The sequence below is a fragment of the Molossus molossus genome, unplaced genomic scaffold (genome assembly GCF_014108415.1).
Source record: "Molossus molossus isolate mMolMol1 unplaced genomic scaffold, mMolMol1.p scaffold_m16_p_1, whole genome shotgun sequence".
NCBI classification, from domain to species: domain Eukaryota; kingdom Metazoa; phylum Chordata; class Mammalia; order Chiroptera; family Molossidae; genus Molossus; species Molossus molossus.
This window is the reverse complement of record NW_023425344.1, coordinates 203487480-203630191: the sequence shown is the minus strand read 5'-3', so window position 1 is coordinate 203630191 and position 142712 is coordinate 203487480. Positions and strand designations below refer to the sequence as shown.

At 44.1% G+C, this 142712-nt stretch overlaps 4 protein-coding genes, 4 non-coding genes and 2 pseudogenes across 13 annotated transcripts; 8 read left to right on the top strand and 2 right to left on the bottom strand.

The window, feature by feature from the left end:
* Positions 1-55601: 55601 nt before the first annotated feature.
* On the top strand, positions 55602-55974 carry LOC118641574 (annotated as a pseudogene).
* A 5924-nt stretch (positions 55975-61898) lies between these two features.
* On the bottom strand, positions 61899-62831 carry LOC118623258 (annotated as a pseudogene).
* Positions 62832-69342: 6511 nt separating this feature from the next.
* Positions 69343-90264, top strand: LCTL (lactase like). The gene is made up of 14 exons (XM_036266559.1): positions 69343-69464; positions 70007-70146; positions 70529-70692; positions 71656-71743; positions 72013-72122; positions 73574-73702; positions 73805-73900; positions 75268-75322; positions 75418-75579; positions 86055-86329; positions 86803-86929; positions 87115-87314; positions 88735-88798; positions 90152-90264. Exons 2-14 carry the CDS (start codon positions 70029-70031, stop codon positions 90262-90264), a joined length of 1701 nt encoding a protein of 566 aa, XP_036122452.1. The 5' UTR covers positions 69343-69464; positions 70007-70028.
* On the bottom strand, positions 90043-128969 carry ZWILCH (zwilch kinetochore protein). 4 transcript variants are annotated; one of them, XM_036266524.1, is made up of 19 exons: positions 128902-128969; positions 127445-127496; positions 123460-123555; positions 120483-120601; positions 118134-118333; positions 117565-117635; positions 116860-117015; positions 114837-114908; positions 107859-107952; positions 107326-107375; positions 106563-106668; positions 105957-106036; positions 102902-103058; positions 101582-101610; positions 99656-99792; positions 98478-98573; positions 96326-96438; positions 91986-92100; positions 90043-90397 (listed from the first exon to the last, which is right to left on the bottom strand). In XM_036266524.1, the coding sequence occupies exons 1-18, from the start codon at positions 128952-128954 to the stop codon at positions 92012-92014; spliced, it is 1770 nt and encodes a 589-aa protein (XP_036122417.1). In that variant the 5' UTR covers positions 128955-128969; the 3' UTR covers positions 90043-90397; positions 91986-92011. The 4 variants fall into 4 exon arrangements, with proteins under 4 accessions (XP_036122417.1, XP_036122435.1, XP_036122426.1 ...); XM_036266542.1 differs by lacking the exons at positions 123460-123555; positions 128902-128969 and having other exon boundaries at positions 90051-90397; positions 127445-127482; XM_036266533.1 differs by lacking the exons at positions 114837-114908; positions 128902-128969 and having other exon boundaries at positions 90055-90397; positions 127445-127485.
* Positions 128970-129433: 464 nt separating this feature from the next.
* Positions 129434-134888, top strand: RPL4 (ribosomal protein L4). The gene is made up of 10 exons (XM_036274925.1): positions 129434-129496; positions 130910-131081; positions 131273-131379; positions 131726-131864; positions 132330-132454; positions 132865-132994; positions 133258-133414; positions 133717-133800; positions 134371-134491; positions 134573-134888. The coding sequence occupies exons 1-10, from the start codon at positions 129494-129496 to the stop codon at positions 134798-134800; spliced, it is 1266 nt and encodes a 421-aa protein (XP_036130818.1). The 5' UTR covers positions 129434-129493; the 3' UTR covers positions 134801-134888.
* On the top strand, positions 131130-131200 carry LOC118622122. Its single transcript, XR_004957947.1, has one exon. It is a non-coding gene; the product is annotated as a small nucleolar RNA SNORD18 (small nucleolar RNA).
* On the top strand, positions 131572-131670 carry LOC118622155. Its single transcript, XR_004957972.1, has one exon. It is a non-coding gene; the product is annotated as a small nucleolar RNA SNORD16 (small nucleolar RNA).
* On the top strand, positions 132152-132225 carry LOC118622099. Its single transcript, XR_004957930.1, has one exon. It is a non-coding gene; the product is annotated as a small nucleolar RNA SNORD18 (small nucleolar RNA).
* On the top strand, positions 133044-133113 carry LOC118622111. Its single transcript, XR_004957939.1, has one exon. It is a non-coding gene; the product is annotated as a small nucleolar RNA SNORD18 (small nucleolar RNA).
* A 1578-nt stretch (positions 134889-136466) lies between the features above and the next one.
* SNAPC5 (small nuclear RNA activating complex polypeptide 5) lies at positions 136467-139995 on the top strand. 3 transcript variants are annotated; one of them, XM_036270571.1, is made up of 4 exons: positions 136467-136593; positions 138105-138194; positions 138966-139097; positions 139498-139995. In XM_036270571.1, the coding sequence occupies exons 1-3, from the start codon at positions 136504-136506 to the stop codon at positions 139077-139079; spliced, it is 294 nt and encodes a 97-aa protein (XP_036126464.1). In that variant the 5' UTR covers positions 136467-136503; the 3' UTR covers positions 139080-139097; positions 139498-139995. The 3 variants fall into 3 exon arrangements, with proteins under 3 accessions (XP_036126464.1, XP_036126454.1, XP_036126474.1); XM_036270561.1 differs by having other exon boundaries at positions 138966-139991; XM_036270581.1 differs by having other exon boundaries at positions 138969-139981.
* Positions 139996-142712: the final 2717 nt, after the last annotated feature.

Genomic DNA, 142712 nt, shown 5'->3' with positions numbered 1-142712 from the left:
CAGAAGAGTGCTGCAGGGAGCCCGGAGACCCTCAGCTTGGGCCGGGGTCGGCGAGGGGCCATGGCTGAAAAGGGGGCAGCAGGGAAAGGCTAAGGGACCTGGATATCATAGCCAGGGAAAAGGCGACAGGTTCCTCCCTCCTCCCCTGCTACCCAAGTGCCCCAGCCAGCACACTGGGCAGAGAGGACCCCTCATTCATTCAGACACTGGGGTACCGAAAATGGGATTGGTGCTGAGCCTGGGTGACCTAAAGTGACAGAGATAGGGGCTGGGGGGCACTCCAAAACACAAAACAAACACATAACTGCCCCCAAAGGAAAAGTCCAGAGTCTGAATTTAAACAGGAAGAACTAGGCGTCAGAGTCAGAGGAAGATAACAGGGCCCGGCTGAGCAAAGAAACAACAAAAAAAGAACTAAGGAAAGCTGGGGGGGGGGGGGGGGGAGAATGTTCCTGCCTGGAGCCTGGGACCTTCCCAGATCTCCCTCGTACCCAGGGTGCAGGGGTGCTGAGGTGCCAGCTGCCACGCCGTGACAAGGGCACAGGTTCACCCGAGGCATGATGGAAAGCCTTCTTGGAGGGGCACTAGGTTGTGTAGGAAAGAGCCTGGCTTGGGGGCCAGGCAGACCAAGGCTGGAATCCTTGGGCAGGTGGCTTTCTGAGCCTCTGTTTCCCTCTCTGAAAAATGCAACTGTGAATACCTACCTTGAAGTGTAGAGAGAACTAAGGGAAACAGGAATGGCCAGGTGTGGGCACACAGTAGGATAATTTTTATTATTCCACTGACTCCAGGGTCCACAATCCCAACAATTAAGACCTCTCCGCTCTTCTGGAAGCACTGGGGGCACCCAGGTCCTTGCCCTCAGCAGGTCCTGGCAGTCTGGTGAATCAAAGACAGTCCTTCTAGGCCAGGCAGACAACATCAACCCATTAGCCTACTGGGGCTGCCTTAACAAAGAACCACAGGCTGGGTGGCTTAAAAAACATAAATTTATTTTCTCACAATTCTGAAGGCTATGATTCCAAGATCAAGGTTTCAACAGGACTGGTTTCTTTTTCTTTTTTTTTTTAATTCTCACCCGAGACCATTTTTGCATTTATCTTCAGACAGAGCGGGAAGGGGAGAGGGAGGAAGAGAGAGAGAGAGAAACATCGATGTGAGAGAGACACATCAAGTGGTTGCCACCCACACGATGCCAACCGGGGCTGTGGACAAACTGCAACTGAGGTACGTACCCCAGCGGGAATCGAACCTGGGACTCTCTGGTCCATGGACCGATGGTCTAACCACTGAGCAAAACTGGCTAGGGCAGGACTGGTTTCTTTTATTGATTTTTTTTTTTTTTAAACAGAGAGAGGAAGGGAGAGAGAGATAGAAACACCTATGTGAAAGAAACATTGATCGGCTGCCTCCTGCACACCCCCCGCAGGGATCCAACCCACAACCCTGGCATGTGCCCTGACCAGGAATCAAACCAGGACCTCTCAGTCCATGAGATGACGCTCAATCCACTGAGCCACATCAGCAGGGCCAGAGCTGGTTTCTTTCGCAGCCTCTCCGTGGCTTGCGGATGGCTATCTTCTCCCTGTGTCTTCACTTGGTCTTTCCTCTGTGCATATCTGTCCTATCTCCTCTTCTCATAAGGACACCAGTCATATTGGATGAAGGCCCATCCTAATGACCTCATTTTAACTTAGTTACCTATTTAAAGATCCTATCTCCAAATACAGCCACATTCTGAGGTACTGGGGTTAGGACTCCATCATATGAATTTTGTTAAGGACCCTATTTAGTCCATAACACTCGCCAAGTCCCCATCTGTCAAGCTGCTCTGCTCTGGGCTCCATCCCAGAATCCTCCACTTTGGCACTAGAAGTAGCTATAACCATCCTGAAGTCCAACTCCTGTTTTTCAAGAGAGGGTAAGTGATCATCCCAGGTGACACACAAAGAAAAATATCCATAAATCCCAGGCTCCTGGAACAGAGCACATCCAGGGAGAAGACAATCCGAAGAGGACAATCTTGAGTACCTCAGCTGAAGGCACCCAAAAGGTGGCAGCCTCATGTCTGTGTGTTCTGGCAGCTCAGGAAACTGATGAGAGCAGGGAGGGGGACACAAGTCAGCCTACAGCTCTTGCAGAGTGCCGGAGAGAAAAGCTAGCGGCTACGAGCACCCACAGTGTGCGGGCACTGCGCAAAGCACTCCACATGTATTCGCTTGTTTCAGCCTCACAAAAATCCTACGATACATGGGACCATTTGTATAACCACCTTAGGGGAGGGGAAATGAGGCACAGAGCAGTTAAATGACTTGCCCATTGTCACACATCTAACAATGACTGTGTGACAGTGCCAGGGTTCAGTCCCAGGGACCCTGGTCCAGGGACTGTGATCTCATTGGCAATGCTTTACTGCAGGTGAAGTGGCATGCAATGAACCCCAGGCTGGTTATCTGGCCGGGCACTCTGTCACTTCGGGTGGGACCTTGGCCCACAGTGTCTCCACCTGCCACAGGACAGGTAAAAGCAGATGAGCCTTGAGTGCAAACCAAGCTATCTTCTCCCTCTTCCTTGCTCCTTTGAGGCCTCCCTCCGGTGCAGAAGAGCCATCTTTGGCCTCATTGCCATGGAACAAAGTTGCCACTCAGGGACTCAGGGTCTGGAGGGCAGAGCAGGGAACAAGACAAGCCCTAGGCCACGTCTGTCTCTGTGTGTCCCCCATAGCTGCTTGCCCACACTGGGGTGGCCCTGGCCGAGGGGCAGCACTCTACTGGCTCATCAAAGTGTGAAGTCTACTTTGGAGATGCCATCCTCAGCTCTGCAAGAGGCCCTGTGAGCAAGCGGAGCAGGGCTTGGGTGCAGCGGATCTGTGCCTGAGTGATGCAGGGCTGGCCCTTCTCCCTCCGTAGCCACTGCAAGAGTCCCCTCCCAGCCTGAGTTATCAGGAGACAGACCTCCCCTCCTGAAGGCTTCCTAGGCCCCTCTCTTCACTCCCAGACCCACTCCCCAGGGCAGAGACCTGGAAGTAGGAGCCTTGGGGTGCTACAGCATCACTAAAATCGCTTGGACCTCACCAAACCACAGTGTGCCCATCTAAAATTCTCCTCAGCCATGAGGGGAAGCGGGTGCTAGAGATGACAAGGTGAAATGTTATAGAAATACTGGTAAGTGGGAAAAGAAGAAAACTTTATAAAACAACATATAAAATATTATTCTATAGTCTTCAACACACATATACATACAGATATTTTGAAACACATGCATTAACAAAAAAGAGCGCTACCAAAACATTGCAGGGGTTTCCCAGGGAGTTTGCACAATGGATTTCCTCCCTCCCTTCCTCCCTACCTTTCTTTTCTTTTCTTTCTCTTTATTTTTCTCTCTACCTCCTTACACTTGTGGTAAAGTCTGTTTTAGAAGCAATAAGAAGACAAATTAAATAACTAAATAAACAAATGTGAACAATAGAGTAGTAACGATAAAAATATACAGAGTTTGGACACCTCCTGTAATAACCTCTCTCCTGGGGTGATTGTAACCCATCTTCCTCCTGGCCCTCTAGTTTTTCTGAGTTCTCTTCACAAACATCCCACATGTCCTTCACTTTATAATTTTCAAAGAAAAGTTACATCCATTACATTAGTCTTCAGGGGATGAGTGAAGCCAGGGATCACCATTAACACATTAAGTACAGATGAGGAAAACAAGACCCAGAGAAGGGTTGTGACTTGTTCCAAAGTCACCCTACAAGTGAGAGTCAGAATGGGCTTCACCCCTGCCTCTAGATCCCTCTGATTTGGGGGTAACTTGGGGTACCTGAGCCAGAGCTTTGGAAGTGAGGGGGCTGAGAGCAGAAGGTATTGGTATGGACTCTTCTGGACCCAAATGAATCAGGTTTTTTTGAGAGAGAGAGAGAGAGGCAAAGGAGACTTACAGGCAGAAGAGGCAGAGTTGACACAAAGTAATGATTTCAGTAAAAAAAAAAAAATGTGTCAGAGGGTGGTGACGTTGAAAGGAATGATGAGGACTATAAAGTTAAGCAAGAGCTGGTCAGATCGGGAAATTAAGTCACATTAAGGATTTTGGATTTTGTCCAATGGCTGGGGAGAAACCACAAGCAAGGAAGCTGCATGACCAGTTTTGACATTTATTTATGTATTTTAAGTGTGTTTTTATTGATTTTTTTTAAGAGAGAGGAAGGGAAAGGGAGAGAGAGAGAGAAAGAGAAAGAGAGAGAAACATCGATGTGAAAGAGAACATTGACCAGTTGCCTCCCGTAACCCACAACCTGGGCACGTGCCCTGACCAGGAATCAAACCGGTGACATTTTTGGTGCACAGGATGATGCTCAACCAACTGAGCCACACCAGCCAGGGTCAGTTTTGACTTTTACAAGGGTCACTCTGTCCAGAAGGTGAACAGTTGATTGACGGCATGGAGAACAAGTAGGAATATTTGTCACACACGAGGGGAAAGATGATGGTGGTGTGAAATAAGGGCATTGCAACTGTAGTGGGGACACATGAATGACTGGACAGCCCAGAGTAAGTGACAGAAAAGATAATATCAAGGTTGACATTTAGGTTTCTGGCTTCAGCAACTAGTTAGATGGTAGTGTGATTCACTGAGCTAGGTGAAGAACATGATGAATTCTGTTTTGTACATATTGAGTTTGAGGTTCCTGTAAACTAAGTCCAAATTTCCAGTATGCAGGTGGACACATGACTTTGTGACTGAGCCAGAGATACCTGTTTGGGACTCAGCAGCAGTGTAGGGGTAGTGATAGAGACATGGGTGTGAATAACTTAATAGGAGGAAGTTTGGAGAGGAGATTGCTTAGAATATGAATCACTAACTTGCTCTGGAGCTTTCTGCCTTGGTTTCCTCAATTGCAGGTAGAACAAACCTAGCCTTCTCCCTGTCTGCCCCTCCATCCTCGGGTGGCTGGAGGAACCTTCTCCCAGAATATGGTCTGTTCTCTGTTTTATGCCTCAGGCCTGGCCCCAAGACCATCCTCCCCGCCCTTCTGCTTGGCTCCCACACACTCCCCACGGGCCCTGGCTCCCTCATGGAGGTGCTCAACAAGGGCCCGGACTGAATGGAAAGGCAGGGAGGGAAAGGGGCAAAGCACGGGGCCAGGCACTAGGTTCTGCGCCCCCGCCCCATCCTCGCCAACCATGCGACCCAAACCGGTCAGCCAGCCTTCCTCTCTGGGCCTCTGCTCAAGAACAGAGTGAACGCTGCCTTCCGGTCCTCGCCGAGCCAGCGCCAGCGGAGCGAGAGCTGCGCTAGAAGAGGTTCGGAGCCCTGGCAGCACCAGGGCGCGCTGCTGGGCACGGAGCCGGGTCTGCGGGCAGACCACCGCCTGGGGCTGGAAACGAGCTCTTAGCCCGCACTTTCCACCTAACAGCGGGCGGCCCTCCCTTCTCCAGGCCTCAGGCCTCCTCTGTGTAAAATGGGAGGTCAGTTGAGAGGACCCCGAACAGCCAATTTTTAAAAAACAACCACCACAAGAACAACAGTTTTTCTGGCTCTGCTTCTGGCCTGTGAGATGGAAAACCGGAGATGGCCAAGAATAATGGTGGAGTTCCAGCCCAGAACTGTATAGGTTATACCACATTCCCAGATACCCAGTGTGATTGCTGCCACCCCAAATTTGCCAGAGGGTGGGTACTTCTGGTGAATAAATGGTAAACCAGAGAGGGCAAGTTTCAAGGAGACAGGGGACGGGCCCTAGGGGGGCCTAGAGCACCTGGCCCCAGGCCAGTCTGGCCCTTGTGGCCCTGGAGCTGCCCTCTGTCTCCACAGACTGAGCAACGTGACCGCAGAATAATAATAGCGGCATTAACAACCACCAACCTTTGCAAATCACTCACCTTGTGCCAGGAATAGTAATGCTTTACTTGAATTAACTAATTTAAACTTCAGACAACCTTATGAGAGAGGTTCTATAATCACCCCCTGTTTGCAAATGAGAAAACTGAAGTGCAAGGAGATCAAGCAGCATGTCCAAGGTGGGGCAGCTAGCAAGTAGCAGAGCTGAGATTTGGACCCAGGCAGCCTGGCACCAGCATTGACTCTCTCTTTTTATATTTTATTTTATTTTTTTTCTTTATTGATTTTTAGAGAGAGAGGTAAGGCAAGGGAGAGAGAGATAGAAACATTGACGAGCTGGAACAACAATTGGTCGCCTCCTGCACACCCCCCCACTGGGGATCAGGCCCACAACCTGGGCATGTGCCCTGACCGGGAATCGAAACGTCAACCTCTTGGTGTACCGGTCGACGCTCAACCACTGAGCCACACCAGCTGGGCAGCATTGACTGTCTTTAACCACCGTGTTGCACTGGCCTCGAGGAGAATGGTCCCAGATACATGACACTCTCAGTCCCTGTCTCTGCTGCTCCTTGTCACACACACACACACACACAGGAAGAACTTTCCAGCCCCTGACAGGGACACACAGAGGGGGACACATCGGGAATACAGAACCAGCACCCCACTGTGAAGCCCTCCACAGGTGGCTTTGTGAGGCTGGATTAGGCAAGTGCCATGAAACATCACTCAAACAGGACCTGTCGCTGCACCCTGGTCACATGGAACTAGTAAGCACACACCTTTATCTGCAGAGACACGACGGAAAGGGTGCTGCCCCATGAGACAGCTGAGCTACCTCTGGGTGGTAGGGTTGTAGGTCTCTCTTCATACTTTTCTATACTTAAAAATAAAATTGTTTTACAATCATCTACATCATATCTATCAAAATAACTTAAAAACTTTTAATAAAGCATCTTAGGACCAAAGCCAAGTTGGAACACTGGTCTGTGGGAGCTCCAAACCCTTATATATTTTTTTTACCTTTTCTGAAATGCTGCTGGAAGGTGACCCCAGCAGGTCACTCCTATAGGCTGAGGCAAGGGGTCTTCCTGGGGCAGAGCCAGCTTCCAACATCATCAAGTCAAGGGTCAGCCACCCCCAGGCTTCCCTCCTTTGGAGGAGGGCGGTAGCTTATTTAGCCTAAACAAAACAATTTGAGGCACTCTGAGAATACTTACACCATCAGCCCACCTCTAATGCCTTAAACCCCACCACTAACAATAATGATAAATAACAATAATTAATAACAATTGGCAAAGGAACTACCAGGGCTTTTCCACCTTATCTCTATATATTAATATTTTGACAATGATCTTACGTTGCTTTATAGTAAGAAATTTTTTTTTTCAAAATTATAAAATTAGCAGAACACCAAGCATTGATCCTTACCCTGAACATAAAGGTTTTCCTTTTTCACATCTCCAGTGTCAAAGCTCTGTGCTAAACACTTACACACGTTATCTGTATCCTCAGGGCATACACACATAATATCCTCGCAGGAAAAAACTCATCTCCTTTTTGAAATGAAGGAGCTGAGACTCTGAGCGGTTACAAGGGTAAATGACCTGCCCAAGGTCACTCAGCGGGGGGAAGTCACCCAGTCTGGGTTCAAACTCAGATCCGAGGCCCCAGTCAGGGCTCTCTCGCTCAGGCTGCTCCTTCCACCCTCACCCCTCTCCTCCACATCACATCACCACCTCACTTCTTCCCTGCCTTCCTTTCCAATCTGACCATCAGCATTGGACAGTCCACCCCGTGACTGACCACCATAAGTTGGTTAGCATTCCTTCCACTAGGAGCCTGTAAAATGCTTGGGTCCAGCCAGCCACATCCATGCTGTAATCAGAAGCACATTTCTGTGGCTTGGTGGTGCCCACACCAGACCTAGGGCCAGCATCACACTCTGGTGTGCCTGCCAGAAATACCCACCACACACACACACACCCCTCCTCTGTCCTCCAGGGGGTAGGCCCAAGCCCAGAATTCAAGGCCAGCCTCCTATAAGTGGAAGGGACAGGCCCATGGGAAGGAGGCAGGGTCTGCTGGCAGAGGGCTAGGCTCAGAACTTGGAATAGAGTACATGGGAATAGAGCTGAGACACAGATACTTCCTCACCTGGAAGCCAGAGAGATGAAGGGAGGCCAAGGCCACATACTCTTCAGAACCCAGTGGGGTCCCAGTTCTCCTGACCCCCAGGACAGAACCTGTCCCCAACCCCACTTTGTCAGAAGGACAGGCCAATGACCAAGTATACGCTGGGTTCTGGGAATACTGAGGTGAAAGACCAGCCCTGCCCTCAAGGAACACCCAATCCCACAGAGGAGACAGACGCGTACTCAGAAATCAGAGCCCTTCCACACTGCCTGGCCATGTGTGCTTGCATGCGTGGACCCAGAGCTGTGCAGAAGTCAGGGGGCAACCAGGGCCTGGGGAGAGAGGCAAGGTGGGGCAAGGAGGGGCCCCAGGAAGAAGACAGCAGGGGTAAAGGCATGGGGGCCTGAGAGAACCTCCCCTCCCCCCTCAAGTTAGAGAACATCAGCAAGACTGAAACAGGCAGGGTGGGGAGGGGTCAAGCTGATAAAGTAGAAGGGGGGAGCAGGGGGGTTCCTCAAAGGCCATGCTAAGGAGCTTAGACAGTCCCTCTAGGCAGTGGGAAACTTTTAAAGGGTTTTAAATAGGAGTAGAAAGGGGTCAGACATGCATTTTGGAGCTGGAACTTGGGGAGTTCTGGGAAGTATGAAAGAGGTGGGGCAAGGCTGGGGCAGGGTAGGCTTGTTGGGGAACTGGGGTCAGGGCCAAGCCCCTCAGGGGAGGGAGAACAGGCCCAGGCTAAGGAAATATTAGGGAGGCAGGAGTCACAGGACTTGGTGACTGACTGTCCCCGGGGAGCGAAGGGCCAGCAGGACACCCAGATTCTTGCCTGGGCCCAGTGGGTGGGGCACCTCCACAACAGCTGAGACATGTCTAGAGAGAGGTGATGGATAAGTGGCAAATCAGCCCCATGGGGGTGCCAGTGGGGGCATTTGTAGTGGTGGGTCCCAGCCCCAGTGCTCCCCTCTGCCCTGACTCTACCTCCCAGCCCCAACCCCCACCTCCTACCTCCAGCCTCCATCAGTCTCAGTACAAAATATCCCACAGCTATAGGAGGTTTGAAGGCACCTCCTGCTTCCCTCTCTCCCACTCCCAGCACCAGCTCCCACCCCCGGGTGTGGGTTTGGCCGAGCAGGGCCAGCTGGGCTGAAGTCTGGTCTCCCTGTGCAAGAAGCCCGGGGGATGCTGGGTGTGCTGTGTCTGGGCACCAAATCTAGCGGGGAATGACAGACCTTGTGTGACAAAGGCAGTGGTTGGGGGCAGCCCCCCATTCCCCTCAGCTGGGAACCCTGGAAGAGCGGTGAACAGGGGAGGAGCCTCCACCCCTTCCTCCCTGGACACACAGACAGAGTCCCTGCCCCATCCTCACCCCTTCCCTAGAGCAAGGCCAGCACGTCTGACCCCATTGCTGAGATGAGGACACTGAGGCCCAGGGAGGCCCCACGATGCTCTTCTGATCGTGTTTCCCTCTGGCCTCTGCGTCCCCACCTCAGTGAGGAGGACGGAGGGGGCTCCTGGAAGACAGTGGAGGTGTCATGGAGCCAGCTCTGCTGCTCTCCTGCCCTGCGGCCTAGAACACAACTGAACCTACCTGGGCCCCCATTTGCTCATCCAGAAAACGAGCACCCTGGTGCCCCCTCTCCAGGGGTTGTGAGGGCTGAACGAGGGCATGGAGGTTACAAAGTATAGCTTAAACCCTCACCCACAGGTCTGTCTCCAGTGAGGGGTAACTTGTAATTCACATACTGATTTTTTATGAGGAGAATGCATTTTTGGATCACTCATATAATTTTAAAATAACACCAAAAATTTGTTCTGAAAACCCCACAGCAAGTCTACAGCAGAGCAACTCCTGGGTGCCAGGCCTGACTTGGCCCACTTACCAGACACCCCCACCCTACCCTGGTGCAATGCTGTCCCTGGCAAAGGGCTGGGGGCCACTTTCCCAGCACTGAGCCCAGCTCAGCCGGGTGGGACATAGTGGCGACAGCTGATAAGGCCTGTTTAGTTCTGTCTGCCGCAGGCCTGGGGGGAGGCCCAGGCGGCAGACAGTGTGGCTGTGGCCTCTTCCCCTTCCTGGGCCAGTCTGGTGCCCTCCAGGCTGGAGCAGCCCTTGCCAGGGGGTCCTGCAGCCAGTCTCCAGGCCCCTGACTGGAATGAGCTGGGTGTAGGGGTGAGCACAAGCGTGCATGGTTATTGGTTTAGATTATTTTATCTTTTGTTGTAGGTATTACATTCTCTCAGTTCATAAAGCTCCATAGGGTTTCCCTCCCTATCTCCAGCAACTCCTCTTCCAATGCTCTCCCCAGAGGCCACCACTATTGTAAGACTTGTAGATACACAAGCAACTATATATGTGTCTCTCCCTGCCTGGTGGCCCCATGCATCTCCCCCAGCCCTGCATGAGGATGTGCTGGGCGCATGTGCCCATGTCTCTGGACAAGCCCTGGTCCACATGTGCTACATTCTCACTGACCACCAGCTCTGCTCGATGCCGTTCCTCTGCCTGGCACACTCACCTCCTCTCCCCCACCCCCTCCTTTCCTTCTTTGCTCAGCTTATTCTTTCTCTCCTCTAAGTCTCTGTAAATGCCCTCCCTCTGGAAGCCCTCCCTGATTTGCAGGCATTAGTCCTCCCCTGCTGGGTGCTTCCAAGACACCCCAAACTTTTTTTAACCATGCCTATTTGGAATAGCTTGTTTAATTATCTGCACCCCCACTAGGCAGCATGGTTACCAGCTTGTCCCAGTTTACCGTAGATGTTCCCAGTTTGGGTACTGATAAGTCCACATCCCAGGAAAGCCCTCAGGCTCTGACAAATGGGGGCAGTTGGTCACCCTGGCAGACACTAAGATTTGGAAGAGCCAGGAAGGACTCGCCTTATCCATTCCAGAACCTACAGGCTCCATAAGTATTTATTGTATCATAAAAATAAGAGTAATTACATAGCAATTACTCTCTGCTGAGCACTGTTCTAAGTACCCTACACATATAAACTCATTTAATCTTCACAACAACCCAGTGAAGCAAAAGAAGGCTCCAAGAGGTTAAGGCGCTTGCTGAAGGTCACATGGTGAGAGGGGGATGGGGCAAGGGTTCCAGGCCACTCTGGGTCACCAGGCTGACCTGCATGAGCTCCTGCAGAGGGGGAGTTGGTCAGGAAGAAGCCTCCAGGCTCCCACAGCCCTGCAGTGTGCAATACCGTCAGGGACACAGGACTGGCTGGTACCTGAGGAATAACCTCACTTTAGACCTGTGCTGTTGCAGTGAGGGGCCTCCTGGGAACAGTCCCTTCACCCCTAATGCCCCACAGTTTGCCACAAAGTTGAGAATTGTCTCTGCTGTCGGCATAGGGTTTGGTAAGGGATATTAGGGAAACAATAATCAATGTCGCCATTTTACAGGCATGCTTACAGAGGATGAATTACCTGGTTTCTAAAGGCCTAGGGGTGCTTCAAAGCTGCCCCTTCAACAAAGGACCCCTTTTGCTTAGAAAGAAGAGGAGAAGAAAAGAAAAAGGAAGGGGAAGGAAGGAAGGAAGGAAGGAAGGAAGGAAGGAAGGAAGGAAGGAAGGAAGGAAGGAAGGAAGGAAGCGGGGGGGAGAATGGAAAGGTGGCTTTTCTATGTACACAGCCTCCTCTTCAACATGGAGTCCTGAGGCCTCAGCCCTGGCTCAGATTTCTTTTCACTCTGGCTGTGTGTCTTCGGACAGGTTTCTGAACCTCTCTGAACCTTTCCTCATTTTTAAAGTGAAAAGAATAATACCTACCTTATAAAATTGTGGATTCAATGAATAAAGATATATAAAGTCCAGCCCAGCTGGACTGTGGCTCAGTGGACTGAGTGTCATCCCGGTTTGATTCCTGGTCAGGGCACATGCCCAGGTTGCAGGCTCAATCCCCAGTAGGATGCATGCAGGAGGCAGCCAATCAATTTATCTCTCTCACATTGATGTTTCTATCTCTCTCTCCCTTCCTCTCTCTCTAAAAACATATATATATATGTTTTTACATATATATGTAGTAACATATATATAAATACACACACACACACATAATTCTGGCTGGTTTGGCTCAGAGGTTAGAGAGTCAGCCTGTGGATCAAAGGTTACAGGTTTGATTCCGGTCAAGTACTTCAGTTGTGGTTCAGTCCCCAGCCCTGGTTGGGGTCCTGCAGGAAGCAACCAGTCAATGTGTCTCTCTCACCTCTCTCTCTCTCTCTCTCTCTCTCTCCCCTCCCTCCCTCCCTCTCTTCCACTCTATCTGAAGATAATGAAAAAATATTCTTGGGTGATAATTTAAAAAAATATATATATATATATATATATATATATAATCCTTAGAAGAGTCATGATGCATAATAAATGCTAGATTAATAGTGACTGATATTATTTCATTTCTATGCTGTGCCATTTCCCTACAATGCCCTTCCGCACAACATGATGAAAGCCAACGCTCTTCAAGGCTTTCCAGCCCCTGTGACTCACACCTGCCCTTGCGTGTCTAAGATCAGGGGACACTCTGCACCTTGGAAGCTACAGCCTCATCTATCATTTGTAGCAAAAAAATAACAAGTAACACATCAGGCCATAACCTAATCAGTTACAGTAAACTAGCCATCACAAACATAATCACAAGGATTGTGGAGACCCGGCTGACTGGCTTCTGTCAGGAGATTTGGGGTGTGCGTGGAGGGAGAGCTGAGCAGAGCCCAAGCAGTGTGATGATTAGGAGCACAGATGGTCAGGGGTTGGGTCCCAGCTCCTTTACTAGCTGTGTGACCCTGCACTCGAAGCCACCTGTTCTTTACACAGCAAAGAAAACAATCAACAGAGTGAAGAGGCAACCTACAGAAAGGAAGAAAATATTTGCAAGCCATATATCTAATAAGGGGTTAATATCCAGAATACATCAAGAACTACTGTAGCTCAATAGCACACACACACACACAAAACAAAACCCAATTTAAAAGTCAAAGGACTTGAATAGACAAAGAAGATACACACATGCCCTACAAGCATATGAAAAGATGCTCAATATCATAAATCATCAGAGAAAGGCAAATCAAAACCACAATGAGACATCACCTCACATCTGTTAGGATGATCACTATCAAAGAATCAGAAAAAAATAAATGCTTGTGAGGATGTGGAGAAATTGGAACCCTTGTGCACTGTTGGTGGGAATGTAAAATGTTGTAGCCACTGTGGAAAACAGTATGGTGAATCCTCAAAAATTAAAAATAGCTTGGCCTGTGTGGCTCAGTGGTTGAGCATCAACCCATGCACCAAGAGGTCACTGGTTCAATTCCCAGTCAGGGCACATGCCCAGGTTGTGGGCCAAATCCCCAGTGGGGGACATGCAGGAGGCGGCCAATTAATGTTTCTCTCTCTCTCTTCCTCTCCCTTCCTCTCTCTCTCTGTAATCAATTTTAAAACAAATTAAAAATAAAATCACATATGATCCAGCAATTCTACTTCTTGCTATATGTCTTTGTCCATATAAGGGCTGCAATAAGAAAGTATTTTAGACTGGGTGGCTTATAGACAACAAAAGTTGATTTCTCACAGTTCTAAAGGCTGGGTGCCTGAGATCAGGATGGCAGCATAATCGGGTTCCGGTGAGAGCCTGTTTCTGAGCTGCAGACTGCTGATTTCTCCATATATCCTCACCTAGTGGAAAGCAAGAGAGCTAGCTAGTGCTCTGGTCTCTTCTTATAAGGGCACTAACAACACTGATGAGGGCTCCACACTCATGGCCTAATTACCACCCAAAGACCCCACTTCCAAGTACCATCACATTAAAATTAGGGTTTCAGCCCAGCCAGAGTGGCTCAGTGGTTGAGCACTGCCACATGCACCAAGAGGTAGCCAGTTCAATTCCCAGTCAGGGCACATGCCCAAGTTGTGGGCCAAATCTCCAGTGGGAGGCATGCAGGAGGCAGCTGATTGATATTGATGTTTCTCTCTCATTGATGTTTCTATCTCTCTCTCCCTTCATCTCTCTCTAAAATCAATAAAAATATATTTTTTAAAAATTTGTCATATGTTATAACATGGATGAACCCTGAGAACATTATGTTAAGTGAAATGTCAATAAAAAAAAAATCTACATGATTCCTCTTATATGAGGTATCTAAAGTAGTTAAATTCATAGAAACAGAAAGTAGAATATGGTTTCCAGGGGCTGAAGGGAAGGGAGTTGGAGAGTTGTCAATGGGTACAAAATTTCCATCATATAAGATGAAAAATTCTAGAGATCTGTTCACAACAATGTGCACACAGCTAACACTACAGTACTGTACATTTTAAAATCATTAGGATAGTAACTTTTATGTTATGTGTTTCTTACCACAATAAAAAAATAATAAAGAGCACAAATATAAAAATGAAAAAAATACTAGGGAGAGAGTCCCACCATCATAACCCAATTTCCGGTTCTTATCCACATTTCCTCCTTGCAATCATAGTACACAAACACTATACCGTATACTTCAGGGGAAAAAATATTCTATTGTTTTATCACTGAAAAAGTAATAATACTCATTGTGAAAAATGCAAACAATAGTGACATGTAAAAATAAAACCCCAGTTTAGCACACCCCATGGCTCAGAAGGAACCTCCCATTGTCAGCCATGTCCTTTCCCAGCCTTCTTTTACATACTTACAAACACAGGCTCTTCCTTTTCACACAAATGGAACCACAGGGCTTAGTTATTGCCTTGCAACATTTCTTCTTTTGTTGTATGTGATCAAATATTTACTTAACTGCAATTCTCCAAACTACAACAATGACGCATGTACACACAAGCCCTAAGTCTCAGATATGGGAACCGAGAAAACACCACCCCTCTCTCTCTATCACCAGCAACTACCCAGAACAGTCTTGCCGAAGACTTTGCTCGGGTTTATATGCAGGGAAGGAAGGGTTCACATCCCTCATATGTGAAATTCTTACAAACAAAACGGGGGAAAATCAAACTATAGAAAAATGGGCAAACAGACTGGTGGTTACCAGAGGTGGTGGGAGAAGTAGGTGAAAGAGGTTCAAAGGTACAAACTCCCATTATAAGCAAAATGAGCCCTGGGGATGTCATGTACAGCATAGTGACCGTCGTTAACAATACTGTATTATTGCCCTGGCCAGTTTGGCTCAGTTGTTAGAGCATCAGCCTGCGGTCCAGAGAGACCTGGGTTCAGTTCCCGCTAAGGGCATGTACCTCGGTTGCAGTTTGTCCCCGGCCCTGGTTGGTCGTGCGGGTGGCAGCCACTCGATGTGTCCCTTTCACGTCGATGTTTCTCTCTCTCTCTCCCACTCTATCTGTGCAAAAAATGGGAAAATGTCCTCAGGTGAGGATTAAAAACAAAACAAAACAATACTGTATTATCTATTTGAAAGTTGGTAAAAGAGTACATTTAAAATGTTCTCATCACAGAAAAAAAAAATTTTGTAACTATATGAGGTGATAGACATTAACTAAATTTATTGTGGTAATCACTTCACAATATATACATATATCAAATCATGTATATCTGAAATTTATACTATGTTATATGTCAATTATATCTCAATAAAACTTAAAAATAGAAAGATGAAAAAAATCACTTGCCACTTTGTTCAATATATGCACCTACTCTTTTTCAGGCTTATGCAAACATAACCAATATAACCAATATAACCCTGGTAAAGGCTGGGAGGCTTGCTTCTATCACACACACACACACACACACACACACACACACAATTTTCTTAACACAAAATGGGATCATACTTTACACACTACTGTACAACCACCCTTTGTCACCTAACAGAATATCACAGACAACCCTGAAGGTCACTGCATATAAATTCAACAAACTCATTCTTAGTAGTTCACAATATTCCCCAGTATGGATGTAACCAAATTTATCCACCTATATACCTCTAGAGGTGACAATGAGATTGTCCCTATGAAAAACACTAGCATTTTTTTAAATCTTTTTTTTTTTTATCCTCACCAGAGGATATTTTTTCTATTTATCATCAGATAGAGCAGAGGGAGGGAGAGAGAGAGAGAAACATTGATGCCAGAGAGACATATCTACTGGTTGCCTCTCACATGACCCAACCAGGGCCGGGGACGAACCATAGCCTAGGTACATGCCTTTAACTGGAATCGAACCCGCAACTCTTTGGTCCTCAGGCTGACGCTCAAACCACTGAGCCAAACTGGCCAGGGCTAAAACTCTGTTTATGAATAAAGTTCTGAAAGTGAGATTGGTGGAGCAAAGAGCATGCCCATTTCTGTTTAAATAGTGCTTGGTAAAAAATGGTATTTTATTAATAGTATTTTTATTGTATTTCCTCAACAACTGGGGTGGTCATGTGTTTTTCTCATGTTTACATTTCCTCTTCTGTTGAGTGTTTTGTCCATTTTTCTATTGTTTGACTTTTTCTAATTAATCTGTAGGAATTCGTATGAGGAATTATGAGAGATATGAGACATGAACCTTTATCTATCCTATATATAACAAATTCTCCTCATCTACTATTGTCTCTAGACTTGTTTGTGGAGTCTCTTACCATATTAACATTTAAACATCTTATATTAACCCAGCTGGTATGGCTCAGTGGTTGAGCATTGACCCATGCACCAAGAGGTCGCTGGTTCGATACCCGGTCAGGGTACATGCCCAGGTTATGGGCCAAACCCACAGTGGGGGGCATGCAGGAGGTGGCCAATCAATGTTCTCACTCATTGATGCTTCTCTTTCTCTCCGTCACCCTTCTCTCTCTCTAAAAATCAATAAAGAAAAAAAAATTTATAAAAATAAATAATAAAATAAACATCTTATATTATCTAATGTCTTTTCCTTTATGGTTCTGGGTTCCTGGCTTGCTTGAGAAAATCCTCCCAATCCCCAACATTACACAAGACTTCTTCTAAATATTTACCTTGTATTATACTTCTAATTTTTTATATTTAGGTCATTTATCCAGAATGATACAACTTTCTATCTTTACTTATCATGTGCACCCTTCCTAATTATCTTGCACTGATTATCTCACTCTTTTAAAATGCTGCATCAAAGTCCACTAAAAGATATACTAACTTACTTAACTTGGTGCGTTTTGGATATTAAAGTTATTTCCAGTTTTAAATACTCTTTCATAATAGCTACCATTATTGAGTGCTTATTACATACCAAGCACAGACATAAACACATTGCACTTATTAGCTCATTTAACCCTCACAACAGTTATGGGATGGGTTCTATTATCTTTTTATAATTGAGGAAATACATCTTGTCAAGATCACACAGCTGGGAAATAAGTGGTAAAGCTAGGGAAAGGACTCAAAAATCCCACTCTTAACTATCATATGGATGTTCTCTAGTACTTTCAAATATGACCTGAACTATCCTCTCCTTTCATTTCTGTAAGGACCGAGAAAGGGGGAAAATAAACACTTCTTACAGACTTTGGTCAAGATGACAGAGCAGGTCAACGTGGCACTTGCCTCCTCCCACAACTATATCAAAATTACAACTAAACTACAGAACAACTATTATTCAGAACTGCCTGAGATTGAGCTACAAAATTAAAGAAGAAGCCACATCAAGACTGGTAGGAGGAGCAGAGGTGCAGATGGGCTGGTCCCACACCCACATGTAGCAGATAAAAATCAAGAGGGACACCACGGTTGTGAAGGTCCTCCCTCAGGAGCAAGAGGTACCTGTCCCACACCAGGTCCCCTATCTCAAGATTTCAATGCCAGGAAGAGAAGTCCCCATATCTTCTGGCTGTAAAAACCAGCAGGAATTGAGGCTTAGGGAGGCTGAGGTTTCTGGAGTCCCAGGCAGTTCCTCTTAAAGGGCCCGCGCACGAACTTACTCGGTCTTGTTTCCTCTGGGTTCCAGTGTGGGGGAGGCATCTTGAAAGGCATCAGAGACAAAAGAGGAAGAACTTAGTTGTTTGGCATTGGGGTGAGAGCTGGAGAAGCAGCTTTCTCCTGGACAGACGTGCTGGTGGAGTCCTTGTTCCTTTGGTGAGTCCTTCCCCAACAGGGTCAACAGATAGGCACCACATCTGGGACTCTAGCAACCTGGTTCACACTGTTTGCCCTACCCTGGTGATTCCCTGAGGCTCTGCCCCACCTAACTTTCAGGCCCATCTAAGCTGTTTCCAGTGGCTTTACGATAGGATTGGCCTATCTTGGCTCCTGCTTCAGATTTTCCTAAATTCTCTCAAACAAGCAGCATCTGGCCACAGTGAACCCTGTACCTCTCACTAAGTGGTCCCAGGCTTGGCACTAGAAGCAGCGAGCCTTGGTTCACAGCTTGGCTTTGCCTGAGCACCTACAATCCCAGCACAAGAAGCAGCTGTCTGCAGATCACTTTGTAGATTATGCCTGGTGGTCCTGGGTGAAACACAGGTAGTGGCTGACCTTGCCCCAGAGCCAGCACACCCAGTGGACAGCTTCAGACCATGGTGAAGCACCACCACCCAACCAACTCCACAAGTGACACACTCAAAGAATGGACTCAGTGGGTACCAGAGCCCTACTGAAGTAAGTCTTACTCTGTGTGGTGGGTCTGTGCACAGCTGATCCTCCAAAGCAGTAAGAGGTCAGTGGTCAGTGGGCACAGCCAGTCCTTGCGGCTGATCAGCCTGAGTAAATCCCTCCCATTAATGTGCCATCACCAATCAAGACTCAATTGCAACAGAAGGGTGTACAGTCCACACGAGGGGTGCACCTTGAGGGCATAGCTGAGGTGATCAGGGAGGTTGTGCCAGTGGACCCTATAAGACACCTACTACAATAGGCCATCTTACGAAACCTAGGAGACATAGCAACTCTACCCTAATACATAGAAACAAACACATGGAGGCAGCCAAAATGAGGAGACAAAGAAAAAGGTCCCAAATGAAACAAAAGAACAAAACTGTAGGAAAAGAACTAAATGAAACAGAGACAAGCAATCTAACAGATGCAGAGTTCAAAACACTGGTTATAAGGATATTCAATGAACTTAGTGAGGGCCTCAAGAGTATAAAAAAGGGCCAGTCAAAAATGAAGGATGCACAGTCAGAAATGAAGGAGGCACTAACTGAAATAAAGAATAATTTACACAGATTCAATAGTTGAGTAGGTAAAGCCAAAAAGCAAACCATCGATTAGGAATATAAGGAAGCAAAAAACACCCAATCAGAACAGCAAAAAGAAAAAAGAATCCAAAAAAATGAGGACAGTGTAAGGATCCTCTATGACAACTTCAAGCATACCAATATTCACACCATGGGGGTACCAGAAGGAGAAGAAAGAGAGCAAGAAATTGAAAACCTATTTGAAACAATAATGACAGAAAACTTCACTAATTTGGTGAAGGAAACAGACATACAAGTCCAGGAAGCACAGAGTCCCAAACAAGATAAACCCAAAGAGGCCCATACCAAGAGACATCATCATCAAAATGCAAATGGTTAAGACAAAGAGAGAATCTTAAAAGCAGCAAGAGAAAAGCAGTTAGTTACCTACAAGGGAGCTCCCATAAGACTGTCTGCTGATTTCTCAAAAGAAAGTTTGCAGGGCAGAAGGGAGTGGTAAGAAATATTCAAAGTGATGAAAAGCAAGGACCTAACCAAGATTACTCTATTCTGCAAAGCTATCGTTTAGAATCAATGGACATATAAAGAGTTTCCCAGACAAGAAAAAGCTAAAGGAGTTCATCACCATTAAACTATTATTATATGAAATGTTGAAGGGTCTTCTTAAAGAAAAAGAAGATCAAAAAAATATGAACAAGAGCTCTGGCAGGTTTGGCTCAGTAGTTGGAGTGTTTGCCCAGTTGGGATTGTGCAGGAGACAACCAATCAATGTGTCTCTCTCACATCAATGTTTTTCACTCTCCCTCCCTCCCTTCCATTCTATCTAAAAAATATATACATGAACAACAATATGGCAATAAATACATATCTATCAACAATTGAATCTACAAACAAAATGAACAAGCAGAACAGAAACAGATTCATAGATACAGAGAACTTTCTGATGGTTACCAGATGGGAATGGGGTTGGGAAGATGGGCAAAAAAGGTGAAGGGATTAAGAAGTACAAATTGGTTGTTAGACTGAGGAACCTCAAAGGGAAGAAGGGAGGGGTGGCAGGAAGAGATAAACCAAATAATTTACATACATATATGTATAACCAATGGACACACAATAGTGTAGGGAAGGCAGGAGCGGGGGGAGGGGGAGAGTGGGGAGGAGGTTGTCAACAGGGGAAAAGGGGGAGACATCTGTAATACATTGTACCATAAAGATAAGTTTATTTTATTTATTTATATATATATATATCTTACATTCTTCCTCTACCCCAAACTCTGTATTAGAGACTTTCACAGATTGTCTCCTAGAATTCTTACAAAAATCCTCTAACTGGACTTTTAAAATGAAAACTCAGCAAGGTTAAGGCCACACATCCAAGGTTTGCAAGTGACTATGGTGGGTTCAAGCCCAGATCTATGGGACCCTTGTCTTCCAATTTTTCTCTTAGAAAGATGTTCACTAGCTTTACAAACAGCACATTGATGAGCCCATAGTTTTGTTTTCTCTTTTGCTGCTTTTAGACTATTTCCTTGGGATACATTCCCAGAGTGAGTCAAAAAGTATGAATACTTCAGCGGCCTCCCAGCTATACTGCCAACTTACTACAAAAGGCTGCACTCGGCCTTCTCTGCCACCAGCACTCTGGGGGCTTCATGTCCTACAGATTCAAACATTCAGGTGGGAGACTGAGCTCCCAAGAAGGGGCCACGTGTAACCCATTAAGCCCTGGGCAGAAGCATTTTAGAGCGATCTGGGGGATAAACCCATCTTTTAAGGAAAAGGCAAATCTGACCAAATAAACTTGACTGATTCGGTACCCCTTGGGGAAAGCGCTTCCATGAGCTGGGCCGGGGATGGGGGAGGCCAGGGGAGGGGCCCTGGGTGGGTCTGCCGTTCGGAAGGGATGAAGGGTGGGGGAAGACGTGGGCTCGGCCCTGCCCCACCCCGGCGCCCGCGGGGCCCTAGCCCCTGGCGGGGGAGACCGATAAGGCGGGAGCGGCCGTCTCCGAGGCGGCTGGGCCGGCGGGAAGGCGGGAAGGAGCCCGGCCGGGCCAGAGGAGATAATGCGCCCGGACCTCGGGCCGCCCAGACGCGGAGACGCCGCGGCCCCGGGAGATAGAGTCTCCCTGGCCTGGGAGAGACCCTGGGCCCCAGGATCTGGGGGCTGCAACCGTGCGGGGCTTTCCGGAGACCTCAGCCCTCCTGCAGCGCCGTAGCGGCCACCAACAGGCCCCCATCAGGCCCCCATCAGCCCGGATCCTGGCCCCAGCCCACGTCTGCTCCAGTGACCCCAGACAAAAGTTTTCTCTTTGGACTTAAGTTTTCCGCTTTGTAAAACGTGGGCAATGAGGACTTGTCAATAACCCCTCAACACAGGGCGTGTAGCTTTGCAGTGTACAAGGACTCCTCTCTGTTACCGAGCTGGGCCCTCCAAGGGCTCTAAAGGAAGGTGGTGGTGACGTTACCCCTTCCCACAGATGGGGGTTAGATCGGGACAGGGTCCAGAACCCAGAATGCCACACGTCCACTGTCCCACAGACAGGGGCTTCTCCCCCTTAAAAGCTGATGGGAAATCTCTAACAGTGGCATTTGCATTCTGCCTTTTCAAATTCCTCAAATTCCCCACATATAATTCAGCTGGCTGCCAGACAGCCAGGGAGGAAGAGGGCTGGGAGAGGCACACAGGGGCAGCCAGGAGCCATAAACTGGCCCCAGCCCTCTACACAGAGACAACTTTGGAGGTGGGTGGAAATTCTCTCTCTCTCTCTCTCTCTCTCTCTCTCTCACACACACACACACACACACAGGGAACCTCCCTTTAATCATCCCACTGCCCAAACCAAACATCTCCAGACAACAGCAAACGGTCCTGACTTCTCTGCCTGGCATTCAAAGCCTTTCCCATCCTGGCACTGACCCTCCGGTACCTGCCAGGCCTTCACAGCATCCCTTCCTCTGTACACAGTTTGCCAGCTGCGATGCCTCTTGGTTCCTTGGCAATCCTAAAGCCTCCTCTTTCTTCCCTACTCACCCCCCATAAGGGTTTAACTCATCATGGTACCTTCCTAAGGGATTTTCAAGTTTTTGTTTTGTTTTTTTTGCATTAAACTGTCTTAAGAACCATACCCTCTGTAACACAGCTGTGGTTGATTGCCTGCCTACTGTGTGCCAGACTCTTTCATACAGTATCAAATCTTGTCAACAAGCCCAGGAGATAAGTGATATCACTCGATTTACATGAAGAAAACTGGTTCATTAACTTGTCCAGGGTCACAGAGTCAGGAATTGGGTTGGCCTAACTCCAGATTCAGGGAGAACATGAGTAAAAAGCAACTGAGTAGGAGACCTTGGTTCTGCCAGGTATTCTGGCACCAACTCAGTGTGACTGCTCTTGGGCAAGTCCCTCCCTTTCTCTGGCCTCAGTCTCCTGGGAGAGAAATGGAGAGGATGAGTGCCTCCTTCCCAGGGCCATTGTGGGGCTGTGCAGAGAAGGATGTGAGGCTGAGCCCACAGGCCAGCCCCTCTCCTAATTTATAGATATGCCCCTCTCCCCTAGGTTTCAAGCACTGACTCATGGAAACTGAGTTATCTGTGCCCCCCTGGAGCCCAGGCAGGCCTCTCCTGGAACAAGTCTCCCATTTCCTTCTGGCACATAGGCAATGCAGTACCATCAGTCTTTGGATCCTCAGCTTCCATTCTCTGTGCACAGTCCCATTCCTCCCTCCTTTCCACCCCAGATTCTCAGTGTCTTGCTCCCTCTCTCCTCCCCTGTTCAAACTTGCTCAAGGACAAGCCACTCCATCAGTCAGTTACAGTCAGTCAAGTATGAATGAGTTCAAGTTACTAGCATGCTCTTCCCAAGAGATGCATGTTATCAGCCTGGGATTCTAGACAGTTACTAATTTGGGGTAGTAGGCCCCTCCCTCTCCCTACGCAGGAAGGCTGGTCCTACCCAGTGCATCTGGAATTACATATTTTTATATTTTTATTGGTTTTCTTCCCCCTGCCCTCCCTCCACATCCTGAGCTGGGAAAGAGGGTTTATATGAGCCCACTAATTAACAGAGAACAGAAGTCTTTTTATTTAATAAATAAAAACATAGATATACTGTATGAGTAGAAATGCAGAATGTTCCCTGGAGAGTGTTTAAACTTTTAAAAATATTACCCCAGGGTCTGGGCAGGTGAGCCCTGAGGAGCTGTTCTATGGAAGACCTTGGGGAATGGGGGGGAAGTGGTTGTCCCTCAGGAGGAGGGATATCCTTGGGTTCTGAACTGGGCCCTTCTGCAGCCTGGCTTCCAGCTCATAGTGGCCCTCTGTGTGCTCATTCCTGCCCAGCTGTACCAGCCTTTCCCTACATGGGCTTCTTTACTGGGCTCTGTGAGGAGGTGAGAGAAGAAGAGTTAATGACAGCTGTCTCCAGGCGTAGTGGAGCCCAGTTCTGGTGTGGTCAGATGGGGCTGTGAGACCTTGGGCAAATCACTGCCCTCTCTGGACTTTCCTCCATCTGAGGAACAGAAAGTGCATGTGAGATGAGCCTTGAGGTCTCCTCCCACTCTAAAGTCCTATGCTGCAGTTCAGAGGCTGTTCTGAGAGCTGAAGGCAAACCCAGAGCTCTCCCATAGATGGCTGGACTTTGGCCTGCAGCCTAATGCCTCAATCACTTCAAATGTGGGCTGTATCCTCATAACAGCACAAAACAGCCCCTACCATTATACCAACATCACAGTCACAGAAACTGAGGCTCAGTGCTGACACCCAGGCCCTGTGAAGAAAGTCAAGCTGAAGTGGCTCATACCTTTCTGCAAATTTGGAAACTGAGGTCTAGAGCAGTGATTTTCAACCAGTGTGCTGCAGAATTTTTAAAACGTGAAGTACCTGACTATTTAATCAGAGGCACTAATCTCTTTTCCCTTAGATTGTCAAATTTAAAAATGACAACAGCCAACTCAACTGTGGTCCAGTGTGAATGAATCAAAATTATTCCTATTTTTTCCATCAGATTGGAGATATATATATATATATATATATATGCCACAGAATTTTAGTCATTTGTTTATGTGTGACACAAGATGAAAAAGGTTGAAAATCACTGGTCTAGAGAAATCCAACTCTGTCATAGTCCTGGGGCCTTGCTCAACCAGGGTAACAACCCCTGGGAAGCACAAGGTGCAGATTGAGTGACCATGGCAGGTCGCTGCCCCTTCTGGGCTCAGTTTCCCTGGCTGCGACCTGAGGTTAATGGGATGGTTATGTGGACACACTGGGAGGGAAGAAAGGCCACTCTAAAACAGACAGAATGAAACCGGCTCCTCTTCCTTGAGAGTGCAATGGCCTATGTGGGGCCATCTGGTGGCCAGGCCTCATCACAGCAGAAACTCCAGAGGCTGAGAGGCTCAAAGTTTTCTGGTCAGATTTCCCAGAGTTTCCAGAAACAATCTGCAAGAATTTTTAGCCCAGATCATGAGGCAGCCGGAATTCAGAGGAAGCCAGTTTGGCTGCTGAAGCAGCTTCCACTCTGGCTCTGACACAGGAAGGGCTTCTTCCTACCTGGTCTCCAGGGATCCAGAGAGCCAGGCTGCTGTGGACGCATCTCTCATCCCATGCCAAAGATCCCTGTGCCCATGGCACGATGGGAAGACTAAGGTGCTAGAAAGTCCAGTCTTTGATTGCAATCACACAGCCAATAGGGAAGAGGACAGGCCCCAGGAGTAATTCAGTGCTTAATGTGTGCAGCAAAGCCTCGCTTGCTGTGTGACCTTGTACAAATGCTACACCATCTCTGAGCCTCATTTTCATTAGAAAAGGAAGGAAGTTGTGCAGGTCAGATGACATAATGTGTGCAAGTTTCTTTGCACATGATAATGAGCTGTGCTTATCGTTATTATTCCAGCAGGTATTGCCACGGTTACTTCTCATCCTCTCTATAGTGAGGGGCCCTCCTAGCACCATTCATGGAGTAGGACACAGGACTTGAACAGCTTGCCCTGGAATACACTTAGTAAGAGGTCAGTCAGGAATTCAAATACTGCCTGTTTCAGGAAATACACACTGAAGACAGAATGGGGCATAGAGATGCGATGCTACAAGACTATACTTTCAGCTGGTTACAAGAAAAGTAATAATATGGGCAAAAGAGAATAATGAAGCAAAATGGAACACACTGTAAACAATTGATGAATCTGGCTATATAGGTTGTACGGGAGTTCTCTGTATTAGTTTTGCAACTTTTTCATAATTTGAAATTGTATCAAAAAAATGTTTTAAAGCCCAGCTGTTTCTAAATTCTACCTAGTTTCTTCTACACACTCCTGGGAAGCACATGAAAACTCAGGCCTCGCAGAGTTCTTTGCTCCAGACCGGTGGCCCAGTTCCCCAGTCATCTAGTGGAAAACGTGACTGCTGGCAACAGCCCTACAATCCCTCCATGAAAAGCCAGAGGCATCCTGCCCAGCAGCCAGCATCACCCTGGTCCCCAAGCTTCCTCAGGGCCTCTCCTCAGCCTCCCTGTCTCCCAGCCCCCCACCTCACTCCGGCCCTGGTCCCAGCCAGGCTGTGGTGCAAGGCAGAGGTGGGGTTTATTTATAAGTTCCCGCTGATTATGAATCACTGGAGGAACTGCCTGCAGACTGGAGACAAAAGTCTGGGGCCGCCTGGCCAGGAGGAAACACTCTTTACATTCGACTTTCCCTTTGGCACAGGCCTCCCCGTGCTCAGCCTGGCCAGGCTCTGCAGCCCCTTCTGTTCTCAGAGGCAGAAGTCCTGTCGGCCTGTCCGCCTTGCTGTGTAAACAGGACCTGAGGATGGCGGCCAGGCCCCACAGTGGAAATGAGCCTGCCTTCCGCAGCCCGGCTACTTCCTCCTGACATCCGGAAACTCCTCCAAGTTCAGATGAGGGCTCTTGGGCAAGAGCAAGGAGTAGCCGGGGTTTTGCCCTCCATGGTCTTCATCAGTCTTGATGGAAGATCAAAAGACAAATGGAAGAGAAGAGGACTCTTAGGCAGCTGTCAAAGCCCAGTACAAATTACCACTGGGAAACCATCTCACTCTGGGTCTGCTCCCTATTTAGTTATATTCAGTGAGCATGTACTGAGCATCTATTATATTCCAGGTTCTGAGTAAGGCACCTGTGAGGCAGGGGGCCATGGAGATATCTTATTCATATCATCATTAATTCTTTTCACTTGACTATTAGCTTCTTAAGGGCAGAGTTAATGCTTAATTCATGATCCATCTGATCCTACAAAGTGCCTAGCATGGTACCCACACATAGTATAAGCTTGAAAAGTTTCTGTTGCATCGGCCTGGATTAAACTAGGGCAGGCAAACTAGAAGGAGCCCGCCCACTCCCCTTTCAGGGCCTCCGTCCCCACCCTGCCTTGGCATTCTGTGACCTGAGAGCTATATTCCTTCTTGGAACAACTTGGTTTCCCTGCATGAATATCTGAACCAGGTTTCTATCTGAATAAATAATCATGCAGGTGATTTGACTTTAGGAAGTGCTAGAAACCCTCACCTCACCTCCCCTGAAACACCTTCCCCACTGCTCTGAGGTGTCACCAACTTCAAGGCATTCTTTTTTTTATCCTCACCCGAGGACATTTTTCCATTTTTGTTCAGATAGAGTGGGAGGGAGAGAAAGAAAGAAAGAAAGAAAGAAAGAAAGAAAGAAAGAAAGAAAGAAAGAAAGAAAGAAAGAAAGAAAGAAAGAGAGAGAGAAACATCGATGTGAGAGAGACACATCGAGTGGCTGCCTCTTGCATGACCCTAGCTGGGGCTGGGGACAAACTGCAACCAAGGTACATACCCTTAGCAGGAACCGAACCCAGGTCTCTCTAGACTGCGGGCCGACGCTCTAACCACTGAGCAAAACCAGCCAGGGCTCAAGGCATTCTTGAATTAAGCATTGCCCTCTCTAGCCCTGGCCGGTTTGGCTCAGCGGTTAGAGAGTCGGCCTGCGGTCCAGAGACACCCGGGTTCGGTTCCTGCTAAGGGCATGTACCTCGGTTGCAATTTGTCCCCAGCCCTGGTTGGTCGTGCGGGTGGCAGCCACTCGATGTGTCCCTTTCACATCGATGTTTCTCTCTCTCTTCCTCTCTCTCCCTATCACTCTATCTGAACAAAAAAAAATGGAAAAATGTCCTCGGGTGAGGATAAAAAAAAAGAAAAGAAAAGAAAAGCATTGCCCTCTCTTCATAAGAGTCATCAATCTGGTGGTAAATCTCTCCTCTAGTGGGTAGCACCTCTGGGTGAATGAAGGAAGTCACTCTGGGTGGTTGGCATTGTATCCCCATTTTACAGATGAGAAAACTTTGGCTTAGAGAACTGACACATTGAGGAGAGCTGACACAAGGGACAGTCAGGTTTTAAACTTAGCTCCCTATAGCCAATGCCTGGGATTCTTCACACAGAGTCAAACTGCCTCCCCTTCATCTGATGCCATCTGCAAGCAGGAGGAATGGGGTAAAGCTACACCTCCTTAGAGGGAGGGAAGAATGAAAGTCAAGTCCAAAAGCATGCTATGCCAACCATTCCAGGCTATACCCAGTGCAGTCTTCTCATCAGTCCATTTATCGACATCCCCATTTAACAGAGGGCAAAACTGAGGCTTGGAGAAACTGAGATGGGCTCAAACTCATAAAGCTAGTGATGACAGACAGGACCCTTACCAGGCCCCCAGCACTGTCTGGACATCCTGGGGTTGGTGCAATTCCATGGAAAAGGCAGCCTGATGGCCAGGAGCACCTGGGCAGAATGACTGTCAGCCCAGACAAGGTTGTGGGACCTGCAGAGAGAGGGCTTTAGGGTAAAAGTGAGGCAGGGATTTCTTATAACAGAGGGTGTGGGGAATGGGCAGACATCTGAAGGGTTTTTTTTTTTTATTACAGTGGCTTCTATTTTACCTGCCTGAAGGCTTCTGCATGAGTCCTGAACTGCTATAAAAAATAAGGCCTTCTCCTTTTCTCAATGGGAACCTACTCCCTCCACCCCCTGGTTCTGGAAGTCTCTCCCAGAGGAGTTGGGTTTACCAGCCAAGGCTTAATTCCCACTTACTTATTAGCTCAGGGGCCTCTGTTAAACCTGCTCAAGGGTCAGTTTCCTTATCTGTTCATCTGCAAAATGGGGATAATAGCAATTCACAAAGCTGTCTTTGGGATGAAATAAGTTAAGGCATGAGATATCATCACAGAGCAAAGTGTGAGCAAAGAGATGGTGACCTGCACTGGTCTCATTATTTCACACAACATCCTAAAGTACCTGAGGAAAGACAGGAAGTATGACAGGGGTGCTGTGTCCTGCCCTTTATCTGTACCTTCCCCTCCTCTCGTGTCTCCCCATCTGTCCTTGCCTGTTATGCCAAGCAAAATGGCATGAAGCCTATCAATTCTTGCAGATGACCAGAGTGATTAGACCTGGAGGCAGAAGAATGGGCTTAGGACTTCTCTAGGTCCTGTCTGACCAGAGAATTCTGGGAGATGAAACCTCACTGAACAAGGTCTCCTAAAGCCTCTTGCCTCAGCCAGTGGGCATGGTCCTACTTAACTTCACAGCAATCCTACCAATTAGATACCATGAGCCCCATTTTACAGATGCGAAAAGTGAGGCTCAGAGAGACTAAGGGACTTGCCTGAAGCCACTAGGATAGTTGGTGGTTTCAAACTGAGGGCAGGACTCAGTTGTACTAGTTTCAGTATCTGAGGTCTTGGTGACGAGGAAAGTCCTGGCTCTGAATCATGGACCTGACTTTTATGAACTGTGTGGCCTGGAGCAAATTCACTCACCTGAGACTGTCTCTCTGTAAATGAGGACGATGACACCCTATTGGTTAAGAAATGTAAATGACACAATAGATGCAGACCCCAAGTACAGCGCTTGGCACACATGGGGCCAAATTAATGTTCGTGGGCTATCCTCCACCTCCACCCACATCCCCAGCCCTGGAGCTCACCCACTCTAGGGAATCTTCCTCGTCAATGATGACCTCAGTGTCCCAACCAAAAGAGCGGGAAGGAGGTTTGCACCAGCTCCAGATGGAGGGTCCTGGCTGGAAAACAGACTCCTTAGCTGCTGAACTCCAAAGTTTCTGTGTGCCAGTGCCTGGCACAGAGCCCACACAAAGTGGGTGCTCGGTAAACACTGTTGAATGAATGGATGGATGTTGTTTGGATGCCGAAAGTTTGGCACTGTCACCCATTCGCTGTTCCAGGGGACAATGGGATGGCCTATTTCAAACGAGGGGCTGTCCTGGAATGTCTGAGCGGTGAGGTCACAGGGCTTGTGTGCACTGCTTACAGGAAGCATGATCGCTCAAGAACGCCTGATGCCAGCCGGCAGACATTTCCTGACTGGCAATAGTTCCCTTGCCTCTTCCTTCTCCTCCCCGCTGGCCCCCAGGCCTGGCCCCAGACTGGCTTCTCTTCTTGCCTCAAGTCCCACCCTGGGATTGGAATGCCTGTGAGTCAGTCACCTGGGATCCTCACCTCTTTCTCCCTCCTAAGGACGCAGAACCACCTAGTCCTCGGCAGTCAGAGGAGACAAAGCTGCTGTCCTCTACAAGGCCCCCTCTGCCCTCAGAGGTCCTGGGACCCCATCAGGGTAGCCCACCAATTTGACCCTGTCCATGATGACTGGCCCAGCCTAAGCCTGGTCCTGAAGAACCAGCTCAATGGACCCTTGGACAAAACCCTCCTCTGGGCCTCTCTGAGAAATAAGTAGAAAGGGTTGGACAAGCAAGCTGTCTGCCCCTTCAAGCCTTCTGACTGGAAGTACATTCTCCCTCCCCAACAAACCCACCTGTACCCCCTCTCGTGCGACTCACCAAGGCCCCTCAGCCATCCTCTCCTATACTTATTCTGCTTCAGTGACAGAGACTTGGGTATGGCTCAGCAGTGTTAATAATCCTTCACTTGTGTACACCAGTAAAGTTTTATTTATTTATTTATGTATGTATGTATGTATGTATGTATGTATGTATTGCATTTACCTTCAGATAGAGAGGGAAGGAGAGAAGAAGGAAGAGAGAGAGTGAAACATTGATGTGAGAGAGACACATGAAGTGGCTGCCACCCACACAACTCCAACCGGGGCTGGGGACAAACTGCAACCAAGGTACGTGCCCTTAGCGAGAACCGAACCCGGGTCTCTCTGGTCCCCTGGCCGATGCTCTAACCACTGAGCCAAACCGGCCAGGACTACACCAATAAAGTTTTAAAAATTACTTTCACACACAATAGTTTTTAAATTTTCCTTACACCTGTTATACAGATGAAGAAACTAAGTCCCCTCAGAGGGGCTGCTCCTATGGCTGGCCAGTGGCAGAGCTGGGATTTGAACCTGTGCCTCTGCAGGGGTTATGTCTGACTCACCCTCCCTGCTTACTTGGTATGGGCTCTGGGCCAGGCACAACCCAGATGCTCAATAAACCTGCATGGGCATGCATTAGCCCTGCTAGAGTCTGACATACCCATTTAAATGGGGGTCTTGTGGGGATGAAGCCCCTCCCAGGGAACGGGTTGGACCATCAGACCCACAGCAGGACCAAACCAGGAGGCACTTCTGCCTTCCAATGAGTTCTGGCGGTCACCAGAACTGGAGAGCAATTTCTTCAGTTTCTCCATCTATAAAATGAGAATAACAATCATGCCTTCAGGGGATGGTGTGAAGACCTACTGGTGCCAAGGCAGCTGGTATACCTGCCAGGTTCTGGGGTTTAAAAGTAGAAGCTAGCCTGGCCAGTGTGGCTCAGTAGACTGAGCGTTGTCCCATTGACTGAGAGGTCCCGGTTTGATTCCCGGTCAGGGCACATGCCCAGGTTTTGGGCTCAACCCCCAGTAGGGGACATGCAGGAGGCAGCTGATCGATGTTTCTCTCTCTCCTTTCTCCTCTCTCTAAAAAAATCAATAAAAACATATATATTTTTAAAAAGCTTTAAAAATAAAAAGTAGAAGCTGACCCTGAGTCACCAAGGCAGGCGGGGGGAGCCCACACCTCCATCTCCCAGCTTCAGCACTGCTCACATCAAAGCCCAGCCACTCACCCTGCCAAACCGAAACCTGGCTGACTGGAGGTGCTGGAGCCAAGAAAAAGGCCTGGACCTGAAGGGGTATTTGCTGTCCAGGGCTCAGTGATTGTGGTGTAATGACCTCGGTGGCTGGCAGAGTCAAAAGGGACTCTGTTCTCTGAAGCCAGGACTCCCCCGGGGTGAGAGGGAGACAGCTACCCACAGCCTGAATTCAGTCCGACAGAGTCACTGGCTCGGGACCTGGCACAGGCCTCCATGTTTCACACACATGACCTCATTTAATCCTATGACAACCCGGCCAAAGTGGTTTGACTATTTGCATTGAACAGACAAGCAAATGGAGGTGCAAGGATGAAATGACTCATCTATGATCCCATGCTAATGAGGATCAAACCAGGTCTGTCTTACCCGACTAGGTACAACACATGGCCCCAACACCAAGATCTGGCCATAACCTGTTTCATAGTAAGACCCCATCAAGGGCTGATTTAGATCAACTTGGGTACCTATCATGTGCCAGGCTAGCTGCTTTGCTTAAATGTTATTTGTAACTTAGAGAATGAGGTATCACTAGCCCCATTGCACAAATGAGAAAACAAGATCCATTTCAAATATCCAAAGGTCCAGGGAACTCTTTAGTAGCTGAGCTAGACCCCTCACCCCTTTTTCCTTCCATGTTGGAAAGAGAACAAAAGCACCCAACAGCATTATCCCCTTGACTCCCCAGTAACGCCCCTATGTGCAACCTGTACTGCAAAGAGCAGCTATATAGGGGTTCCTCATCCTTTTGGAGTCTAAGAGGACCTGATCCTTTCCCTTTTTCCTTGTCTAGATCAGAAGTGTACAGATCGATGGATGAATCATCAAAAAGGGAACAACAGTGTGACCTCCAAAGCCCTGCATTTGAAAATCAGTCTGTTCACCCAAGCAGTACAGATGCACTAGGGGAAGCCAGAGCAAAGGATCAGTCTGGGACTCAGAGCAATTGCACTTCTAGCTGCCCAGTGGTACTGGTGCTGCCAGCCTCCTGGTGATAGTAGGGAGCTGAACACGCAGCATCAGGGTGCCCTGGGGCTTGTTGGAAATGCATAATCTCAGGCCCACCCCAGACATACCAATTATTATTAAGCTTGGAGCACTAAAGGCTATTGAGGCCCAACCTCCAGAGTTTCTCATTTAGTTGTCCTGGGGTGGGGCCAGGGCCTCCATATTCTTGACTGCTCCCTCTGGGCAAGAACTGGAGGCTCGGTAAAGGCTGGGAAGCTCAGCTATGGAGCTGCAACTCCTCAGTGCTGGAAAGGTTCTGTCCTATCACCCTGTTCTACCTCTGCCTTTTATGGACCACAAGAAATAGTGCCCAAGAGGAGCAATGACCTGTATGAGGGCACACCATGTATGAACAGACTCATCAAATGTTAAAACAGGAAGTGACCTTGGAGTTCAACCAATTCAATTCTCTTTTTTTGCATTCAGAGAAACTGAAGCCAAGGGAGGACAGGGCAGCCGCAGGAGTAGTGGCACTAAGGTCTAGAACTTCTCTTCCTCACACCATGTCTCTTGGTTGCCCTTGTTTCCCTCCAAATATCAAATTCCAGACCAGGCGAAGGATAGGTTCCTCTGCATCTCTCACTCTCCAGCTGCAAATGGCAAAACACTTTCTCCCCTAAATCTCAATATGTGGATTAAGGACCTTCTCACTCACTGAGATTGTGGTATTAAAAATGTAACTTGGGCCCTGGCTGGTTTGGTTCAGCGGTTAGAGTGTCAGCCTGCGGTCCAAAGAGGCCCATGTTCGGTTCCCACTAAGGGCACGTACCTCGGTTACAGTTTGTCCCCAGCCCTGGTTGGGTCATGCAGGAGGCAGCCACTCGATGTGTCCCTTTCATGTCGATGTTTCTCTCTCTCTCTCTTCCTCTCTCTCCCTCCCACTCTGTCTGAACAAAAAATAGAAAAATGTCCTCGGGTGAGGATAAAAAAAAAACGTAACTTGGATCCAGAGACATGGAAGTAGGGAACAAACTGACAAACCTCAAAGGACAGGCAGAAAGAGATAAACCAAAGAACTTATATGCAAATATGCATAACCAATGGACACAGACAACAGTGCAGCAAAGGTGGTGGGGGATGGGAGCAGGGAGGAAGGTAACAATGGGTGAAAAAGGAAGGACATCTGTAATAAAAATAAATAAATTAGCCCTGCTGGTGTGGCTCAGTAGATTGAGTGTCATCCTGTAGACTGAGAGGTCCCCGTTTGATTCCCAGTCAGGGCACGTCCCCGGGTTGTGGGCTCATCCCCAGTGGGAGGTGTGCAGGGGGCAGGCGGTAGGTGTTTCTCTCTCACAGCCATGTTTCTATCTCTCTTTCCCTTCTTCTCTCTCTAAAAAATCAATTAAAACATATTTTTAAATTAATTAAGATCACCAATAAAGCAAAGATAAATAAATAAATACAAATGTAACTCAACAAAAACCAGGACTCTGTTAAGGGAATACTGATAACTGATATTAGATTTCAGATATAAAACATAAACAAACAAAAAAATTAAGAAAAAGATTTGCTAATAATATGACAAGCCAAAGATTAATTTGATTATGTCCTTCATATGTAAAGCACATTACAACCAATAAAAAACAGACAACTCAAAAGTGAGCAATGGATATCGGAAAAGTTATGAAAGACCCATAAATATAAGAAGAGGCATTCAATTTCACTTACAGTTGAACTTATACAAATTAAAACACTGAGATACAGTCCTCACCTGTCAGGTAAATAAAGATTTAAAATGACTTGGTAATGGTGTTGGGAAATAGGCCACTGCACACATGGTTTGTGAACAGGTAAATGTACAAAATATGATTTTTGCAATTTGGTGACATTTATGACTCAGTAATCCTCCTTGTAGAAAGTCACCTTGCAGATAAATTCATACGTGTGCACAGAGATTAGGTACAAAGTGTCATATCAGTATTGTTTGCAATAATGGGAGGGAGGCAGGGAGAGAGAGAAACATCAATGTGAAAGAGACACATCAACTGACTGCCTCCCATATAACCCCCACTGGGGCTGGTGATCAAACCTGCTACCCAGGTACATGCCCTTGACCGGGAATCGAACCCAAAACTCTTCTGTCTGTGGGCCGATGCTCTAAACACTGAGCCAAACCAGCCAGAGCTGTAGGTTATGATTTTGTTTGTACCCAAAAAAATGATATAAATATTTGCATAGTGCATATATACATAGAAATGTTAATACTAAACAATGAGATGGAGAGGGAGGGAGAGTTTTCACTTTTTAAAAAATTTAGTATGTTTTCATTGATTTTTTTAGAGAGATGAAGGGAAAGAGATAGAAACATCGATGTGAGAGAAAAAACATCTATTGACTAGTGATTGAACCTGAAACTTGGGCTTGTGCCCTGACTGGGAATCAAACCAGGACCTCTCAGTCCATGGGACGGTGCTCAATCCACTGAGCCACACTGGCTAGGCGAGAGTTTTCACTTTAAAAAAAAATCTCATAATTCTGTAATGTTCACCCAAAAGTACATACTACTTTTGTTATAAGTAATTTTGAATGCAACTGGGTTATATTTAGTACTGGTTAAGTGGTTGCTGGAGATAGTGCTGGTTTGAAGTGGGGGCAACACGCTAGAACTTTCTCAGGACACATGAAAATCTCATTTTAATAGTCATCAGTCTATAGCTTAAATTAGCAATAAAATATGCCTAATTATATACCCAGATATGTCTTTATACCAGGTATAGCATAAAAGTAATTATCAGTTCACTTGAAGAAGAAATGCAGGGAGAGAATACAGAGAAAGAGGGGAGATATAGTGGTGGAAATTAGTATTTAATGGCTTATGAGAGCACAAAGCTAAATAAAAGCTCCACCGTGTCAACCCCCGATCTCTCCAGGGTCCGGGGGCATGTGAAGGGCCCAAGGGGTGGAGCAGGACCCCAGCTAGAGACCGGACCTCTTTTCCCTGGCACTTGGAACAGGACAGCATCTTGGTGTTTGCATAATTTACAAACTGAGGAGAAGCAGGTGCCTGTAGCTCCTTCTGCGGAGCAGGTGAAGGGCTGGGGCAAGGAAGAGGGGTGGGTAGGGAACGCTCGCCTCTTGTAGCAGAGAGTTGTCCACAGTCCCCAGCTGCCAAGGTCTGGGTCTCCCCACAGAATGAGTGCCCATCTACCATGCCCCCATGACATGACAGTCCCTCCCTGTCCCCTTCAGACCCTCTGGACTTCTCATGCCCACCCTTTCTTCCCTTATCAAATCCTGTCTAAGATGAAGTGCAGAGGGGCAGGGGTCATGCTTCCCACCAATGCACAGGATGTCAGAACTGGATAGAGCCTGGACACTCTTTGGATGAATTCCCTCATGTTCAGATGGGAAAACAGGCCCAGAGAGGAGAAGGGACTTGCCCAAGGTTATCCAGAAAGTGGGTGGCAGAGCTGAAATTGGGCCTGTGAGTGAGAATGTCACAGCCCCTTCCCACACTTTTCTGGATATGTTTGGCTGCCCTTCTCCATGGCTCCACCTGTTATTCAACAATACTTACTGAGCACTTACTATGTGCCAGATAGTGTTCTAGGCCCTAAGCACACAGCAATGACCAAAACAGACAAAACTGCTACCCTTGCAGAGCTTAAGTTCTAGCTTAATTACACTACCTACCTGTTACCATATTGGGGGGTGCAGCAGGAAGACTGAATCAGCAAAAAATGCTCTGCCCATGTCAGCTCTGCAGGACACATGGCCTTGTCCCTAGAGAAAAAGGATCAGCATTCAGGAGTGGCCCCAAGGGCCTCCCATGTCCTGGCCCTGCTGGGGTAAGAGACCCCCGCCATGAGAATCATCTCCTTTGGATCTCAGAACCACCCTATGAGGAAACTGAGGCCCAGAAGGTAAGCACACCGGGCATGTAAGTTGCGGGTCTGGGCTGTCTCCTGACCTCGTACAGGGGTCCTGGACACTACCCAGGCTGGAGCAGGGTGGGTGGGGCAATGGGAACAGTGCATTTTCTGTCAGTCTCCCACTTTAGGAGAGGAGAGTGGGAGGTTCTGTTGGTATTTTCTCAGGGTGCTCAGAGAAGTCCACGATGCCTGCCCTGCATGGGGCACACCAAAGTGACTGGCCATGGTTCAGGAGGTAGCACCCCTGTCCTGGGATTCTGGTCCCTAGAGCAGAGTTCCTAACCACAAGGGGGTACCAGCCTTTCTTGTGATGCTTAATGAAAACAAAGGCCTTCTCCCTAGAAATGTTCTATACGTCCCCCTCACATCACTTTGCACACGATTCCCTGAAGACCATCCGTGCACCACTCTGGGCAGGGCAGACCCTCAGCAGAGCTCTCCTGATGGGGACAAATCATATCATGGAGTTGAAAGTTCACACACCGCCCCCATATCTCCTGCCCCTCAAAAGCATTGAGGGGCCTGCCGATGGCCTGGAATGTCTGTCTGGCCAGATTGTGCTGCCCAGATGGGGCATGAGTGCCCCCTGGGGGTGGCTCATCCAAGTGTCCCAGGAAATATGATGCCATTCACTTGCCCACTGGTATTTAATTTTATTTTTTATCCTCACCCGAGGACATTTTTCCATATTTTGTTCAGACAGAGTGGGAGGGAGAGAGAGGAAAAGAGAGAGAGAGAGAGAGAGAGAAACATTGACGTGAAAGGGACACATTGAGTGGCTGCCACCTGCATGACCCAACCAGGGCCGGGGACAAACTGCAACCGAGGTACGTGCCCTTAGCGGGAACCAAACCCGGGTCTCTCTAGACCGCAGGCCGATGCTCCAACCGCTGAGCCAAACTGGCCAGGGCGTCACTGGTGTTTAATTTAATGCCAAGATTTGGTCAATAAAAGTTGTCATTTAAAACACTGTTTTTAAATTAAAATTGTCAACGAGGGGTGTCAGAAGGAAAACTCTGCTTTAAATGTAGGACAAATCTTTCAGGTTACTTTAGTCTCCTGAGAATAGAAATTTGCCTTCCATCTGCAGTGGTGTGGCCATATGATAGTCTTTACCTCTTTCTGCCAAGTTTTCTCATCAGTAAATGGTAATAACAACACTCCCTCTCCCACAGGGCTGCTGTGAGGGTTATAAATGCATTCAAAGCATTCAGAACAGAGCCTGGAACAGAGCTACCTCCCAATGAATGGAATCTTTTATTACTGTTACTACTTTTGTTATTATTATTAAAGGTCTTGGGTGTTAAAGTCTAAGAACCTCTGCTGGACCAAGCTCCTGCTAAACAGAAGGACCCAGCTTCAGACCCCATACCCATTAAGAACCCAGGCTCACACACCCCCACGTCTCCCAGCTGCTCCCTACTTCCCAGCTCCCCTATTATATCAGGGCACCAGTTCCAACACAGCCCCTCCAGCAGCTCAGAGGTGAACCACAGCCCCATGTTTGTGGGGTCCAGATCTAAGGTTCAGGAAGTTGAGGGGTAGGGTGTGCTGGGCAAAATGGGGGCAAGGAGGAGGAGACCCTCCATGTGAAGAGCACTTAGTAATATTTGTGATCCTGTGAAGGGCCCGAAACAGCACTGGTGAGGAGCCAAGAGACCCACTCGGCACCCACTTGCTGTGTTACCTTGGACCATTCACATTCCCTCTCTGGGCCTGTTTGCTTCTAGCAGTGAGGAGATGAGTCCAAGTCCTAAAGGAACCCTGGCTCTAGCCACTTGGTATAGGACTAATTCATTTCTTTGTCCAGACCCGTGGGGCAGTATCCTTGGCCTGTACTCCCCAAAGCCTAATAGCTCAAGCCTTGGCCTCCTGCTGGATTTTCCAGGGCTAAATAGAGGGAGAAGTGTCAAGGTTCTCATCTGTGTGGGCTCAAATAAGTTGTGAGAGCTGGAGGGGACTTAGTCGACACTCTAAATCCAACCCTCCCTTTCACAGCCAAGGAGACTGGGGCCAGAGGGAAGTGTAGTGACCTGCCTGAAGTCACAGAGTGTGACAGGATGGGCCCAGGGGCTTTGCTTCCTGGCCCTACTGACAACTTTCAACAGGAGGCCAGGTTGGCAGCAGCCTAGCATGGAGGCAGGGGGCACCAAAAACGATCCTTATTCATTTACTGGGGTTTGGGGACTATTGGGAGGGCTGGAGCTGGTCTCATTAATGAGTCCCGTTCCGCCCCAAATTGAGTTCCAAGGCCCAGTCTGCCTGGCATTCTGACCCAAGCATAGAACATAGAAATGAAGGGGCTTGACCTTGTTCTCCCTGCCCAGGCCAGCCATACCAGGCTGAGGGAAGGGAAGAGAGGGAGGGAAAAAGATAGGGTGATAGCTCAATTCAGTTTACCTAAGACCTCCAGTTTTCTTAGTCCCAGGAATAGACAAACCAGGACCACCCTCTCCCCTTCAGAGAAGCCAGCCTGCACCTCCTCCCTCGGCTTTGTCCGGGAAATGAAGCCCAGAGGACTTTCAGAGCCTAAGTGGACCACAGAATCCCATGACCCTGGAAACTCATGGTTGATTAATGATGTCAGAGCAGTATGTGGCCTGTTTCCCAAGAAAGAGAGTGGAAGGCCACCTTGACCCTCAGGGGCCCTCAGAACACTGCTGTTTTGCTCCCATCAACAGAGCTTCCAGGGACCAGGTGGGTGCTCTGCCCACACTGGTGGTCAATCCCCAGGAGCCCAGAGGACCACCTCCCTCCCATGCTGCCCACTCAGCCTCCAGCCCCTGGGTTGCAGGGTAGATAGATGATGGAATCCATTGATGCAATCTGAGATATCCTGAGAAGTGGCTGAGCCCGAGGTAGGTTTGAGGGTCCAGGCACCAAGAAAGCCTCCCTTAGAAAGGGAATCTCTGGGGGAGCATGTCTAGACAGGCAAGGCTGTGAGCACATCACAGAAGTTTCTGGGTCCCAGCAAGGCCTCAGAATGGTCAGGATGATTCCCAGTCCACAACAATGACACTAAGTCAGGAGAGAGCTGCCCCGTAGAATGGAGACCACCCTTTGGGAAAAAGAGGAAGAACCCAAACACCTGAAGATGAACTGTGCACCACTTCCTCCACCCACCCCACCCCCAAGGAGGGCTTAAAACAACTGCAAGTGGAATGATGGACAATTTCATTTCTATTTCTTGCCCACCTGAATCACCGGCCTGAGACTTACTCCTGCTACATTGCCCAGTTCACGTCCTGAAATTCTTCCTCCCTGTCCCCAAACCCCCTCAAACAAAGCCCCCAAGGAAGGACAGAAGCCAAGGGAAAGATATACCCCAGAAGAAGGCACGGGTGCATCCCTGGGTCTGGCGTACCTGCTCTGCCACTTACCAGCCACGAGCCTCTGCCAAGCTCATAAAGCTTTTGAATCTTGATTTTCCCTTCTATAAAATAGGGAGAACAAGCCCCACATCAGGAATCACAAATAAGCTAAATCACGCAGTGTGACCCTAAATCGGTATTCATGTCCTCCTTCTACCTGGGGTCTTTGCCCATCTGTACCATGAGCATGCTGCACCAGCTGGTCACCCAGGTGGCCTTCTGACTCTAGGGTCAGTTGGCTCAGGCTGGCTTTCTGTCACCCACAGAGGGTTCCAACATGAAACAGTGACCTCTGCCAGAGCACAGCTCCAGCTTTCAGGAGGGAGGGGCCCACTTCAGCCCTAATTAAATCCTGCTGAAAGCTCTGGTTGGCCCTGGCCAGGCCCTGCACCCAGCACACACCTGTCAGGAATGAATGACCCTTTATACCAGCGCTGTCCTACAGACCCCAGCAATCAACCCTGTGCCCCAGACAGCCCCCTATACTACCCTCTGTCTGGGAGTCCTCCTTCACACACTTACATACAGTTTATGAGTGACTTTGAGTGGAAGGGACTAGTGTTTGAAGCCACAGACAGATGGGCTGGGCTGCCTTCCCAATCACAATGCACAGATGGGGGTGGGGCCACCCACAGGTGAGGTCAGGCCTCCAGGTGGATGGAATTCAACATCTGGCAGCCTCTTCTCCCAGCATGCTCCTCTAGAGCTAACAGAGCCTGAGCATTCAAAGAAGAAACAGGTAGATACAGCCTTTCCTCTGGGCACTGACCTCATTCACTATGGGGCAAGGAGAGGAAGGGGTCATGAGAGAGAAAAGGTGCTGAGAGGAGAGAGGAAGAGATCAGCTCACACACTGCCCTCCTCTAGGAACACTCCCTGCTGCCCAACATAGGAAGTGGCCGCCCCAGCCGGATTCCACAGGGATCTGCAGGTTGGTACTGACAAGAGCCCGCTGCCCTGTCCTCCTGGGTAATGAGTTGCCCATAGAAATCCCAGTGCCACCCCAGTTCAGCCACCTGGTTCTCTTCTGGGGACCCATATCGCAGCTTCTTTTTGACCTTCACACAAAGGGCTGCCCATTCCCCACTTCCTGGACAAGACTTGGTTGTCCTCTACGGGACCCACAACTCTGAGATGCACACAAAGCTTCTAGTAGGCACCACTTACCTCTTCTCTGAGCAGAGTAAAAAGAAAAAAAAAAACCCACAAGTTTAATCTCCAACAGGGCCTTCTATTACACTTGCTTCGTAGTTACTTGTGCAGTTTTAAGGGCTAACAGTTAGGGGTGTGGGTTAGGTTAGGCCTGAGCTGTCCAATACGGGGGCCACCTGCCACCTGTAAACCTGAGCTGTGGCCAGTCTGAGTTGAGACTTAATAGAAAAGAAAGAATATAAAAATCTCATAATTTTTATATTGATTGCATCTCTTTGGATATAATAGATATAAAAGCCCTGGCCAGTGTTGCTTAGTGATTAGAGCATCGGCCCAAGCACCAAAGGATCAACGGGTCTGATTCCCAGTCAAGTGTATGTACCTAGGTTGCAGATTCGATCCCTGGCCCCAGTTGGGGTACATACAACCAATCAATGTGTCTCTTGCACATTGATGTTTCTCTCTCTCTCGTCTTTCTCCCTCTCTCCCCACCCCTTCCCTTCCACTCTCTCTAAAGATGAATGAAAAAATATCCTCAGGTAAGGATTAACAAACAAAAACAAATAATGGGTATGAAAATTAGTTCTGTCTGTTTATTTTTACTTTTTTAATGTGGCTACTGAAAAACTAAATTACACTTGTGGCTCACATTATATTTCTATCAGATGGCATCAGATTGAACATTTCCTCCCTACTAGACAGAGCTACCTGAAGGCAGCGAGGGCAGCACAGGTAGGGTAAGGGTGACAAAGCCTGAGACGGATCATGAAAGGCCTTGAATACCAGGCTCAGGGGTCTGGAGTTGCCCTCTCAGCACTGGAAAGTAGTCCTCATATGGCCAGCTCCATGTACCCGTCACCCAGAGTAGCAGAGTCAGGTCATGCTGGGAGGGGCCCAAAGAGAAGGGAACAGACCAGAGAAGGGACCAGACAGAGGTCAGGAGAGAAGCAGAAACTGGCTAAAAGTGGAAAACAGAGAAGAAAAGAGTAGCTATCTTTGAAAAAAGTAGTTAGGCCCTGGCCAGTTTGGCTCAGCGGTTAGAGCGTCCGCCTGCGGTCCGGAGAGACCCGGGTTCGGTTCCCGCTAAGGGCATGTACCTCGGTTGCAGTTTGTCCCCGGCCCTGGTTGGTCGTGCGGGTGGCAGCCACTCGATGTGTCCCTTTCACATCGATGTTTCCCTCTCTCTCCCTTCCTCTCTCTCCCTCCCACTCTATCTGTACAAAAAATGGAAAAATGTTTTCGGGTGAGGATAAAAAAAAAAAAAAAGAAAAAAGTAGTTAGTACAGTCCTGCTCATTCAAGTCCTCCACACTCTGAGGTAGGTTTTCAAAGGAAATCTTCCAACCCCCTATCTCCTAGAGGAAGTAAGGACCCAGGTGACACTGTCGGCCTCCCCCAACAGCCCTGGCCAGATCTCTTCCTGCCCCTCTCTGAGCCTGAAGCCCCCTGACACCACCTGAACTGGCCTTGTCCCACACTAGCCCAAAGGCAGGCTTGGAACTGGTGGAGAACAGGGCAGAAGAGGGGCAGCTTTGGGGCCAACCTTTGCCCTTGCTTCCTGCCCTGAGACAGATGTCAGATGTGGCAAGGTCAGGCCCTTGAGAAGACCCGTTTCTCTTTTAAGAAGAAGCTGGGGCCCTGGCTGATTTGGCTCAGCGGTTAGAGCGTCGCCCTGCGGTCCAGAGACCCGGGTTCGGTTCCCGCTGGGGGCGTGTGCCTCAGTTGCAGTTTGTCCCCGGCCCTGGTTGGTCATGCGGGTGGCAGCCACTCGATGTGTCCCTTTCACGTTGATGTTTCTCTCTCTCTCTCTCTCTCTCCCCCCCGCCCCCTTCCCTCCCACTCTATCTGAACAAAAAATGGAAAAGTGTCCTCAGGTGAGGATAAAAAAAAGAAGAAGAAGAAACTGGGTTTTCAAAGGGCCTATACTTAATAGGGAAAAGGGCCCAGGCCCTACCCCTTCCTCCTCTATTTTAAGACAAACATTCACACAGAGGGGCTGGTATTACCATCATGGCCACTGGCCTCTGGGAGGCAAAAACACAGACTGAAGAAGTCACTTGTGCCAGTGGTACCTTTTCCAGTTATCAGAGGATTTAAGGGGGGTGTTTGTAGAGCCTATGAGCTAAGAATAGTTTTACATATTTTGATGGTTGAGAAAATATAATGAGAGAAATACTTCATGACACATGAAAATTAAATTCAAATTTCAGTGTCCCTAAATAAAGTTTTATTGAAACACAGCCTTGCTCATTCGTTTATGGGTTGTCTATGGCTACTTTCATCATACAATCACAGAGCTGAGCAGTTATGACAATGTGTAGCACACAAAGCCTAAAATACTTACTTTCTGGCCCTTTTTAGAAAACATTTGCCAACCAAAAAGTTACTGATTTTGAGGATCTGCTGTAAATCTGGGTCCTAGGTTCTGGTCAGACAGACCTGGGCTGGAATCCAGCCCACCATTTCCTAATAGGATAACTTTGGAAATAATAATAGTCAACCTTGAAGGATTGCTGAGAGGTTTAAGTGAGCTAGTGCTAACACGCTCAATAAATGTTAGCAATTGTTACAACTGTGATTCCTTTTAAGTGGGAGTGTCTGAAGACCCTCAAATCTCCATCACCATCCCAGACATCGAGTTCCATAGGATATGCCACACTCCACCTGACACTCTGAGCCCCCAAACCTGCTCCTCTTCCTGAGCACCTCCGATCTTGGCTGATGTTGGGAATCGTGGGGACAGTTGTCAAGTGCCCCACACTTTGACTCCCAAATACAAGTGGATGTAGGGTGGGCCACTCACATCTGCTAGCAGGTGAGCCAGGCAAGGCCTAGCAGATGAATGATGAAGGAAAGAAGAGATGAGAGGGATGAGTGGGCCCTAGCCAGTTTCGCTCAGCGGTTAGAGCGTCAGCCTGTGGTCCAGAGAGGGATGAATGGGCATTGCCCTGTGCCAGGCAACTCTGATGATCCTTATGAGGCCAATGGTGTTATTACCATTTTACAGAAAAGGAAACGAAGGCTCAGAGAAGCCACATGACTTGCTAAAGTCACACAGCTACAAAATGGCAGGACATATTTATATAAAATATTTACATAATTTGAAATTTGAAATGTAGAAAAGAATACAGTCAAGAGTCTGTCTCTCAACTCTGACTCCCAGCCACCAAGTTCTCTGTTCTGGAAGCAGTTGTCCTTGGGTGTCCTTCCAAAGACATTCTATGCATATACAAGCAAATATGAAAAAATATATATACACATACATATTTAGATAGATATAGATATCCATCCCTCTCCATTTTTGTTCTTTACCCAAATGGTAGTAAATTGTATATACTGAACTGTATATAGCTTTAATCACCTACAACATATCTTTCCATATTAGTACATAGAGAGTAATGCCATTCTGTTTCACATAGGATTCCATTGCATAAAAATATCAATTTATTTACTCAATGCTATAATGATGGGCAGTTGGGTTGTTTTCAATCTTTGGCAATTACAAAAGTAAAGCTTCAATGAATAGCCTTATATACTTGTTGTTTCATATGGGTGAGTATATCTGTAAGATAAATTTCTAGAATTTGAATTGCTGGGTTAAGGGATATGTGTTTGTAGTTTTGACAGGTAATGTCAAATAATCTGCAGTAGAGATTGATCCTATTTACAATTCCATTAGCAATAGGTGAGCGCAGAGTCTGGATCTGAATTTGGGTCCATCTGGTTCCAAAGCAAGCGCTTATTCTGCCACACTGTGACCATCAATGCCATCACGAGAAAGTTTTTTCTGATAATTTAGGCTACCTTCAAATCTTGAGTCCTCCTGCTTACTCACCTGGAACACTGGCCTCCTCCTGTAGGAGCACTCAGTCCTACCAAATGCCTCCATGCCTGAAGGTAAACTCTGCTTCCCCTGAAATCCTGTCCACCCACTGTCAGTCCTAACTGATTTCCAAGCATCTAACAGCTCTCTCCATGTGTCCTGAGGGTTACTCCTTCCCTTCCAATGCCCCTTCAAGGACAGAGGTGGTGCCACACATCTTCAGGCATGGTACCTGCCATGTGGGATGGATTTGATAAATATTTGCTGAATAAATGAACCCGATTTTGATGCCAGATACATAGAAATTGTCCCTGATTCCTTCTTCTGCTCACCCTCAATATTAAATTAATACCAAATCCTATTGGTTCTACCTCTTAAATAGTTCTTGAATCCTTCCATGTGTCTCATCCCAGCTGCCCCCTCCCAGTACAGACTGTCATAATTTCTCACTTGGATTATTCCAACAGCTTCTTATCTGGTCTCCCTACCTCCATGCTCAGACTTTCCAATCCATTCTCCACATCTCTTGCTTTATGGATAAATCTGCTAACTGTTCTCCAATATCCATTCTCCTCTTCTTTATTAACAGAACCCCTGTGTTTTGGCTGGGCACCTTTCCTTGTAGCTAGGTGGGACCATGTGACAGCTCTGGCTTCCCGGTGTGAGCACTTGTGACAGGCAGGGCTTCCATCTGCCCTTAAAGGAAAAAGGCACACTTTCCACCCCCCTCTACCCTTCCTACTTCTGGTACATGATGAATAGTCAACTTAGACCTCAAGATGCAGGTTTGGTATTGAGCCACAAACTAGAAGGAGCCTCGGGAGGCCTCTGGGCAAAGGGCAGGGCACCTGACAGGGACACACCAAACAGGAACCCTGGCTGACGTACCAGCAGCACTGTCCATCCTGCCTTAGTACCTGAGATCCAGCCAGCTAGCAGGGATATGGCAGGAAGCAAGATACTAAGTGTCTTTTAATTTAAAAATTTCTTGGGAGTTGACTTGCAACTCAGCCAATTAAATGTCACTCTCTTGGATTCCTGCTACACACACACACACACACACACACACTCATACACACACTCATGCCTGGCAGCTCTCTGCTAGGAAAGAATGCAGCCTTTTCCCTTTCATCCATCATCGCCGTACTTTCAGACAGCCTGCATTCCTCCTCCCTGAAGTCAGTAGCCTCTCTGGGCAGTCACAGAGAACCTACACATACTCAGAGATCCATTCTACTGGGCCAGCTCTCTACTATCTGGGACAAAGGAAAAGCAGCAGAGACAGTCTCCAAAGAGGTGATCAGCACGCGCACATAGAATGCATGTACATATGTCCCCTTTATCTATAACCAGGAGTGTCCACTATGGGCTACATGCTTAGCTGGATCCTATAAGACCCACGAATAGGGAGAAGCAGCAGCCCCTGCTCTCCAGAGAGAGGAGACCAGTATTGGTAACATTACATTATTCAAAGCTCTAATCTGTATATAACCCATCCATGTTTCACAGGCTGTGGTCCCCACCTGCCAAGAGCACCTGTACAATACCCTGCCAAATTCTAACTATGCCTTAGATTCTCAAAGCATATTCCATGTTATTTTTATGGAAAGAACAGTTAATAAGCATGAGTTTTCTACCTTGTTTTTCTACTGTAGCTTTATAGTACATTTTGAAAATAGTGTGTATCTTCCAACTTTGTCTTCTTTTACAAAATTGTTCTGGCTTTTCTAGTTTTCTTGACTATCTGTATACATTTTAGAACCAGCTTGTCAATTTCTATTGAAAATACCCTGTTGGAACTTTTTTTCTTGATTGATTTTAGAGAGAGAGGAAGAGAGAGATAGAAACATCAATGAGAGAACATCGATTGATCGCCTCCGACATGCCCCCCACTGGGGATTGGGCCTATAACCTCGCCGTGTGCCCTGACCAGGAATCTAACTGATGACCTCTTGGTGCACCGGTCAATGCTCGACCACTGAGCCACACCGGCCGGGCTATCCTGTTGGAACTTTAATTGGAATTTTATTTAATCTATAGATCAGTTAGAGAAAATTTGACATATTGCCAACCTTGAGTCCACTAGTTCATGAATATAGTATACTTCTCTATTTGTTTAGGTCTTCTTTGATTTCTTTCATCATTTTGTAGTTTTCAGCATACAGATCTGGCACCTAAACATCTCATGGTTTTTGGAACTGTTATAGGTGGTCCTTTTTAAAAAATTTATTTCAATTTCCAATTGGTTAATGTCACTATATAGCATAGTGACCCTGTATCTGTGATCTTCCTAAATTTACTTACTACAACTAGTAGCTTTTTTGTAGATTTGGGGAGAATTTTCTATGTAGATAATCTTATATATGAATTGTGCTATTTCTCTCTTTCCAATTTATGATCCTTTTTTTTTTTTCTTGCCTTACTGTGTTGCCTGAAAGTTGCACTGTAATGCTGAACAGAATGGTAAGAGTGAACAGCCTTGTTTTAGGTCTTCCCTTAATACTTCATCTCAGAGTACCTCTCCTCCAGCACTATACTGCTCACATTGTTTATTCATTGCTTGCTAGTTTGGTGATGAGGGGTGGAGGTATTCACATTTTCTGTTCTCAGTGATCCTGTCCCTCTCTCAGCAATAAGCGCTCTCTAATGATCTGGACCCAACTCCTTTTTCTGTCTCTCTCCCATGGATATGGGTGAGTTATTTTTTCTATCCCCTTTCCCCAAATGCACTAGGTCTTCCCTGTGCCTTGAACTCTGCCCTTTCTTTCCAAAGCAGCTTAAAGCTTTTGTTTCTTAGTGGAGGAAGGGTAGAAGCATCTAGGGCAGGACTTTGTTTCTGTCCTGAAGTAGCTACTATTTCCCCCAGACCCCCCTTTTTGAGAGCGTTTTCTACCCTTTTTAAAACTTTTCTTCTTCCATGACCTCCACTGACCAGAATAAAGAAGGCCCCTCACCAATGAGTCTCACTGTGCCTAGAGAACACCTCCTCTCTAAGAGCTAAGCTTTGTCCTGGGCCATGTTCCTCAGCCTGACTCCTGTCCAGGAGCTTTCTCTGATCTTATGTGAGTAGCCCCCAGTGCCCTGTCCACAGCTGTGTATTCCAACATGTCTGCATCACAGGGTTGCACCAGTTCACTCTAGGGACCCCACCACAATGAATACAACTGTCCCCGTTTTATCTATGAGGAAACAGGCTCAAAACGACGGACTCTCTCCATCACATAGCCAGGTAGTGCGAAAATCCACAGTGCATATGAACCACCATCAGTTATTCAACCAGCCCTGGCAGATATGGCTCAGCGCTAAGAGTGTCGCCCGCAGAGCAGAGAGTCCCGGGTTCTATTCTAGCCAAGGGCACGTACCTTGGTTGTGGTTCGTCCCTATCCCCTGTTGGGGTTGTGTGGGTGGCAGCCAATCAATGTGTCTCTCTCATATCAATGTTTCTCTCCCTCTCTTCTTCCCTCTCTCCCTCCAGCTCTATCTGAAGATTAATGTAAAAAATATCCTGGGGTGAGAATAAAAAAAAAAAAATTCAACCAGACATCTGTGCGGTGGGGTAGAGGGAGGAATTTTTAGGACTGAGGAAATGGAGGTGGTCTTTGAGTTAGGGTGATAACAGGTAGTATAATAGGACTGGGATTGGAGATTCCAGAGAAAAGATTGGGGAGAGGGAGCCAGATGTAGAGTAAGAACTCCTTTAGGTTGGAGTAGCAGGGAGAGAAAAAGAAGAGTTTAGGGCCTTAGAACCACAACTCCAAAATAGAAGCCTCTATCTTGACCTCTATTTCCTCCAGTGTTGGGGGGTGCAGGTGTCAAGGCTGGAATTTGCAGGACTTCAGCCAGTTGCCTCCTCAGGTAACTTTCCCTAGCAGTCCTCCCAGCCTAGGAGCAGGAATGGAGATGAGCTACAAATCTCCAGTAGGGCTGGGTAGGGGGACAAAGTGCTGCAAGAGAGGGGCAGGTCAGACTGCAAATGCCCAAAAGGATCACACCCTGGTGCAGGGAGTAAGGAGAGGCTGCCTGGAGAAAATAGACCCAGTACATTGTGGGCAGTCAATAAATATTTTTCCTAATTTCTTTAAATGTCCCAGGAGACATCTGTGGATGAATTCTCTGAATCCCTGGATGGAGCTGATGGTGAAGATGCTGTCGCTGCCATTAGTTTGCATTCCTGAGCAACAGGGAGATATCTGTCCTGGGCCTGGGAGAAGGCACAGGAAAGCTGTCTTTGTCAGGCAGCAAGGGGAAGAGGGATAATAAGGCATGGAGACTAGGGGAACAAAATGGCCTTGGTATAAAGGTCTTAAATGTCACTCTAAAGCCATCGACTCCATGATGACTGCCAAATACAGGCTGGACATCGGATGTGCTGCAGGGCACTTCATTCACAGGTCATCTGTGCCTGTCATGTTTGCAGCTATATCTCTCGTGCCCAGAACTGCACTTGACACAGAGTAGGTGCTCAACAAATATTTATTAGGTCTCTGAACTAATAAATGCAATCCTCACAATATCCTTGTGTGAATATAATTACCCTTACTTCGCAGAAGAGGGACTGCAGTCAAAAGGTGTTCAGACCCAGCTTTTGTGGGAGGTAGAATTCTAAGCATGACACCAATGACCTTTGACCTTGTAGAATCCTCTCCCCTTTGCGTGTGGGTGGCACTTGTGAATATGATGAGACATCATTCCCATAGTTATGTTGTATTATATGATGAAAGGAAGATTATCTAGGTGGGCCTACTCTCATCATGTGAGCCCTTTAAAAGCAGTTTTCTCCACCTGGTGGCAGAAGGAGAAGTCAGAGATTTGAAGCAGCAGCAGGATTCAGTGCACTGTTGCTGGCCTTGAAGATGGAAGGGCCACACATAGGCCAGGGAGTGGCTTCTAGAAGCCCCACACCTCTCCAATCCCTCATGGCTTCCATACTCATGTGAAATGTGTAAATACAGTACCTACACAAAGGCATATCATTAACACTGATAATGATCGTGATCAGCTGAAATGAATCTCTCCTCCTCCCAGTCTCTGACTGTGTAAGTCCTACCTGTCCTTCCCAAAGACCCAAATCCCACCTCCTCTAAGGGGTCTGTGATGGTTAATTTTATGTGTCAACTTGACTAGGCTTAAGGATGCCCAGTTAGCAGGGTGTGTGTAAGAGGGCGTGTCCAGAAGAGATTAGCATTTGAATCTGGAGACAGTGAAGAAGAAGACTGCCCTCACCAATAAGGGTGGGCCTCATCCAATCTGCTGGGTCTGAATAGAACAAAAAGGCAAAGGAAGGGTGAATGTGTTCTCTGCTTGAGCTGGACATCTGTCTTCCCCTGCCCTTAGACATCAGGGCTCCTGGTTCTTGGGCCTCCAAACTCAAACTGGGACTTGCACCATTTGCTCCCCCAGTTCTCAGGCCTTGAGGTATGGCCTGGAACTACACCACCGGTTCCCTGGGCCTCCAGCTTGCCAATGACAGGTCATGGGACCGTGCAGCCTCCACACTCACATGAGCCAATCCCTCATAGTAAATCTCTTTCTATAAATCTATACATTTCCTTTTCTCTGAAGAACGCTGGCTGATATGGGCTCTCCCAAATGCTCCCAGAAGTCATGATTCCTCTTTCTAGCACTTGAGTCATACAGTTCACCAACACTGCCCATGTGTCACAGGTTGGGTTCTCCAAGAAGATTCTAAGATGGAGTTTAAGGTGCAGGATGTTTATCGAGTAGGTCCTTGGGATCAACACCTTTGGAAGGGAGTGGGCAGAGAGACACGTTGAGCTGTGGTGCAGGTCCAACCCTTGGTGAGCTCTGGAGCATATGTGCCCTTCAAAGGTACCCTAAATGGGACTGAGATGGCTGGGCCTTTATATTCCTGCCTCAGTAAGTCAGTGGTTGTGGGCCACCTGGGGAAGGGGTGTAACCTAAGTGAAGCACCTCTTGGTAGCTGGGGTCATCCCTGAAGGCCTGACAGCACTCCCAAAAGTTGGGGCAGCAAGTCCTTCCCAGAAGAGGGATCTCGACACCATACCTCCCTGTCCACCAGTTTGTCATGTGGTTGTCACTTCCCCCACCTGCTCCAGAGTCCCTGGAGGGGATGGAACCTGGAGGCTGAGTCAATTCTGTATCCTTTGCCTCCCTCCTTCCACCTCAAACATCTACAAGGCACTAGCCAAGTTCAGAGGAGTGTCTGTGAGCTGGGGGTGGGATAAGCCCAGGTTGCAATGCAGGGGGCCAAGCTGGAAGCCAGTTCTGGGTTCCCTGGGTGTCCTCCTGATACTGATCCTCACAGAACAGATATTGCCCCCAAGACACTTTTTTAAAAATAAATTTCTTTATTGAGAGGAAAAGGGAGAGGGAGAGAGAGAACATCAATTGGTTGCCTCCTTTATGCCCGCACTGGGGATCGGGCCCATAGCCTGGGCATGTGCCCTGACCAGGAATCGAACCAGTGACCTCTTGGTGCATGGGTTGATGCTCAACTACTGAGCCACACCGGCCAGGCACCCCCAGGACACATTTATAGTTTGTGAGTATGTGTATTAGCTGTCACAGTGATGCGGGATAGGGCATCACTTGTGGTGAAAAAATTGTCCCAGGTCCCATATTGGTGAAAAACTTGTTTATAAATCTTCAAGTTTAGAACCTCACAATTTTACATATAAACACAAGTATTTTGTTGTATTGCTTTAAAAGCATACACTGGACCTGGCCGGTTTGGCACAGCGGTTAGAGCGTTGGCCTGCGGTCCAGAGAGACCCAGGTTCGGTTTCCGCTAAGGGCGTGTACCTCAGTTGCAGTTTGTCCCCGGCCCTAGTTGGTCGTGCGGGTGGCAGCCACTCGATGTGTCCCTTTCACATCGATGTTTCTCTCTCTCTCTTCCTCTCTCTCCTTCCCACTTTATCTGAACAAAAAATGGAAAAATGTCCTCGGGTAAGGATAAAAATAAATAAATAAATGCAGCCACTCTGTAAATCAAGGAAAGATAGGAACTTTGTTTAATTTGGAATTGTATCAAGAAATATTCCTCTCTCAGAAAATCATGTCAGGTATTTGACTCACCAGAACAATATGCCTTATCCAACTGCATTTTACCAGTCACATGCTAAGTGCTTCTATTTATAGCTAAAAGCCAGGGGTACTGAAAAATTACAATGTTTTCCTAGTGTAGCAATGCTTAAACATTTATAGGTTGACATACATTATATTTTATTCTCAATTGCTTTCTATTTTTCCTTCTATATTACAATTTTGTTTTTTTCATTTTGTCTCTTTTTTTTTTTATCCTCACCCGAGGACATTTTTCCATTTTTTGTTCAGATAGAGTGGGAGGGAGAGAGAGGATGAGAGAGAAACATCAATGTGAAAGGGACACATCGAGTGGCCGCCACCCGCACGACCAACCAGGGCTGGAGACAAACTGCAACCGAGGTACATGCCCTTAGCGGGAACCGAACCCGGGTCTCTCTGGACCGCAGGCCGACGCTCTAACCGCTGAGCCAAACTGGCCAGGGCTCATTTTGTCTCTTGATTGCTGGTAATATCTGTGAGTTTTATTTCAGGATAATAAAAGGAGCATGCACAATATTTTATATTAGAAGGAGGATGATAGATCTGATGGGTTAAGAACCTCTGACCTGGGTGAGTGTCTTCCTTTTGGGCCTGACCTATATCTACTACACCCCCACCCAAACCAGGCAGTTGGGCTCTGAAACATGTGGGCGAAGGGCGCCCTCTTCAGGCCTAGCCCCTTTGTGGGGGCACCTTGCAGGCTTTATTTCCTTTCACTCCTCAAGGCTTCCCCAAGGAAGATGTCTCAGGACTAAGAAGTAGGGTTACCAGGTAAAATACAGGATGCCCAGTTCATTTAATTTCAGATAAACAAGTAATAATTTTGGTATAAGTATGCCCCTGCAATCCTTGGAACATACATATATACAAGAAGTCCAAGATGCTCACTGACATTTAACTGGGCTTTCTGTGTTTTTATTTGGTAAATCTGGCAACACTACTTGGGACCAACACTACATGTCTGTGTGTGACCCAACATTGTCAATGTGAATTAGTATGGGGACACTGTGTGTATGTGGCGGGGGTAAGGGCTGTGTACAAATCCCAAAGGCACCATGGGAAGGTGGACCTGGATAATGATACTACAACAAATGCCAGGCCTGAGATGTGCACCTGTTAAGGAAAGGGGGGTGGTCAGGAACAGCCCTGTGGACCCAGTCTTGAGTCCTGGGCCTATAACCCAGCAGTTCTCAATCCTAACAGGGATCCAGGGTCCCCTGGGGTTCAGATTCTTAGAACTACCTCTCCACACCTACATACTCACAGATGCCGGTTCATTTGGTCTACGCTGAAGCCTGGCTCCTGTTCCTCACACACCCTTCACTGTTGGTTGACAATTATGTCATCAGTGCAATTAAAAGCCTAGCTCTGGGCCTCAAGGAGTGGGGAGCAGGCAGGGGACTTCCTCAAAAGTGAGTGGGCTCAGACCACCAGTAGATGCACTGGCTGGAGCCCAGCTTACTTTCTGACATCAGTGGTCCAACCTCCTGGATATGGTCCATCCTCTCTGCTCTCCCAGAGGTCTCCTGCCTCCCTGTGGAGAGGAAGGTTCTAGTATGAATGCCACTGTTCAGATGAAGAAATTGAAGTCACAAGACAGGGCTGGGACTGGAAACCAGCCTGCCTGAGCCCAGGCTGATGGAAGGACCAAGCTCCAGAGGGATACCTACCAGCCAGCACCAGCCCAGGTCTCCTTGCCTCCTCACCAAGGGCCCTCAGACATGGCAACCATTCATTCATGTTTCCCAACCTCGCCAGGTCCGATTTCAAACAGTCTGTGTGTCATCCCTTGTCAGCCCATGTATTTCAAGTTTCTGACCACACCTATCTCCCCTCTGTGCTGGATAGCTGTTCAGCACCACTGCTGTTCCTGCTTTTACTGAACCTTATCATGGTTACCTGTGGCTCTCTCTACAGGTGAGTGCTTTGAGGGTACCCATCCCCGTTCACTGCTGTGTCCTCCTGCCCGGTCTTCCGAGTGCTTGAAGAATGAATGTGGGAGCTGTCTCTTAAGTAGCCTACAGAACTGACTTCTACAACTGTCCTCAGTTGCCAGAATATCATCAGGAAGCCCAGTAGCTGTAAATACCACCTTCCAAGAACCTAGGACTGTCAGCTGTAGAAAGTGAACACTGTCTGATTAGAAACAAACCAAAACACTCCTGTCAGTAAGTTGTTTACATAACTATACAGAAGCTATGAGGAATATAACTCCTTGTCTTCAGTGCAGTGTGCTGGGCAAACACAACCGTGTAGAAACATGGAGCTTCTATTTATTCAGTAATTTTATTGTTGTGATCATTCAAATGTCCTTAAAGTTCAATGTCATGGATATTTACATACCTTAGGATCACATGAAATTCAGAAGTCTTAGGGTTAAGTAAAAAATTGTATTTACATCGTGTATTAATTTCCTGTTGCTGCTATAACAAATTATCACAAACTTAGTGGCTTAAATTTATTGTCTTCTAGTCTTGGAGAACAGATGTCCAAATGGGTCTCACTCGGTGAAAATCAAGGTGTGAGCAGGGCTGAATTCCTGCTAGCGGCTCTAGGGGGAAATTCTTTTCCTTACCTTCTCCAGCTTCTAGAAGCTGCTCTCATTTCTTGGCTCTTGGCTCCCATCCAGTCAGCAACTACCACACCCCAACCTATGCTTCTGTGATCACATCTCTCCTTCTGGCTCTCCTGCCTCCCTCTTTTCCTTATAAGGACTCCGTGATTACCTTGGGCCCACCTGGAGAGTGCAGGCTACTTTCTTCATCTCAAGACCCTTAACTTAATCACATCTGCAAAGTCCCCTTTGCCGTGTAAGGTAAAAAACATCTTTACAGGTTCTAGAAATTGGGATGTAGACATCTTTGGGGGTGGGTGGATATTATTCACACCTAGTTTAAGGTTCAAAATCCAGTCAGGTTATCAGCCTGAGAGGGAGTTGCACCAGAACTGGGAAGTGTGTAAAAAATCTGGCACCAAGTATGTGGGCTACTTGACCCTGATTTTTTAAAGTATATTTTATTTATTTATTTATTTAATTGGGGTGACATCAGTTAATAAAATTATATAGGTTTCAGGTGTACAATTTTATAATACATCATCTGCATATTGTATTGTGTGGCCCTGATATTTTTGTATTAAAAGACGATCTGTATATATTTGGTATTCTATAATGCTTGTAATGTATAAGGTAATTTGGTCTTTTAGAGTGATGGCTTTTTAACTAATAATTAAAAGTGTATAATTGAATAATTTAAACTGAGGATTTTAAATTGAACTTTTACCAAGTTTATACACAATATTAGAACATATAAGAGAACTTTAAGTTGATCATATATTACTTTTCTTGAGGACATGCTTGTATTGATTTTAGAGAGAGGAAAAAGGAAGAGAGATAAACATTGATGTGAAAGTGAAATATCAATCGGTTGTCTCCCACATGTGCCCCAACCGGTGATGGAACCTGCAACCTGGGTACGTGCCCTGACCTTTTGGTGCATAGGACAACGCTCCAACCAACTGAGCTGCACTGGCCAGGGCAGGAAGTCTAATTTTTATTTATTTATTTATTTATTTATTTATTTATTTATTTATTTATTTTTGGTACATGCCCTTAGCAGGAATCGAACCCAGGACTCTCTGGTCCGTAGGCCATCGCTCCAACCGCTGAGCCAAACCGGCCAGGGCAGAAAGTCTAATTTTTAAATAAAGCTTAAAATATTTTAAGATATTTGATTAAGTTTATAAACTGGACCAAACATTATTCAAAGAGCTGTCAAAGGAAATTGTTAAAATTTGTAGTACATAAATAGTAAGATTTTCAAGCTGAATTTAAAGTCTGGAAGAGAAACACCCCCCCACCCGCCCACCCCCATTTTACTTCCCCTGTAGTTTGCCTATAGGGCAAAGGCATTGCCCCATTGCCCAGGGGCAGCCACAGCAGCCTGAGGAAAGGCTGGAATGAGGTCCCAGAGAACTGCACAGACCCAGGACAAATCACATTGAATGGATGCTGGATGCTGGGTTTTTTATTGTTCGCATTGGTATTGTTGTTTTGAACTTTCCTGTGTCTTGTCAGAAAAAGCAAGTATTTATTTTCTGATATATTTTCAATTTAAAAGAAAAAGGTATAGTTTTAAGATTAAAAAATTAAGCCCTCCTTTTTTCCTCCCTGGCTTCTTGAAGATCAACTTCCATCATGAATGACACAGTAACTATCCAGACCAGGAAGTTCATGACTAACAGACTACTTCAGCGGAAACAAATAGTCATTGATGCTCTTCACCCTGGGAAGGCAATAGTACCCAAGACAGAAATTCAGGAAAAACTAGCTAAAATGTGTATGACCACACCAGATGTCATCTTTGTGTTTGGATTAGGAACCCACTGGTAGCAAGACAACTGGCTTTGGCATGATTTATGATTCCTTAGATTACGAAAAAAATAATGAACCCAAACATAGACTATATGAGAAGAAGAAGACCTCAAGGAAACAGAGGAAGGAACACAAGAACAGAATGAAAAACGTCAGGGGGATTGCAAAGGCCATTGTTGGTGCTGGCAAAAAGTGAGCTGGAGGTCGGACAACAGAAGGAGTAAAGATTCTTCAGTGACTTTATCTGTGGTGATTATGCAGATTTCTCATGAGAGGATTAATAAACTAAGAACTTTTATGTGTCTGGTTGTTTGGGAAAAAAATTAAGACCTGACCAGTATGGCTCAGTTGGTTGGAACATCGTCCTGTATACCGAAGGGACATGGGTTCAAGTCCTGGTCAGGGCACCTACCCAAGTTTCTGGTTCCATCCCTGGTCAGGGCAGGTGCAGGAGGCAACCGAACAATGTTGCACTCTCACATCAATGTTTCTCTATCTCTCTCCCTTCCTCTCTCTCTAAAATCAATGAAAAGCATATCCTTGGGTGAGGGGGAAAATATTAAGTAGGAACACTATCAGGTTAGAATCAAATTGGAGAGGACCTCTACTTTCAGTAAAGACATACTCGGATGACTCAGACCAACCATGCTATTGAAGGCAACTTTTCAAAACTGGCCACAATATTTTAATAATCTTAAAAGCATCAAAAAGCTAACAAGATACAAAGAAATTGCCTGGCCAAGAAGCCTGACATTGGAAGGCACTTCTGCAGTGACGGAGTTGGCTGATCAGGGTGAGGAAGCCGAGGAGCTGAGCAGAACCTCTGAGAGCCTTGAAGGAGTCAAGGAACAGAACTTAGGGCACAGAACTGAGAAACCACCCCACGCTCAGGACTGGGAAATTCAAGGGGCTACATTCTAAGAGTAAAGGTGAACCACAAGCAAACTGGCTCTTGCAAAGTCTATACTCTGGCTTTGAATTACCTGGGTAAGCCTTGAAATTGGACCAAGGTGATCCTGAATTGCTAGTACCCCAGATGCCTGGCAGAAGCTAATCAAACTCCTAACTGAAGGAAAATGACATCACTTTAAGTCTCTAGTAATTTCCAAAGGTAATGTTTCAAACAAATGTCTATTTTACAATCAAAGATAACCACGCACACAGGTGACAAGACAACATAACCAAGGGTCAGCTGAAACAAGATCAAAAACAGATCCATGAGATATGGAATAATCATGCTGTAAAACTAATGTGTTTGGCCTGGCCAGTGTTGCTCAGTGGCTTGAGAGTCACCCCATAGACTGAGAGGTCCTGGTTCGATTTCTGGTCAGGGCACATGCCTGGGCTTCTGGCTCAATCCCCAGTAGAGGGCATGCAGGAGGCAGCCTAATGATGTTTCCATCTCTCCCTCCCTTCTGCTCTCTAAAAAAAAAATTACACACACATATACACACCCAAAAGGAAAGGGCTGGAAGAGAATGCTGGCCTCTGCACTTGGGCCTCCTGCCTGTCCCATCCCCTCCATTCACAGTTCACACCCCCAGCTGGCCCTGGGAAGCCTTGATTGCACTTTCATGCCTACCTTTATGCCTTTATTCCAGGGGTTCCCAGACCGTACTGGAGCACCCCAAGATGAATGCCATTTCCTACAAGAAGCCTTCCCTACTCCTTCCAGTCTGGTACCCTTTTATTCCTCTGCCTTGTTATTTTGAGCTGTTGAATTCCTGCCTCTCTCTTCACTGGACCAAGAGCTGTTTGGGGCATGGATCTGGGGTGCCCCCTGCTGTTTTCACCTAGCACTTCCTCTGCTCAGTGCTGGGCACTTTGGAGAATGACCACAGGGGGGCAGTAGACAAGCTTGCTCATCAAACTCATCAATATCCTGTTAATGTCCTACTACTGTCATCTTGGCCATGGTTCTAAAGGCCAAGGGTATCCCATGTCCTCCCAAGCCTTACCATGGGTGGACATATAAAGACATTACACTAGTGCTACATGTTTAATGCGCCTGAACACACCCAGGGTCACAGTTGTATCTCACCAGCTGTGGAGAGTAGGTATCATTAGCCCTATTTGACAGGTGAGAGACTGAGGCTTGGGAGTGACTAGCCCAGTGGTTCTCAAGCCTGGCTGCACTTTGGAATCACCTGGAAGCTTTTAAAAATTAAGTCTGAATCACTTGGGTAGAGCCCAGGTGTCAGTATTTTTTTAAGGCTCTCCAGGCAATTCTAATATATAACCACGCTTGAGAACCATCGGACAAGCACAAGGCCCACAGCCAGTGAAAAGCAGAGCCAGCTCTAGAATTCCAAATCTTAAGACAACACTCTTCCTTTTATCCCAAGAATTTGGGAGGTTCCTGGACCATTGGCTATTTGGGGTCCCACAAGCTGGAAAACAGTGTTGGGCGAGTGGGCTCCACAGACGGTCCTGGCTTCTGTGAGGCCAACCTCTTCCCTCCTTGTCCTTCCCTGACTCCAAAATTCGGGCCCAGACAGCCAAGGCCCAGGGGACAATGGGTGACTCAGATGCTTCCTGTTTTCTTGGCCACAGTGACAGGGGCCTGGAAACAGCACGGGTTTGGGTTCATGGCCTAAGAGATGGGCCCTGGAGAGAGAAGGAGGCTGAGCAGTGGGGCCAGCTTGCCCTGAGATGCAGGAGGAATGAGCTGGGCAAAGCCACACAAGGTGGTTTGCTGGCCTGGTTGGTGGAGACCAGGGTGGTTTGCTGTGTGGTCAGGTCAGCAAAGGTAGGGAGAATTTGGGGCCAGCTTTTCTTGAAGTGTAGGGATTTTCTGAGTTCTCAGGTTGAAGGAGAGACATGCAGTTCCACCTAGATATTTGGTTCAGGCAAAGCGGGCAAACTGGAAGGCTGTGCGGGTCAGAGGGAGGAGCTCTACAACGGAGGCAAAGGAACCTCGTTACCTTGTCTATGCCCTGCCATGACTTACTGTGTAAGCCCCTGCTCATCTCTGAGCCCTCGATTCCTCTCCTGTGAGATGGGGAGGCACTGGGATAAACTGAGTCTGAGAAGCTCTGGGATCCTAAGAAAAACTATAACCTCTCCCAGCCATACAGAACACAGTGCAGCCTCTAAGGGACTTTTTATTTACATGATTTTGATTTCAAGTCTGATAACCCTGAGAGGTAGACAAGAAAAGTATAATAACCTGGTTGCTGCTGGAGACATTAATAATCAGGAAGACTAAAAAAGGGGTATGTGAAAATGGGGGCCTGGACATCCTGGTGACCCAACTTGGTCACATCCATCCTTGAAAAACAGCAATTTGGAGATGTTTATAAAAAGTATTACATGCTTGAATCTTGGCCTCAATCATCTCCCTGCTGGGGTCAGCCTCAGGAAATGATTCTAAATTCAGAAAAGGCTTGTTGGACAGGAAGATGTTCACTAAATAATTTTATATTAGTAAAAAGTTAACACAGTCCAGACATTCAGCAATGGGAAAATGTAGACCATAGAATGTTTTAGCTACCTATTTCTGAGAAACAAATTACTCTCAAACTTAGTGGCTTAACAAACATTTATTATTATCTCCCAGTTCTGTGGTCAGGAAGCCAGGTACAGCTTGGCTGGGTGCCTCTGGCTGAAGGTCTCTCAGGAGGCTGCAGTCTAGGTGTGGGCTGGGGCTGCAGACATCTCAAAGTTTGACTGGGAGGGGATCCACTTCCAAGTTACTCATGGGGCTGTTGGCAGTCTCAGGTTCTTGCTGGCTCTTGAGAGAGTCAGTTCCTCAACTTGTGAGCTCCCCCATAGAGTAGCCACAACATGGCAGCTGGCTTCCCTCAGAGCAAGTGAGCAACCTGAAGGCACAGTCCTGTAACCTGATCTTAAAAGCGACTTCCCCTCATTTTTGCTGTACTGTCATCTCTTGGTATGGGGGAGGGGAGGATTGGTTCCAAGACCTTCACTGATACCAAAATCAAATGGGGTCTGGATGATAAAGCACCTTTATAAATGGGATCTTTTGCCTTTCCACACATGTATTCATTTATGCATCTTTCTCCCTACCCCCAATTATTTATTCTCCAAACTGAAGTAACAACTTTTCTGGCCCTGGGTGCCAAGGGGTCATGTAGGAAGGAGTCCAGGCCCCACCATGGGTCTTTGAGCCTGTGGAACAATAGGATGCTACACATCCTCCTACTGGGACAGCCGCAGGGGATGTGTTCCAGCGAATCCTAAATGCCTCTAATCTCACTGCATATTCCTGGGTTTATTGGAACGTGAGGAGTGGGTTTTTGGGGTGATCCTGAGGGCAGCATTGTTTGGGGAGGATTTGGTTGTAGAGGGGGGAGGCACAGAGGGGGAGACAGAGGAAGCGACCCAGAGAGAAAGGGGAAAGCAGCCGACATGGTGGAAAACAGCTGGACGCTGAAGTCCAGGCCCACCACTCCCTTGAGTGTGAGACTCATTCAAGGCTGTTTCTTCATCCATAGAGTGATATGAAAATAAGTACTATTGCTCGGCTGGTGTGGCTCGGTGGGTGAGCATTGACCCATGCACCAAGAGGTCGCTGGTTTGGTTCCCAGTCAGAGCACATGCCCAGGTTGTGGGCCAAATCCCCAGTGGGGGCCGTGCACAAGGTGGCCAGTAGATGTTCTCTCTCATGGATATTTCTCTCTCTCTCTCTTCCTCTCCCTTCCTCTCTCTCTAAAATATATAAAGAAAAAAAAATTTTTTTAAATAAGTACTATTGCCCTTCCTCATTCAACAGGGTTAAAACGAGATTGATTATGCACAGAAACATACTCTGTAAACTATAAAACTCTGGACCTGCCCTGGCCGGTTTGGCTCAGCAGTTAGAGCGTCGGCCTGTGGTCCTGAGAGACCCGGGTTCGGTTCCCGCTAAGGGCACGTACTTCGGTTGCAGTTTGTCCCCGGCCCTGGTTGGTCGTGCGGGTGGCAGCCACTCGATGTGTCCCTTTCACGTCGATGTTTCTCTCTCTCTCTCTCTCTCTCCCTACCACTCTATCTGTACAGAAAAATTGGAAAAATGTCCTCGGGTGAGGATAAAAAAATAAATAAATAAATAAAACTCTGGACCATGCCCTGGCTGGTTTGGCTCAGCGGTTGGGGCGTTGGCCCACGGACTGAAGAGTACCAGGTTCAGTTCCCGCTTGGGGCGCCTGCCTTGGTTGCGGTTTGTCCCCAGCCTCGGATGGGGTTGTGTGGGTGGTGGCCACTCGATGTGTCTCTCTCGTGTTGATGTTTCTCTCTCTCTCTTCCTCTCTCCCTCCTGCTCTATCTGAAGATACATGCAAAAATGTCCTCAAGTGAGGATTAAAAAAAAACAACTCTGGACCAGTGTGGGTTTCTTCAGGGATTACCAGAGTAAAATACCTCCCTCTTACCCTGAGCTCCCAGCAGGAGTCCTGTTGACGCCCACATCCTGAGCCACAGTTCCATTATCTTTTCTAATTAGTTATGATGGTTAAATGTTGACGTTGCGTATGCTTTGGTTAAAAAAAAATGAAGTTACCTCTAATGAGAGATGATGTGCCAACATCAATGAAAATCACAATCGACTCAGCAATTCCACTTTTAAAAGGAACAGCTATAAAAACGCGGGCATGAAATTCCATGCACAGACACATTTGTTGCAGCGTTCTGTGGGAGCAAAGCATGCAAATGAAAAAATGTCCACGTACAGGAGACTGGCTAGGTCAGTTACGGAACACCCACACAATAAAATGCCGGGCCGCCATGGAAATGAACGAGGCAGCCCTGATCCAGAAAGATCACTAACATCTATTATAGAATGAAAAGAAGCAAGTTGCCAAACAATTCTACCTACCTACCTCCACTAATGTGGACAATCAAACAAACTGCGTAGGTATATTGCCTGACTTGTATGGAAATGCAGAGGAAATTCGGGGAGGGGCAGGCCAGCCGTCGGAAGTGGCATGGGGAGGGAAGGTGAGGAGAGGGACTGGGCCTTACCCTTCTTTACTCCATATTCTTCAGGAACGGTTGCCATACCTTTCTTTTTCTATTTTTTTTTTTTAAAGAAACCGTTTAGTTTCTGTCAATCTTACCTTCACTTTTGTTGGAGTCTGTGGAAAAACGGCTTAAGACCCCTCCGAGGTCCTTCCTACTCCTTCAGTGGCCGGAGCAGGGGGCTTCAGCAGGGAACAGCTGATCAGGCACGGAAGGCACCTTCGTGCCTCCAGACCAGTCTGCAGCCTCGGGTTCCGTAGCAGTAAATTTGGGAGCTGGAGAGACCCGTTCACCCTGAAACGTTTCCTCAGTCACAGCCTTTTCAGGAGCGGCCTGCTCCTTCCGTCTCTAAGGATCTCTGTGGAAGTAGAGATCCAGCGGGTCCGCCCGCAGGGGCTCATGGGAGATGGTGCCACGCATGCGCAGAGCTTCGTGAGCCAGCATGCGCCACCTCAGGCCAGATGAGTGAGTCCCCTGTTGAGTGAGGGTGCCGAGTCCAGTAGTGCAGAGTAGAGTCTGTGTTACCCAGAGCAGTGGCAGGCAGGTGACCATAAGACACCTCTGTGAGGAGCCGGTGGTTAGCCAGGGAGTCTGTAGCCCCCGGAAATAGCATCTACCAGAAGGCTGCCGGAGCTGGTTAGTGCAAGTTACAGGGGTGAAGCCACCAGCATTAGGAGTGGCTCCAGGGCAGCAGCAAACTTTAGCACAGCCTCTGGCCGCTGGCCGCTGGCCGCTGGCCGCTGGCCTTGTTGCTGGAGGGCAGGATACTGACATCAGCCGGTTTTCTATGGCAACAATGGCACAAGCTGCCAGCAGAAGCTTCTCCCAGGTTCCCTTCACCGGTATGATGTAGGTGCCCTCCGTTTTCCTCTTGTAGATGAATTGTTCCATTTTAAAATCAAGGTTGGTGCCACCTAACTGAGTTACAGGAAATTTGAGGACATCCTACTTCGTTTTCAGGACCTCAAGGGCGCCCGTCACTGTGAGAGTTTCCCTTTCAGTTAGGTAGGAAGAGCAGAAAGATGGCGTTATGGACAACCTGTCTGGGGAGCATGGAAAGGGACTGCCATTTCTGTGTGAGGTGACTATAATCATATATTTTCTGTGTAATTTTTAAAACTGAAAATATATGTATAAATTTTGATTTTTATATTTTAATTTTATGTTTATATTCTTGATTTTATGTAGTTATATTTGCATTTTTTTTTAGTTATTGATTTTTATATAATTATATAAAATCTTGCACTGTCTTTAAAATTTTAAATCACTGGCCCTGGCCAGGTAGGTCAGTTGGAGAGCATCGTCCCAATATGCCAAGGTTGTGAGTTTGATTCCCAGTCAGGGCATATACAAGAAGCAGCCAATGATTGCATAAATAAGTGGTACAAATAGATGTTTCTCTCCCTCTCTCTCTAAAAAACAATCAATCAAAATTTTTAATCCCTACATATTGTTTCAGAAAACTTCTGAGATCATTACTGGGCCCATGAACACTTTTCCTGAGGATGGAGTCACCTCACTGTAGAAGGACCCAGGTTCCCCTCTTCCCAGATGAGGTGCTATATGAACACACCTCTGAGGTTTGTCAGACCAGGACCCCAGGGCCCCTGCCCAGGCCTGCTCCCTGTCCAGGGATGATCCCTCGAGCTGGTTCTCACATCCTGTGTGCAGGGATGAAAGAAAAAACCACACTTGTTGTATTCCTTCCTTAAATAAATAGTGTTGCCCTGGGCAAAGCTGAGGGGATTCAATAGTGAATAACAATAGATATGATTAGAATCTAGTGAAGAGACAGGTTAATCAAACAGCCTCCTAAAGCACATGGAATGAGGTCAGTGACGGATGCTCTGGAAGGCAGACCCAGAGAATGTCCTGAGGGGAGAAAAGTTGCAGAGGCTTTCCCCCCATTTTCACCAAGACTCTTCTCTCCTCCCACCCCACATCTTCATCCTTTCCACCTTTGGTGAACTGGAACCTGAAGACTTGGCTAGGGTCTTCAACAGCCGCCCTGGGGACTCCCCATGAGTGGAGATGAGGGAGAAAAATACAAGGTAGGACCCAGGAAATCACAGCAGATGAACTCAAACCAAGTAGCCATGTGGGGCTGTGCTGTCCAACATGGCAGGCTGGTTCCAGACCTGTTGCCATCATCATTTCTTGTTCACAGGCCCAGCCAAAGGCCATTCAAGGCCACTGTTTAAACCACCATCTCCTTCCCAGCCTCCGCCCTCAGGGATCCTGGGCAGCAAGGCCACCACTGAGTGGGATCTTTCAGTTTGGAATTTACAATTTCACTACCAACCCGTGTGTGGACTGAGAAAAAAATATTTGTGTGTGTGTGTGTGTGTGTGTGTGTGTACTCTGCATACTATACACATAGGTCTGTACTCTGTGCATAGGGTGTCAGTTCATTCCAGATTTACTGGAACAGCCTCACATTTCACATTTTTGGACACCACAAACCATTTGAATATCCTGAAAATTCCAATATGATTATTTATGCAGCACTCCTTCAGTCTTGTTCCAAAAACAGGATTTGAGAACCAGCTTGCAGAGTTGTATATACTTCAGAGGACTTAAAAAGAACAGGCAAGGGAATTGGGGAGAAGAGAGTAAGATGACACACAGAAATGCTTACCTCAAGTCCTGTGTGCATGCTGGAGGCAGGCCGCAGACATATCTCAGAATTTCCAAGCAGCCAGAACTACGAGACAAACAAGATGGCATAGCCCTGGCCAGTTTGGCTCAGCAGTTAGAGCGACAACCCACGGACCAGAGAGTCCCGGGTTCGGTTCCCACTAAGGGCACATGCCTCAGTTGCAATGTGTCCCTGGCCCCAGTTGGGGTTGGGTGGGTGGCAACCACTCCATGTGTCTCTCTCACGTCGATGTTTCTCTCTCACGTCAATGTTTCTCTCTCTTACCCCCTCTCTCCCTCCCGCTCTATCTGAAGATAAATGCAAAAATGTCCTCGGGTGAGAATAAAAAATAAAGATGGCATGGCTTCCTGCCTGCTGCTGAGACCTGGGAGTCTCCCTCAAGTCCTCAGAAAGATGCAGTGAGACTCAGATTTAGAAAGGAACAAATGCGTGTTCTGTATCTTACTAGTGGTTTGGTCACACAAATGACTGCATTTGTCAAAACTCACCGAACACACACTTAAGATTTGTGTGTTTTACTGTCAGCAAACTTTACCTCAAAAAGAAAAGAATTATAAACAAATGTAGTTAATGATATGCATCAAAAAAGTAAGATGAAGTGCTGGGTGGAAGGAAAAATAGAGGGATTGACATACAACAAAGCAGGTGTACTAACACCGAGTCTGAGTGGTGGGCATAGGTGTGGACTGGATGATTCTTTCAACTTTTCTGTGTTTGAACATTTTTATAATAAAAGGTTGGAGGCTCTAAGAAATGAAGTGGACTCAGGGTGGTGATTGCAGTGGGTGGGGTGGAGGTGGAGGAGTGTAGAGGGGTGATAAATGGTGATGGAAAAAATAAAGAGAAAAAACAAAATGAAGTGGACTTTGGAAGTTACCATCAACACCCAGAAGGTGAAAGGCCCTGAGTTTTGTTCACAGAGCCAGAGCTAGCAGCTGACCCTGCTGGGCACCTGGCCCATGGGCAGAGCTGGGGGACTCTTGGGTGCAGAACACTGGCTTCAGCAGGGACAGCGTGACCTGGCTCCTGCAGAGCCCACAGCATGGCCGGTTTAGGCATCTCCCAGACAGAGCACTCAGATCATGGAAACCTCTTGTCAGAAGCAGCTCCCCCTCGTTCAAAGCACCCTTATAAAGGGTGGAGTTGGATTTCAGCCCTGACAATATGGTGGCGTTGATGACAGGGATCATTTAATGGGGCTTTTCTCTCTGCTGCCACTGCATTAAGCATTTACATGTCAATTAATATTTAAGTGACCCTAGGACATAGGCACTATTGTCATTCCCATTTATATGTGAAAAGTGACTTGGAAAAGTTTAGTAACTTGTATGCAATACTCAGCTGGCAAATGCTGAGCTGGGATTTAAACTCCAGAGACTTTGGTCCTAACCCTGCCTCTTCTCCACAAGCTGCTGTCCCCATCCCTTCCACTTTCTCCCCCCCTCCCCCCCTTCAGAGGCCTGTCACAGACTTGTATCTGCTCTGACTTCAGAAGAAAGCTCAGGAGAAAGTCTGACTCAGGCTCAGAGTGCTCCTTATAAACCAAACACTGCCCCCGAACTTCTGCTCCCCAGGAAGCTTCTCTGACCAGCTTCTCTGTCTACCCCCAAATCAAAACTTAGTTGAAAATGGTCTGTCACCTCTTTAATAGAATCCCAGAACTAAGGAAGACGTCAGCTGATAGCTGGGCTCCTTAGTTTTTGCAGAGAAAAAGAAAGCCCAGAGAGGGGCAGTGGCAGGCCCAATGTCACACAGCACACCAGGATTGAGCCTTGTCTCCTGGGGCGTGTCCTCTTAGCTCAGCGCTGGGCTAAGTTGGGCTGTTGTGGGTCTGAGTGGCAGGGGAGACAGTGGCTGGGGCCTAGAAATCCTCCTGGAAAGAGAAAGACTAGCTCCTAGGGCCAGAGAAGAGCATTGCTGGGCCCCGCAATGTCAGCCAGGAGGACCCTGAAAGAGCAACTTTCATTCCATAGATGACAAGATTCTCTTCCAGAGAGAGCAGGTGCCTGTCACGGGATCCCACAGCCAGTTCCTAGCTAGCTACATGAAGGCAGAAATCCATTTTCCTGCCCTGACCGGTTTGGCTCAGCAGTTAGAGCATAGAGCTGACCAGAGAGTCTCAGGGTCGATTCTAGTCAAGGGCACGTACCTCGGTTGCAGTTCAGTCCCCAGCCCTGGTAGGGGTCATGCAGGAGGCAATCAATCGATGTGTCTTTCTCACATCCATGTTTCTCTGCCCCCCGCCCCCCCTGCTCTATCTGAAGATAATTGGAATAAATATCCTCAGGTGAGGATTAAGAAATCCATTTTCCTGAATCCCCAGTGTCCTTTGCCCCTTGATTCTCTAAAGGATCCTGAAGCACAGAGCAGCTCGGCTGGCCTAGTGAGTCCCTGAGCTGCACCTCCCCCGTGTCCAGACTTGCATGTCTGGGACCCCTCAGTGCTCCCAATGACCCAAGACCAGACCTTTGGCTTTTACCAAGTCCCTCTGGAAAAGTCACAGTTCTGGGCCCCACAGGGGCTGTTGACAGAGGGGCCCCCTACCTCTGCAGCCCTTGGCAAGGAGGAAAGAGGAAGAAGCTACAGGGGCTCAAGAGCCACCTCTCCAGCAACACACCTGCTCTCAGTCAGGGCTGGCCCAGGGACTTCAGACCCCACCCAAGAAAAAGGTCCTGCCCCACTTGCTCCAGGCCTCAGGGGGAGAGAGTCTGTAGGCAGGTCACCCAGCTCTGATGCCAACATCCTTCCAGCCAGAGCCAGGCTCAGTGCCATGGAAGAACAGGATCAGACAGTAGAGACTGAGTCCACAGACAGACCCCAAGCAGCTCTGGTCATGCCAGGCCAACCAGCAGACCCTCCAACACACCCTCCAACACAAACACTGGGCCCCTGGCTCTGCAAGAAGGGGGAATTTTTCAGAAGTGACATCAGCTCTTAAAGTTCTATGTTTCCTGCCTACTTCAGCTCAGAGAGCAGAGTCTCCAGAGCCATGAGCCTGGAGAGGCAGAAACCAACTCCAGAACAAATGGCACGTCACTGGCTACGGCCGCTCGCAGCAATCTACCCACAGGAGAGATGGCCAAGACTGTGGCTGTCCAGCAGCCTGCTCACGCTCAGGACACAGCCTGCCTCTGCAGGGCAGAAGCAAGAGGAGAGATCTCCCAGGTCTCCAGACACATCTCAGGGCCTTTGATCATGCTGTTCCCTTTATCACTTCGCTTGCTGTCTAGCAAAATCCTCCCCATCTGTGTTCCCTCCCTGTGAAGCCAGCTCCCCCCCCACCCCCACCCCAAGCCTCCACAGTGTCCTGTCTACCCTCCCATTAAAGACCTGATCACTCTGAACCATATTTAGAACCCTCTGCCCTCTCTCCCTTCCCCATCAGACCAGAGGCCCTGGAGGGCACAGGCCAAGTCCCATTTCACTCTGGTCCCCAGGGCCTCTTGTAGCACTTGGTGAGGACTTGGGAAGTGTTTGTGAAGGAAAGGATGGAGAGTGGTGGGGAGATAGCACTACTCAGCAACCCCATCCCTTCAGCGCATATTTTCTGAGGGACCAGCCCTGGCATCCACTCTGAAAAGCAGTTTCTGCCCCATGAATGTGCCTGGGGAGCCTTAGAGCCTAGGAGGAGAAAGCCTTAATCCCTTACCAGTCTTTGGCAGTGGAAGGCCAAGAGAGCCAGCTCCATCCCCTAGCTGGGCCCCTGGAGTCGGGGTGGAGGGAAGCCGGAGGGAAAGCAATCCAGGCCCCTGCCCCCAAGGACCCCCTCAGCAAATTTCTGGACAATTGCCAGGGTGGCAAGGCCTGGAGGAGCTCAGAATGGGTCCAGTAGTGGTACCAGCCTCAGAGCAGGGCCACCTCCAGGCTGGCGTCAGGCCCAGAGGGGCTGCTTCTGTCTGCACAGTGGTACAATCCTGTTCTTGCTGGGGGCCAGGAAGTCCACACCCTCCCCCCACCAAGGCTTCTGCTGCTTCTGCTGCAGGGTGTGCTGGGAGGATTGAATGAATTAATATATGTGAAAACAGGAAGTACCCAATAAGTGTTAGCCATTTTTAGGATAATTATTGTGTTGTTTAGAGTCAACTCACATGACTGAGTGCCAACTAAGTGCTGGTGCTGGGAATGCTGGGTGAGCAAGGCAGGCACGCCCTGCCTCCCAGGAGCCTACAAGTGGGCAGGGGGCACAGATACATAAACAGTAGACATGGCAGTGCAGGTCTGGAGGGGCAAACCTGCAGCACCTAACCTGGCTTGGGGGTGGGTGGGTCAAGGAAGGCTTCCTGGAGGAGGTGCTGCTGCCCATAGAAGAGCTGAAGGATGAATAGAAAACAACCAACTACAAAGAAGTAAACCCCTCCCAGTTGAGAGAGCCACAATGAGGGTTCATTCAGCTAAAGGCAAGAAGAATGGAGGGTAAGTGAGGTGAAGGGAGCTGCAAGAGGGGGTGAGAGTAGGGAGGAGGAGGGCACTACCATGGAGTAAGGTCCATTGGGAGACCTGGGCAGCCAGGGTAGGGAGAAGGAGGTGCTGAACCTCCAGTGAAGCTGTCTTCTAGCAGGCAGTACTGGTTGAATGTGTGTGTGTGAAGGAATAAATGAGGGGAAGGCAAGGTGGAAAAACCAACTTTACCTTCTACAGTGCATTCTCTCCTGCAGCAGGGAGAGGTAAACAGAGAGAGAGATACCCACACATGCTGACCCCGACTCCGATACCCCTACCTTAAGCTTAGCAAGCTAAAGTGTGGCTCAGAAAGGGTCAGGGGGACTGGGTCACTGCCCTTCTACTGCCCTGGGAAGGGGCTGACTGGATTCCCCTGGACCCAGGGCCAAGCTGTCCAGCTGCTGACTCAGGCACTACTGGCCAGCTCAGCATTCCTACCCACCCCACTGAATGGGGCTATTGGAGCTCTTTGTACTGGGGTTAGGCCACTGACCACGCCCCCAACCAGAGCCTTCGGCAGGACTGTGGGCTCTGCTGTCAGGGGGCAGCATAAGCCCTAGGGGCCAGTCTGAGAGCCCTGTGGCCACCAAGTATTGCTCTGGAGTGTCTGGGACCAGGAACAATCCTAGGTAAGCTGGCTAGGCTGGCATCGGAGAAGGGATCCGAGTGGGAGGGAATTGCCCTGACCCTCAGGACTGGAGGCCCCAGGATGGTGACCCTGCTCACAATCCCCAGCTGGGGGTGGGGGGGTCTATCCCTCTGCACGTACCAGTGTGTAGGTGGGGGTGCTGCAGTGGTTCTGTGATTTCCCACTCTTCCCATCAGACTGGAGCTATGGCAGAAGTGGTTTACCCATTAGATTGGGGTCTCTCAGACAGAATGGGTTGAGTGTCCCCTATCACACAGGGAGTGGGCTTGATTCAGAGCCTTCACCATCAGACCCAGAGCTCCCCAAGCCCAGGGTTCATCTCTTTAGTTTCACACAGGAATTATATCTGGTGCTCAGCCTCAGACTCTACTGCCGGGTCCCAGCAGAGCCCACACTTCTCTAGAAAAAATGCCCCACCTCCTCCCATCCTGTCGTCCTCCCTCCTGGCCTTTGCCTCAAGGTGAAGTCTGGCCCCCCAGCCCTGGGCACACAGGCCTACATCTGCCAGGTGTGTTTTTCCAGGAATGGGACAGGGCCAGGTGCCATGAAGCCAGTGCCATTTGTCACCCTTTGGTGGGTGCTACTTCTGGTATCCAGGCTGGGGGCCACCAGGAAGGAGTCCCCAGAGGAGACCTCCTTCTACTACGGAACCTTCCCGCTTGGTATGTCCATTCCTCTGTTGGTATGTCCGTCTGTCTGTTGGCTTGCCCACCTTGACTGGCTCGCCAAGGAGTTTAGTGTTTTAGCTTCCTGATAGATAGAATGTGGAAAATAACTCCATGTAGTTGTTCTAAAATAAAAGAAGTTCCTAACAGATTTGTTTAAGGATATACAGATAGTATGTTATCAGAGCTAACATTGTGCAAAAAAATGTTTTTATTGTCTTTCCCCATCCCATCCCACATGCTCCTCCCACTCCTAGAGAGACAGGGCAGGCTGTTGGGGAGCAGGCTTGCCATGTGGCTTGGGAGGCATAGCCCATAGTCCCAGCTCTGCACAGGGAGTGGGAGCACCCAGAGCCCAGCTTGGGATCTCTACTTGCAGGATTCTCCTGGGGTGTGGGCAGTTCCGCCTTGCAGACGGAAGGCTCCTGGGACCAGGATGGAAAAGGGCCCAGCATCTGGGATGCCTTCACGCACAGCGGGAAGGGGAAGGTGCTTGGGGATGAGACAGCAGATGTGGCCTGTGATGGCTACTACAAGGTCCAGGTGAGTGAAGGACGTGCGCGCGCGCGCGCACGTGTGTTGGGGGGCGGGAGTTGAGTATGTAGCTAGCTGAGAGGTGAGCAGTGACTGGAAGCCCAAGGGACAATGTCAACCCAGTGCTCTGCTAAACACTCCCCACCAAAGGGGATGGGGCCAGTGGGGGCTGGGGACTGGAGGTGTGAGCCGGGTGGGGAAGGTAAATGTAAGAGGAAAGGAAAGCAGACCTACCTGAGCCAAGGCTTTGGTGGGGCGCCCAAGTGATGGGCAGCCAAAGGGCCGATGCGATGGCCCAGGGCCTTTAGGCCACGGTGACCTGAATCTCTGATCCCTGCATGTAAATTGGCCCCTGTGGAGGGAGCTCATCCCCAATCCCTCTGCTCACCACCCACTTTTCCTCTCTGGATTAACTGGGGAATTCAGCACCCAAATTTGTTAATTAATTAATTAACTTATTTATTTATAATTCTCACCTGAGGATATTTTTCCATTGATTTTAAGACAAAGTGGGAGGGAGGGAAGGAAGAGAGGAGAGAGCGAGAAAGAGAGAGAAAGAAACATCAATGTGAGAGAGACACACGACCCAGAGACCCAGACAGGGCTGGGGATGGAATCTGCAACCAAAGCACTTACCCTTGACCAGAAATCCAACCCTCGACTCTTTGGACCACAGGCTGATGCTCTAACCACTGAGTCAAACCAGCCAGGGCTCTTCACCCAAGTTTATTAAGAATACCCTGATGGCTTTCTCAAAGCATCCCGTATCCTGCATTTTATTTGGCTCTATCCCCAGGAGGAAGCAGGGCATATGGTATCAGACCTATTGTATAAATTAGGAAATAGCTGCTTCCTCACCCACTAGGTGCATGGACATGAGAAAGCTTTGGCCTGAGTCCCCCAGTGTGACTCCTACCTGCCCACCCCTGGGCCCCAGGTGACCCTGACCTGCCTCCTGCCCTATCTGCACAGGAGGACATCATTCTGCTGAGGGAGCTGCACGTGAACCACTACCGATTCTCCCTGTCTTGGCCCCGGCTCCTACCCACTGGTGTCCGAGGTAAGCTAGGGCAGCCCCTCCCCAGCCTGAGTGTGGCCTCTTCAGGCCATGTCACCACAGAGACCTGGGGAGGGAGACCACAGACATGGTTTCTTCTGGCAGCAGCTCTCAGAGGCTCTGCAGATAGTTGGGCTCCCAGGAGTATCTATCCCACCCCTCTGAGGCTCAAGTGCTGGTGGGCTGAGACACATTTGGGCCTATGAATGCTGCATTTCAGAAGGCTGAGGCCATGGTCCTTTCTATCAAGCTCCCTTTTCTCGCATCCTCAGGTGACCAGGTGAATGAGAAGGGAATCAAATTCTACAGCGACTTCATTGATGCCCTTCTGGAGAGCAACATCACCCCCATCGTGACCCTGCACCACTGGGATCTCCCACAGGTGAGGGCTATCCAGGCTCAGAGGGGAGTTCAGCTCAGCAGGAGGAAGCCTGAGCCGGGGACCTGCAGTAGCCAAGTGGAGGCAAAGACTGGGGTCTGGACACAAAGATGGGAAGGAGTGAAGAAGGAATCTCTCTGACTCACCCATGGCAGGGAAGTCACCCTGTTTTGACTGATGTCTGTAATGTGATAAGTGTGGATGTTGATGCTTTCCAGAACATCTGTCCTAAAAACAACAAATCAAACTACAAAGAAAAAAAACATCTTTTGAGCCAGACCTGATGACATAGTATAATTAAGTTTGTTTAGCCTTTTTCCCCGTTTGTTTGAGCCAGCACCATATGTGCTCATGTATGAGCCCACCTTCTCCCCAAGCAGTTTCCGTGAAATCTTGACATGCTTCAGAACACCGTTAGACATCACTATTCGACTGATTTTCTTTTATTCATTCAACAAGGCCACACAGAGATCAGAGCCTAGCCAGGAGAGGAGCCATGAATGTAACTCTCTGTGATACAGGGTGGCAGGAAATCAGAGGATAGAGACATGGCTTCAGGGAGGTGTTAGAAGATGGAGTCTGATCAGCACTTTGAAAGGTTGGGGCATTAGGTGGGAGGAAGGGGTGTACTGGCTAGAGGGAGCAAGGCAAGGAGGCAGGGAGGGGCTGGGCAAGTGATTCAGTTAGAGTTTGGGGAGTAGGCTGGAGGGAAAGGATAGAGATGGGAGGGGTGACTTGGAAGGCCTCAACTGCTGACCTAAGGTGAATGGGGTTTGTTCTGTGGGAAGGTAAGTCACCAGAGGCCTATCAGCTGGGGCTGGAAACCACCACCCAGCTTCTTCCTTGGTTGATTGCCTTCACTTACCTACCCCTTTAGCATCCTATCAAACCCAAGGAGAGCTTGGGAGGTAATATTGATGGAATGATGAGTCTTGGGAAAACCTGCCCTTGTGATCAGATGCCTTTGGACGAGAGAGAGCCTTCTGCTGAAGAAAGCAGAGCCCACTCTCACAGAGGCTTCTCTGAGTCTCCTGACATCTGTGCGGCCCTCACCATCCTAATCAGAGCTTTCGTGCCCAGTATCTTATTTCTTCAGAATTTATATTCAAGATTCTTTCCCCATGATGGCTCCTCTTTCCCCTGGCAAATTTTCTTAAATATGCAGTCAAATTCCTTTTAAGCATGAATCTTAAACTTTCTCTGCTTCGTCTTGTTTGTATAAGGTATGTCACACAGTTCATCTTCACATTTACATGTTTCATGGTTCATCACTGCCACCGTCTTCAATTCTTAATGCTCAGTGTCCTGCATCTTTGCTCCCCTCTCCTCCAGACATCCTCTGCAGCTGTAATCACCCATTTTCCTCCCACACTCTTGGCCAATCAGCTCCAAAAGTCTTTTCTGAAGACAGCCCCTTGGGGCACCTGCTTCTCTCTCCACTCCTCTGCTCACAGCTGCTCCAGGTCAAGTATGGCGGGTGGCAGAATGTGAGCATGACCAACTACTTCAGTGATTACGCCAATCTGTGCTTTGAGGCCTTTGGGGACCGGGTGAAGCACTGGGTCACTTTCAGTGATCCTCGGGTAAGCAGGGCCCCTCTCCAGGTGAGAAAACCCACTTCCCAGGCCAGAGTGTACCCTGCCACTTCTCACGGGTCCTTTGGTCCCCACTTGCCATCCCTGTAGACAATGGCAGAAAAAGGCTATGAGACGGGCCACCACGCGCCAGGCCTGAAGCTCCACGGCACAGGCTTGTACCAGGCTGCACACCACATCATTAAGGTGAGGTGGATCCTTCTGGAGGGAAGTCTGGGTTCAGTGTTGAGGGACGAGCCCGTGTCAGCTCAGCAGGCCCCAGAGGTCCGAGCCTGAGCTCAGTCTTCTGCCACCCCACCTCAGAACCAGCCCATCCCACAGCACTTTCACCCTTTCCTTCCATCAGGACTGACAAGGGTGTCACCCAGCGCTCTGCTGGCGACTGGGCTGAGATAGTGTGCACTGGCTGCTCTCCAGGGCTTATAATCCAGCCAAGGGATAGAGCACGTGCATGTGAAAACTTGCCACCTACAGGTCTAAACAGTCTTGTGTGGAATGGCGACAGGAATGGGAATGACTGTGAACTGGGGTCTAAAACCTTCAGTGAAGGAGCAGAAGTAACTGGAGGTTGGTGAAGGACAGTAGTAAGAAGTTAAGAGCACTCCTCTGATAGCATGGACAAGACCTAGGTTTTTGAAGAAGGAAGGAGAAATGGTCTAAAAGCAGCAATGAAGCAATACAGACACTACCCTAAGGTGTGTGTGTGGGGGGAGGGGGGCGGGCTCTGCTGAAAGAGCTGCAGGGGAAGTGGTCTTCAGGACGACCACGCTCAGTTAGAACACGGAAGTGGAGACATTCAGATATGCTGAAGGTGATTCAACATGGTTACAAGGCTACCAGAAAGGCTTGAGAAGGAAGGAAGGGAATTGGGTCACATTACAGGACATATTGAAGGCACCGATGACAATGACTAGAGAACAGGAATGTGAGACATGACGGGAGGCCCCAGTGGACTCTGAGCAGAAGGTGGACAATCTGATCAAGCAGGAAGGCAAGGGACCACTGGGTGACATACCAGACCCTCAAATTCATGTTGACTAGAGAACTTCTTCTTTCTACATTTGGCTTATGATTTCTCAAACTGTGAATATTGAAAGGGCAGAGCTCTGAAGACATCAGTGGGTCACTGGTAGAGAATATGAAGAGAAGCTAAGTTGGTGCATTTTGAATCCCATTTCTCAAGGTTGTTCCAGATGCTTGGTATTTTCCTAGCTTCATGAGCTCATTATGGGAAAAGTACTGCTTAGTTATTCCAGAGGAAAACCAGTAACGTAAGAAGCTTTAGCAAAAATCTTAGAAATAAAAATACAAAGTGGTGATTTATGTGTTTATGCAAGATTTAGGCCAACTGTCCTCTATCATACAAAGAAAATAAGTGCCTCTGGAGGTCAGAGGATGGGAGACTATGGATTGGGATAATCAAGGCTAGACTCATGAAAATAATAGGACTCCAACTGGATCTCTAGAATTAGGAAGGAAAGGCCACCTCACACTGAAAGGAAGGAGAGAAATGGATGGGTCAGACCCCTCTGACGAATTCTTTTCTGTTTCAGGCCCATGCCCAAGCCTGGCATTCTTACAACAACACATGGCGCAGCAAGCAGCAAGGTGAGCTTCATCACCACACGTGTGCTAATAGACAAGTGCCCAAAGAAGTGGTGTCATTCCTAACCGCCACCCCTTCTTCCTCCTTTTCCTTTAAGGGATGGTGGGGATTTCATTAAACTGCAACTGGGGGGAACCAGTGGACATTAGTAATCCCAAGGACATAGAAGCTGCTGAGAGATACCTACAATTCTGCCTGGGCTGGTTTGCCAACCCCATTTATGCTGGTGACTATCCCCAAGTCATGAAGGAGCGTATCGGTGAGCCAAGACCAATTTTTATATATTTTAAATTTTAATTATTTATTGTTGAAGTATTACAAATGTCCCCCTTTTCCCCGCATTGACTCCAGATGCACAGCAACAGTACTGAACTCAGGTGAAATGACCAAAAGGCAAGGGGAGGGGGCGGGTAGAAGGACATACTGAGTTTGGGTGAGGTATTGAAGGGATAACCTAGCCCCCAAAGAACTGAGAACTGGTTATTTGAATTAGGGGAGAGGGAGGGGGAGGGAGAGTGTGTGTGTGATCTAAACAAATCCCAAGAAGTTCAAAACCCAGGGGAAAATTTTAGCAATTCTCTGTGCTGCTTTCTTTTGTGTTCTGCTGTCCTATCTTTTCCTCCCCATTCCACTGCATTTCAACTGCAGTGGAGCAGGAGAGAGAAATCAAAGACACAGTCATGGGCAGTGGCAGTTTTATTGCCAGTTCTTTCTGTCACTTGAGAAATACTTTCCAAGCTCCGGTTTGCAGTGTCAGAGAAGAGAATAAAGACAGGGACAGCTCACAAGGCTATATCAGTTTGGATGCTTTTAAGTACCAAATAACAGAAAACTAAAGTCACTGAAAAGTAGAGAATTTATCATCTCACCTGAGTCCAGAAAAGCATGATCCAGGGGTAGGTTAATCCAACCCTCATGGATGTCTTTGAGGACTCACTCTGGCAACATCGACTGCTCTATATGGCCACAGGATGGCTGCAGCAGCTCCAGACATCACATCTTTACACATCAATACCCAGGGGCAGAAAAAAGGAAATAGACTTGTCATACCTGTTTTTAAGAACAAGAAGAGCTGCCCTAGCTGGTTTGGCTCAGCGGTTAGTGTTGGCCTGTGGACCAAGGAGTCCCAGGTTCGATTCCGGTCAAGGGCACGTACCTCGGTTGCGGTTCGTCCCTGGCCTTGGTTGGGGTCGTGCGGGAGGCAACCAGTTGATGTGTACCCTCTCACATCGATGTTTCTTTCTCTCTCCCTCCTTCCCTCCCTTCCACTCTATCTAAAGATAAATGGAAAAGTATCCTCAGGTAAAGATTAAACAAGGAAAACCTTCCCAGGAAACAGCTTCCACCCAAAGCTGTCTTTCCTTCATGCCTTGAGGGACAGAACCACAAGTCATGGAATGCCCTAGATCACCAGGACTAGGACCTCAGAGGCTAGGGGCCAGGACTCCCATAAAGGATATGGCACGTGGAAGAGAGCAAGGAAGACAGACATGGGACTACTGGGCAGGAATCCAAATGTATTATTTCTGCATGATTTAGAGATATCAGCCCACACCCCACTGAAGGAAACAAGAATGGCACTGAAATAAGTAAAGATCTCACGCAACAAAGCTATCCTCAATGTTTGAGAACTCTCAACATATCAAAACCTTCCCTTTCTAATGCACCATTTATTAGACTTATCTAATTCCAACTCTGCCACTCACCAGTGAGTGATTGGACAAGGTGCTTCACCTCACTGGGTGTCAGTTTTATCATCTGAAAATGAAGGATTAGACAAAATAATCTCTAAAAATCAGTTCTGTGACATGTCTATACACATACACTCAAAATCCTGGGAATGATTTCCTCAAGACGCACAAGGAAAAAACCCTCATGACCAGACAGTGCCCATGTTCCTGCAGGCCCATCCCATCATTCACATGGTGCATTCTCTCTCTCAGGAACTCAGAGGCCATAGCAGGAGCCACAACAGGATTGCACTAAAAGCCAAACTGATGATTTGCCATAAAGCAGTTCTTGGGCTTAAGGCCAATCATCCCAGACTCCACTAACTTCAACTCTGTGATAACGCAAGTGGAAGCTGGGTTGAATTTTTCCTCTATACAATGCAGAAAGAACGATCCTCTGAGCAGTTAATATTTTCTTTAGTAGTGAAAGCATCTTCTTGAAACCTTGTTCACAAATTACTTCCAGGCATCTCAAGCACCCTTTTATTCACAATAAATATATGAACAAAAGTAATTCTACACCAGTGCTGACCAACAGAATTTTTGGTGATGATGAAAATGTTATGAATAATGTATGTATGTGTGTATATATCCATATATATCTACATATACACACAGATAATGATATATATATATACACATCATATATATATATAACACGTATATCTGTGCTATTCAATGACAGTCTATAGCCATTTGTCTATTAAAATTAAAATAAAAAATTTAGTCCTTCAGTGTAACTGAATTTACAGATGCAGTCACACTAGCCATATTCCAATAGCCACATGTGGTGACTGGCTATTGTATTAAGATAGTACAGTGGCAATAACTTGTGGTTTTTCTGAAGTTACTGAAAGAAAATTCATTGGTTGTATCTTGTATGTTCCCTGACTGGAGTTCAAACCCACAACCTTGGCATATTGGGGTGATGCTCAGCTACCCGGCCAGGGCTGTTTCAAAATTTTTATTTATTTTTAATTGTTTTCTTTATTGATTTCTAGAGAGAGGGAGAGGGAGAGATAGAAACATCGATGTGAGAGAACATCGACTGGCCGCCTCCTGCTGGGGATTGGGCCCACAACCTGGGCGTGTGCCCTGACCGGGAATCAAACCGGCAACCACTTGGTGCATGGGTTGGCACTCAACCACTGAGTCACACCGACCGGGCTATTTCAAATTTTGTAAAGTACAAGATAGTACAAAGTGAAAAGTCAAGCTTCTGTCTCTCCATTTCCCTCTCCCCAAATGCTCTAATCCTCCCCAGGGGGCAGCACATTTCCAGGCCTGGACTACACACAGGTGAGAAAAAGCACTGCTGCTAGGAGGTACTTGTTATACTTGTTACTAGAGGCAATACTCTGCATCTTTGTTTCATTTAAACATGTATCTTGGCATTCTTTCCATGCTGGTGTAAAAGTACTGCCTCATTCATTCTAATGGCTGCAACACTGTACTACTAAATGGATATAACCCATCATTTATTCAACTAGTCTCTCCTGATAGACACTTAGACTGTTTCTAACCTAATGCTACTCAATCTACAATAAAAATCCTTGTACATACATCCTTTTACATATGTGAATAAAACAGGATAAACAGATTTGTAACTGATCAGTGAATGGACATTTACTTCTACAATTTTTTTTCTTTTTAATTTTATTTTTGTTACAGATGTTTCTCCTTTTTTACCCCATTGACACCCTCCTCCCCATCCCCAGCTTTGTTATCCATGTCCATTGGTTATGTGTACATGCATGTAAGTTCTGTGGTTTATCTCTTCCCTCCCCCCAAACCCCCTCTTCTGAGGGTTGTCAGTCTGTACCCTACTTCCACGTCTCTGGGTCTACCCTATTCCTCAGACTGTTATGTTCATTATATTCCACAAGTAAGTGAGATCATGTGGTATTTGTCTTTTTCTGCTTGGCTTGTTTGACTTAGGATAATACTTTCCAGGTCCGTCATCTCAAAGGATAAAGGATGTTTCTTTCTTATAACTGCATAGTACTCCATTGTGTATATGTACCACCACTTTTTTATCCATTCGTCTACTGATGGACACTTGGGCTGTTTCCAGATCTTAGCTATTGTAAATAGTGCTGCTACGAACATGGGGGTACATATATTCTTCCGATTGGTGTTTCAGGCTTCTTAGGGTAAATTCCTAGAAGTGGGATCACTGGGTCAAATGGAAGTTCAATTATTAATTTTTTGAGGTAGCACCATATTGTTTTCCATAGTGGCTGCATCAGTCTGTATTCCCACCAGCAGTGTACTAGAGTCCCCTTTTCTCCACACCCTCACCAACACTTGTTGTTTGATGATTTGTTGATGGTGGCCATTCTGACAGGTGTGAGGTGATACCACATTGTTGTTTTAATTTTCATCTCTCTGATGATTAATGATGTTGAGCATTTCTTCATATGTCTCTTGGTCATTTGTATGTCCTGTTTGGAGAGGTGTCTATTCAGCTGCTCTGCCAATTTTTTAATTGGGTTCTTTGTCTTCCTTTTGTTGAGTTGTATGAGTACTCTATATATTTTGGAAATTAACCCCTTATTTGATGTATCATTGGCAATGATGTTCTCCCATACAGTAGGATGCCTTGCCATTTTGATGGTTGTTTCTTTTGCTGTGCAGAAGCTTTTGAGTTTGATGTAGTCCCATGTGTTCATTTCTTCCTGTTTCTGTTGACTTGGGTGATGTATGAGTGAAAATTCTGCTGTGTATGATTTGCGAAATTTTGTTGCCTAAATTTTCTTCTGGAATTTTTATGGATTTATGAGTCACATTTAAGTCTTTTATCCATTTTGAGTTTATTTTTGTGTATGGTGTAAGTTGATGTTCTAGTTTCATTTTTTTGCATGTAGCTGTCCAATTTTCCCAACACCATTAAAGAGGCTGTCTTGCCCTGGCTAGTTTGGCTCAGTGGTTAGAGCATCGGCCTGTGATCCAGAGAGACCTGGGTTCAGTTTTCACTAACGTCACATACCTCGGTTGCAGTTTGTCCCGGGCACTGTTTGGGTTGTGCGGGTGGTGGGTGGCAACCACTCGATATGTCCCTTTCACGTTGATCTCTCTCTCTCTCTCCCCCCCCCCCTCCCTCGCACTCTATTTGAACAACAACAACAACAACAAAAAAAACTAGAAAAATGTGCTCGGGTGAGGATAAAAAAAATAAAATAAAAAAAATAAAGCTGTCTTTACTCCATTGTATGCTCTTGCCTCCTTTGTCAAATATTAATTGAGCCTAGTATCTTGGGTCCATTTCTGGGTTCTTTATTCTGTTCCACTGGTCTATATGCCTGTTCTTGTGCCAGTACCAGTCTGTTTTGAAATTTTGTTGCCTACAGTTTCTTCTAGGATTTTTATGGATTCATGAGTCACATTTAAGTCTTTTATCCATTTTCAGTTTATTCTCGTGTAGGATGTAAGTTGATGGTCTAGTTTCTTTCTTTCTTTTTTTTTTTTTTTTCATGTAGCTGTCCAGTTTTCCAACACCATTTATTAAAGAGACTGTCTTTACTCCACTGTATGCTCTTGCCACCTTTGTCAAATATTAATTGAGCATACTGCCTTGGGTCCATTTCTGGGTTCTCTGTTCTGTTCCACTGGTCTATATGCCTGTTCTTGTGCCAGTACCAGGCTGTTTGGATTACAGTGGCTTTGTAGTATAACCTGATATCTGGTATAGTGATGCCAACTACTTTGTCCTTCTTTTTCAAGATTGCTGTGGCCATTCGGGGTCTTTTTTGGTTCCATATGAACTTTTGAAGTATTTGTTCTAGTTCTGTTAAATATGTCATTGGTATTTTGATGGGGATTGCATTGAATCTATAGATTGCTTTGGGTAATGTGGACATTTTAATGATGTTAATTACTCCAATCCATGTACAAGGTATGTGCTTCCACTCTTTGCTATCTTCCTCTATTTCTTTTTACTGCAAACAGGACCTTTACTTCTTTGGTTAAGTTTATTCCTAGGTATCTTAATTTTTTTGTCACGATAGTAAATGAGATTTTTATTTTGTTTTTTGTTTTTATCCTCACATGAGGACTTTTTTTTTGTTCAGATAGAGTGCGAGGGAGAGAGAGGAAGAGAGAGAGAGAAACATCAATGTGAAAGGGACACATTGAGTGGCTGCCACCCGCACAACCAACCAGGGCTGGGGACAAACTGCAACCGAGGCACATGCCCTTAACAGGAACCAAACCCAGGTCTATCTGGACCACAGGCCGACACTCTAAACTGCTGAGCCAAACCAGCCAGGTCGGGATTGTTTTTTCAGTTTCTCTTTCTGTGAGTTCATCACTGATTTACTTAATAAATGAATTTGGCAAAGTAGCAGTATACAAAATTAATGTCAAGAAATCGATTGCATTCTTATACACCAGTGATGAACTATAAGAATGCCATCGATTTCTTGACATTAATTTTGTATACTGCTACTTTGCCAAATTCATTTATTAAGTAAATTTTTGATGCAGTCTTTAGGGTTATCTATGTATAATATCATGTCATCTGCAAATAATGACAGTTTCACGTCCTCCTTTCCGATTTGGATCCCTTTTATTTTTTCTTCATGTCTGATTGCTGTGGCTAAGACTTCCAGTACTATGTTAAATAAGAGTGGCAAAAGTGGACATCCCTGTCTTGTTCCTGTTAAGGGAAATGCTTTTAGTTTCTGCCCATTGAGTATGATGTTGGCTTTCGGTCTTTTATATATGGCCTTTATTATGTCAAGATATGATCCCTCTATTCCCACATTTCTGAGTGTTTTTATCAGAAATGGATGCTGGATTTTGTTGAATGCTTTTTCAGCATCTATTGATATGATCGTGTGGTTTTTCTTCATTTTGTTTATGTGGTGTATCACATTTATTGATTTGAGAATATTGTACCAGCCCTGCATCCCTGGGATGAATCCCACTTGGTCATGGTGAATAATTTTTTTGATGTATTGCTGGATCCGATTTGTTAGTATTTTGTTCAGGATTTTGACGTCTATGTTCATCAGGAATATTGGCCTGTAGTTTTCTTTCTTTGTAGTGTCTTTTTCTGGTTTTGAAATTAGAATTATGCTGGCCTCATAAAATGTGTTTGGAAGTCATCCTTCTTCTTGAATTTTTTGAAATAGTTTGAGGAGAATGGGTGTTAGTTCTTTTTTTGAATGTTCGGTAAAACTCCCCCATGAAGCCATCCAGGCCTGGGCTTGTTTGCTGGGAGAGTCTTGATTACATCTTCAATGTCCTTAGTTGTTACTGGTCTGTTTAAGTTTTCTATCTCTTCCCGATTCAGTTTTGGGAGACTGTGTATTTCTAAAAATTGGTCCATTTCACTGAGATTTTCAAATTTATTGCCATATAATTGTCCATAGTAGTTGTTAACGATCTTTTGTATTTCTGTGGTGTCAGTTGTTACTTCTCTTTCATTTCTGATTTTGTGTATTTGGGTTCTCTCTCTTTGTTTCTTGGTGAGTGTAGTAAAGGGTCCATCAATCTTGTTTATCTTTTCAAAAAACCGGCTTTGTTTCATTCATCCTTTGAATTGTTTTTTTGGTCTCTACGTCATTTATTTCTGCTCTGATCTTTACTATTTCCTTCCTTCTACTTGCTCTGGGATTTTCTTTTTGTTTGCTTTCTAATTCTTTAAGTTGTGAGGTTAGACAGTCAATTAGAAATTTTTCTTGTTTCTTGAGGTAGGCCTGTAGTGCTATAAACTTCCCTCTCAGAACTGCTTTTGCTGCATCCCATAGATTTTGTGTTGTATGTTCATTTTCATTGGTTTCTAGGAAGTTTTAAATTTCTTCCTTGACCTTCTCAGCAACCCATTCATTGTTCAATAACATGCTATTTAGCTTCCATGTGTTTAAATGTCTTTGCATGTTTTTGTTGCAATTGATTTCTAGTTTCATGCCATTGTGATCTGAGAAGATGCTTGATATGATTTCAATCTTCTTGAACTTGTAGAGATTTAGTTTGTGTCCTATCATGTGGTCTATCTTTGAGAAGGTCCCATGTACACTTGAGAATGTGAATTCTGTAGTTTTGGGGTGTAATTCTATGTAGATATATATTAAATCCATTTGGTCTAGTGCTTCATTTAGAGTCTCTGTTTCCTTGCTAGTTTTTTGTCTAGAGGATCTATCCAGTGGTGTCAGCGAGGTGTTGAAGTCCCCTGCTATGATTGTATTGCTGTCGATTTCTCCTTTAAAGTCCTCCAGAAGATTTTTAAATGGTCTTCATTTTGAAATCTCTTTTATCAGACATGAGTATTGCTACCCCAGCTTTTTTTCCCTTTCCATTTGCTTGGAGGATGTTTTTCCCTCCCTTCACTTTCAACCTATGTGAGTCTTTTGTTGTGAGGTGGGTCTCTTGTAAACAACATATAGATGAGTCATGCTTTCTTATCCAATCAGCTACTCTGTGTCTTTTTATCGGAGCATTCAGTCCATTTACATTTAAGGTGATTACTGATATGTACTTATTTATTGCCATTTTTGTTTAGTTTGGTTCTATTTTTCTTCCTATTTCTTCTATTAATTACAGCAGTCCTTTTAACATTTCTTGCAGTGCTGGTTTGGTGCTAATGTATTCCCTTAGCCTTTTTTTTTTTTTGCCTGGGAAGTTCTTTATTTGACCGTCTATTTTGAGTGACAGCCCTGCTGGGTAGAGTAGTCTTGAATTCAGATCCTTGTTTTTCACAACCTTGATTACTTCATGCCATTCCCTTCATGGCCAGTAGTGTTTCTTTTGAGTAGTCAGCTGACAGCCTTATGGGGGTTCTTTTGTAGGTAACCTGTTGCTTATCTCTTGCTGCTTTTAGGATTCTTTGTCTTTAATTTTTGGCATTTTAATTACTATGTGTCTTGGTGTGGGCCTGTTTGGGTTGTTCTTACTTGGGGCTCTCTCTGCTTCTTGAACTTGAATACCTCCTTCCTTCACCAAAGAAGTTTTCTGTCACCATTTCTTCGAACATATTCTCTAACTCTTGCTCATTTTCTTCTTTGGGGACTCCTATGATGCGAATATTATTACGTTTCCAGTTGTCCCACAGTTCTCTTAAGCTGTCTTCCTGTTTCTTTAATCATTTTTTTCCTTTTGGTTTTCTGATTGGCTGATTTTTCCTACCCTGTCTTCTAATTCACTGATCCAGTCCTCAGCTTCCTCTACTCTGCTGTTTAAACCTTCCAATGTGTTCTTTATTTCTGATATGTCATTCTTGATTTCTTCTTAGTGGTTTTTAATTTCCAATTGGTTGATTTTCAAATCTGTATATCCTTACTCATGTTGTTGAGCTTCCTCAAGATCATGGCTCTGAATTCTATTTGTTAACTTGCTTAACTGCTCCACATTTATCTCATCTTTGGTAGGGGTCTCTTGTTCTTTGATTTGGCGTTTGTTTCTTTGTTTCACCATTTTGGCTATCACAGTGGGCTTTGGAGCCTGCCAATGTTTCCCTGTGGGTGTTGGTGTTCTGCTGTTTGTGGCTCCCTCTCCTGAATTTGGATGAGCGAGGGAGGACCCACGTTAAACACCACTGTCAAGTCTTATTTTCCTGGTTAGAGTTGTTAGCCCAGGAATGGTACAGTTATCCTCTAGCTTTTTGCATTAAAAACTCCTTCAGGTGATCAGCATAAGGGGATTTCCCGAGGGTGGGGCTGAATCTCTGAGGGAGGGGCTACTGCCTCTCCCCAGAGCCCTAGGAAGGAGTAAGATGGCCACCATCCTGCATGGCTGCAACTCATCAAAAGCTCTGAGGCTCCTCCAAATCCTGAGTGTCCCCACATAGTTCCAGTCTAGTCCACCCTCCCTCTGCAGGAGCCCAAGGTGAGTGGCTGTGGCTATTTTAGCGTCTGTCCCAGCTCTGGACTGTGGAGCTGCTTGGGAGTTTAACCTGAGGGTACGCTCACACCTAAGGCCGCTGCTGTCTGTGGGATCCCAGCCCCCCTCTTGCACCTCCGCAATCCTACCAGGATCAAGTCAGTGTCCCTGGTTATATGATGCTCACAAGCTGCTTTTCTGTTGCTTTTTCCTGTCGATTTGTCTTTATTTTAGTTGTAATTCCAGTTTGGTCCTGGGAGATGGTCTGTGTAGCTTCCATTCACTCTGCCGCCATTTTGGAAGCTCTACTTCTACAATTTTGAAAGTTAGGACAAAATTTTTCCTGGCCAGGTTGTTCAGTTGGTTAGAGGATCATCCCGATACGCCAAGGTTGTGGGTTCGATCCTTAGTAAGGGCACATATAAGAAGCAACCAAGAATGCATAAATAAGTGGAACAAACCTAAAAAACTCAATTAAAATTTCCCAACACAGAGGTGTGCCAACTTACCCGACAACATGCATGAACGTGACCATATGTCCCCCAAACCCTCACTGGCCTTCCAGTTCCCTTTCCTGGGGCAACCAAAATTACCAAATTTTGATGGAAGAATAATTAGGAATTCAACTCTACTATTTTCAAGATGGCTAAACACTTGTCCACATACCACTTACTGAATAATCTATGTGAGTATTACTTTGAGGCAATAGAATCTTTAAAACTTTTGGATCGGCCCTGGCCGGTTTGGCTTAACGGTTAGAGAGTCAGCCTGTGGTCCAGAGAGACCCGGGTTCAGTTCCCGCTAAGGGCATATACCTCGGTTGCAGTTTGTCCCTGGCCCTGGTTGGTCATGTGGGTGGCATCCACTCGATGTGTCCCTTTCACGTCGATGTTTCTCTCTCTCTCTTCCTCTCTCTCCCTCCCACTCTATCTGAACAAAAAATGGAAAAATGTCCTCGGGTGAGGATAAAAAAACAAAAAACAAACAAACAAACAAAAAAACTTTTGGATCGTATTCAAATATCAAAATTCCCGTTTGAAAAACTAAGGTTACATTTTCCATACAAATGAATCCCAAAGTCCAGGATTTGTATAAAAGGTTTTATGTCAACTTGTCAGTATCACCCTGGTACATAGAATGAATGTGAGAAGGTTTGTTAACTTCTATTTTTCTCTCTCAATAGGAAGAAAGAGTGCAGAGCAAGGCCTGGATATGTCGAGGTTACCAATGTTCTCACTCCAGGAAAAGAGCTACATTAAAGGCACATCTGATTTCTTAGGACTAGGTCATTTTACAACTTGGTATATCACAGAAAGGAACTACCCCTCCCGCCAGGGACCCAGCTACAAGAACGATCGTGACTTAGTAGAACTGGCTGATCCAAACTGGCCTGATCTGGGATCTCAGGGGCTATATTCTGTGCCATGGGGATTTAGGAGGCTCCTCAACTTTGCTCAGGTGATTATAACATTAGCTATGTAAAAGGCATTTTAGACCTGAATTCATGGTCTTAGATCTTAGTTGCAGATGCTTACATTTAAAGTTAACAAAACAAAACAAACCCAGTTACTCATACTTCAGAGGCTAACAGATACAGACCTTACTATAAGTAACCATGCCAACATATATAACTATAGCTAAAAGTCTTATCCCACAGTTGGTTGTTTTGCTCCCCTTCTCTCCTGAAATGGAGTATGTGGGAAAGAACAAGACCTAAAATACATTTTCTATACAATGATGCTGATGTACTGAGAAACATACTCTTTCATATAAACTTGCCTCCTACCAAATGTGAGAACTGGCATTTACTAAACACTAAACACACTCGATTAAAATATGACAGGCTTGAACATGTGTCTATATGTACCTCAGACTTAGACACCCAACTATAAGTTGAAATTTTTAAAATATTTATTATGACCCACTTTCAGACTCAATATGGTGATCCTCCTATATATGTGATGGAAAATGGAGCATCTCAAAAATTACACTGTACTCAATTATGTGACAAGTGGAGAATTAAATACCTTAAAGGATATATAAATGAAATGTTAAAAGGTGAGATACAAACCAAGACTGTTTTCGCATATTTTTCCATTTAACTTGAACAAAATTTGATAATACACATGGTTGACTAAAACTGTTTCTAAATCTTAAAAATAAAAACATTTAAGGTTATCTTCACAATATTATTTTTCCAAGTAAATGAAAAATATTAAATATGGAATAAAATGTCTTTGCAGCTATAAAGGATGGTGCTAACATAAAAGGGTATACTTCTTGGTCTCTGTTGGATAAGTTTGAATGGGAGAAAGGATACTCAGATAGATATGGATTCTACTATGTCGAATTTAACAACAGGTATAAGCCGCGGTATCCAAAGGCTTCAGTTCAATATTATAAGAAGATTATCACTGCCAATGGCTTTCCCAATCCAAGAGAGGTAGGACTAATTATCTGTGTTACTCACTCTGGATTTTAGAAGAGCTAGGCAGCTGCGGTGCACAGAGTTTGGCAAGCACCCCTCTCCCCTTCCCTCCATGAAAAAGGACAGGGATATGTGGGAGCATGGCCCTTTGTCCCTAACCCTAACCTGAACAACCTAAATGAACAAGCTCATTTGCTTGGAACAGGATAAGCACACATTAAAATTCAATCCTGCCCTGGCCACTTTGGCTTAGCAGTTAAGAGTGTCAGCCCACAGACCAAAGAGTCCCGGGTTCGATTCCAACTAAGGGCATGTACTTGGTTGCGGTTTGTTCCCAGCCCCGGTTGGGGTTGTGCGGATGGCAACCAATCCATGTGTCTCTCTCACATCAATGTTTCTCTCTCTCTCTCTCTCTCTCCTTCCCTCCCTCCCTCCCACTCCATCTAAAGATAAATGTAAAAATATCCTCGGGTGAGGATTAGGAAAAAAAAAAAAAAAAAATTCAATCCTACCATGCAGAATATTAAGGGCAGACTATGATAATTCAGGAGTCCTGTTTGCTTTAGGTTATATTAGTCAATAAAGATTTTAAGTCAAATGTTATTCTAAATGTTGTATCTTTATAAAAATTTTTTTAACCCACACCCGAGGACATTTTTCCATTTATCTTCAGGTAGAGTAGGAGGGAGGGAGGGAGGGAGGGAGGGAGGGAGGGAGGGAAACATCCATGTGAGACAGACACATTGATTGCCTCCCACATGACCCTGACCAGGGCCAGGAACCCAACCGCAACCAAGGTTTGTACCCTTGACTGGAATCAAACCCACAACTCTTTGGTTTATGGGGCAACACTCTAACCGCTGAGCCAAACCAGCCAGGGCTAAATGTTGTATCTTAATGTAAACAAATATTGCCAGTTCTTCAAGATACATAAAAAGTCAAGTAAATTAAATGTATAATGACCATATACTTTTCATTTATTTTCCCACCAAACAGCAGAATCACACAAATACACTGGTTTCAAAATGAAATTAAAAATAATTAAATGTAATAATCCTTTAAAACCTATCAAACATTTTCAGAAACATACAATTTTTTCTATTTGCTCTCTATGCTGCTATACCTAATGACAGGGAATAGAAAATGTAATTTAGAATGTCTTAATAAAAATAACTAAAAAAGTTAATTTCACTTACTTACCAACATTCTTTTAGGGTGACCCCAGTGAGACTCTATAAGGAAGCAGTGACTGATAGCTATCAGGCATTCACTAATTTCACATTATTAGAAAAGCACTAGATTATAAGCTCCTGAAGCATGAAGACTGCTTTTTGACCCCCTCACAAGGACACACATAAGTATTCAATAAATGTTAACTAATTTAATCTACAAGCAGATTAAAACCAACATTAATTACCAACTGGTTTTTTATTAGGTGGAAAGTTGGTACTTTAATGCCCTGGAAACTTGCTCAATCAACAATCAGATGCTTGCTGCAGGTGAGTATATTTTAATTCTTTCCTTTGATAAACTACCTAATTATACAGATAACGACATTACCAAAATCTACCCTATGTCAATTTTCCAAAACCACATGATTAAAAAGTTTTTTCTTTATTTTGAAGCAATTTCAAATTTCTATTTTATAAGAATTTAAAATAATATTTTAAAAACCTACCATAAAGAGAAATATTTTATCCACTCTATACTTATTCTTCCTGAATCATATTGTAAACTTAACAGATTTATAAGTTTTGATATAGTGGGTTCTGTGAAAGGAGGGGAAAACTCAACCATTATACCAAATGAAATAAAGAAGTCAAAGAACACTAAAATTATATCCACTCATTCAGCAAGTAATTGTTAAGCACTCACTTTTAAGAAGAGGGTATTTTAAGCTCATAGAAGGCATCATTTCTTATGCAATTGGAGCTAAAAAGCTCAGAGATACAGAATAACAAAGATACAAAGATGCAACTATACATCAAGAAATGCTCACACATATTTCTTTGAATTTTGTCTTTCTCTCTATATAAGCGCAATAAGAAATATACTTCCTGTTTTAACAAACACATCTTTAATATGGTATGGGAGGTGGAAAGTGCTAGACCAAACCCTACCAATTTAGCTATTTTTATAGGTCAGTATATCACTGTGCTTACCCCCTTCCCACATCTAAATAACCAGGTAATGTTAAGGATGTATATTCCATTAAACTAAAATAAACTTGGATCATGTACAGACATGATGGAGAATTTACTGTTGAGCCTATGAACTCTGTAAAAGCAGGGCCTATGCTTTTTTATCTTGCTAACCAGGGTGCCTGACACAAAACCTAGAGGCAGATATTGCATCAATGTCCACTACTGTATTCATTTACATGAAATATGCTTAACATTTAACTCTTCCGGACTATTGCTTAACTATGTTAACTATGTTTCAATAGATACTCCTGTACCTCTTAAGATACACAATAACATCTTTGAAAGGCTGGAAATGTTTCCTCAGGATTTTTCTTTCACAAATCCCCCCCCCCCCCCGTGAAAATTATAAAACCCATGGGATATAGCTGCTAATATTCTGAGTAATTAATGTAAGCATGAGTATTAATACACATTTAGACTTTATTACAGTACCTATGGAAGAACTAAATTTAGGTATTCTTTATCCTGTTTTCTGAAATATTTTCCAAAGACCTCAGATAATTTTTTATAATATTTATTTTATAGCAAGTGAGAATTATTAAAAAGTGTGATGCCATTTTCCAATACAGTTAGCGCTTTCAGGATGAAACAACACTGGCTAAAATGATCACATTCCCATTTGTGGTGGTGTTCTCTCTCCCATTTCAGAGCCTTTGTTAAGTCACATGCAGATGGCAACGGAGATTGTGGTACCTACAGTCTGCACCCTCTGTGTACTAATCGCCGCAGTTCTAATTCTGCTCCTGCGAAGCCAGAGCTGAGACAGGGTTACCCATTTTGCAGCTTCATTTTTCAGAGAGAATCTTCTAGCTCTTCCTCCATGTTCTGCTTCAAAGATTTATATACATCTCTGTTTCAGGTCCTGTAATAATTCTTTTCTTTTTTGGGCGTATGCTTGGATTTAAGAATTAGAAAATAAAATAAATAAAATAAAAATCACCCATCATCTTACCCTTCTCAAAGTCAAAGTTAATATTTTGCTATATAGTATGCACATTTTTTCATTTTGCAAAAAGGATCACAGTGTACAAACTGTTTTATGATTTTTTTCCCCATTTTTAAATCTGTCCAGAAACATAACTTTAACATAGAAATGAATGTTATCTAATTAAGCACTGTCCTACACATGATGGATAGATAGAGTCAATCATCTATTGATAACAATCCTTTCAGTTTATAAAAGGATAGATAAAAATCCTTTCAGTTTGTAAATCCTATAAGGTAATGAGGGTAAAGCTTAGGTGGGTACCAAACAAATGAGCACATACACTTTCCTAATTTCAAATCACCTCACTCAATGAAATATCTCAAAGAAATATAATTAATTTATGTACCTGTTCTATAACTCGATATTTTGTTTTTTTAAAATAAGGGTTCGCCCTGGCTGGTTTGGCTCAGCTGTTAGAGTGCAGGCCCACAGACCTAAGACTCTCGGGTTTGATTCCCGGTCAAGAGCATGTACCTGGGTTGCAGGTTCGATCCCTGTGTATGGAAGGCAACAATCGATGTGTCTCTTTCAACTGATATTTCTCTCTCTCTCCCTCCTTCCCTTCCACTCTATCTAAATTTCAATGGAAAAACATCCTCAGGAGAGGATTAACAAAACAAAAAAAAATGGTGGGTTTATTTTTATTCTTAACTATGCTAAAATTAACTAATCTCCATTTATCTGAGGACAACACATGGCTTAAGAAGGAACAGTATCAGGCATTTTAATCATTATCTGATTCTATTTAATGTTTTGAAACACAAAAACAGTAAGATAGTAGGAAACTCTATTCCATTAATCCTTTTGGTTGGTTAATACTATCTCAAATTAAACATTTAAAAAATGGTACTTACACCTCAGGCTTATTCCTACAATTGGGCTGGGCTGAAACTGCTTTTAACAAATCTTTGTTTTCTATTTCAAACTGATGTACCTGTTCAGGATTTTTTCCTTTCATTTTTGTAAATAAAACTCTTTCTACTCTATATCCAGATTTAAAGTACAAAGATATGATCGCTCAAAAAATTTGTTTTTGCCCTGGCCAGTTTGGCTCGGCGGTTAGAGCGATGGCCTGCAGTCCATAGAGACCCAGGTTCGGTTCCCACTAAGGGCATGTACCTCGGTTGCAGTTTGTCCCCAGCCCTGGTTGAGTTGTGCTAGTGGCAGCCACTCACTGTGTCCCTTTCACGTCGATGTCTCTCTCTCTCCCTCCCACTCTATCTGAACAAAAAATGGAAAAACGTCCTCGGGTGAGGATAAAAAAAAATTGTTTTTGTTTCTTTGTTAAACCGACTTATTAGGTTTGCTACAGAGGGTAGAAAGTAAAGACTTGCACTGTTCAGTAACATCTGGTAAGCCTTTGCGTGTGATTACTGATAAGTACTCCATATTCCTAATGTATTAAGTCAGCATTTATGTTGTAGAAAGAATTAAAATAGAACGTATTTAACACATTACAATGTATTCAGAGAGAACAAAAAGTGAACATACTACCTGATACAGGACCCCATCAGCACACTTCACTTGAAATGCACCTGGCTGCAGGTAACCATGTTAGTAAAGGTTATCCTTTCTTCCAGGCTACTGTTTAATGTTAAGTCAGAAAAATCTGTAACCAGAAAGATAGTAGATCAGAACTGTTTACCACCCTGCTGTCTTTTCTACCATGTATACTGCTGAATTTTACAATGACAGAGAGTTAGCCTGAATGATGTGTCTCCTATTTTAAGATAACTTGTTAGACAAAAATCAGCAAAGACAATTCTTTTAAATAGTAAACCCTCTTGGTACACTGAAAACATGACTAAGTCAATTAAAATATAAAGCACATTTTAAAAAAATTATAGATTTTTAATTTGCTTTATTTTGTGTACCTCATCAACCACAGTTAAACAATTTTTTCCAATCTTAACATATATTTCAGAAAACATATTCTACCAAGGATTTGTAGTCTTAGGGGCAAGACACATACCTGATTTTTTTCTCCTGAAGTCTGTTGTATTTAAAAATAAATGGTACAATTAACATTTAGATGAGATTATGTCCATTTCCTGTGAGTCAGCATTCTGGCTTCCATATTCTCACCATTATCAACAATCATTTGTTGAACACCCACTGGGTGAGCAGCCCTCTACTGGACACTGTTTTTCTCCCCCATTAACTCCAAATCATTATTCTCTCTTCCCATGGCAGACAAAGGTACACTTTTCTCTCTTAAGTCTTTCTGCTTTTGATATCAACTGTTTTACTCAAGAGTATCATATCACTAGATGTCTTGAAAAACTAATATTCAACCAGTGTTCAGTCCAATAAAATAGAAAGCCTAACTTAAATACATATGATCTTTAGTAAAAAAAAAAAAAAAAAAAATCATTATTTGGCTTTCATATTTACTATTAAATGAAGTTCTTCATTTAATATATAAATTATATTATAAATGAAGTCCTTTGTTTGAATATAAATGAAGTCCTTCAACATTTGAAGTCCAAGACAACAAATGAAGTCTTGTTTTGGGCCAAAGGTCACTAAATAATTTGTAGACAAACACATCAAGAATATATGATAGGTAGAAGAAGTTATAATATCTGAGTGTATTTCTAAGCACACAACTATACAATTTCATTTAAAAAAGCAACTTATTTCAGCCTGGCCAGTGTGGCTCAGTGGCTGAGCACTGACCCATGCACCAAGAGGTTGCTGGTTCGATTCCTGGTCAGGGCACATGCCCAGGTTGTGGGCCAAATCCCCAGAAGGATCAATGTTCTCTCTCATTGATGTTTCTCTCTCCCCATCACCCTTCCTCTCTCTCTAAAATCAATAAAGAAAAAAAAATTTATTTCATAAAAGGAGTCACTGGATCAATGCATTAGCAAATTGTTTTAACTCTAACATTCAAAATTACTTTCACTTTTTTTTTTTTTTTTGAAGGGAGATTCTGAAAGTGTCCTGGCTGGTTTGGCTCAGTGGTTCTCAACCTGTGGGTCGTGACCCCTTTGGTCAAACAACCCTTTCACAGGGGTCACCTAAGACACAACAGTAGCAAAATTACAGTTATGAAGTAGCAACAAAAATAATTTTATGGTCGGGGGTCACCACAACATGAGGAACTGTATTAAAAGGTCGCAGCATTAGGAAGGTTGAGAACCACTGAGTGAAGAGTCAGCCAGAGGACCAGAGAGACCCGGGTTCAGTTCCTGCTAAGGGTACGTACCTCAGTTGCAGTTTGTCCCCGGCCCCGGTTGGGGTTGTGTGGGTGGCAACCAGTCGATGTCTCTCTCTCTCTCTTCTTCCCTCTATCCCTCCTGCTCTATCTGAAGATAAATGCAAAAATGTCCTCGGGTGAGGATAAAAACAATTTAGAAAAAGACTCTGAAAGGTATGTTCAGTATACTTCAGTTATTCAGCATCATGGGAAAAAGGTATTTAATCTTGCATAAATTTCCTCATGACAGAGGTTTATCTTTACATAATACAATTTTTAAGTGGCATTTTTCAAAAATACATCACATATGTTCATGTCTTTTATTTTTAAATTCTCACCCGAGGATATTTTTCCATTTATCTTCAGATAGAGTGGGAAAAAGGGAAGGAGAGAAAAACAGTGATGTGAGAGAAACACATCAATTGCCCAAGGTATGTACATTTGACCAGAATTGAACCTGAGACTCTTTGGTCTGTGGGCTGACGCTCCAACTGCTGAGCCAAACCTGCCAGGGCTGTTCATATTTTTAAAACTTACTTTTTAATCATAAAAATAATACATATCTTGCCCTGGCCAGTTTGGCTCAGCGGTTAGAGCGTCAGCCTGCGGTCCGGAGAGACCCGGGTTCGGTTCCCGCTAAGGGCACGTACTTCGGTTGCAGTTTGTCCCCGGCCCTGGTTGGTCGTGCGGGTGGCAGCCGCTCGATGTGTCCCTTCACATCGATGTTTCTCTTTCTCCCTTCCTCTCTCTCCCTCCCACTCTATCTGTACAAAAAAATGGAAAAATATCCTCGGGTAAGGATTAAAAAATAATAATAATAAAATAATACATATCTTAAACAACAACAACAAAAAACACCTGAACCAATATATATAGATAAAATGTTTAAATTGGTGGTTCTCAATCTTAAATTGCACAATGGAATCACCTGGAGAACTTTAAATATTACTGCCTCCTAGGCTCTACTTCCAGATATTCTGATTTACTTGGTCTGGCTATAAGAACTTTAAAAACTCCCTAGATGATTCTAACGTTCAACCAAAGATGAGAACCACTCCTGCCCTTACTCTTCCACACCTCAGAAATTTGGTTGTATCCTTCCAGACCTCCTTTTATGCCCCAATCTCCATGTTTCCTCCAGTATTTTGCTACTGTAAACAATACGTACTGCAATTAACAACCTTGTTCAGCCCTGGCCAGTTTAGCTCAGCGGTTAGAGTGTCGGCCTGCGGTCCGGAGAGGCCCGGGTTCGGTTCCCGCTAAGGGCGCGTACCTCGGTTTCAGTTTGTCCCCGGCCCTGGTTGGTCGTGCGGGTGGCAGCCACTCGATGTGTCCCTTCACGTCGATGTTTCTCTCTCTCTCCCTCCCACTCTATCTGTGCAAAAAAATGGAAAAATGTCCTCGGGTGAGGATAAAAAAAAAAAAAAAACCTTGTTCATAGGTTTTTTGGCACATCTGGTTATATGTGTGGAATAAATTCCTATTAAAGAAATTGCTAGGCCAAAAAATGTATTCTTATAAAATTGTGGTGGATATTGCCTTCCAAAGAAGCTGTACAACTTTACACTCCAAACAGCAATATGTGAGGTTGACTACCTGCTCCATGTCCTTGCCAGCACAGTGACACCAAACTTTTTAATTTTTGCAAAACTGACAGGTGAAAGATGGTATATAACATAACATATAAATTCGCATTTCTTTGATTAAATGTAGAGTTGAGCACCTTTTATTTTTTAAAAATGTTTTTATTGGTTTTTTTTAGAGAGAGAAGGGAAAGAGAGATAGAAACATCTATGTGAAAGAGATACATTGATCAGCTGCCTCCTGCACACCCCCTACTAGGAATGATCAAGCCCACAGCCTGGGCATATGCCTCGACCAGGAATCAAACCGGGACCTCTCAGTCCATGGGAGGACATTCAACCCACTGAACCACACCAGCTGGGTATCTTTTATTTTTTAAATGACACTTGAACTTCCTTTCTGTTAAACCGTTCATATTACTTAATCATTTTTCTATTGAGATATTAATATTTTTTACTGATTTGCAATTTCTTTACTAGAGAATGTAGCCCCTTATCTGAACTTGAGCGACAGATTTCTTTTCCAAGTTTATCATTTGTCTGTTGCTTTGCCTCTGGCATTTTTTGCCATGTAAAAAAAAATTTTTTATATAGCTTTTCAATCTTTTATATAGCTTTCATGTTGTTGTTGTTGTTTTTTTCTTTATTGATTTGAGAGAAGGGAGAGGAAGAGAGAGGTGGAAACATGGATGAGAGAGAACATTGACTGGCCGCCTCCTGCATACCCCCCACTGGGGATCGGACCCACAACTTGGGCATGTGTCCTGACCGGGAATCAAACTGGCAACCTCTTAATGCGTGGGTCAACAATCAACCACTGAACCACACCGGCCAAACTCGCTTGATCTCTTTTAATAAAAGCTCCTCTATCCAGGATAATGAGAAAAGGCAGGCTTTCAAGATTATTTTTCAGAATAAATATGTTTTACATGTAGAGTTTAGGAAAATTGTTTAAAATTGGGCACAAAAGCTATAAAAATCATCTCTATCAGTAAAATTGTATTTTCATTTTCCCAAATTTTCTAAATAGATTTACAAACCATATTTACCAGATTTGTGGCAATTCAGATGGTCTACAGGTAGACTGTCACTCAGTTGCCAAACTGTTTTCACCTTTTTTTGACCACTATTTATTTCCACTCTCCATTTCTGTGGCTTCTCACTAAGGAAATAAAAAAACATCAAAGGGAAAGAAACTAGTTATTTCCTTCCTTTCTTCCTTTTACAGTCACTTAGTGAAGTCCTTACGTGATAAGCACTAAGGAAGAAGACACAGTTCATAATTCTAAATTTCAAATTTTAGAGTCTGAAATACCTACCTACAGGACACCGAAGTTGGGGATTCACATCTAATAGGCATTTAGAAACATGGGTCTGAAGGTAAGGAGAAGCTGGAGATATGGGTTATGAATTCTTATTAGCCCAGAGGAATTAAAGCCTTGAGTATAAATGTAATCACCCAGGGAAGATAGAAAGTAGGAAGAAAAGAGGGCAGAGAATACAGAGTTCTGGTGAAAGCTCACAAATAAAAAACAGACAGAGGAAGAAGAACTTGATTGAGAACTATTCTTAGTCTTGGAAGTGGACCAGAGGAAGAATGAAAATTAAGACTGAAGCCCGGCTGGTGTTGTTCAGTGGTTGAACGTCGACCCATGCACCAAGAGGTCAGGGCACATGCCCAGGGTTGTGGGCCTGATCCCCAGTAGGGGGGCATGCAGGAGGTGACCAATCAATGTTCTCTCTCATCAATGTTTCTATCTCTTTCTCTAAAATCAATAAAGTAAAAAAATTTTTTTTAAATAAAAAACAAAATTAAGATTGAAGGCTATGTCACAGAAATGGATGTGGGGAATAGGTTTAAGAAAGAAATTGTGTTAAATGCCAAACTGTCTTATAAGTACTTACTGAAAGAGAAAGAATCGGTGGGCCAGCTAATTACACAAGGAGCTAAAAACCACGATTTTACTGGTAAGTGTTCACTGGATATGGTGATTAGAAGGCCACTGATAGGCCCTGGGCAGGTAGCTCAGTTGGTTAGTGTTGTACCAATAATGCCAAGGTTGTATGTTTGATCCCCAGTCAATGCACATACAAGGAGAAGGCAATGAATGAATAAGTGGGACAACAAATTGATGTCTCTCTCTCTCTCCCACTTCCTCTCATTCTCTCTCAAAAATCAATAATAAAGCCCTGGCCAGTTTAGCTCAGCGGTCAGAGCGTCAGCCTGAAGACCAGAGAGTCCTGGGGTCAGTTCCCGCTAAGGGCACGTACCTTGGTTGCAGTTTGTCCCCGGCCCCAGTTGGGGTTGTGTGGGTGGTGACCATTTAATTTTTAAATGCTTTTTAAAAATTAGTAGTAGACATGTTTCTAATAAATATAAAGTACATTTAAATTGCGCCCAAAATAAAGGCTTGAATGGGAGAGAGCTATCAGAAAGAAAAGAACAAAGAGGCAAAAGAGAAAGATATCGCTCAATGGTTTTCATGGTGTCTCTCTCACATCGATATTTCTCTCTCTCTTCTCCCTTCCCTCCCTCCTGCTCTACCTGAAGATAAATGCAAAACTGTCCTCAGGTGAGGATAAAAAAAAAAAAAATCAATAAAAACATCTTTTAAAAAAGAAGGCCACTGATGACCTCTGCCAGAGCAGTTTCAAGGGAGTGTTGGGGTTTCAATAAGTTAACAAAATAGAGAGGGGGTATAAATAAGAGTGACATTAGTATGAAAGAAAGTTCAAGTGTGTTATATACTGAGGGGAGACCATCATTTGAGGCAAACTCAGTGTCCATGTGGATGGCTAATCTGTCACCTTAGCCTCACAATTCTCTACTTCCCCAAAACCAAGCTCCTCTCTCACTCCCACTGCCATACCTTTGGCTTTGTCATTACCCTGATCACTCTTTTTCCACTGTCATCTCCTTTCTGGCTATACGTTTCAACCTGTTCAGCAAAGGGATTACAAATTGGGAGAAAATTTAAAGATTACAGAGAGGGTTAATGGTTGAAAGAGAGTAAACAAAAGGTCTGGGAGAAGACAGGGTAGAGGGAGAACTCTATCAGACTATAGCCAAAGAGGGAGTAAGATGATGAAGATTTCAGAGAGGAAGTGGCCCTGGGTCATGGGGTCTCCATGGAATAGACAATGAAACTACCTAGAATCATGACCAGAATTAAAGTTCAATTTAATTACTAAATTGCTTACCTTTGATACAAGTTTTTTACAGCAGTTGGTCTGACTGGCAGCTGAAAAATGTGTTGCTCATCAAGAGGATTTTGTTTATAATATTTTATGCAGGATCTATAAAAGTAAACAATGAACTTCTTTTGGAAAAAAATGTCAATTGGAGATAAAGGCTTTCTGGTATTCTAAAACATTTTATTGAATACTACTAACCACAACATCAACAACAGAATAATTTCATGGACACAAAAGTAAAAAACAAACATACAATACTCCCACTCCTAACAAAACATTGGTTATTTCTTTTTCTTTGAAGGAAATATCATTTGCTTTTTAAAATTAGTAGCAGACATGTTTCTAATAAAGTACATTTAAATTGAGCCCAAAATAAAGGCTTGAGGGAGAGAGAGCTATCAGAAAGAAAAGAACAAAGAAGGGAAAGAGAAAAATATAGCTCAATGGTTTTCACAGTCTGGGGAATTAAATAATTAACTTATTTATACTACTTTAATGGAAAAAAATGACTGCAATTTTTTGGTACCTTTCCCTTTACAAATAAAGCAAATTCTAATTTTGGAAAAGGCGGAGGCACATTTCCTTTTACAGGGAAAAAGAAACTCAGTCCTGCCACTGGATGGTTCACTTATTTCCAGTTTGAGACCTCCAATACACCTAAGACACCAGGAATCCACATGTGAGAATTATTCCAAACTGATTTTAGTCAAATAGATTGGCAGAAATCTCTAAAATTACAGCAATGCTGCGACAGGGGTCCAATAATATTTAATTCCATTTGGTTACCATATAGATGGCTGGCAATTAGTTTGGCCTAAATGTATAAAAATATAAAGATGAGAAACTAGTATTTATTAAGCACCTATTGACAGGTACTTTACATACATTACATTATTTAATCCAGACAACATATACACGAGGTTATTAGATCCCTTGAGAAAACAAGATGCAGTGAAAGGAAACTTCCTCTGGAAATTAGAAAGTGCCAGAGCCAAGTGTCAAACTGATTCCTTCTGAATTCAAAGCCTTTCCTTCCTATAACAATAACTTAGAACCACTCTGCTACTATGATGACAGAGTGCACAGACTCCATCCTAACATAATTTAAAAAGCACATATTTTGGCTATAACTATTTCAGAAGAGAATACTGTCATGTAAGTAAAAACAACAGAGAAATACTTACTGTGTTAAAGAAAAGAGCAGCTCATGTTGAGGTTTAATGAAAAGCTTGCAACTGACTATTATTTCTAGAATATGGTGGAGTTTTTGAATACGATCAACTTGTTCTTGTATATCTAATGATGGAGAAATGAAATACTCCTAAAACGAAAAATGTATAATCAAAAAGGGAGTTAATTAAGAGGAATCTTTAGAAAGATTATGGCTATGCCTGTTAAACCTAAGTCTGGATACTTAATTCATAGGGGAAAAAAAACAAAACAGGAGGCAGCTAGATAGGATATACCTTTCAATACCATTTCTCTAACTAATCTGTAAGTAAAGTCTTCACTAAGAATGTTCTAAGCAAACCATTCTACATATTCTCAGTGAAGGCAAATCACAGAACTGCTTCACAAAGGAGGCCCAAGGGGGTGACGATGCTACTACCTACCAACCTCTCTAGATGAAAAAAAAGGCAAATCCACAAGATAATTTTTTAAAATGTTTTTTTCTCATTGATTTTTCAGAGAGAGGAAAGTAGAGAGAAAGAGAAACAGCGATGAGAGAGAAACATTGATCGGCTGCCTCCTGCATTCCCCTTACTGGGAATTGAACCGTGACCTCTCAGTCCACAGGACGCTCAACCCACTGAGCCACACTAGCAGGGCTACAAAATAATTCTTAACTTCAATACTCTTGCTAGGTTGATGGAAGTGTCCACCTCTAAAAATAGGAAGTAAACTTGAAATACCAAGAAATTAAGCAAGTGTATGTTGATAAGATTTTACTCACATATATCACTGGTAAATTGGTACAACCCTTTAGAAAACTTGGAAGTAGATCTTTCCCTCAAACTGCAACCTTGATTTCAGCCTTGTGAAACCCAGAGCAGAGAGGACCCAGCTAAAATGTACCCAACTCCCAATCCTTGGAAACTGTGAGATAAATTTGTGTTCATTTAAGCTTTTAAGCTTGTAGTAAATTGTCATGTAGTGATAGAAAACTAACACAGTCAGGGAAACATCAGAATTATTTGGAATAGGAGATGGTTTGTTTAACAAGACATATCGCTGAGCTCTAGACCTACCAAGCCACTGGGATTAGCATTTAACAAGCCTAGGAGATTCTCAAGTTTAAGGACTACTATGTCAAAAGTTTGGAGTAGAACCATATTTAAAAAAATAGATATATAAAATGACGAGAGAAATTCAAAGTACTCACGTTTGGGTGATTAAGGGTGTATTTGCCCTATACATACTCTAACTTTCAAAAATGTTATTACTTTCCTAAGTTTAAAAAAATGTATCAAACCATTCTTCTTTGGGCCCTCCATTAACATATATTTGTTGTTGTCAGAGCATGTTTCCACTAAAAAGATTTTGCACAACAGACACAGAGTTTTTTCTATCTTGTATTTTTAGAAAAGACAAATGACAAACGAGTTAGCACTACAGATTCATTTCTAAAAGGATCTTCCATCTAATGTCAAGGGTCAGCACAAATGCTGTTCAATCTCCTAAATTTCCTAAATAAAGACACTAGAAAAATACAAAAGTCTGTAATCATGACCCTGAAACACAGAAGTCTCTTTTGAATCAATATATTAAAGAACATCATAAATTCTTTGGAATCTGTGTGTAATAGAAATGGCTCAAGAGAATAAAGAAGCAAAAACTCCTTTATAGGGTTTATCAAAGAAAGGCATTCCCTTTCGGGCTTGAGCAAGATATAACTATATATCAGTATAATACATTTATAGAAAATGATGACACTAAATGGACTACTTTTCTATCTAGTTATTAGACAGTAGTAATTGAGGGCACTGACTGTCTCATTTATCTGTTTCCTAGGACTTAAGACAAATGGGCACAGATTAGACACTTAATAATTATATACAGAATGAATGAATAAAAGAAAAACCAAGTTTTGATTAAAAAAATAAACTCACCAAATGATTCAAAGATGCAAGTTCCTGACCTATTATGAATAAAAACACATATGCAAATAAACTTTAGGTATTATCTATTACGTGTTAAAGAACCTAAGTAAAATTTTTCATAGTTCATATATAAAAGAGATGCTCAAGCTAAACAGTTCTTCAGAAATAGTCAAATTTTCTGGCACATTACACCATAAAGACATACTAGTACTTATTCTAAAAATGATCAGTTTCCCTAATAAAAACAACCAAGTATTGGGTATTAAAACAGCATTTCATAAAAGGGTTTTTCATCTTTAAAAAAATATTTATTTTATTTTATTTTTTTTTTTAATTTTTTTTTATCCTCACCCGAGGACATTTTTCCATTTTTTGTTCAGGTAGAGTGGGAGGGAGAGAGAGGAACAGAGAGAGAGAGAAACATCGACGTGAAAGGAACACATCGAGTGGCTGCCACCCGCACAACCGACCAGGGCCGGGGACAAACTGCAACCAAGGTACATGCCCTTAGCGGGAACCGAACCCGGGTCTCTCTGGACCGCAGGCCGACGCTCTAACCGCTGAGCCAAACCGGCCAGGGCTATTTTATTTTTTTAATTCCTCACCTGAGGATACTTTTCTATTTATCATCTGATTAAGAGTGGGAGGGAGAGAGAGACAGACAGAGGGAGAGAGAGAGAGAGAGAGAGAGAGACAGAAATACAGATGTGATAGAGCCACATCAACTGGTTGCCTCCTGCACGACCCGACCAGGGCCCGGGACTAACCGCAACCAAGGTACGTGGAGCCCTTGAGCAGAATCAAACCAGTGACTCATTGGTCCTCAGGCCGACACTCTAACTGCTGAGTCAAACCAGCCAGGGCTTGATTTTTTTTTAGAGAGAGAGGAAGGGAGAGGGAGAGAGAGAGTGCAACACTGACTGGCTGCCTCCTGCACACTACTTACTGGGGATTGAGCCTTTAACCCAGGTATGTGCCCTGACTGAAACCGAACTAGCAACCTTTCGGTGCATAGGACAACACCCAACCAACCAAGCCACACCAGCCAGGGCATAAAAGGGTTTTTATTTACTACATAGTCCCTCAAGAATCTCAAAATGTGTGAACTAAAAACAAACAAACAAACACTATAAATATCTTTAATCTAATACCTTTATGGAGGGAGAAACTAAAAGTCCAGAGAACGAAAGCGTTTGTCTCACGTTGAACCAGGGGCAAAGCCAGGACTACAAATGACTAGAGACATGTAGAAAGATAAAATCTGAGAATACCTATGGGCACACAACTGTGATGTACTTTTTAATTTTTTGAGCTGGGAAAGAGACTTACCTATGAAAAAACTGATATAATCTTTTTTTAGTTTGTCCAAACCAATTTCCAAAAGCATCTGAACAGGAAGAGTCCCACTGAGAGAAACTGTGTCCATGGTTCCATGGTAAGACTGATAAATAAGCTTACTTAGTTGACTGTTACTTCCACTATGGAGCTAGAAATCAAGAAATTTTATAAAACCATAAATAAACCCAATAAGCAAAATATAAGCAAACTGCATTAGTTATAAGCTAAAAATTATAAGCTTGCATCTTTAGTCTCCTGATACTATAAATTGTTTGAATAAAAGACCCCAATTTACAAACAGTTTCTAAAGCGCCATTCCTGCCTCATTTGCTCAAGTCCAAAGCAATTAAGAAGGGCTCAAACGTATCACCCCTAGATGCTATTCCACCAAAGAGAAGGCAGAGTTGGTCCTCTGAAGCTTTATAACTAGGAATTTCTTCTCTTGGTTAAGTGCTATCGAACATCTTTGTCCAAATTGAACATCTTCAACTACACTGAAAATCTGCTATAGCAGGAAACTCTCCCTCAATGGCCCATGCATATTGTCATAAGGAACTCCTTATTGGCTATGATATCCAACATACTGATTTGATCACTTGCAAATTAAAATATGTTCCAAAAGTGAAACAAGTAATTGTAAACATACCTAAAATATTTGACATTTCTTCACTACTACTTTTCTATGATCTCTAATTTTCATCACAACCTTTTCCATTTTCCTTTTTTTGCATTTATCTTCAGATAGACCGAAAGGGAGAGAGAGAGGAAGGAAGAGAGAGAAACATCGATGCGAGAAAGACACATCGAGTGGTTGCCACCCACACGACCTCAACCGGGGCCGGGGACAAACTGCAACTGAGGTATGTGCCCTTAGTGGAAACTGAACCCAGGTATCTCAGGTCTGTGGGCTGATGCTCTAACTGCTGAGCCAAACTGGCCAGGGCTGAATTTTCCTTTTTTAAACTATTTTTACTTCATTTGCAATCATTGCACGTGGCATACTGGCAAACATTTTACAAAGAAACTCTCAAGAAAAAAAAAGCAATGGCCAAGACCACAACACTTAAAATCACTAAAGCCCAGAGTTTGCATGTCTTTGCTCTGGAGTGTACTTTTGTTCACACCTATAAAAGTTTCAAAGCTTTCTAATCAAAAACAATTCCTATTAAATAAGGAATCTTTTTGTTTCTAGCTTTTTACATAGCTTCTTGATTATAAAAGCATAAATTCATTATGGAAAATTCATAAAGTGCAGAAATGTCTAATGCACTTAGAAAAACTCACTTGTGCCCTGGCCGGTTTGGCTCAGCAGTCAGAGCGTCAGCCTGCGGACCAGAGAGTCCTGGGTTCAGTTCCCACTAAGGGCATGTACCTCAGTTGCAGTTTGTCTCGTTCCAGTTGGAGTCGTGTGGGTGGTAGCCGGCTGATGTGTCTCTCTCACATCAATGTTTCTCTTTCTCTCTTCTCCCCTCTCTCCCTTCTTCTCTATCTGAAGATAAATGCAAAAATGTCCTAGGGTGAGGATTAAAAAAAGAAAAACTCACTTGTAACTCTAACACGAGAAGTACTGCTATAACATTTTAGCATATTTGGTTCCATGTTTTTCTCTCCAAATTTTACATTTTTTTTTTATCCTCACCCGAGGACATTTTTCCATTTTTTGTTCAGCTAGAGTGGGAGGGAGAGAGGGGGGAAAGAGAGAGAGAGAGAGAGAAACATCTACGTGAAAGGGACATGTCGAGTGGCTGGCACCTGCACAACCATCCAGGGCCAGGGACAAACTGCAACCAAGGTACGTGCCCTGAGCAGGAACTGAACCCGGGTCTCCCTAGATCGCAGGCCAATGCTCTAACCACTGAGCAAAACTGGCCAGGGCCAAATTTTACATTTTTTAATACAATAGTGTATACACCTGTCTTAATGAACATTATAAGCATTTCTCCACTATCAATATCATTTTTAGCAAATATTACATGTGCCATTATGTGGTTATATTGTTATTTACTTAGTCATTTCACTAATAGTGGAAATTTAGGTTATTTACAATTTTTTGCTACCATAAATGAGGCTCTAATGACTATTCTAATACATAAAATCTTGATACACATTTCTATATATAAGCTTATGATGGAACCCAAACAAAGAATTATTGATTTAAAGGGCATGACACATTTACAGAATCATTTCAAAAATTGCTTTTAAGAGAGTGTTCCAGCCCTGGCCAGTTTGGCTCAACGGTTAGAGCGCTGGCCTGCAGTCCAGAGAGATCAGGGTTCGGTTCCCGCTCAGGGCGCATACCTCGGTTGCAGTTTGTCCCCGGCCCTGGTTGGGTTGTACGAGTGGCAGCCACTCAATGTTTCCCTTTCACATTGATGTTTCTCTCTCTCTCCCCCTCCCACTCTATCTGAACAAAAAATGGAAAAATGTCCTCAGATGAGGGTAAAAAAAAAAAAACAGAGAGTGTTCCAAATTGTACCCTCATCAGTAGTATATGATAATTATCATTCATAGCAATGGTAACAATGACAATATCAGTAGTTTATAAATATATTTTTATAATTTTTCTTTATTGATTTTAGAGAGAAAGGATGGGAGAGGGAGATAGAGACATCAATGAGAGACAATATAGATTGGCTGCCTCCTGCATGCCTGCCACTGGGGATCGGGCCCACAACCTGGGCACATGCCTGACCAGGAATCAAACTGGCAACATCTTGGTGCATGGATCGACATTCAACCACTGAGCCACACCAGCCAGGCAGTAGTTTATAAATATGAGCATTTACCTATGAGATGGGTGTTAAGAGCTTTACATGAATTAAATTATTTAATCCTAAAACAACACTATGAGGTAGGTATTATTCCTATACCTGCTTTACAGATGAGGAAACTGGCACACAGACCGATAAAGGAATCTGCCCAAGTTTACACAGCTAGTAAGTCACAGGGCAGGAATTCAAGCTCAGGAAGTTTGCTCTCAAGTCCGTGTCCTTAACCATCATATTATGCTGCTGAGAAAACATTCAACACACACTACTAAACCTACCCAAGGCTGTATATCACCACATTGTAGACTCTGGATGACCAATGTGAAACACTTCACCAAATCTTGATATGAAATCACACCTTGAAAAATAAGTCAGTTTAACATTATTTTCATGGTATTTCTATCAAATATATCATTAATATTAAGGATACACAAATAAAGAGGAAGACAAGTATCTGTACTTTATGGGTGGGGGAAGGGGAAAGCAAAAAGTAAAAAGCAAAGACAATGCATTTCTAAAGAAAGGAATTAAATTGATTGCCACAAAATAACACACTTAGTAAAATATTAAGGAATATGTTTTCCTTTCTCTAATAATTATAATTTCACTAAGGTGTATGTTTTGGTTTATATAAACACAGCTTAAAAACCACCTAAGTCTTAGGCAGAAGAAAAGAATAGAGTCCACAAACTGCCTTATATTATTAGTAAAATTCTTGAGCAGAATGTGCCAGTGTATTATTAGAAATGAATTTGTAAAACAGGAACCAGACTTGCACACAAAACTAGTAGTACACACTATATTATTTCCAGAAGACTTAATTAAAAGTAAACCTAAAAAGTAACAGGAAAAGATTTTATTGTACAATCATGATGAACACCTACTACTACTCATTTTGCACCACAGCTGCTCAGCAAAATCGAGATCGCCCCGTACTGTGAAAAGACACTCGATGGAACGATCGAATGCAGCACTGTCGTGCTTCACTGTCTGAAAAAAAAAGTGCCAGAAAATACTCAGTTTAGTTTTTTAAAAATCTGAAATAGTTTAAGGCCCATAAGCCTTCAAATGCTGCTCTGAGAAAATGTGGACCCGTGAATACACACAAAGAAAGATGTGAATGAATTTTCTACAACTTCATTCACTAATGAGGAGCCACAAATCAATAGACAGTGAAATACTGGGCCCCTAAAATTATTTTAAAACTGTGATGCCTGAAGACAAGCATCAACTTTCCTTCATGTAAAAATATCTAATTAAATTATTATTGTCTCAATTTTCCTACTTGTCAAATGACAACACAATGAGCTTATTGTAATAATATCACTTCTGCATATTAACATGCCATCGTATATTAGCATACTGACATAATACCAAATTATAGTATATTAACGTACTCATTTCTATTTCTCTGAAGTAGAGAATTAATAATACATATATATTAGTTCTGTTTGAAACTATTTATCAGTCCTTAAGGAAAATAATCACCAGTGCTGACATTAAAGACCAAGAAATGACTACCCTCAAAAAACTGCCTATGCTGTACCACATCCATTTGACATGGATGGAACAGCATGAAAGATAACAGTACAACCACATTTTAAAAGCTATTTCAGTATATATTTCTAAATGCTAACAACCACTTACCTCTGTGTCTTTTTTTGTGGAATCACCAAATCCATCCAGCTTATTTAAGTCTAGAAAGTGGCAAAAGCTTATTAATTGTGCTTTCAAAATTATTTCCATCTAATCCTATTTTAAAATGGCAAATGAGGACAGTAAAAGTATCACTGAGGATTTTAGCAAATTACTTAACTCTCCAGTGGAAGTCATAATAGATACCCCCTAGGCAGGGGTGTAAGATACAGTGAAAGCCCAACACACAATGCTGGGTACATGGTAGGTACTTGAAGATTAGTGTTCCCTCCTCTTCTACAATCTCAAATATGGTTGTGGTATATTAATTTTAAGTTAAATCTTATTCTTAAAATTACATAGGCTGTTACCATTAGCAATTCAGAATGAAAGCCGTCCTTCTGACCATGACAGACTTCATAGTTTATATATCCCAACCCAAAATACCAAGCCTATACAGACAACTTCTATTTAAATACAGTAAGTATAAATTCTCAATTAAGAAAAACAAACAATGTAGAAGCATGAATTAGGAAAACAAACACCATTTAGAAATTCCTGCACAAGTTCAACAGCAGATTTTGCTTCTAGAGGTGCAGGCCATTCAGTTACACCAGTCCTCAAACCATCAGCCAAAACCTATGGGAGATTAAAAAAACCCAAAAGCTTGTTACTAGAAAACAGTTAATCAATAAAGATATATTTAATAGTATTAGTATTTCCTGAGTATTTAATCATATGACAGGACTGTTCTAAGTGTTTCATATGTAGTATGCTATTTAATTCTCACAAAATCTCTATGTGGCAGATATTACTATTTACCTTCATTTTACTGAGGCTAAGAGAGGCTAGGGTAACCTACTTAAGGTCATACAATTAGTAACTGACAGAGCTAGGACATACATCCAAAGACAGTGTTCTCAACTATGATGCCATGTGCATAGATGCTACAGGATTCAAGACTGATGAGCCTGCCCTGATGCTTATAGTTTTGGTTAAGAAGGACCGGTAATATAGATGAAATAATTGGGAACAACAAATATAAAACAAACTGGAAATTTACATAAAAATAATATGAGCCTTTGCCGGGTAGCTCAGTTGGTTAAAGTGTCATTTCAATATGCCAAGGTTGCAGGTTTGAGCTCAGGTCAGGGCACACACAAGAATCAACCAATGAATGCATGAATAGGTGGAACAACAAATTGATGTTTCTCTCATTCTCAAATCAATTAAAAAATACAAAATAATAATAATAATATGAATGCATGTGCTTATACGTACAATATTTAAACTGAAGGACTAAGGAAAGGAGGTCAAGATATGCTGGAGTAGCCAGGGGAACAATGTGAAACCTCAGCTCAACTCCAATTCAAATGTGAGAACTATCAGCTACAGAGCAAGGAAGGAGTATGGAATGAGACAGAGGGTGAGATGATTCCAACCAAGATGGAGACACCACCTAGTAAACACTAGAAGATTACAAGGAGTAGAGGCTACACAGGAACAGTGATTTTAAAACTGAAAAAGATTTTTTATTTCACATGGAAGACAACAGCCACTGTTGATTTTTTGGCAAGAAAATGACATGCTCAAGTAGTTAAGAATTCCTCCATCAGATATACCCAGGATGAATTCTTCTTTTTATCCTCACCCGGGGACATTTTTGCATTTATCTTCAGATAGAGTGGGAGGGAGAGAAGGGGGAAGTGAGAGAGAGAAACATCAATGTGAGAGAGACACATCAACTGGTTGCCATCCACACGACCTAAACCAGGACCGGGAACAAACTGCAATCAAGGTACCTGCCCTTAGCAGAAACCGAACCCAGGACTCTGATCCAGAGGCCGATGCTTTAACCACTGAGCCAAACAGGTCAGGGCCAGGATAAATTCTAAGGAAAAGAGAAAGTACAATATTTCTCTGGACCGCAAGCCAATGCTTTAACCCGCTGAGCCAAACCGGCCAGGGAGAAAGTACAATATTTCTCAACAGAAATTATCTCATTCTCTACCCCAGAGGATATTTGGGAAAATGTGCAGATAATTTTTGGTGTCACATTATCTGGGGGTACAGGAGCATTTTGATCATTTAATTTGGTAGAGGCCAAGGACGCTAAACATTCTGCAATGCGTACAAAAGTCCCAAGCCACAAAGCATGGTCCTGTCCCAAAAACTGAGATGCCAGTGGTGTTCCTGTTGAGAAACAATAAATGATCATTAGAGTGGTCCAGGAGGGAGGTGATAAGAGCTTTAACTAAGAGAGAGAAACTTCAAAGAAAGAAAAGAGCAGGCCCTGGCCAGTTTGGCTCAGCAGTTAGAGCATCGGCCCACGCATGGACCAGAGAGTCCTGGGTTCAATTTCCGCTACGGGCACATACCTCAGTTGTAGTTGGTCCCCGGCCCTGGTTGGGGTTGTATGGGTGGCAACCACTAGATGTGTCTCTCTCACATCGATGTTTCTTTCTCTCTCTTCCTCCCTCTCTCCCTCCCACTCTATCTGAAGATAAATGCAAAAATAAGAAAAGAAAGAAAAGAAAAAATCCTAACCATTTATAAAAATACAGAGGATTGAACTTGGAGAGGTTATGTCCCTATGTGTATCTAAGATTCTGTGAATTTATAAGGGAGCTTATAACAAAGCATGGAATTTCTTTCTTTCTTTTTTATTTTTTTATTTTTTAATCCTCATCCAAGGACATTTTTCCACTTTTTGTACAGACAGAGTGGGAGGAAGAGAGAGAGAGGGAAACATCGACGTGAAAGGGACACATCGAGTGGCTGCCACCTGCACGACCAACCAGGGCCGGGGACAAACTGCAACCGAGGTACATGCCCTTAGCGGGAACCGAACCCGGGTCTCTCCGGACCGCAGGCTGACGCTCTAACCGCTGAGCCAAACTGGCCAGGGCTCTTTCTTTTTTTTTTTTTAAATTGATTTTAGAGAGGGGAAAGGAGAAAGACAGAAACATCAATTTGCAGTTTCACTTATTTATGCATTCATTGGTTGATTTTTTAAATATGTTTTTGAAATTTATTTTTAGAGAGAAGGGAAGGGAGAGGGAGAGGGAGAAACATTGTTGTGAGACAGAAACATCAGTTGGTTGCCTCCCATATGCACCCCAACCGGGTACAAAACCTGAAACCAGGCATGTGTCTGCACCAGGAATATAACCCATGAGTGACCTTCCAGTGCATGGGATGATGCTCAACCAACTGAGCCAGACTGGCTAGGGCCAATGATTAACTTTTGTATGTGCCCTGACTGGGGATCAAACCCACAACCTTGGTGTATTAGGACAACACTCTAACCAACTGAGTTGCCTGGCCAGGGCCACAAAGCATGGGCTTTCAAGTTAGATAGACAGACATATATTTGAATGAATTTTGAACCAGCTCTTCCACTTACCAGTTGCTGATACCTCAGGCAAAATAACTAAATCATCTAGCATGACATGTTTGGCACACAGTAGAGTGGCAGCTTCCACTGGTGGTAGTAAGTAGTGGTGACAGAAATAGTTCTTACTATGGTAAAATATGTTGACCCATGAAGAAAATGTGTTTGACTAGATGGGTCCACTTATATGTGATTTTTTCCCCCTAATAAATAGAATAAATGTATATTTTCTTCCTTATGATTTTCTAAAATTTTTCTTTTTTAATTTTTTTTTTTTATCCTCACCTGAGGACATTTTTCCATTTTTTGTACAGATAGAGTGGGAGGGAGAGAGAGAGGAAGAGATAGAGAGAGAGAAACATCGATGTGAAAGGGACACATCGAGTGGCTGCCACCGCACGACCAACCAGGGCCGGGGACAAACTGCAACTGAAGTACGTGCCCTTAGCGGGAACCGAACCCGGGTCTCTCTGAACCGCAGGCCGACGCTCTAACCGCTGAGCCAAACCGGCCAGGGCTAAAATTTTTCTTTTTTATAGCTTACTTTATTGTAAGGATATAGTATAATATATATAACATAAAAAGTGTGATAATTGACAGTTTATGTTATTGGTAAGGCTCCCAGTCAACAGAAGGCTATTAAATAGTTCAGTTCTGGGGGAGTAAAAAGTTATACATGAATTGACAACCATGCAGGGAGTGGGAGGGAATGTGCCCCTAATCCCCATACTATTCAAGGGTTAATGTATAGGGGAAATTGAAGAAATAGTAAAACCATACAGGGGTTCCTAGTTTGGAGAAGATTTCATGTTTCATTTTGGACATACTACACTGAGTTTGAGAAAACAACCCTCTATTCAACTTGGAAATAATTTGGTAGAACTAGGAAAGATGGGAACTAGAATCAGCTTAAAGAAAGGGTCTGGCCCTGGCTGGGTGGTTCACTCAATTGGAGCATTGCCCTGTACACCAAAAGGTTGTAGGTTCAATTCCTGTCAGGATACATTATCTAGGTTGTGGGTTTGATCCCTGGTCGAGGCCCATATGGGAGACTACCTATTGATGTTACTCTCACGTCAATGTTTCTCTCTCCCCCTTCCTCTCTTTCTAAAAATCAATATAACATATTCTTGGGTGAGGAATAAAATAGAAAAAGAAGGGACCTGGAGTTCCCTCATAAAGGCATTAGTCAAAACAATGAATGTGTAAGCTCTTTGCGAGATAGAGAGAGAAGGGCAGAGACATGAGGATAGAATTATGATGGTGGCCCACAGTAACAGTCTTGGAAGTGGAACTTTCAAGAAGAAAAGTGAGCCCGGCCAGTGTGGCTCAGTGGTTGAGCGTTGACCTATGCACCAAAAGGTCGCTGGTTCGATTCCCAGTCAGGGTACATGCCCAGGTTGTGGGCCCGAGCCCCAGTGGGGGGCATGCAGGAGGCAGCCAATTGATGTTCTCTCTCATCAATGTTTCTCTCTCTCCCCCTAAAATCAATAAAGAAAAAAAAAGTTTTTTATTTAAAGCCCTGGCCAGTTTGCTCAGCAGTTAGAATGTTGGCCCACAAACTGAAGAGTCCCAGGTTCAGTTCCCGCTAAGGGCACGTACCTCAGTTGCAGTTTGTCCCCGGCCCTGGTTGGGGTCGTGTGGGTGGCAACCACTCGATTTGTCTCTCTCACATCAATGTTTCTCTCCCTCTCTTCCTCCTTATCTCCCTCCCACTCTATCTGAACATAAATGCAAAAATGTCCTCGGGTGAGGATAAAAAAAAAAAAGAAGAAAAGAAAGGTAGAAAAAGTACAAAGTTTTGCACAAAAAGGGAAATAGTAATAGGAAGAAAGAGATTTTAGAATGCTTGGTACTACACTAGATGCTGAAGGCACAACAGGGTACCTGGCACTGAAGTCTAGTAAGGAAGACAGGTAAGTCAACAAATCATTACGATCAATAAACACTCTGACAAGAGGTATGTGTGGAGTTCTATAGCAGTACAAAGCACAGGCATCATAACCCATTCTGGAGGGTCAGTGCAATCATCCTAAACAAAAGATGTCACAGAGAGCTCATCCAGAAAATAGGTGGGAGAAGGACACAACAGGTGATCAAGACACACACACCAGAAAGTGACAAAGTGTAACAGAATTGAGCTACTACAAGCAGGGAGTTCAATATGGCGAGGGTTGGGGGTTCAGTGAGAGTGAAAGTAGGGTGTTAGGTTAAGCTAAATAAATAAGTAGGTGCCAATAGGAACGTAGAAAGATACCAAAAGTCATTAGTCATCAGGGCAATGCCACATCACAAGATACCACTTCATCCCCACTAGGATGACTATAAACAAAAACAAAAACAAAAGTAGAAAATATCGCCCTGGCCGGTTTGGCTCAGCGGTTAGAGCGTCGGCCTGCGGTCCGGAGAGACCGGGTTTAGTTCTCGCTAAGGGCACGTACTTCGGTTGCAGTTTGTCCCCGGCCCTGGTTGGTCGTGCGGGTGGCAGCCACTCGATGTGTCCCTTCACATCGATGTTTCTCTCTCTCTCTCCCTTCCTCTCTCTCCCTCCCACTCTATCTGTACAAAAAATGGAAAAATATCCTTGGGTGAGGATAAAAAAATAAATAAATAAATAAATAAATAAAGTAGAAAATATCAAGTGTTGGCAAGGATACGGAGAAATTGAGCCCCAGACACTGCTAGTAGAAATGTAAACTGGTGCAGCCACTTTGGAAAACAGTTACAGTTTGGTAGTTCCTCAAAAACCAGTTACCAGCCCTGGCCAGTTTGGCTCAGCGGTTAGAGCATTGGCCTGTGGTCCGGAGAGACCCGGGTTCGGTTCCCGCTAAGGGCACGTACTTCAGTTGCAGTTTGTCCCCGGCCCTGGTTGGTCGTGCGGGTGGCAGCCACTCGATGTGTCCCTTCACGTCGATGTTTCTCACTCTCTCTCCCTTCCTCTCTCTCCCTCCCACTCTATCTGTACAAAAAATGGAAAAATATCCTCGGGTGAGGATAAAAAAAAAAAAAAAATCAGTTACCATATGACACAGCAACTCCATCCAAGAGACATGAAAAGATATGTCACACAAATAGATGTACATGGAAGCATTATTCATAGTAATCAAACAGTAGAAACAACTAAAATGTTCATCAGCTGATAAATACATAAAAAAATGTGGTATATCTATACAATGGAATGTTATTCAGCAATAAAAAGGAACAAAGTACTACAGAAAGTACATCAGTGCTTGCCAGGAGGTTGATGGGGTGATGAAAATGATCTAAAATTAAAGATGGTCATGGTTGTACAACTCTGTAAGTATAATAAAAACCAATGAACAAGTGAAATTTATGGGATGCAACTTATATCTCAATAAAACAGTAGGAAGGTAGGAATGTAGGAAGGGAGGGAGGAAGGCAGGCAGGCAGGCAGTGACAGGAAATAACTGACCCTGTACACCAGACTAAGATACTTAGAATTTCTACTGCATTAAAATGTGGCAACCCCTTGAGATTCAATTTGTAGGGTGGAGCTAAAATCACTGAAACATAATATTTTTTTCTTTTTTTATTATTTTTTTCTTTATTGATTTTAGAGAGAGAGGAAAGGAGAGGAAAAGAGAGCTAGAAACATCAATTGGCCACTTCCTGCACCCCCCTCCCCCCCACTGGGGATCGGGCCCACAACCTGGGCATGTGCCCTGACTGGGAATCAAACCTGCGACCTCTTGGTGCACCGGTCGATGCTCAATCACTGAGCCACACTAGCTGGGCTGAAACATAGTATTCTTTAGCATCAATCAAAACCCAAGTTATTAACAAGCAGATTATATATGCATTTGAAATAAATTGGCAGCTAATCCACCTGGAAAGAGAGAAATCCATCATATAAACAAAAATCAAACACTGTAGTAAAAAAGGCAGAAGAATTGTAGCTATTAATGATCTAACTAATGTTCCCTTTAACTGTAAGGACAACTACCACATAGTAGAATTAAACTGCCCAAATTGCCAAGAGTATCCATTGCACACATAACATTTGGAACAAATTCTGAAGAACACAAAACTAAGTAACAATGGTATTAGCAAACATTTTTATGAAAACATGAGATTTAATGCAAGTTACAAATTCCAGAAGGATACTCACAAGGAGAAATTTCAGTTCTCTGTGAAGATGATTCAAAGGACTTCTGGGATCTCCCGATTCCACTTTAATATTCTAAAAAGTTCCCAAAGTCAGTTTTCACTGGTAATCCCATCTTCTTGGCATAAGGGTCATAGTTACTTGCATTTCAAACTACCCACACATTAAAAAATATATTTTATAAAGCACTAATGAATTGAAAAAGTAGGGCAAAACTTCATTTAGAACATCTTACTCAGAGATATCATGGATCCTGCCCATCCCAATATAGTAACCTAAATTCGGGCCATCATACCGTTTCTATACCACAATTGTACCTACATGGAACAACTACTCCCCTTACATGCTCTCCTGCTCTCTCTCACTGAATTTCCAAAGAACAAGTAGGACAAATACAGTGTTCAAGACTCAATGATAAACTTAGCATTACCACACACCAAAAATAACTGCCCCCCCCCCAATAAAAAAGTTTCTTACACTCCTTCTAACTAAATCAACAGTGTGCTGTCTCACCTAGAGGTAAACTTTTAAAATTCTAAGACATTATTTTAAAAGAAGGAGGGTGAAAAAAAATTTAAAAATAAATTATGTTGTATGTAAGTTTCTACTGAAGGAAAAGCATTAAAAATAAGCTTATCCATAATCCCACCACCCTGTGGGAACCACTACTAACACTATCCAGGCTTCTGTGTACACATTTTATTTTATTTTTTTATCCTCACCCAAGGACATTTTTTGATATTTTGTTCAGATAAAGTAGGAGGGAGGGAGGGAGAGAGAGAGAAACATTGACGTGAAAGGGACATATCGAGTGGTCACCACCCGCACAAACCAACCAGGGCCAGGGACAAACTGCAACCGAGGTACAAGCTCTTAGTGGGAACCAAACCCAGGTCTCTCTGGACTGCAGGCCATCGCTCTAACTGCTGAGCCAAACCGGCCAGGGCTGTGTACACATTTTTAAAAGACATAATCAAGATTCTACTATACATTCAATTTTGAACTATCTGCTTTTGTCTGCTTAATAATGAACATTTCCTATTATTATTAAAGACACTTTAGCCCTGGCCGGTTTGAGCGTTGGCCTGCAGTCCGAAGAGACCCAGGTTCGGTTCAGGCTAAGGGAACGTACCTTGGTTGTAGTTTGTCCCTGGCCCTGGTTGGGTCATGCGGGTAGCAACCACTCGATGTGTCCCTTTTACGCCGAAGTTTCTCTCTCTCTCCCTCCTACTCTATCTAAACAAAATATGGAAAAATGTCCTCAAGTGAGGATTTTAAAAAAAACAAAGACACTTGAAATGAATATTTTTAAGGAATGTGTAATAGTTCATAATGGAAATTTAGTTAAGTCATTTCCCTATTAAATATTCAGGTTTTGTTTTTAATAATTTGGAAACATAGCTATACCACTGTAAATAGCTTTGTACATATATTTTTGTTAGTAATTCTGATTAATTTGTTAAGACAATTCCTAGAAATGTTACAGGGTGAAAAGGTTCAATAGTATAGTAATTCTTCATGTACTATCAATATATACACTCTTTGAAGAATAGCTAAGATGACAGAGATGTAAAGTACAGCACAGGGAACATGGTCACTAATATGGTAATAACTGTACAGTTCCAGGTGGCTACTAGACTTACCAGGGGAATCATTTATAAATCATATAAATGTCTAACCACTATGCTGTATACCTGAAATTAATATAATATTAAATGTCAGCTATAATTGAAAAAAAAAAAAATTAAGAATAGCAGAAATGATATCACTTTGATAATTTCACTTGAGTCCCAACTCAAGAGACTTTATTAATCACTAGAAAACTCTTAATTGCAGTGCTGTGGGCAATTGATAGATGAGATCACCTAGCAAAACCTCTACTGGCTTCTCTGGATACTTCAAGGGCCAGCTGTTAGAGCTCGAGGAGGGCTGAGGCTGGGACTGGAAGCAGGCAGCACCAGCAACAAGCAAGTTAAAAGTAAACCTACACTGAGTAAACTCAACAGAAAACAGGGCTTGCTCCTACCAGAGTTGCAGTTGAAGAGAGTGGAGGAATTTGAAGAATCTCATCCACAGGACTCCAGGAAATATCTAAAGTGACCGTGGTTTGTGATGTGGGGACTGTATCATCCAAGGCAGTGGACTTCAAGAGCTCATACTGGGCAAAGCCCCTGGCTGTGACCTGAAAAGAGTGCATCCAGTACATCAGTGGCTATGCTTTCACATAACCAAAGGCCCATTTTCAAAACTACTTTGACTCTTTTCCCAAAAGAAGAAAAAGTACTATACTTTCATCCCAAATGGAAAAATAAGACAATCACAAAGACTAGCATAAAGGCATTAGCTGATATGAAAATAAATACATTTTTTCTTTTTATCCTCACCTGAGGGCATTTTTTCGTTTTTTGTTCAGATAGAGTGGGAGGAAGAGAGAAGAAGAGACAGAGAGAAACATCGATGTGAAAGGGACACATCAAATGGTTGCTACCCACATGACCCAACCAAGGTCGGGGACAAACTGCAACGGAGGTACATGCCCTTAGGAGGAACTGAACCCGGGTCTCTCCAGACCGCAGGCCAACGCTCTAACCACTGAGCAAAACCGACCAGGGCAATACAAACATTATGATACTACAGAAAAATATGTAGTTATATAAGGAGTGAAAAAACTCTTTATACTAGGAAGGCAGGTCAATAACAGTTTGAATACTATGAGAAGACAAATACTTACAGTAGACAAGTGATGTCTTTTCTTATGTGAATTTTTTAAGTCTTCAAGATTTATAGAATAATTTTTATCAGCTATGGGACATGAAAGGAAAAAAATTAAAGGTTATAATTCAAAATTACATCTTAACGTTAGAAAATTCAAATAATAGTTGAAGTTAAGTTTTAAATCACAGGTGAATAAAATGTTGATAAAAGAATGAAAGTGGAACAAAGCTCAATATACCAAAAATATAATTGTATGCCTACTATGAGATTGGAGTTATATTGTCATTATATTCAATTTTTGATCCTCTAATAAAAATTTCCAAAAATATACCTATACAAATCAAATGAAACCCAAACAAAACAGCCATAAACTCCTGTCCAGACTTTTGGAGATCTGTTTCTGGAACATCACCTATATGCTGCAAGTTATACACTAGACCAGATTCATGGTAGCTAACACAAGTTCCACTGTGTGCACTTCCCTCTAAACAATATCAATTTTCAGAAAAAACCATAAAACAATAACTATCAAAAAAATAAATATATACCTATATACCCATAAAAGTAGTAAAAGTGAGCTCTCACCTTTACAACTGACCACATATAAGTCAATTCCTGTAATGCTGTTATTTGTTGCAATAAGCTCAGCTCCTAGCCAACAGGTCCCTTCAGGATCTGAACTGTCACACCTTACCCAAAGGGGAGGAAGGGCAGTAACTGGCCGATTAATCTTCAAATGGGTCATATTAGGATTGTGAGCCATGGTGTAAAGTCCAATTAACTGCCTTAAAAACAAGAGTAGAAAAAATAAACTATATGTAGAGATTGTCAATCAGCCAAGAATTTTCTTTTCCAGAGATATCATGAAGGGTCTCCCAGAAACAAAAATCTGAAATTTCATAAATATTTCACCCAATGAAGAAGTGAGAATCAAGCACACAGGCAGACCAAGACTCACGCACCAGAAAGTGACAGAGTGACAGGTTCGGCGCTACTATGAGCAGGGAGTTCAATACAGCAAGGGTAGAGGTTCAGTGAGAGTGGAACTATGGTTTGAGACTAAGCTAAGGAAATAAGTAGGATATGTCAACTATATGTCAGTAAAGCTTGGGGTGGGGAGAGAAAGTAGGAGTCAATAAGCACATGAAAAGAGGCCTGAAGTTATTAGTCATTGGGACACTTACGGAAATTATAATATGGACTGTAAATTAGATTATAGTGTGGTAACCATGTTAAATTTCCAGATTTTAATCACTGTTCTGTGGTTATACAAGAGAATGTACTTGTTATTAGGAAATATATAGTGAAGTACTTAGGGGTAAAGAAGTACAATGTCTCCAACTTACTAAAAAAATTGTGAGTGAGAGATGTGTATATTACATAGACAGTGGGAATGGGAGAGTAGGAAGAGGAAAAGGAGGAGGAGGAATAAAAGAGAGAATGGCAAAGCAGATATAGCAAAATGTAAACAATTGGTGAATCTAGGTAAGGACATACAGAAGTTCCTCTATTATTTTTGTAACTGTTCTGTAAATTTGAAAGTATATAAAAATTAAGTTACCAAAATGTGGCTTAAATTTTTTTTTTAAAGAGATGAAAACTACCCTGGCCGGTTTGGCTCAGCGGTTAGAGCGTTGGCCTGCGGTCTGGAGAGACCCGGGTTCGGTTCCCGCTAAGGGCACGTACCTCGGTTGCAGTTTGTCCCCGGCCCTGGTTGGTTGTGCGGGTGGCGACCACTCGATGTGTCCCTTTCACATCGATGTTTCTCTCTCTCTCTCTTCCTCTCTCTCCCTCCCACTCTACCTGAACAAAAAATGGAAAAATGTCCTCGGGTGAGGATGATAAAAAAAAAAAAAAAAAAAAAAGAGATGAAAACTGAATTTATTGCCAACAGATGTTCAGGAAAGGAATTTCTAAGGGATTGCACTTCAAAAAGGAAATACAATAATCCCAGAAGGAAAGTCTGAAATGCAAGAAGAAATGGTGAGCAAAGAAACGATAAGCATATGGGTAAATCCAACAAATACTGGCTGAAGAAAACAACATAAATAAATAATGTTTAAGTTGTGAGAGAGAAAAAAGCCAAATGTGACTTGATTTTTATCAAGAAGCCATAAAAGAAAATGTTGATTAATTTAACTACCTAAAAATGTTAAAAGCTTCTAAATAGCAAAACAAACAAACGGTCATAAAGGAAAGTTGCTTTGTGAATGTTATTACAGTCATTATTTTCATGACTATATCCTCCAGAACTCCTTGATAGCAAGGACTTTTTGGTTTTGGAGGTGGGGGAGGTCAGGCAGAGAGAATTGCATATGTCTACACAGAGAGGAGAAAGGAAGTGAAGCTTGCAAGGCAGAGAGGCAGCAGGGTTTCTTACAGGGTGAAATCATTCCTCATTGGGCAGGAGAGCCCCATGCATTGCAGGATGTTTACAATTCATGGCGCAGGCCAATAGCTCCCCTCAGTTATCATGATCAACAAAAAGTACCCGTGTAATTTCCAAATGTCCACTAGGCATGGTACCCTTGGTGGAAGACCACTGGACTAGACAAGGAAGGCTCCTTCCTATGTGTCACTCAAAAGGAATTTGGATATTATCATGAGGCAATGAGAACCGCTGAGGGATTTATAAGCAGGAAGAAACTTGATCAGACTTTTTTGGCAGCAGTGAGAAAGAAAGATTGGAGAAGAACCAGATTAGACACAAAGAAAACATTTAAGAAGCAACAACAAATGGTATAGGAGACTGGAGGAAGGGACAATCACTGCAGCCTTCTTGGTAGACAGTTAGGTATATATATCTAGGGGGAGAGGGAAGGAAAGAGGGAAGATCTGGGATAGATACATATTTTTCCCCAGTGTTTATAAGAATGCTTCAATTTAAATTCCTACCCTCCACCCCTATTCCTACCTCGATCCTAAGAACCTTACCTTGCCCTCCCAACTGGTAAAGCAAGTGGTCCAACATTCTCACCAGTAGAGAAATCAGAAACAGCAGTTTCTTCAGATTGTAGCTCTTCAACATGACTTGTTTCTTCCCTTTCTAAAGGCTTTAAAAAATGTTTTTAAATTATGTAACCAGGTAAAAGAACACATAAAATAACAGTCAACTTCACTGTGCTAGAACATAATACACTGATTTCTAAAACCTTAAGCAAAAACTACTGGGCTATGACAAGAATCATAGCTACAAACCAGTTTGTTACCAGCACATCTTGCCATCAGAAGTATTTCCACTGTCTTATCAAAAGATATTGCTCTAGCCCTGGCCGGTTTGGCTCAGCGGTTAGAGCGCCCACCTGTGGTCCGGAGAGACCCGGGTTCGGTTCCCGCTAAGGGCATGTACCTTGGTTGCAGTTTGTCCCCGGCCCTGGTTGGTCGTGCGGGTGGCAGCCACTCAATGTGTCCCTTCACGTCGATGTTTCTCTCTCTGTCTCTCCCTTCCTCTCTCTCCCTCCCACTCTGTCTGTACAAAAAATGGAAAAATGTCCTCGGGTGAGGATAAAAAAAAAAAAAGAGGAAAAAAAAAAAAAAAGATATTGCTCTAAGTTACTACTGATAAAGAAAGCATCTGATGTCATTAGAAAAAAAAAGTGCTCCAACATGTACAAAATGAGCTAAAGATAAAATACTAAGGGACATCCATGGGAGACTCCCTGATTTTGTCAGATTCTTCAGTCCCAAAACACGAAGATTCCTTAAAGCTATTCCTCTTAGGGCTATTATCAATTCTCATTTGTGTTACAGGTTTCTGGTATCTATGTGTTTCTGATATCCATGTGTTTAACTAGTTAACTAGCTCAGTACTGCCAATAAGAACAATAATTAGGAGTTAACATTTCCTGAGCATTACTAGGTACCAGCTACTGTTTTAAGTTTTCTTTTATTCTCATAAAAGCCATCACAAACGTCTAAATTCAACCACAAAATTCACCTATAATTATTTTCCATGCATTTATCCACCATAGAGAAATACTAATAACACTCATTCATTAACTTAAAAGTAGCTCCCCTCCTCAGAAAGGAGCTTTCATGCCCTGGCCAGTTTGGCTCAGCGGTTAGAGCGTCGGCCTGCGGTCCGGAGAGACCCGGGTTCGGTTCCCGCTAAGGGCACGTACTTCGGTTGCAGTTTGTCCCCGGCCCTGGTTGGTCGTGCGGGTGGCAGCCACTCGATGTGTCCCTTCGCGTCGATGTTTCTCTCTCTCTCCCTCCCACTCTATCTGTACAAAAATGGAAAAATATCCTCGGGTGAGGATTAAAAAAAAAAAAAGAAAGGAGCTTTCATGTGTGAACATTTAAAATAAAGAGCTCCAGCCGGGTCAGGGCACATGCTCTATCCCCAGTAGGGGGCGTGCAGAAAGCAGCAGATGGATATCTCTCTCTCACATTGATGTTTCTATTTCTCCCTTTCTCTCTCTCTAAAAAAATCAATAAAAACTATTTAAAATAAATAAATAAATAAAGAGCTCCTTGTTCACCACAATGACTGTCCAGACAGAATGAGGGTCCTGAAGCAGACAGAGATGTCCTTTTAAAAGAACATCCATTTTCCCCTATTGGAGCCTGTTTCTATCTACTTCAGGAAGTGATGTAACCAAAGGAATGGTTGCCTCACACAACCCAGTAACATGATAGCATTATCAGCACTCAATAAAAACCACAACTGCCAAAACACCCTAATTAAAACAAAATTTTAAGGTTATAATTATACAGTGATACAAAAATAAATAAAAAGTTCTCTCTTGTTACAGTTAAAAAACAAAATTAAGTAGAATGTCATGAGTCATAGTTACTTATGCTGTGCTGTTCAATACAGTAGCCACTAGCCACATGTGGCTATTGAGCACATGAAATTGGCCAGACCAAACTGAGATGTAAGTGTAAAATACATACCAGATTTTAAAGTAGTATGAAAAAAAGAACTTCAAATATCTCATTAATGATTTTTATTTTAATTTGGTGTAGAAATGATCATTTCAGATACATCAGATTAAATTTAAAAAACCATCACTATACCTAATTTCAGACCCAGCAATCTCTGGGTATTAATTACTGTAAAGAAAAGTTATATGCAAACAAAAATCTGTACAAAAATTGCCCTGGCCAGTTTGGTTCAGTGGTTAGAGCGTCAGCCTGGGGTCCAGAGAGATCTGGGTTCAGTTCCCGCTAAGGGCATGTACCTAGGTTGCAGTTTGTCCCTGGCCCTGGTTGGGGCCTGTGGGAGGCATCCACTCGATGTGCCCTTTCACGTGCATGTTTCTCTCTCTCTCTCTCTCTCTCTCTCTCTCGATTCGTCTCTCTCCTTCCCACTCTATCTGAACAAAAATGGGAAACTGTCCTTGGGTGAGGATAAAAAAAAAAAATCTGTACAAAAATTATTATAGCTCTTTTCATGATCACTGAAGACTGAAAACCCAAATGTCCTTTAAAGGGTAAATGGGTAAACTGGTATATCTACACCATGAGACACCACTCAGCAATTAAGAGACACACACAACCTGGAAGACTCTCAAAGGCATTATACTGAGTGAAAGAAGCCAGCCTCAAAATGTTACACACTGTTATTCTATGCATAACATTCTTAAAAGTAAATTTTACTGTATAATTTCATTTATTATTCTTTAATGAGGCTACTAGAAAATTTAAATTACATATGTGATTCACATTATATTTCTATTGAACAACACTGTACTTACTGCTAAACGAATTAGAATCTGCTTTTTAAAATATGCTGACAAAAAATGTACTCTTCCTCTCTCTCCCTCCCACTCTACCTGAACAAAAAATGGAAAAATGTCCTCGGGTGAGGATAAAAAAAAAAAAAAAAAAAAATGTACTCTTGAGATTATTTCCACGAAACCAAATTTGGCTATCAAGAACAGAACCACAAAGCCCAAGCTCTACTTACCACTTTTTCCAAGATGAATACAACATCATTTTCATTTAGAATATTTTTCAAAGGATTTGGTTGGCCTTTGCCAATCAACTGCACTTGGACATCAGCCTATTAAAAATAGGTAATGTCAAGCAATGTTTTATATGTTTAATATTTGTACATTTAAACACATAAAGACCAATTCTATGCGATTAAATGGAGAGGAGAATTTAAACAAGACATAATGTTTTAAAAGAGTTCATTTATGCCCTGGCCGGTTTGGCTCATCAGTTAGAGCATCAGCCTGCGGACCAAAGTCCCAGGTTTGGTTCCCACTAAGGGCAAGTACCTCGGTTGCAGTTTGTCCCCGTGTGGATGGCAACCACTCGATGTGTCTCTCTCACATCGATGTTTCTCTCACTCTCTTCCTCCCTCTCTCCCTCCCGCTCTATCTGAAGATAAATGCAAAAATGTCCTCGGGTGAGGATAAAAAAAAATAAGTAAAAGAGTTCATTTATTTTTTTGCCCATGTTGTTGTTCATGTTTAGAAAATGTAACTCACATATATATATATATGTACATATATATATATATATACACACACATGCTTCAAAGGCCCACCTAAAATGTACCCTGCCTTATAAAGCCTTCTTTTAATTAGCATCATACTGACAGCCTTTTCCTGTAACCATACTGTATTTATCATTATGTACCACAAAATTAACCCTTTACAAAATATTATCCTTTCTTCTAATGAACAATGGAATTTAGAACTTTATCAGTTTATAGGAAATGTATAGTCTTTCACTCTAATTACAATATATGTTTACTGTAGAAAAGTTTGAAAATAAATAGCTAAAAGGGACTTTTGCCCTGGCCAGTTTGGCTCAGCGATTAGAGTGTCAGCTTGTGGACTGGAGAGTCCCGGGTTCGGTTCCCACTATGGGCACGTACCTCGGTTGCAGTTTGTCCCTGGCCCAGGTTGGGGTGGTGTGGGTGGCAACCAGACGATGTGTCTCTCTCACGTCAATGTTTCTCTCTCTCTTCCTTCCTCTCTCCCTCCCGCTCTATCTGAAGATAAATGCAAAAAAGTCCTCAGATAAGGATAAAATATAAAAGAAAAGAAACTTTTATTTTTAATATCTTTATATTGATTTTAGAGAGAGAAAAAGAGAGAGGGAGAGAGAAACATCAATGTGAGAAACTGGGGATTGAACCTGCAACCTGGGCACGTGCCCTGACAGGGAATCAAATCAGAGACCTTTTGGTGTACCAGAGGACACTCAACAAACTGAACCACACTGGCCAGCGCTAAAAGAGAGTTTTGTTTTTTTTAAAGAACTCTTACAAACTGAAAAGTAAGAGAACCCAATTTTTTTTTTTTGTTATCCTCACTGAGGACATTTTTCCAATGTTTTATTCAGATAGAGTGGGAGGGAGAGAGAGGAAGAGAGAGAGAAACATTGATGTGAAAGGGACACATCGAGTGGCTGCCACCCACAGACCCAACCAGGGCCAGGGACAAACTGCAACCGAAGTACATGCCCTTAGCAGGAACTAAACCCGGGTCTCTCTGGACCGCAGGCTGACGCTCTAACTGCTGAGCCAAACTGGCCAGGGCTAAAAGAAAATTTTAAAAACTCACCTATAATTCTACTAGCCACAGTAATCACTACTATTATTAGACTTATTGTTACATATTTTGCCAACTCTTTTTCCAGGCACATACATAAATCTATTTAAATAAAAATGTATCTATTACTTATATATAAATAGGATTTTCCTTAATAAAAAGAGGGTATTCTAATAGTTTTTATACCATGAAATTCCACGCCATTTAATGTTCTTTGTCTAGCCCTGGCCGGTTTGGCTCAGTGGTTGCAGCACTGGCCCAAGAACCAAAATGTCTCTGGTTCGATTCTGGTTAAGGGCATGTACCTAGGTTGCAGTTCACTCCCCGGCCCTGCTTGGGGTCGTAAAGAAGGCAGCCAGATGTGTCTCTCTCACATCGATGTTTCTCCCCGCCCCTCCCCCCAGTCTATCTGAAAATAAATGGAAAAATATCCTTAGGTGAGGATTTAAAAATAAATAAATAAACGTTCTTTGTCTAGTATCATGGCTCTACCATCACATAACTAATTCCACACTGTTTGACATTTTAGGTAGTTTCAAGTTACTTCCTATAAAAAAAAATTGACATTTTGAATTACTTTCTTAAAATGAATATATAAAATCATATTAATAGTATCAAATTGCCTTTTGAATATTCCATACCCAAACATTTGCATTCCCATCAATTATGTCAACATAGGGTATTTTCATTATGTTTACCATCCCGTAGCAAGAAAACAGTACCCTGTTATTATTTTAATTTTCATTTATTTGCTCACTAATGAAGATGAACAGTCTCTAAAATGCTTATTATTAACAAGTATTTCTCATTATTTAAATGTTTAATTTCTTATTTTGGATGTTGAAGCATTTAGATACCAAGTTCAGAAAGCAAAGGATTGTTGGAAATCACCAAAAGCTAGGAGGAGGCAAGGAAAGAACCTTTCCCAGAGCCTTCAATGGGAACGGGTCCCTACTGACACCTTGATTTCAGATCCTAGTCTCCAGAACTGTAAGACAATATATTTTTGATGTTTTAAGCAAACCAATTTGGGGTACTTTGGTACTGCAACCCCTAGGAAACTAATATAGGTATCAACTGGCAAGAATTCAGATAGGGAGGGACTAATATATTTACCTGAACATACTGAATTTCTGAGTTTGGTTAGTGAGAATTCAGATAGTGTAGGATGCCTACACTTGTATTTTTTTTTCTGTGATTACTTATTTGCATCTGTCTATTGTTGTCTTTTTTCTTATTGATTTTAAAGGGCTTTTCACATATTCTATGTATATGGATACTAACCCTTATCATTCATGACTATTTCTCCCCAGCTTATTTGTCATTTAGTATATAATTTACCTTAGTTTACCAATTACTTTATGGATTAAACTCTTTTTTTTTTAAATCCTCACTCCAAGATATTTTCCCATTTGTCTTCAGACAGAGTGGGAGGGAGGGAGAAAGGGAGGGAGGGAGAGAGAGAAAAACATCAATGTGAAAGAGACACATTGACTGGCTGTCTCCCTTATGACCCTGACCAGGGCTGGGGATGAACTACAACCGAGGTACATGCCCTTGGCTGGAATCGAATCCACAACTCTTTGGTACGTGGGCCAACACTCTAACTGCTGAGCCAAACCAGCCAGAGCTAATTACACTCTTTTTTAAAAAAATATGTTTTCATCGATTTTTTAGAGAGAGAGGAAGGGCGAGAGAGATAGAAACATTGATGTGAGGGAGAAACATCAACTGGTTGCCTCGTGCATGCCCCTTACTAGGAATCGAGCCCACAACCGGAGCATGTGCTCTGACCGGGAGTCAAACCCCAATGCACTGAGCCACACCGGCTGGGCTGGATTAAACTCTTTGGGGAGTTTACCTGTGGAACAGTTGGCATATATTAGATGCTTAATAAATCCATACATGCTTATAGCAACTTTATTCATAACTATCAAAAACTGAATACAATCCAAGTGTCCCTCAACTGGTAAAGGGATAACCAAACTGTAGTGTATCCACAAAATAGAAAACTGTTCATAGATGAATCTCAAATGCATTACACTCATTGATAGAAGCCAGACCTGAAAGGCTACATATTGTATGATTTTATTTACATGACATTCTGCAAAAGGTAAACAGAAGACAGAAAACAGATTACTGGTTGCCAGGGACTAGGAACAGGGGTAAAAGTTGACTATAAATGGACATGAGGAAATTTTTGGAGGTGATAGAAATGTTCTATATCTTGATGGAGCCAGTTATATGACTGAAAAACTGATAGAACTGTATTCTAAAAGGATGAAATTTACTGTATGTAAATTAATTTCAATAAAATCAACCTTTTAAAACTCACAATTTTAAGATTATTGCATTGTCTTTAAAAAACAAATAAATTCTTCATACCTCATAGATAAATGGGTCTTTACTGATTCCTTTCTTTTCTTCATCAAATTCCCTGTAATGCAAAACCACACATGAAAAATAGAGCTACAGTATTCTGTCATTTCAACTCAGGAGTTAGTCATCATTTCATCTTTGTGTGACAACAGTGAAAAAAGCAAGATGCAAAGTAGTCGTGGCAGCCGTAAAGCATAGTTGGGAAGGGGGAAAAAGCAGAAAAATAGTATTAGGTTAAGGAGAAAGAGCCCTGGCCCATGTGACTCAACTGGTCGGAGCATCAACCCATGAGCAGAAAGCATACAATCCCATCAGGGCGCATACAGGAGGCAACCAGTCAATGTTTCTCTCTCACATCAATGCTTCTTTCTTTCTCCCTTCCTTGCTCTCTAAAAAATCAATTTAAAAAAACATATTTTAAAAAGCTAGTGTTCTTTCTATAATGATCAAAAAATTCTACTTTTGTAAGCAGGAAAAAAAGCAATAAAGACAAACAACGAAAAGTGATAGCATTTAGAAAATAAGGGGTTAGATTATACCAGTGGTTCTCAAAGTGTGTCAAGGCAGCAGCATCTGCTTCACCTGTAATTTGTTAGAAAGGCAAGTTCTTGGCCCCGCCCAGACCGACTGAATCAGAAACCCTGAGGACGGGCCCAGCATCTGTGTTTTGACAACCCTCCAGGTGACTCTGATGCACGCTCAAATTTGAGAACTACTGGATTCCATTTTTACGTTGGATTGCAGGACTAGACGGAAGACCCTTTGGTACTAGTACTTCGCTACAAGAATAAAATGCAATCATAGAGCACGGTGAAATAAAGGTGTTTAAAAAGCCAACACACCACCCCATTATCATAACCATAGCTCATATACTAACTATCTTGAAAAGGCTCTGTAACGATGTTTCACACCAGCAAGGCTTGAAACAGGTGAAGGGTGCCCGCATCTACTTTTCCATACACTGGAAGGCGCCTCTAACACATTGCAAGCTGCGTGCATTATCAGAATGAATAAAGTGCCCCTTAGAAAATGTGTCACCTTCCACCGCGAGGGATAACGTACAGATATTTTCACCTAAACCAGCGGTTCTCAACCTGGGGGTCGAAGGACCCTTTCACAGGGGTCACCTAAGACATAATTACAGTTGTGAAGTCGCAAGAAAAATAACTTCATGGATGGGGGTCACCACAACATGAGGAATTGTATTGAAGGGTCAGGGCATTAGGAAGGTTGAGAACCACTGAAAACTAAACCACAATCAAGCCCCACCCCCACACCGGAGCGGATAACCGGCCTCTCCCCAACTCCCGGACCCCAGGAAGGCTTAGTCTGTAACGTTCGCGCCACTGAGACGTGCCCAGGCGCTAATCACAGGGCCGCGGCAAGAGGCTTGGGGGAGAGAGATACCCTGACGGAGTAACGCTGCCCTCGCAACCTAGCCAGCAGCCGGGGCCACAACTCACTGCAGGAGACGAGTGTAAAACTCCTCAGCAGCTCGGTTCATTCGCGACCACATCCCGCCTCTGTCTGACAACAGCTCCCAAGCCGCCAACTAAACTTCGCGCCGGACGCTGACGTCCGGAGTCGTGACCCCCCACCCCGCCGGGACTACTTCTACCACCCCACATCAGCGCTCCTTGGTTCACAAGGTAAACTTTTGTTTTAAAGCACACAGCGGTTTCCCCCTTCCCAATAATCTTTCATTTCCATAAGAAAAAGTTAAAAGACTTTACAGTAGTTGAAGACACCGCGTCTCGCGAGAGTTGGCCACGCCCACTTGTGAATTATTCCGCGGAAAGAAGTCCCTCGTTTCTCGGCGTTATTGTTGGCTTTGGAAGCCAGCAGGTGCCGTAATTTTACACAGGGGGAGAAACGATACACTATTTTTTATTTTTTAGATTGTTGGAGAGAGATTTTGTGCCACTGGGTTGGTTCTGACACGGAGCAGAGGGGGATGCGTTGAAGGTTACATAAAGAACGAGGGAGTGCTGGGCACTTCCTTTTCCTGTGGGAGCCACCGGGTCGAGAGGAGTGTGGCGCTCTCCTCTCCCCGCCATGGTGAGTGGGCTTTCTCCGCTGGACTTTCTCCTGCTGTCGGGCCTGGCAGGAATGGATTGGGCTTCGAAGCATGCGGCCTTCAGGAGGAGAAGCAAGGGGGAGGAGAAGCGTCTGTTTGTTGCGGGAGCTGGGTGGTGCGGCTCCTCGGCAGCCATCTTAGGCAACGTGGGCTTCCCGGCTCGGGGCGCGCTGGAGGCAGCACGGGACCCCAGAGGGTTCTCAGGCGCAGAGGGACTTTGGAACTCTAGCTTTCCTTGATGCTAGAAAACACGAATTCTACTGAGGACTTGTAAATTCTTGGGTCCTAGGGCAGAGTCGCGGTGAAAGTCCATTTTAGGCTCTCTATCTCCATGTGCTGATTAGTAAAGAACGTTCAGTCTTTTTGAGAGAGGGTTTTTTAAAGAATCCTCTTTAGCACCTTTTTTTGAATTCCTGTCTTTTCGCCTTAATTCCCTCTATCAAAAGCTTTCTGATCCTTTAATTTTTCTCTTTCGTGTCCCCTTCATCTTTTAGCTCTCAGCTCATAGTACAGCAGGTGTTAAACATGTACTGTTTCCACAAAGAATGCTTTTGTATGTACTATGCAGCGTGCGGGGCCATGAGGAGTTCAGTGAACAAAAGGGGCAAAAACTATCCATCTGATGCTTCTATCGTAATTGAGTTAGGTGTAAAATACACAGTAATGATTAACAGTAGTGAGTACTGTGGATATAAGGAACTGGGAAGGGGGCAATAGTTGGGCTTTAAACTGATTAGAGAAGGGTGGCCCTCTTTCCAAGGTGGTAAGGGGAGGAAGCGTGGTAAGAGTGTCTTTTGGGAGAAGACTTGGTACCTCTGAGGTAGGAGGGTGACGATTACCCTGAGTGTATCCTGAAGAGAGAGTATGGGAGACGAGGTTGGGCACATCGTTTAAAGTTTTGTTTTCACGTGGTAAGTGTTTGGAGAAGGTTGAGCTAAAAGTAACAACCAGTGTCTTTACTGTAGTTCTGGAAGAAGTGTTTAGAATGGGATAAAGGGCAAGGGTGGAAATTTGGAGTAGTAGAGCTATCGTAGACAAGATTTGTTGAAATTTGGGGTAAACGTTTAGATAGTGCCTTTAAAAGGCATTTTCAAACCTTAAAGTATAGTTTTGATCATTTTGCTGTGTAACACCTGGTTTGGAAGTTTAATGATAAACCATTCTCTCAGAAAACTATGTGGAAGTACTTGATTCTAAATGTCCTTCCAGTGTAAGAATTGACTGAAGTTAAAAGACTTGATGTGTTGGTGAGGTAGCCTTTGTTTTAGCTTTAAGCAATGTCTACCTCGCCAGACTCTAGTCTTTTGTAACAGCATTTAATGGAGTTGTTGGCACATGAGAAGAGTGTTTCTGACATGGCTTGTTAGTATAAATGTCTTTTTCCTTTTTCCCAGGCGTGTGCTCGTCCACTAATATCCGTGTACTCTGAAAAGGGGGAATCTTCTGGCAAAAATGTCACTTTGCCTGCTGTGTTCAAGGCTCCCATTCGACCAGACATTGTGAACTTTGTTCACACCAACTTGCGCAAAAACAATAGACAGCCCTATGCTGTCAGTGAACTGGCAGGTATGAATTTAAATTTTTCATGGGTTGATACTTTAAAGGCTGCTTAACAGCAGTGATGAAATTCCACTCCATTGGTCCGTGTTTCTGAATCAGATGATTTTCCTGGATGTTCTGATGCTGTTTGATACCACGCATAATAGTCACAGTGGTATGGTTGGGTAGCTAAAACTTTTATTTCTTCCCAATTTCAGGTCATCAAACCAGTGCTGAGTCTTGGGGTACTGGCAGAGCTGTGGCTCGGATTCCAAGAGTTCGAGGTGGTGGAACTCACCGTTCTGGCCAGGGTGCTTTTGGAAATGTATCTTTTGTGGTCACTACCTAGACTGGTCAGTTATGGAATTTAGCAGACTTGATCTGGTTTGTTCGTGTTAACTAGTTTGAAAATATGTTTGTACTGGTAGTGTCCAGGTAACCCTAGACAGTTGGAATCTGGAAGATTTTTGTTGTTAAATGCTAAAGACAGTAAGGGCTTGACATTAAAAGGTTTACTTGCAATGATGTCGTAATTTGCGTCTTACTCTGTTCTTGGCGACAGTTGCCTGCTGTCAGTAAGCTGGTTCAGAAGGGTGACGAAAATTCTTACTGAGCAAGACATAACCTTTTCCTAACATTTGAGAAATGTGATTCTTAACTGGGAGAAATAGATGTGTCGTGGGGGCCGCATGTTTGCACCAACCAAAACCTGGCGCCGTTGGCACCGTAGAGTGAACACAACACAGAAACGATATGCCATCTGCTCTGCCCTGGCTGCCTCGGCCTTACCAGCACTGGTCATGTCTAAAGGTTTGTGATATTTTGTATTACAGGAATGATAACAAAAAGCCCATTTTTTTCTTTCCTCAACCTGAACCTTTTCATTCATGCAAATAATAACCTGTGTAAATTCTTCTCATCCCAGAGTGCCTGACTAAATTTCTTTCTACTAAAAACTAATTCTGACACGTTCGATCTCACAAATCCATCATTAGTGAATGCTGTGGAACTGGAGAAGTACTTTAAATACAGTGACTTATTATACTGGAAAACTTTCCACTTACACTTCATCATGTTGCCTATTCTACTTTTAACTGTCAAAGTGATGAGATTCCACTTCATTGGTCCGTGTTTCTGAAACACATATGATATTTGTGGAAGTTCTGATTTGATAGGTTGTATTCAGTTTTGCCCTTGTGGGTTGTATAAAATGCTTCTCAATTTTTCAAAAGGTTCAGAGTAACCAGGTTAGTATTTATTAATTGGCTTTGTCAGGTCATCGAATTGAGGAAGTTCCTGAACTTCCTTTGGTGGTTGAAGATAAAGTTGAAAGTTACAAGAAAACCAAGGAGGCTGTTTTGCTTCTTAAGAAACTTAAGGCCTGGAATGATATCAAAAAGGTATGTTTAATGAACACATTTACAGTTTGGTAGTCCTTCTCACAGGTTTGTCAGGATTTTTTCAAAAGATTGCTGAAGGATAATAGTAACTACAAATCCTGGATGTGAGAGCAAGAATTCTGGAACTATATTATAGTTGTGTACCGCTTAACAGGGATACGATTTGAGAAATGCACCATTAAGTGATTTCATTGTCGTGTGACTATACCTACACAAACCCAGATGGTATACACCCAGGTTATATGGTGTACGGTTGTCTATACATGGTCTGTCACTGGTGGAAAACTTGTTATATGGTATGGAACAGTACTTGCATTTGGATACTGCCATTTATGACTGTGTTTTTTAATGTTAGGGAAGTCATTTTTGTAACGTCTTAATTAGAATACTAAAACTTTTCACTTTTGTAGGTCTATGCCTCTCAGCGAATGAGAGCTGGCAAGGGCAAAATGAGAAACCGACGTCGTATCCAGCGCAGGGGACCCTGCATTATCTATAATGAGGACAATGGTATCATCAAAGCCTTCAGAAACATCCCTGGTAATTCTTGTGTTGCCTGCGTGTTTTGATTGCCCATGTTATGCAAGCTTTTTTATGATGAGATTCCACTTAATGGTCCGTGTTTCTGAAACACATGATTTTGTGGAATGTCTGATTCTTGCTGAATGAGTACGCCATTCATGGCTGAAACTTCATAACTGACAACAGTTGACGGTATTTTATGTAGCACATTAGCCGTACAGATGATGGTACATGTTTCTTCTGTTGAAAATACTCTTCTAATTCACTTTTCCCTTTAAAAGGAATTACTCTGCTTAATGTAAGCAAACTGAACATTTTGAAACTTGCTCCTGGTGGGCACGTGGGCCGTTTCTGCATTTGGACTGAAAGTGCTTTCCGCAAGTTAGATAATCTGTATGGCACTTGGCGTAAAGCTGCCTCCCTCAAGAGTAACTACAAGTGAGTGTTCTTATAGTCATATACTGAACATAAATGTTTATACTATGGATATTTACATTCAGAATTGATTTCCATGTTTTCTAAAGAATGGGTTGTGCTTTGTTGCTATTTCCCTTCATAAACAGATGTGATATGCTGAAATGGTTGAGGTGCTCTGAGAAGTGATAGTGTAGTTGGGAATTTTATTTGAATTCTGGAGAGCTTTCAATGGTTAAAAGTTTATCTTCTGTTGGGGTTCACATTAATCACATGAGAAGAACTGGGCATCTGCTTTCAACGTTTTCTTGTTTTTTTTCTTTCAGCCTTCCTATGCACAAGATGCTGAATACAGACCTTAGTAGAATCTTGAAAAGCCCAGAGATACAAAGAGCCCTCCGAGCACCACGGTAAAATTGTAGTATTTGTAGTAATTCTTGCCCCGACCTCATTTATTTATTTATTTATTTATTTATTTTTTAAGTGGATAACGTGCCCTGGCCGGTTTTTCTCAGTGGTTCGAGCATTGTCCCGAAGACTGAAGTTTAACAGATTCAATTCTCAGTCAAGGGCACATACCTGGGTTGTAGGTCAGTCCCCAGTCTGGGCATGTGCGGGAGATAAGCAATTGATCTCCCTCCCTCCCTCCTCCCCTTCCACTTTATCTAAAAAATCAATTGAGCCCTGCCATCATGGCTCAGTGAATTGAGCGCCATCCCATGTTCAATTCCTGGTCAGGGCACATGCCTGGGTTGCGGGCTAAATCCCCAGTAGGGACATGCAGGAGGCAGCTGATGGATGTTTCTCTCTCACATCGAAAGCTCGCTCTCTAAAAAGTCAATAGAAACATTTAATTTTAAAAAATTAAAAGAAAACAATTTAAATAAATTCAACAGGAAAATATCCGTGGGTGAGGATTAACCAAATAAAATGTGGGTAATATAAATAAAATGTTAAAATGGTGTCCACATTTTTCATAGTAAGAAGATTCATCGCAGAGTCCTGAAGAAGAATCCACTGAAAAACCTGAGAATCATGTTGAAGCTAAACCCATATGCAAAAACCATGCGCCGGAACACTATTCTTCGCCAGGCCAAGAATGTAAGTGATAATTTGGTTTTTGAGGATAGGATATGTTTTTAGAAAAATTGATTCTTAGATTTTCCTCCTAATTTATTGCAGCACAAGCTCCGGGTGGATAAAGCAGCAGCAGCATTAGAAGCCAAATCAGATGAGAAGGGAGTTCCAGTCAAGAAGCCTGTGATAGGGAAGAAAGGAAAGAAGGCTGTTGGCGTTAAGCCGAAGAAGCCTCTGGTGGGAAAAAAGGCTGCAGCTACCAAGAAACCAGTAACTGAGAAGAAGCCCACAGAAAAGAAACCCACCACAGAAGAAAAGAAACCTGCGGCATAAACTTAAATTTGTTTATTCCATAAAGGTCAAATCACTTTGGACAGCTAATCTTGAATAAAAACATGATCAAAGACAGTGAGAAACATGACTTGTTGTATGTGTTGTGTGAATCTTAGAAATTTTTTATTACACTTTGTTTTCCATAACTTCAGCTTTTCATTTGTTTCAGTGTGGTCTAAAATGGAGCATTTGATTTATACAAAATCCATGCTGTTGAGTGGAAAGAGGGATGCTCCATATATCCAAATATAAAATTCATTTTGTAAGGAATGTCTCCAGAAAGCTGATTAAAAGATCAGTCTCAGAAATACAGGTGTTAGAATTTTTTTAAAAACCTACTTGCTGCATAAAGAATTGACATTTTCAGTAGCCACAAGAGGGCAGAATCAATACGTTTTAAGGTGCAGCAGTAGCAATCTGATGGTTCCCTCAGAGAAGTATTCTTGTTGAGGTGAGGGTACGCTTGCCACCCTTATTATTTTGGCTCTTGGGACAGTGTCAGAAGCATTTTTCAGAACTACTTGTGTATTCACTTTTTCTAGCAGGTGGATATGTTAAAGCATGGTGCAGAAAAATGTGCCCAAAAGTGCATTCATTTTTTCCTAAAGCTTTTAGTTGTCAATGAATGTCTTGCCTACTGCCCTAGAGTTAATTCATGTCAGGATCATTTTGGCAGTCTAAGGTCCAAAGCAAGGGTTATGTCTAATACTCCCATTCGCAGAATCAAGAAATCTCTCAGTTCCCTTCTGTGTTAAAGGCATCATATCCCAGTTTTGTTTCCCTGGCCGGTTTGGCTCAACAGAGCAGAGGACCAAAGAATCTCCCATCCAATTCAGTCGTCCCGGCCCTAGTTAGGGTCATGCAGGAGGCAACCAATGGCTGTGTCTCACATCGGTGTTTAAAAAAAAAAGACCTGTTTGCCCTGGCCGGTTTTGCTCAGCGGTTAGAGCGACGGCCTGCAGTCTAGAGAGACCTGGGTTCAGTTCCCGCTAAGGGCGCGTACCTCCTTGGCCCTGGTTGGTCGTGTGGGTGACAGCCACTCGTTTCCCCTTCACATCGATGGTTCTCTCTCCCTCCCATTCTATTTGAACAAAAAATGGAAAAATGTCCTCAGGTGAGGATAAAAAAAAGACCTGTTTTATTTTCGTGCTCTAACTTGTATCTATCTCCCAGGAAACACTCTTTTACCCGGAAGTTTTGCCTACAGGAACTAGGGTACCTGTACTAAATGCTGGTAATATAAGTCCCTGCCTTCAAAAATGCATTTGCAGGTTTTATGGGGTTAAAATAACCACTTAGCTGCAACATCACATTGGAAGTGTAACACAGAGGGTATGTTTATTGATTTGAGAGAAACATGGATAGACTGCCCCCCTGTAAGCACCCAACCTGGGGACCCACAACCTAAGTATGTGCTCTGACCTGAACCGTACCCACCACCTTTTGGTGTATGGGTCAGCGTTCCAACCAGTTGAGTAACTCGGCCAGGGCTCCGCCTACTGTACGGCTCCAACGGCCTGTGCTTTAGGAATCTTGATCACTATTCAAGTCTAGCTTTCAAGGCTCGGTGGAGTAGGCCAGTAGCGCCCCGGCCCACGTGCAGCCAACCTGCTCTTCCGTTTCCGGGAACGCGGAGGCTGTGGCGTCATCACCGAGCGCCGGGGCGACTGGGCTGCGGAAAGGGTGCGGCATCAGAAGACGCGATGCTGAGCCGGCTTCAGGAGCTGCGCAAGGAGGAGGAGACGCTGCTCCGGTTGAAGGCCGCACTGCACGACCAGCTGAACCGGCTCAAGGTGACCACGTAGTCCCCACCCGCCCCGCCATCTCGCAGCTGCCGGAGCACGGCTCTATGCGAACCCCAGGCGTCTGCAGCGCCCCCCGCTGCTGGTGACCCTCCCGTATTCCCTGGCGGTTGGCCGCTGATCTGGTGGCTTACAAGCCCCTTGGGAACTTGTTTTGAGATTAAGGGCCCAACTCAGAACCTTGATTCTGTCCGAGTAGGTTGAGGCCCAGCAGGCTGCACATTTGGCGAGTTCATTCCCACACTCGACACCCCGGAAATGCAGGTGGCTTCCACACACGGTGAAATGCCATCTCCCGAAAGATCGCCTCGACCTTCCCAGCCCAACCTCTTCCTAATGAGCTCCTACACTATTTACTAGCCACTATTTCCTGGCTTGTATTGCCGCTTGAAACAGCTCTAGTATGGCAAAGCTAGAAGAGACTCGCACGTTCTCGTTCTCCCATTGTGCGAAGGAAGACGAGGCCCAGGAGACTTGTCCTAGAATTCCCTGTAGCTTTTCTTCCCGGAGCAGTTACTGACTCCACTGCCTTGACGGGGAGTAGACGTTTAGGACCACCAGGCCACCAGGACCATTTCCCTGTGTGTAATTCACTCCCTTCAGCCCCAGTGCCATGATCCTGATCATTCCTGCTCAGCACCCTTCAAGATCTTTAAGTCCAAATGATATGAAAGTTATGAAAGCCCTTTGTAAACTGAAACACATTGTACACAACTGTGCCATATTAAAATAGCATGCACTTTCCTCAGGACAGTTGTGATAGCCTACTTATTTAGATTCTCATAGCACCACAGTGCCTGTATAGATACCTAAGAGAGAGAAAGAGAGAGAGAGAGTTGGTGAAGACCTCCAAAGCCTAAATTTCTTTATGCTTCTGAAGCACTTCCATTTTTCCTGCATTACTAGGTAGACAAGCTCAAGCCTAAGGAATCTGCCCTCTGGAATTAGATAAGGACACTTGGCTTAAGGGCTTACTGTGTTTTCTGCAGGAGCCACTAGGTCTGGGGGAGTGGACTTTGGCCCAGTTGGTATATCTGTACACCCCAGGGAAAAGGGACTGGAAGCTTTTTATTTCTTAAAAAGGAGGGAAAGCTTAAGAGTCCCATCCCCGCCCTGGCCAGTTTGGCTCAGCGGTTAGAGCGTTGGCCTGCGGTCCAGAGAGATCCAGGTTTGGTTCCTGCTAAGGGCACGTACCTTGGTTGCAGTTTGTCCCCGGCCCAGGTTGGTCGTGTGGGTGGCAGCCACTCGATGTGTCCCTTTCACATCGATGTTTCTCTCTCTCTCCCTCCCACTCTATCTGAACAAAAAATGGAAAAATGTCCTCGGGTGAGGATTAAAAAAAAAAAAAAAGAGTCCCATCCTTCTTTGTAGAGCTGCAAAGAGATTACACTGTTTTCACTTCCTCTTATGATGCCAGCCTTTTATAGCATGGACAGTAAATTTTCCCACATCAGTATTCCAGTGAAATAGTAAGGAAAACGTGCTTAATTCTTCTCTTCTAGGTTGAAGAATTGGCCCTCCAATCAATGATTAGTTCTAAAAGAGGAGATGAGATGCTGTCTTCTCAAGCTGCACATGAACAGTCACATGATGTAAGCTTAATCAAGTGTGGGCATAGGGAGCAAATGCAAAGTTCATTCTGCTGTCATGGTGCTTGGAGGTCAAAAATTGTTGTAAATTACATTATCAAGCCCAAAGATCTCTGGGAAATACTGATGAAGAATATTCTAGTTTGATAAACTGGCTATTCGATATTGTTTTAGTCAGGGAAAAGCCCAGCTGGTTACACCTTGATTGATGTATTAATTAGATACTTACATTGTCTCCACCATCCTAGTCATCTAATGCAGGGAGAGTGGAGATCTTTGCAGGGACATAACTCTTATTGCTCTGTGAATAAGTCAGTTTGGGGTGCAAAAGCAGTGTAGCTTCAACTACAAAGCATAGTGCTAAAAAGTGAGTTCTAGTCCTCATTGTATCCTCTTACCAAATGCCCTCACTTAAATCAGTAAAATCATCATCTTTCTAAATATACCATATCTGAGTAGTTCTTCTGTTGCGTGAAGCCATTTAAACCCATTTGAAAGAAGTAAATCTAAGCCAGCATAATTCTTATGTAAGAACCATGTTTGTAAATCAGGTAACATTCTGTCAAATCTAGGGCATTTACCCTTCCATTTTGGCTATGTGGGTTGGGGTGAGGGGTGGTCAGGGTAGAATTTGGAGAAATAGGAAAGTGGTAGCTCTTAGTGGTAAATACTGGGAATGAACACACAGTTGACATTTGGTTTGAAACTGTTTTTAAGAATTTTCTGTTTTGAGGCCATTGTCCTCCTACTAATCCATACTGTCCTTGGCTAAAGCAGATGTTGGTGCATGTAGACAATGAAGCATCAATCAACCAAACTGCACTGGAGTTGAGCACAAGGAGCCATGCACCAGAAGAAGAGGAGGAGGAAGAAGAATCAGATTCCTGAAGTGGGGAAAGAGCCAGGGTTAGTTATACAAATCAAATTTCTAAGTTGCAGAAACCCTCTCTGCAAAGAATTCTTGCCATGGACCCTATGGCCTGCTTTAAAAGGAAGCATGAACTTTAGGAGGATGTGTACTTATAAAAATAGTTCCATCAATAATTCAAGTTTCAGAATGCTTTAACAAAAACTAGTGACATATAGAAAGGCAAAGATGCAGTGTCTTAGCATTAAGCAATATGGGTGGTGGTGTGTCTGTATTCTGGTCAGATCCAGTAATTGTGTTCAAAACAGAAAATCTCTGAAATGCTATTGAGAAAGTCTGGCATTTGCAAAAAAAAGCAGGGTGTAAGTATAAGCCAGCCTTTTCAATCAACAATGCCTCTCTTAAGCAAACCAATTAAAGGCTGTTTGCATACCACAGAACCCTTGTAAGCATGCCAAAGTCTGCAGTAGAAAGATGATGAAGAGGACAGACGCCACCTGAGAGCACAAGCTGTTGCCACTTCTCAGTGACATCGCAACACACTGCCCACCACAGACTTTTGTGTGGCTGTCATCACTTCTGGGTTGAGACATCACTATGCTAAAATGTGCATAGAAATAAACTGTAAATGAGTAGCCATCATGCCCACACCTGACACCCCAACTGGGAAACAGATCAGTTCCTCCTCTGGGGAAAACAATACAGCCAGCAGGATGGTTTTAAACCTATTTCTGGACTTCAGAGGAAATGTGTCATTAAAGAGGGAATCACTATGCTTGGGAGATTGGACTTTTTAATAAATGATAGTTACAGAGTAAGTGTTGTTAAAATTTAGTATTTGAAGTTGATATTTATTTCTGTATACTGTCCCTTTCCTATTGAATGTACAATTAAGTAGTTGCTTAACTTTTTAAAAGTTGCCTTGGCCAGTGTGGCTCAGCATTGGCCCAAGGACTGGAGGGCATTTACCTAGGTTACAGGTTCAATCCCCAGCCCTGGTTGGGGGTCATGCGGGAGACAACCAGTTGGTGTGTGTGTGTGTGTGTGTGTGTGTGTGTGTGTGTGTGTCTTTCCCTCCTTTCCTCCCTCCCTCCATTCCACTCTATGTAAAACAATAAATGGAAAAATATCCTCAGGTGAGGATTAACGAAAACAAAAGTTATTTGCCTTGGCCGGTTTGGCTCAGCAGTTAGAGAGTCAGACCACGGACCAAAGAGTCTCGGGTTTGATTTTGGTCAAGGTCACGGACCTTGATGGCAGTTCAGTCCCCAGCCCTGGTTGAGGTTGTGCAGGAGGCAACCAATCAATGTGCCTCTCTCACATTGATGTTTCTCTCTTCTTCACACTCTATCTGAGGATAAATGGGAAAATATCCTCAGGTGAGGATTTTAAAAAAAAAAGTTATTTGCCCTGTCCATGTAACAGAAAAGCCAAACAAAATACAAAGAACCTCAAGCAGTACTTCTTATGTAACTGTTCCAGAACAGAGAATATGGATATGTTAATCAACATTTCATTACATTTATTTTGAGCTACTCTTATAGGAAGTAGCAGGAAGTTGAAATGAACCTGTTTCTTAGAAAACACAATGTGAAGATAGTTTTGCAATGAAAAGCCTTAAGATAAACATTTTGGGGGTCTAATTTAAAATATGAGCGTGGGTTTTTAAGAGCTAGAAAACTGACTATGAATTCTAGCCCTACCACTCTCTGCTTGTCCTCGCACATCTTGGCAACTCTCACTTTCCCGTCTGTAAAATGAGGGTATTCATCCTTGCTTTAGCAATTTTTACAGGTACTGTGAGATGCTAATGAGATATTTAAAAACCCAACTACTGCCCTGGCCGGTTTGGCTCAGCGGTTGGAGCCTCGGCCTGCGGTACAGAGAGACCCGGGTTCGGTTCCCGCTAAGGGCATGTACCTCGGTTGCAGTTTGTCCCCGGCCCTGTTCGGTGGTGCGGGTGGCAGCCACTCGATGTGTCCCTTCACATCGATGTTTCTCTCTCTCTCTCTCTCTCTTCCTCCCTCTCCCTCCCGCTATATCTGAACAAAAAATGGAAAAATGTCCTCGGGTGAGGATAAGAAAAATAAAAAATAAAATAAAAAAATAAAAACCCAACTACTGTCGGTGTTTCAGTAAGAAATTTGAGGAGGAATTTGTCACAAGGAACTCAAAACACAGCAAGACTGATGCAGGGGGCATCAGAATGAGATCTTTGTTAGTATTTACTGGAAAATAATTTTTTGCCTTTGGGTGTGAATAGAGAAATTTAAAAACACCCCTCAAGCCCTGGCCAGTCTGGCTCAGCGGTTGGAGCATTGGCCCATGGACCAAAGAGTCCTGGGTTCGATTCTGGTCAAGGGCACGTACCTCAGTTGCAGTTTGGTCCCTGGTCCTGGTTGGGGTGGTGCGGGAAGGAGGCAGCCAATCAATGTGTCTCTCATATCAATGCTTCTCTCTCACTCTCGCTGCCCCACCCCACCCCCATCTGAAGATAAATGGGAAAATATCCTTGGGTAAGGATTTAAGAAATTAAATTAAAACACCCCCTCAAAAGATATTGAGCATGAAAGCATTCAGCTCCAGATTTTAGACTTCAAGTTACACCACTCTTTCCTTCTCAGATGGAATTTGCCCTGTTTTAATGAGACATTCTCAGTAGTAGTTGCATTTTTTCTGTTAACAAAAGACAGTATGAGGAAGGTATGGGTCTTACACCTCAGCCTGAATGTTTATGTCAAAATTGTGTAAATTAGTCTGTTGACTTAGCACAGTTATTAGCCTCAGCAAGAAAGAAATTATTGACTGACTAAAGCACAGTATATAACACTGACCAGTTTTTAAAATCCTGGCTGTATTTTTTTTTTTTATCCTCACCCGAGGACATTTCTTCCATTTTTCGTTCAGATAGAGTGGGAGGGAGGGAGAGGAAGAGAGAGAGAGAAACATTAACGTGAAAGGGACACATCGAATGGTTGCCACCCGCACAACCCATCCAGGGCCAGGGACAAACTGCAACCGAGGTACGCGCCCTTAGCGGGAACCGAACCCGGGTCTCTCTGGACCGCAGGCCGATGCTCTAACCACTGAGAAAACCAGCCAGGGCTTTTTTTTTTTAATCCTCACCCAAGGACACTTTTGCATTTATCTTTAGATAGAGGGAAGGAGAGAGGGAGGAAGAGAGAGCGAGAAACATCAATGCGAGAGAGACACACTGAGTGGCTGCCACCCACATGACCCCAACCGGGGACAAACTGCAACCGAGGTACGTGCCCTTATCGGGAACTGAACCAGGGACTTTCCGGTCTGCAGGCTTACGCTCTAACCGCTGAGCCAAACCAGCCAGGGCAAATCCTGGCTGTATTTCAAGCTCTGGTAGATCTGGAGTGGAATTACCTGCTCAGGAGATTTACCCAAATTCTACTTTTAATTTGAAAACAAAATAGGCTTTTTATTTTTAAATATACAGAGTGGGGCAAAAGTAGGTTTACAGTTGTTTGTATGGAAAATAATTCAATAATGAATAAATAATAATATAAGAATAAACTGTTTTGTGTATTCACAACTGTAAACCCACTTTTGCCCCATCCTGTATATTTACTTTGGCTTTCTATAACCTGCCCTCTCAAAAGAAGAAAATGAGGTCTGAAGAG

What these genes read in the sequence shown, in the direction of transcription:
- LCTL (XM_036266559.1), top strand. Translation starts at nt 70,029, where the DNA reads ATGAAGCCAGTGCCATTTGTCACCCTTTGGTGGGTGCTACTTCTGGTA. An exon ending in ACCACTGGGATCTCCCACAG is followed by an intron (nt 72,123 to 73,573) that starts GTGAGGGCTATC and finishes CTCTGCTCACAG; the next exon opens with CTGCTCCAGGTCAAGTATGG. An exon ending in GCTTTCCCAATCCAAGAGAG is followed by an intron (nt 87,315 to 88,734) that starts GTAGGACTAATT and finishes GTTTTTTATTAG; the next exon opens with GTGGAAAGTTGGTACTTTAA.
- ZWILCH (XM_036266524.1), bottom strand. Translation starts at nt 128,954, where the DNA reads ATGTGGTCGCGAATGAACCGAGCTGCTGAGGAGTTTTACACTCGTCTC. An exon ending in TTACCAGTTGGGAGGGCAAG is followed by an intron (nt 118,334 to 120,482) that starts GTAAGGTTCTTA and finishes CTTGTTTTTAAG; the next exon opens with GCAGTTAATTGGACTTTACA. An exon ending in ATATGTGGTCAGTTGTAAAG is followed by an intron (nt 117,636 to 118,133) that starts GTGAGAGCTCAC and finishes CATGTCCCATAG; the next exon opens with CTGATAAAAATTATTCTATA.
- RPL4 (XM_036274925.1), top strand. An exon ending in AGCACTGGTCATGTCTAAAG is followed by an intron (nt 131,865 to 132,329) that starts GTTTGTGATATT and finishes TGGCTTTGTCAG; the next exon opens with GTCATCGAATTGAGGAAGTT. An exon ending in AGAGCCCTCCGAGCACCACG is followed by an intron (nt 133,801 to 134,370) that starts GTAAAATTGTAG and finishes CATTTTTCATAG; the next exon opens with TAAGAAGATTCATCGCAGAG.
- SNAPC5 (XM_036270571.1), top strand. Translation starts at nt 136,504, where the DNA reads ATGCTGAGCCGGCTTCAGGAGCTGCGCAAGGAGGAGGAGACGCTGCTC. An exon ending in ACCAGCTGAACCGGCTCAAG is followed by an intron (nt 136,594 to 138,104) that starts GTGACCACGTAG and finishes CTTCTCTTCTAG; the next exon opens with GTTGAAGAATTGGCCCTCCA. An exon ending in CACATGAACAGTCACATGAT is followed by an intron (nt 138,195 to 138,965) that starts GTAAGCTTAATC and finishes CCTTGGCTAAAG; the next exon opens with CAGATGTTGGTGCATGTAGA.